A 121,896-nucleotide genomic window follows, 5' to 3' on the forward strand; every position below is an offset into this window, starting at 1 on the left:
CATGTCAATATTAAGAACCTTGCTGCAGATGAAACAAAGTCATCAAGAAACTCCAAAAAGAAGACATTCAACCTCCAACAGAGACAATGTAATAAGTGCAACTCACCCAGTAACAACAGTAGAAACAGATGCAAAGCCCTTAAGATCGGGGCTTAATTTGAAGAAAACAAAGAGTCATGGCAACTCCAAACCATAACGAAACCATAACACGGGCTTACAGGGATGCTGGAGAAGGCCCAAAATCCCCTCTTGAAAATACGGCCCAGATGCCCAATAATTCACTGGTGGTCTTTGGTGTTGTTTGAAATTAGAATTCTGCAGTAAAGTTTCACCAACATGGTATATGAAAGGGTCCCACAAATGAGAGAACTCCTACACCAAAAAATAAGCCCACATTATCAATTATCAATTTTCTATATATCCAAAGTCGAAAGAAAAAATTTTATAGTATATATCACTTGGTTATGCTGATTTTTGTTATACAGAGCACACTAAGCTTGGACCCATTGATCCGTGTTCAGTCGACGATCGAAGAACAAGGATCAAAAGCTCCGACCTGAATAACGTTTCTGCATTGTTTATTCAATTAATACACCTATAGACCATGTGATGATCAGTTCACGGATTCAGTACGCAACTAATTAATATTTTTCTGGTAAAACGGCACTGATTGATTGAAACTTTGTCGCTCAAAATGTCGGTTGCGTTTGTTTGCCGCGGCCAAGATAAGGTGTAAGTTTGGTCGCTAAAACACCTTTTTTTTTTTTTTCCCTTACGGTCTCAAAATGATCATTTTCAAATGTAAAATGACCCTAACCTTCTTCATGTTATCTATCTTATTCTTTTATGTGATTATAAAAGAATACCCCAATTACATACTAACAATCTGATTTTATCAGTTGATCCAGAACATACTCACACATTGATTAAGCTATCTATTAATATTGGGCAAATGTAAATATTAAACTAAGTTGTATGATATATAGTTGGAAAGATCATTGCAGCGTAAAAAGAAAAAAGAAAAAAAAAAGTTGGAAAGATCTAAAGGTTGATTAAGAACATCCATTTAATACACCGAACACCTAATATTGATGTGTCCTCATCTTCATCAATGTCACTTCAAGAGGTCCCTCATCTCTAAATCAGTAGCATTTTTTTCATTTGCAAAACACCCATCACTTAGGAGTATTTTTGGTATTATAAAAACACATTTCAGAACAATATACCAGTTAGATTAGTAATTTTATAAAATTTTGCTCGTTCAACTAATTAAAGAAATTTCTCTAACATGGGGTTTCACGGCTCACGGGAATTTTAGATGTTAACAAATAAAGTTATGTTTGGTTTGAAGTAAAAGGTAGAAAAAGGAAGAAAAAAAGTAGAAAAAACATATACAAGATTTGCAAAGGTTTTTTCACCTTTTCCTACTTTTAATACAGCCTAAAGTTAGGGGAGAACTAAGGATCTGTTTGTTTACAGTTGGAATCGAAATTGAAATCTTTCAGAATCAGAATCAGAATCAGAATGATCCATTCTCATTATCTGGTTGGTTCAGACAGAAATGGGAATGAGAATTAAAATCAGTAGGAATGGGATTTCATTCCCAAAAGAGGGGCAAGGAATGGTCATTCCCTCAAATGGGAGGAATGTTATTCCATAAGAAATGAAAATAGAATTCTGATTCTACTTAATCAAACAATCAAAATCAGAATAACCCATTCCAATTCCAATTTCAAACCTCTATTCCCGTCAACCAAAAAGAGCCTTAAATAAATTTTCTTTATTCACATGCCACCCATATGATCAAATGACCCCATTCATGAAAACCTAGTCCTTCCTTATGAATTCAATGTGTACAGAATACTAATGTATTCACTCGTGCGATTAATTACATAACCCGCTATATTTGCAGCAGAGCCAAGAATCCTTCTCTCTCCATTTATCTATCCTTCCCTTTCTACGCAACAATTCCATCTTTGTTATAAAGTTTCAAAGTAATTAATGGATGGGATGATAATATAGTGACGGTGGATGTCTGATTCTCTTGGGATGAAAACAAAAAGTAGTATATAATGACAACTTTCAAGATATAGATATAAAAGGATGAAAGAAACAAGAGAACAGAAGAGGAGGCCATTTACTACCTAAATAATGCGCCAGAAAAGGAAGTTGGCATTGAGTTGTGTCTTGTGACCAGCGAAGTTCCACACATCACCATACCACCCTAACTCCCATTTGTGATCATTATTTAAATATCTACATCAGGATGAATGTATATATATCCACCATCTCGCATAAGGATTTTAACAAACACATGGATGTCTCTTTCACATGATAGCAAGATTATTTGGATTACAAATTATAAATTCAGTTTGGAAGGAGTATAAATACAAATATACAGAGTATAAAACCTTATATTTTGTACTATTATATATATACATGGATTTTCTCTATAGTTTTGCAGGAATAATATATAAAATATCAAATAATAGACAAGTTTGACAGATTACTTAAAATTTTAAATAAAAACATGACACACATATATATAATAGTCATATATACAAAGATTATGAGACCCATTTTGGTTAAAAAGGTATGGTACCTTACAAATTAATAACCAATTAATCAATAATTTCATTCATGTAAACTCGGGTGAGATTTTGATAGGTAAAACTGTTTTAACTTTTTTAAGTATGGATATTGATTTCGGTATCATAGAAATCTCCATAGATATAGATATGGATATTGATATATAGAAAGAAACAAAAAGGTGGAATAGACAAAGGTATGCCTCAAATTAGGAAATTCCTCCCTTGGGCTGTTTGGGAAGCCTATAATTTGGCTTTAAATTTTAAAGAATTTTCGATCATCATCCAAGGAAACTCAAAACTGATTATTTATTGTCTAAAAACGAAAGTGGAGCCCCATGGAGACTTCAAAGCATCATTTACAACTGTGTTCTGATGTAGGATCACCTGCAGGGAGAAGTTGTTTACCATCACACATTTTGTGAAGCAAATCAAGCACACGAGGTTCTCTCATCGGATTCAGGGTTCTTGAGTTTTTCTTTATCTTCCTTTCATTTTTCTCTTTCTTTTCTCTGTTTTACTAGTTTTTGAGATCAAGCTACCCCCGTCTTGTGTACCCCTCTTAGTTTTATCAAAAAAAAAAAAAAAAAACTTTATATTTGCTCTAAAGTCAGATTGGTAAGTGGGGAATAGCAGCTGGTAACCTAGTTTAGGCAGATAGAAATAACGATTTGTCATTAGGACCAAATTATACATAGTTTTAGTTTGGAAACGATATCTGATATCTTCAACCCTTATTACCCTACTTACTTTTCTCCACTGCCTTGTGTTGTTGAACGTTAATTAGGCTGTGTTTGGTTGCAATGCAAATTTATTTGCATAAATGCAGACTGTGATAGTGAAAATGATTTCAGTGCAAAGTATGATTTGTTTTTAGTTTAAAATTTATCTTATTGTATGATTGTAATACAAATGAAGTAAATTAAGACTTGAAACAAAATAAAATAAAACTCAAAACAAAATTAAACCCGAATTTCTTCTTTTTTGTTGATAAAAAATCCAGAAGGTGCTACGGTAGCGCGTCCCCACCTCTTTAATTTCGCATATATATAAATGAATTATTTCTCATGGAATTTCGATTCATTGAACATGTCTATGAAGCTACCTCGATCCTATTCTTTCTTGTTGAAGACTTAAATATTACTTACCCATTATATAAAAATCAAATTCTTCGAGCCAATCGTTTCAATTTGGATTTGAGTGTTGTGGGGTCAACACTGAACTAGAGCATGCTTTAAGCGTTAGAGTTAGATTACGTGCCGGTGCTGCCGACCCTATATCTTGATTTTAATCCAGAAAATTAACTCCCATGGCTGCTCCTGTTGTATTAGGTCATTAGGTGGATTGCATGCCTTGGAATTTGGATTCTATTCCATCTCCAGCATGTTGATCGTTGACTTTGTAGGACGAGCATGGGCCCATTTCAAGCTTTTGTGGAAGGAAAACGTTCACGTCAGGTGTTTGATTGTGATTTTAATATAACACTTCTCGATTGTGCTCTCTCCAAACACGCCTCTTGATCTTGAGTGGTTTAATTAATTTTATCCTTGCTCCAATTTCTTTGGGGCTGTTAATCGGTTATCAATCTTTCAGGAAAAATTCCTCTCTGGAACTATAGTTACATTAGATATGATATAAAACATCAGAATCATTATATTAATGTATTTTATTAATGATACATAATATTTTGATCATTTTAATTTAACTTATTAATGATATATATAATATTTAGATATGACGTGTGGTTGGCTCGAGGCACGCTTGGTGAGAAACAATCAAACAATCCTAATTTTGATATGTAAACACGCCCGCATAAGAATCCTGTGACGTGAGGTTTGACGTAGCGATCCTTGATCTCTATTTCTTTTTTCTTTTATTTATTTATTTATTTATTTTTCAATAAAGACTGAAGAGGTCAGGTCAGTTGTGACTGCATCCACATTTAATCTGAATCAATTCAACCAGGCCAGATAGGCCTGACTGACACCAGACTATCAGAGGACAGAGGTTCCGGTGACTGATTGCCAATCCATTCTAATTTCTTATCTAACTCCGTAGTCCTAATCATACATTTCAACGTCTAAAGTTATGTAGGTAACTTTTATGCCATCTGAACTTCTCTTTATTCCTTCTTATCTAGAAGGTCCAAACTTTTTGGAATCATCAAGACGGAACTCGGAAGGAAGGAATGGATCCCATCCATCAAATTAGATATTTGGTGACTTTTACCTAATACTAATATGGCAGTCTCATCTGACCATTCGGCCAGTGAGTGGAATTTGCATTTTCAAAAAAAAAAAAAAAGAAAGAAAGAAAGTGGGTGGTATTTCGAGGACTTTTCGGTTTGTTTGGAAAAGACGGCCCGAACAGAGTTCAAATATCATGGGTGTGGGGTAGAACCGTAGAAGAGTTTTTGCCATCATCAATAACATGACAACAAAGCAAAGAATCTGAATTGGGTAAGTAGTCAACCGCGATTTAAGTTTTGGTTTCTCGCAGACTCGTTTCTGTTTGTATCGGTATGGACTATGGGTACGTCTCCCAAGCTTTCCTTCTGCCCCAACCGTATACTCCGTGATTCTATAAAATCCTTGTCGTCCCTTCACTCTTTCCTCAACTCTCTACAGTTTCTTTTCCTCACTTCACCTCTCTCTCTCCTTTCTAGCTTTCTAGCTTTCTCTAATGGCAGAGACACCCTTAAAACGTCAGAGAGAAAACAATCAAACAGAAGACGAAGAAGAAATAAAGCGTTATAGGTGTTACAATCACATCATTTCTCTTCTGGAGGCAGATGAGGATGAACCCAACCAGGACCTCTCTTCTTTAATGACAACCCTCCAACAGGAGCTCTCGTCCGCACCCAGTTCGGAGCCTGCTCCTGAGGCTCACACCAATCGACCCACCCACTCCGCTCTTTATAATCTTAATTCATCGTCTGCGGCGGCCACTGTTGAGAATAGCAAAGATGGACAAGCAGAGAAGGGGACTGAAATAACACACATTCTTGAAGCTTCTGATGATAAGCTAGGTTTCCCACAGGGAGATATAAGAGTATCTGAAGCGGAAGATGAAAGTATCAACCCTGAAAGCACTGGGTTGTCCTGGTATTTTGATGGGTTGTGGGAATTCGAAGATGTGGCTGCCAACTATTATACGTTAGTGCAGTCGGAGCTGTTCTTTTTGCCAAACTTTTCTGGAGTAGAGAACGGAGGAAATGATAAAAAAAAAAAAGGACAGAAAGAAGAGAGAAGAAATTAGGAACAGAACTCAGAAGAAAGAAAAAGTTTAGGAAATATTATTGGGAATTTAGGATTTTTTTTTTTTTGTTACTTCCTTATATTCCCGTTTGGTTGTAAAATATCCAAGCCAAATTCCCTTGCTTTCGATCAAATGCAGACGTTAATTTGGCACTGAAAAACTGAAGGGAGGCCTGCCAATCCTTTACATTCTTATGTATAATGTGTTTTAATGTTCTTTAATGTGCCTCTCTTTTAACTCTAGTTCTTTACAAAATTTACAAATATACTAGACTTTATTTTCTCTTGACTAGTGGAAAAAGTCCCACTCCCACATAAAGCTGTGTTTGGTTTGAAGGAAAATGTAGGGAATCTAGGGATACCTATACCCTTTCTCTTCCTTTCTCTACTTTGTCCTTCAAACCAAATATAGCCTAAGGGAACTCTGTCAGAGCTTATTACTATTATGTCTTAAAGACATGTGGTATATGTTTTGTTTTGTGGACGTTTTGGGATAGGAATTTATTAAAGTATTGCCACATAGATGCCAGTTCAGCATTTCCCCATTATGCGTAGATTCATACATATAGAGACTTGTAAAAGTAAGTTTTAATTTATGTAGGTGCCTACCGTTGGGGAAAGCTTCATTTTAATGCTTCCCCCAATGGGTAAGCATTTATTCACTATTTGGTTGACGTGGTGGCTAATGACGCCTAGTGGTGGCTAATGGCGCCTAGTGGTGCCTAAGTGTCAATAAACAGATTCATTATTACTTTTTTCTATTTTACAAATAAATCAAGTACAAACGTTTAGTAAATAAGCGCCCATGGTTCCAAACATATACGTAGAGTGTATGGATTGGAAACATCACACACACTGGACCAGGCTAACACATGTGCCCACCCGCTAGCTATGTTGTGCCATGCCATGTCACACACATGGTCTTGGGCTATATTTTATTTCTTTTCATTGTTTTCTCACCAAACCTTACTAACTCCTTAATGAATCTATAGTGGTATTCAAGGCCATGCTACATGGGTTTTTCTAAGAAGAAGGTTTGGGTGAGAGAGAACTCTGTAAGGGTGGCGGGTGTAGAATGGTCTTGAAGAAGATGACCATCCTCAACACGCCACTGCCACACCTATTTATTTTGCTATTTCTTTCTTCCTAAAACATGGGTTTCTACTAGACCTGTTCATGGGTCAGGTAGCCCAACGGACTAGCTCGGCCCCCAGATGGGCTTGACCTTGGGCCTAAAAGCCCAAGCCTGACTATTTTATGGGCCAGGCTCAAGATTTGTTAAAAAAGCCCGGCCCGACTATTGTATAAGTTAAACCCTAACCCTAAATATTAATCCCTCTCTTCTCAACCCCTCTCTTATCACTCATCTCTTTTTCTTAGCCGAACAAACTTCCTTCTCAGTCACAATCTCACATAGCCAAACATTCTCAAGAAGACAAAACCGGCGCAACCAGTGAACTCCAGCGGTGACTATGAGTCCTCTCTCTCTCTCTCTCTCTCTCTCTCTCTCTCTCTCTCTCTCTCTCTCTCTCTCTCATTCCTCTTCTCACTTCTCATTCTCTCTCAAAATCGATCTCAACAACTCATTTATCAGATGCGAGTCACACAAACTCAAGCACCAGCTGTGAATCCTCTCTCTCTCTCTCTCTCTCTCTCTCTCTCTCTCTCTCTCTCTCTCTCTCTCTCTCAATGTTCGGTTGTTCCTCTTCACATTTCTCCTTCTCACTCTCAGAATCTCAGCTCAGTTCATTTATCAGACGTGAACTCAGGCACCGGTAGCGAGTCCTTTCCCTTTTCCCTTTTGTTCTATTCCTCTCTTATTGTTTGGTTAGCGGCGAACACAGACACAAACACAAGTACCGGCGGCGAACACAGACACAAGCACCGATCTATCTTTTTGTTAGTTCGGGCTTCGGGCTTTTTATTAGGGTCGGGCTCGGGCTCGGGCCTAACAAAATCTTGTTTATGAAAAGTAAAAGCTCGTCCCATGAACAGGTCTAGTTTCTACTAGTTTTACATTGATTCTTTTATCTGTGTTTTCAGTGTGCATAATGTTCTGATTTGTTAATCCAAGTCATGAGTACACACGTCTTTGGAGTTAAGAGCTATCCTAGAGATCGACCATGGAGGAGCGAAATCGATTTCAAGGATAGCCGTATTTGTTGTGCCTCAATTAATTACTAATAAATTTTCAATACTTATGTTTATCAAAAAGATAAATTTTTGGGAGAATGATGGTTCAGCCTAAGGTCAGAATTTGTAGATTCAAAGTACATTTGGGATAGGTGTTTGCTCAGGATTAATATCAATTTCGCACTTCTCCGTAAATTTTTATACTTTATTGTTGAATTTCGCACTCATATGTTCCATCACTATCTACAAATTTCACATCCTTCATCTTAAGCATCTCATCTTAAGCATCACTAATAGTTTGTTATACTTTTTATTTATGATCATGTTCTCCACACCTGGATTAGAGATGCATGGGAACCTCAATTCGGTTGACCCGAACGATAAAAACATAGTGGAGAAAAGATTAATTCTCATCTACTTGCTTTTCACGCATAAAATGTGTTCAAACAAACAATGTGTTGAAGCTACTTTTACTTTAGTTAGTGGCATCGCCCATCACCCATTAGAATATATGTGAAAGTAGGAATGGCAATTTTCTCATCCCCATGGGCACCTGATTTCTCCAGCTCGATGGAGTCGGGATGGGAATTGTTTTTATTGGACAGGGTGGGGATGGGGATTAATAGGAATCCCTTATCAGGGTCGGAGTGGGATGAGGATTGAGGTCTCCGTTCTGCCCCGACCCCAATTATATATATATACTTAAATGTTATTTATATTAAATATATATTATTTATATATATTTTAAAGCATATTTAAAACATTAGTTATAATTTAAAATTTTAGTTATTCTAAGTAAATATATTTTTCAAAAAATTACTATTATCTAAAAATTTTTGGGGGTCCGAGTCCCCACAGGAAATCTATCCCTATCGTGGATCGGGGATGGAGGACAAATTTTATCCCGAATGGAGTTGGGGACAAAAATGGGGTTAATTTGAAAATCAGGGGCAAAAGCGGGGAATATAATCCCCACCCTGAACCCGCCCTGTTGCCATCACTATGTGGAAGCTCCAACGAACGGTGCTAGGGATGTGTGGAGAAAAGATTCTTATCTCCTTATAGCATTCGTTAATGGGGTCTAAATTTGATTCAAAATCCGACCGGATGGTTTAAGGCTCTACGCCAACTAACATGACTCACTGTTCAAACTCTAATAATACGAGTTGTATATTGTTATTTCTGCTTGTTTAATTGATTCAAGCGAAAGAAGTGATTCAGTGAATAGAACATAGGAGAGGGCTTGAAAATACTCTCATTCTCTCATCTCTATACACAGATATGATATGTTGGGTCTTGAAGCTAGTGTTCTCTTCGAGGGTTTCAAACAAAATGAAGCAATTGTGAACCATATCGATGTAAGAATATTTACAGGTGACGATTAAAACTGGTTTTAAATTGATTCCTTATGATATGGGGCCCACTCACTTAAAGTCAAAGCAAAAGGACTAAGGAAAAGAAAAAGCGGGAGTTTTGAAAATACTCTCATTCTCTCATTTCTACACACACATACATTTGGAAACTCTTGGGTTCTTGGGGTTGAAGAAAAACAGAGCTAGCGCCTAATGGGGAAGTTATCGCTTGGGTAGATTGAATCTTCATTTAAGTTTCAAAATCTTCTTCTATGGTTGTTGACAATTTAAAACAGCCAATCTGAAGTTATTTTGCAGTTTGGCTAGCTTAATGTTCTTTGTGTTTTATATTTACTTATGTTATTCTTACTAAGCTTGTTTCAAGTAATGCATTCTAAGAATCTTTGTACCAATGACTCTACGCATATTTCATTTCTTGATTTGGATTATATTCTTTGTTTTATTTTGCTTCAGTTTCTACAGGGGTATCATTACAAACATTGACTATTATCAACAACTGCAACTTCACAGTACAGCCGGAGGCACAATCCGGCAGCACATCAAAATGGCGAGTCTACTACCATTACCGTCTTAGCTCCCTAGTCTTAAGTCCATTATTAGGGAAATTAGAATTTGAAGAGGGGGGGGGGGGATCTGCTGCTCCACTAGTTACCGTGGCTGAATCCAAATTAATAAATGGAAACAGTTTGCAGTATTAATAAATGGGGGCGGGGAGATGAGAGATGAACAAAGGAGAGGGAAGAAGAAGAAGAAGAAAGAAGAGATAGATGGGAAGAGGGCGAGAGAGGAGAGGAATAGTGGGTGTGAAGCCAGCCATCACTCTCCAGTTGAAGATGAATTCACATCATTTTTTAGTTTCAAAAAATTTTATATGGAAAACATAATGCGGCAAATTTTCTGTTTAATTTTGTGGCACATCTGAGCCAGATGTGCACGTGAACCACAATTGGAAGTGCACCCCGGCATACACGCAATCAAGTGCATGAAATCCGAACTCGCAAATTAGGCGTTTCTTCAGTATTGCAGGTTGAATCCTATTTGGTACCAGTGAAGCGTTGCAAGAGCAACTACGGATCTAGTGTATCAGGGGTATAGATTGAATGGATGGATTATTACAATCAGATGTCTCAGATTAATTCCACTATAATCTGAGATACAAATTAATTAAAAAATATATTTTTGATATTTATTTAATTGAGATAATACTACAATATTATTAATATAAAATATTGAATATTAATAAAAAAAAGAAAATCTTTAGGGAAAAACATGGTATCGAAAGAGTTTTGACTAATCAAAACACACCCATCAATTTTGAATTGGGTCCAGAAAAGTTAAATACAAATAACTGAACTCCATTGCATAATACCATTGATTAATCATTAACTTAAGGTTATGTTTGGTTCGGTGGACAATAAATTGAAAAAACACTATTACATCAATGCCACATAGGCATTGGTGTTTATTGTGCATGAAACCGTTGTTCGGTTTCAATGTTTGTCAAATAAAAACTTAAAAACATAACTACTTGGATTTATTTGCACAAAGCATGAGAAACATCAAATTCTTATTCCTCCTAATGCCCTAACGTCTCTTGAAATGAAATGCTTATGTGACATACTTTATGAGGTGTTACCTAAAATGCCCAACCAAACAACAAAAAACAATATTATAAACTTTTAAAATAACATATTTGAAATAAAAATTTAAAGCAATAAACGTTCCATCTATAAATGTCCACAGAACCAAATACATATTAAGAATGCAAGGATTTATTTGTATAGTCATGAAACCCTCTTGGTCATCACAAATTGGTCAACGTTTTCACATTCTTTTGGTAAGCAGAAAACAAAATTGTGGGATCTTCAATTACTTTCATCCAAATGCTCAATCATAGTCCTTGCAGGGAAAAGGCATAAGTTCCCCCGTAGCAATGCTTGAACTGCCCCACCTGTTATAGAGATGATTCAGCATTGGGCCTAGCTTCTTGTGAACTCTTAAGAATGAGCTACCGAGTCAAGTATGGATTATGTTGTTCGGACCATCCCTTAACCAGTCGAAGTTGCCATGTGAACGCCTTCATAGCTGACGTTCTTGCACCACATTAGTGTATAATTACACTGCCTATCGAGAAGCACGAATAATCACGTAAGTAAAGACCTCAAGAGAAGTGTAATCCCTCACAGATAAAGATAAGTGTCATCTCCCAAGGATAAGTGCTCCAGCTTCGGAAGGCAGAACCTTCCGATGACCTTGGCGGACTACCTCATCCCTACAATCCCACAAGGAGCATGTCTGAGTATGCTATTTAAAGGTATCTCCCCTAAGGTTCGCCATCTTTTACCTCTTTCACTCTCTTGCTCTCATTACTCTTACTCCCACCTCAGCTCAGACCAGCTTTCCTTTAACAGTTCAGCCCGACCAACTTCACCCTCTATTACTGAGTTAATTATCAAAGTGCCTTTCCCAATGACTTCTTCCTTAGGCCTCTGACTTTCCTCTTTGTTTGTAGATCTGCTCGATGCCCCACCTTGGCCTTCCACCTGGGCTCCGTCCAAGCTGATAGGATTATTTGCTGCATGTCCGACTCGACTACATCTTGAATCAAACAGCATCGATGTCCATCCTGCAATACTACATAAAAATGACAAAAAGATTTTCCTTAATGACCTTATCACATAATGGATAATGAAATAGAAAATTTCTAAACGATCAAATTAGATTATTTAAGTTTCTTAATTTTACCTTCTCCGATCCTACGTTAGTGCCTTCATCTATGGGAAAGACCATGCAAATTTAGTCAAACTGTAGTTTTTTTATTTGTAAGCTGAACTCTTCCACTAATGAATCCTATTTTTACTATTTTTATCAAATTCTATTTTATTATTTTTGAAATGTATATGAATTTAATGGATCTTACAAAATGTTTGAATAGAAAGAAACAATGCACAAGTGCATTTGTATCATTGTGTTATAGCCGACAAGATTTACAACGATATTGTCAAATTGACCATATATTTTATTGATATTTATTCGTTTAATATTTTTATTGGTTTTTTAGTACAAAAGTGAAAAATAAATAAATATTTCAAATGCTTAGAGCCTATTATGAATTATAATAAATCCTCTATTGATAATCTAAAATCATTTAATTAATAGTAATTAATAATAAAACATAAAGTTATGATGGAATGAAGATCACCATTAACATTAGGATTGGGGCTTAAGAATCAAGACAAACTGATATGATTGTATGTAACGGGACAATAATACAAATGTTCAGTAACAACAATAGAGTCAGGTTGGAATACTAGCGGAGTGAAATTGGGTTGACAAAATTAAACCCTAACCCTAACCCAATCGTCAACCCCATCCAACGCTTAGAGATGGGTTTGGGCTAACCCAGCCCAAGTTGCCGCCCTACCAATAAGAGGTTCTATTTTATTGTGAAGCCTAGTTCAGGCCCACAGAGCCCACAATACCCATAAACTGGTTGGGCCAACAATTTGCACTACACTGACATTTATCAACACGATCAGGGCCTACCACGAAATAGGTTCCAGTGTAAGATTAGTAGGGAAAAATCAGATTGATCCCAATAAATTTACAAAGAATTTGGTGAAGAAGAAATCATCTTTAGAAACTCCTAAATAAAACTTATAAAAAGCATGCCTCTGATTGATCCCAAAGTATTTTTTATCCGGTCATATAGGTGGCCCAAGATTTGGAGTCTTTGGCCTTTGATCGGTTGATCCCATCCAGCTGCAGCGTCCCAACACCGCAGACAACCGCACTAAAACGAGGGGAAGGAGTTCAACAGAAGGTATCAAAGGAAAAGGAAGGAAAAAGGATGAACATGTGATCAAGCAGACGAATATTGGTTCAAGTGTTCAACTATAGCCATGGTTCTCGTTGCTTGGTGGGGAAGTCTGCAAGAGCGAACAACCCAAAAGGATTGGCTGTTTATAATTTGAGAGATTGGGCTTGGATGGGCTTCGTAGTAACGCGTAACGCAAGGCAAGAATGGGCCGAAAAGGCCAGATTGAGTATTAGTATGTGTCTGCGCCTGTTTGCACTTGTGTATTGCCCCGGCATATTTTCCCCCATCCCTTTCTATAAGAAGGTTTTCTCCATCTGGGGTCTATCGAATCTCATGATTTTCTAACAATTATAAAAATCTTCCCAGAGGTTTTATTTTAATAAAAACCTCTCTTGTAGTTTTGGAAAAAAAAACTGCAGTTACCTCCCTTCCATCATTGTAATAGATGGAAAACGTGGGCCTAAGGCATTAGTTTTTTAACTTTTAGCTAAAATAGTTTTTTGGGTCAAATTTAATAAAATCCAAGTTTCCATTGCTGGAACAATGATAAGAGGTAACTGCAGATTTTTTCAAAACTACAGGCGAAGCTTTTATTGAAATGAAACCTTAGGGGAGGTTTTATACTTTACCCTTTGGTTTAAAGTATTTTGAATTTCAAAATATGAAAAAAAAAGCATAATTGAGGAGGATCTAAGGAATCGGTTACTTGTTTGCACAAGTCTCTGTTCAATTCAGTGTAGGGGGTTCAGCATCGAGATTGCAGTAGATTCTGGACTCAGATTACCCCCCTTCCATTCTTAGATTTATAAGGCTTTGTTTATTTTTCAAAAGGTCATCTACCCCGTTAAGTGCACTTAACATTGGGTAAGTATAAGTTCATTTACCCATGTTGTTTTGATTTCTATCTAAGTAATATAATGACTTTTTTATCTATAAAATACTAATATTAAAATGAACAAATTTGTCCCATTATGTTTTATAATTTTTCCCCAACTCTACTTTCTAGACAAGTCCTGTTGTGCTTTCTAGACGAGTCCTGTTGAACAACATGTTGGCAATACATGAAAATAGTCATCAATATTAACTGTTGTAGATGAATAAGGAAGGTGAAGGAGATAGACAATGGACATAATGGTATACATCTATGTGATTATTTTCTTGAAAATTAATTTTGATATAGTTGCTCATATGGTGTGGCGGTCAAGGATCAAATTGGAGAGAGATAAGTAGACATAGGGGCCATTTGGCAAGTCTTTTTGAGAAGATCTTCTGGTAGCTCTTACAGTCAAAAGGTGCATTGAGCTTTTGCATTAAGATCTGAGCAGCCTGAAGCCTGTTTGGCTAAGGCGTGTCTTTTCACATGTCTTTCCACGTGAAGACAATAAAAAAATGCAAAACCACCATTTGGAGTTTTTCAAAAATTACTCATTTTGGGTTTTTCACGTCTTTTTGACATATCGACTTTTGACAGGTAGATCTACCACAAATCAAACAAAAAAGAGACCTAATCATAGTCTACCTAGCTTGTAAATAGCCAGAAGACTGCACAGAAAGACACGCAAAATGGGGCCCTAGATAACCGGGAATCTTTTATCTGTCTACTACTTACTACTTGTGAAACACCTCAAGTGTCCCAAATATTATAGAGCACATCTTAGTATGGTGGTTGAAGGGCAAAACAAAAAGCCCTTTTCAAGTAATTTTATAATTCATAAGTCAGTAGTTTTCAAGCATTATAATCACTTGAAGAATCCTCTAAATATAGTGGGGAATAGGGCTAACATAGATGATGGATGATGCCATGATGGACTGAACAAATTGCCAATCGGATCAGCTGGTTCCTTATCTACAAGTTCGATGGTTTGTCTCATCCAACTTGGCAAGATGGGTTCCTTTACCATCTTCTCATGCCTCATTTTCTGTTTTGAGTTTATGTTTTCAGATCTATTGCCTTGCATGCGTGAAACCGGATTCAATCAGTACAAGGTCCGTTCGAACAGCCATCATAATTATTGGAACGGTGTTTGAATGAGCCTTGCACTGACTGAAGCTGATCTCTGCATGGGTTGGATTTTCTTAATAATTTTCCTCTCTAAATAAAACCCTGAGCATGCTTGGCTTGGTATTGGGCATTGGGTTTGGTTAGTTACAGCATTCACACTTTCTTTCTGGGTTTGCACGAAGTTGAACTTTTTTGTTGGCTTGTCCAGTTGTCTGAACTGTGTCATTTATAAAGGCATAATGAATGGTCTATTCAATACCCAGTGCTCACTTTACATCTCATCTATATGCAGCTCATTCTGATCTCGGGTGTTGTTCTTTTGTTTCTGGGTTTGCTTAATTGTTTGCTCGTCGGATCTTTCTGTTTCTGTTTATTTGATATTGTTTTTGTAACTGAGCATGAATTAATGAAATTCACCTTTTATCACTTCAAAAAATAGAAATACATTTGAATCATGTGTTTATTTTTCTTAAAAAAGGAAATGTAGGGGTGGATTTGAGTCGAGCCGAGCTGAATAGTATGAGGTTCGAGCTCAGTTCACCTAGGAAGTACAAGGTTCGAGCTCAGTTCGAGTTAAAACCTTGAGCTCAAGCTTAGTTCAAGTCAAAACCTCATAAGCTTGAGTTCGGCTTGAGGTCGAAAAAAAATATTTTATAAAAATTAAAAATTATATATAAAAAAATATCTTTTATTTGATATTTAAAAAATAAGAATTATAATATTTTTATTATATTATATTATATATTATAATATATATTTGAGCCAGCTCGTGAGGCTGTCGAGCCGAGTTTTATTAGACTCAAGCTCAGCTCGTTTATTAATCGAACCTATAATATGGACTCGAACTCGATTGAAACCGAGCAAAACTCGAACCTAATAGAACTTGGCTCGTGATCACCCCTAAGGACACGTAAAAAATGTTGCAAATTGAAACACTTATCTATTATTTATATCATATGTGGAACTAAAAGCTTTATTTTTCTCCACTTTCAATTTTGTTTTTTATGAAGGCACTGTACTAGTTTGTTTGTAAATTCTCCTATTGGTTGTACCAGAGACTTGGGACGGGGTTAGAGGATCTAGTTGTTTGGACTTTGAGGGAAGTAATGTTGTCCCATATGAGGTATTCCGAATTGAGGACGTAGTCAATCATGGACTAGTAGTAAGATGTAGACTAAAACTTGCATTCAGAGTCTGACCAATCAAAACCACTACAGAATTTTTTATGAATTCTCGTTATGCCCTAATACGATGCATTAAGTGTAAGAGATCAGGACTCCATTTTATGTCCTAATGTGACTGGATTTCCCTAATTAACTTAGGCCATGTTATGCGCAGTTTAGCCAAATACCCTAACACAACCCTCAAGTGGCCTATTATAAAAATGGGGAAATTCTCAATCAATGCCTGAACTTTGGTTCGAGTAATAATTTGGTCTCCGGACTTTAAAATGCGACAATTCAATATTTAAGCTTTTAAAATGTGACAATCAAGTATTTGAACTTTCAAAATGTGACAATCCATTACATGTCGTTAACAATCCGTTAATTATCCGTTAAGTGACATTTGAAAAGTCAAAAATACCCTTTGAATGCCATCTAATTCTCTATATCAATCATCCAAACATTGACAATAAAATGAACAGTCTCAAATTCTATATTCTTCTAAACAGTCACCAACTTTTTTGAATAGAAGAAGCTAGGATTTGGGATTGTTCAACTTTTTGTCAACGTTTGGATGATTGTTAAAGAGAATTAGATTGGCATTCAAAGGAAATTTTTTACTTTTCAAATGTCACCTAATGGTTAATTAACGGACTGGTTAACGGCAGGTACTAGATTGCCACATTTTGAAAGTTCGGGTACTGGATTGTCACATTTTAAAGTTTGGGGACCAATTTGTCACTCGAGCCAAAGTACAAGGTACTGGTTGGGAATTTTTCCTATAAAAATACACCTAGGCCCTGTTCCCTGTTCACTTTTTGGTAAATCATTTGTTCGAATAAATGCATTTACTTAAATAAGTGTTTTCCAAGAAAGACTTATCTGGGTAAATGCATTTACCCATGTTCTTTTATTTCTCATACAAAAACGGTAATACCATTTTAATCATAAAAATCTATTACTTCCCCCTCGCCCCCTCCCCCAAGGTGGGAAAGGTATTTAGTTATTTACCCACCTAAGAGATGGGTATTGATGGAGTGCAATCTGGCCGGTCTTAGCTATCAACGATTTCGCCTCTGAGCTGGAGCGACGGGGAGCCTGAAACGGGAAAGATGAGGGAACTCCGGGGGGAACCCGGTGAGATAACTCCGAAGCACAAGTTAGTAATCTCTCAAAGGCAAAGTATAGACCAGATGGCGCAAAGTTCGCCGAGAGGTACAGTTCTAAGACCTCGCCCTCCTCGGGTCTGGCTAAGGTTGGTATAGTGGCGAGGTAGGTTTTTAGCTCGTCGAACGCGAACTGGCAATCTCGGGTCCATTTGAACTCTTTGCCTTTGATTGCCTTAAAGAAAGGCAGGCAGCGGTCTGCCGACTTGGACATGAAGCTGCTTAGGGCGGCTATGCGGTCGTTTAGCCTTTGAACTTCTTTTACTTCCGAGGTGGTCTCATATCAAGGATGGCCTTTATTTTGTCCGGGTTGGCCTCAATACCGCGCCGATTGACAATGTACCCTAGAAACTTACCCGAGATGACACCGAAGACACACTTGTTTGGGTTTAGTCTCATGTTATATTGACGCAGAATTTGGAAGACAGAATCCAAGTCTTTTATTAATTCTTGCGAGAACTGTGTTTTGACGACCACGTCGTCTACATAACATTTGATTTTCATGCCAATTAAGGGCCAAAAAAGCTTATTTACAAGTCTTTGAAAGGTCACCCCAGCATTCTTTAGCCCGAAGGGCATGACCTTGTAACAGTACAGGCCAAACTCGGTAATGAAACTAGTTTTTTCTTCGTCGGACTGGTCCATCTTGATTTGGTTGTAGCCTGAGTATGCATCTAGGAAGCTTAGCAGCTCATGTCTCGAGGTCGCATCCACTAGGCGGTCTATTCGGGGCAGGGGGAAGCAGTATTTTGGGCAAGTTCGGTTCAAGTCGGTGTAGTCGACGCACATGCGCCACTTGCCATTCGCTTTTTTCAACAGCACTGGGTTGGCTACCCAGCTCAGGTAGTGAACTTCCCTTATGAAGTCCGCTGTGAGGAGCTTTTCGACTTCTTCGTCGACCGCCCTCTAGCGCTCCGGGGCTAAGTTGCATTTCTTCTGTCTAATGGGTCTGACTACAGGGTCAGTGTTAAGTTTGTGAGTTATAAGGTCGGGGTCAATATCGGGCATATCTGCCGCAGACCATGCAAAATTATCTAAATTTTGGAGTAAGAAACTCACCAGTTCAGTTCGCAAAGGCTCCTTGACGGAAGCACCGATCTGTAGTGATCACGTCGAATCTGTAGCCGAGGTCGGGACTGCGACTGTTTCCTCAGTGGGTGAAGCTCGTTCCTCGCCCTACTCCGCAGGCCGCTTTAGTTTGAGGTCGTCGGCTGCCTTGGTTTTTCCCTTTAGGGCGGCAACATAGCATTTGCGGGACTCAAGTTGGTTACCCCATGCTACCCCCACACCGAAGTTCGTGGGGAACTTCATTGCTAGATAATAGGTGGGGACCACTGCATGCAGAATATGCGTAATTGGTCGCCCTATTATGGCGTTGTAAGGCGAGGGGGTCGCGACCACCAGAAAATCGTGGTTGAGTCTTACCGCGCATGGCCATGTGCCGACTTCCACGAGTACTGCTATCATCCCCAGGGGCCTGACTTCCTCTCTGTTGAATCCCACCAGAGGAGTGTGTGCGGGCTTCAACTCGCTTTTCTGCAACTGTAATTGGTCGAACGCCAATTTGAATAGGATGTCCGCCGAACTACCTGAATCCACCAGTACGCGCCGGACTTCGAAATCGATGATCTTTAGCTTTATGATGAGCGCGTCGTCATGGGGGTAGTGAACACCTCGCACGTCGCCTTCTGTAAAAAGATCGGTTCTTCTGTCTTCGGCCTCTTGGGAGGGTTCTGCTCCTCTCGGGCTGCTTCGTGAACTGACGTCCGTGCTGCTGCCGAAGTGCATCCTGCCACCACCGAACCGCCCACTATCACGTGGATGGTTCCCCGGACTGGCCTCTCTTCTGGGGGAGGTCGCTGTAAGGCTTCGGCAGTCTGCTGCTCGACTCAGGGACATCTTTCCCGTGTTCCCCTTGCCGACCTGCTTTATTACTATTGTCATAATGTACAAAATTTCTCAAATACTCATGACGGATGAGTCCCTGTATCTCGTCGCAGAGATTATTACATTGTTCGGTGCTATGACCGTGATCCTTATGAAAACTACAATATAAATTTTTGTTCCTCTCGTTTGGGTTGCTCTTTAGGCGAGGTGGCCACTTTATGTATGGGGCGTCCATGATCGTCATCAAGATCTCGGTCCGCCTTGTGTTCAACGGCGTGTAGTCTGTCCGAACTGCTAAGGGAGCTCGGGACGGCTGGCTTGGCTTCGCCTCTCGGCACTGGCTTCTTCTGTCACCGGGGTTGGAGGGCTCGCCTTCTCTTTTTCTTTTTTCAACCCTGCCTTCGGCTCTCTGGTTGATCTCCTCCTTTGTTCTCATAAACTTGTCCGCGAGCTTGAGGAAGTCAGCCATGGTTGCTGGCTGGCTGGCCACCATGTGCCATTTGAATTCTTTGTGCGTCACCCCTCTTTTGGCCGCAGCGAGCTGTACCGCGGGGTCTAATCGAGGGATCTGCAGGCATGCTTCATTGAACCACTTGATGTAGCTCCGGATGGGTTCTCCCTCTCTTTGGATTACCCCGAAGATACTTTCCTTGGTTTTGGGGCACCTCTTGCTGGTAACAAAGTGCACAGTGAAGATCTACATGAACTGGGTCCAGCTTCTTATTGACTCGGAAGCTAGGTTCCGATACCAGGTGCGGACCACCCCTTTGAAGGTGGTGGTGAAGGCCACGCACATGCATGACTCGTTGGCCCTAGCGAGGTGCATTTGCGATTGGAACGTGTCGACGTGGCCGTTGGGGTCAAAGGACCCATCATACTTGTCCAGAGATGGGAGTTTGAAATCTCTAGGCAAGGGGACTGCCAGAAGTTCTGCTGAAAGGGGGGAAGGAACTGAGAGAATGGGGACGGTTTTTACCTCACCCGAGCTCGTTTCTTCCTTGCCTCTGAGCTCGAGTAGCACATAGGTAGCAGTTCGGCGACTTCGCTGGTGCCTTCTTTGAGTAGGCCTAGTGCTGGCGCTGCTGGCCTCCGTGTTTCCGAGCTCGATGGGCCCGGAATGCTGGCCTGCTGCTAAGGCGTTGAACCGGTTCTCTATGAGTGGAAACTCGGGTTTGGAGCACCGGGGTGACTTCGTGGGCGAGGTTCCTGACCCACCCGCGAGCTGTGAGGCGGGGGTGATCTTTCTTTGCTTTTGGCCCGGGGATGAGGCCTGACTATTAGGGAGGTTCTGTGGTCGGGAAGCTTCTCCTTGGTGAGGTCGTCCACCTTGAGAGGAGGCCTTGAACGGATTTGAAATAGGGTGCTGGGGGGAAACAGTGGCTTGTTTAAGGGTAGCTGAGGGAACTGTTGCTGATAATGGTGTTGGGAGAGGTGGTGCAACACATGGTGTTGCTGGAGTTAGTGATACTGGAATTGCTGCATTTGGGCTTGCATTGCCCGCATGCATTGCACTAGATCATCCAGCTGGTTTTGGCGGGTTGCTAGTGGGACAGCAGTTGGTTCCGCGAAGTTCGTTTCATTGGGGAGTGGAAGAGGAATGTTCAACGAAGGAGTGTTCAGAGGCACCACTGCCTGTGGCACATTCAAACTGGGGATCCCATCCATTGAAAGGGGGATGGTGAACTACCCAATGCACACTGCTGGAACATGGAGTTGCTCTCCGGTAGTGGTTGTTTCTGTTCCACGTCCGACACTGTTGGAGGAGGCCATTTTGGTATTGGAGTTTTTGAAAGAAGGGTAGGTAAGAGAGATTTAGAGGGAGGCTTTTAAAAGCGTTCCCACAGACAGCGCCAATTGATGGAGCGCAATCCGGCCGGTCTTAGCTGTCAATGATTTCGCCTCTAAGCTGGAGCGACGGAGAGCCTGAAACGGGAAAGATGATGGAACTCCGGGGGAACCCGGTGAGATAACTCCGAAGCTCAAGTTAGTAATCTCTCAAAGGCAAAGTATAGACCAGATGGCGCAAAGTTCACATACCTTGTTGTTGGGGGTAGGGGGCCTTTTATAACCACTTCGCGCACTTGCTCCGAAGCCCTTGTCAGGTCGGTATGATTACCCTTGCATTTGTCAGTTCGAGTGTCATCCTTTCTGCTGGGACAGAACCATCACTGCCTTTTGTTGGAACCATCTCTCTAACTGGAGATGGCGATGTCAGGAAACGGTGGCATGTGGCTGTTTGGAGTGTGGCCGTCAAGCGTTAGATCCCAAGTCAGTCGAGTGCGCCGCCCTTGGGTACGAACTTCCTCGGTGTCAGGCATAGTACAGTTTGTTTGGTTTTGGTGTCCTGAGGGCAATGTGGTGGAGTAGTGAGCGAGGCGAAGTCTTGAGTTTGGAGGTATGTCCTGTATTGCTATAGGGCATGTCAGTTCGGCGATGTGTATCCTGAACTGTTATAAGGCAGGCCAGTTCAGTGAGGTATGTCCCGAACTGCTTCAAGGCAGACTAGTCCGGCGAGGTGTGTCCCGAACTGCTTCAAGGCAGGCCAGTTCGGTGAGGTGTGTTCTGAACTATTACATGCAGGTCAATTCGGATTAGTCTGGTTTTGGGGCCAAGGGTGAGTTCGGGCTCCTAGTAGGGAGTTCAGACCGTTGGTTTCTCCCCTTGGTGCTCGTGCCTCAGGCGTGCTTTTGTCCCGAGCTGTTTGCCTTTGCCACATGTTGCGAAACTGTGAGGTCGGGCCAAATCTTCCTTCATCAGGTATCACTAAACCGAGTAAGTGATACCCGAAAAAATAAACTTTCCTTGATCCCCACATAATTCTGGAAAAAAAAAAAAGAACATAGGTTTCTTGGTTAATGGGAATCCAAATCCCATTGACCAACTTTTCCCCTTTAAAAATCTAAAAAAAAAAAAAAGAAAGCCCCCTCAAAGTGCAACTAAAGTCCAGTGGTTAGCAATCCGTCAATTAGCTAGATTCGGCACCTTGAAACATTCAAAAATATGAAAACTACCCTTTGTATAATTTGTGAGATCATTTTGTCCTCTCCTTGAGCCTTTAAAATTTTAGTTCTTAACCTCTCCTTCCATATTTTCTTTCTCAAATTTGCAAAAAAAAAAAAGCAAGCATTAACCATGTATGCTTTTGTCAGTTTATAATTCTGTTCTCTCAGCTATTCAATAAATGAATGGATATTTGGGAAATGCATGTTTTGGGATATAAAGGGGGTTTTGGTGCAAATAGGGAGAAGGCGTTCTACCCAATTTGCTCAAATAGGGAGAAGGCGTTCTACCCAATTTGCGCAGATATGGGTTTTGGGAAATTTGTTCCCAAAATAGATGGGCCAATAATCTGAAATTAATTTTAAATAAATCTGATTATTATTTAGAATAGTTCTTTATAATTTTCTTGATTTATGGGCTGTTCGTACAAGAGGAGATCGAAATCTTGGTTTGCGTAGGAAGAACTGCAAGATTTGCAGTTTATTGATTTTATTTATTACATTTGGTCTGTAAATATTTTTTTTATTTTATTTTTTAGACTCAATGTATAGGCATTCGATCTGATGTAATAATTAATAGAAATAGGATTTCTATTTATTTTTAATTTTGGATCGAAGATGACGGTGTAGAGAAGGAGATTTCACAGATGGGAGATTCACTATCTGTGATTTGTAGTTTAAGAAACTGCAATCTGTGATCTAACCTCTGTTTTGCAGGATGGAGTGTGCGAACAGCCCTGATTAACTGATTATTGATTTTCTTTTATTAGTTATTTAATTTTAGATTATTTTCTTAAATTAAGGATTTAATTAAAAATCAAACCCTAGACCCATTCGAACCAAGATTGGTTCAAACTGTTTGGACCAAATCTAGGGTTTAATCTAGGCTGAAAGTCAGCCCTAATTTTCCCACTAATGGGCCTGATGATTGATATTTAATTAAATGGTTAATTCAGCCCAACCTGTAAAGGCCCAGTTTTAAATGGTTAAAACTACTAAAAGCCCACTTTAAAGGATAAAGCTATATGGGCCGAACTGGGTAACCCTAATTCAGTCCATATACCTAGATAATATTAATGGTTAATATTATGGAATTTTCAACGGGCTTCCAATGGGCCTTACAGATAATTAATTGATTGGATCAATTTATCCCTGCATGAGATGTATGGATATGTGATGTGCTGCGTACATGGGCCATAAGTACTTGGCCCATGCTCATTCGACAATGGCTCTTGCGCACACCATGGCTGAATGCACATCATTGCCATGGTGTCCCTTTTGGTCATTGGATGACCTCCCTCAGTGGTGGGCTCCACACCTCATCAAGAGGTTACGTGCGGAACCCTAGCCGATTAAGGGCCCACCGAAATCTGACTTTATGAAAGTCAGTGGGAGCCACTTTGGTTTGAGCTAAATCAAACAAGGGCGTAATTATTTGTTCCCTCCAGCTAATATGAGTGCAAGTGATAGGGAAATTCATATGATGAACTCTCTAAAGGCCTTCCATCTTTAGCATGAGGATGGGTCCTTCAGTAATGAGAAAACGCACCAGAAAATGGGTTATCCATTTGCTGTTGGGCTTGTCTGAGTGTTTCACAAGATGATAGGGGCGTCATAGACCGATGTGGGAGGGGCTTCACCAGAAAATGGGAACTCTCTCACGGTACCTTGGCGTTCACGAATATGATGGGTAAGCACTCACTGGACAAAAAGGTTTACCTAAAAACGGCTTTGAACCTTGTCTGACAGAGGCTAAAGGGAAAACTCATATGATGAGTGGATATGATCCTTCACAGAAAGATGGTGGGGTTATGCAACTGAAACAGTTGGCTCCATGCATCCTATGTGGTTTCTCACATTTCCAGAGACAACACATAGTCTCCGTCACTGAGAAAGGAGGGAAATCTCAGAGATGAATAAATGGAAATGGATTGTAGATTAAAAGCCATATCTATGAAATGAACATAAATCAAATTAGGTTGTGGACTGATGTTTTCTCTTTTATCAAAAAATGGAAAACGGATCATTTGCAAAGCTTCTTGACGACAACAAGCTTAAGGGCCCAAACTATGCCGACTGGTACAGGAACCTTATGTTGGTCCTAGCTTCAGAAAAGCTGGACAAAGTGGCAAAGAATCCTGCCCCAGAGCGTTCGGGTGACAGGGCTTCTAAGGCTCAAAGGAGAGACTATTAGGAATGGGAGGAGAAAAACTCCCTAGCCCGGTGGTACATCATTGCCTCCTTGGACAACCCAATACAGAGGCAGTTCGATCAGATCAAACTTGCCAAGAACATATTGGACAGCCTGAGGACAATGTATGAAGAGCATAATCATTCTACTCAACAAAAGGTCTTGAAACAATTCATGAACACTCAAATGTCCAAGGGCCAACAAGTTCACGACCATTGTCTTCGGATTATGGGTTACATCAACGAACTAGAGGCTCTTGGATCCAGGCTTGACCTCGCAACCCAGTTAGATGCTATCCTTAATTCTTTGCCTCCTTCCTTTAATCCGTTCATCATGAACTATAACATGAACAAGCTGAATATCAGCTTGCAAGAGCTCAGCAATATGTTGCAAAGAGCTGAATAACTGATTAAAAAGGATGAGCCTATAGCTATGCTTGTTGAAGCTAGCAAACCGGGCAAGAGAAAGAGGAAGGCAAAGAAGCCTCAGAAGAAAGCCACTAAGAGAAAAAGGCAGAAGAAAGACAAAGCATCGGATGCCTGTCACTTCTGCAAGAAGACCGGCCACTGGAAAAGGAACTGTCCTACCTACCTAGAATCCAAGAAAGGTAATTTTGAAACTTGTGTTATAGAAACCAATTTATTGGTAGCTTCTGCGTCCTAGTGTATTGACTCCGGGGCTTCAACTCATGTGTGTAACTCACTACAGGGGTTCAAGGTAAGCAGAAGGCTGAGTGACAAAGAAGTCACTCTCTACTTGGGGACTACTGCAACTGTTGCAGCCGCGACAATAGGAACCGTGGAGTTAATTTTTAGAGAAGGAAAAATTGTACTGAAAGATTGTCTTTATGTACAAAACTTGAGAAGAAATTTGATTTTTGTTTCAAAACTGTGTGTAGATGGTTATTCTGTCTTCTTTAGTAATACGATTACTATTAAAAGAAATAACAAATTCATCGCATATGGGGAACTGGAGAACGGTCTCTATGTTCTACATCCTTCTCTAGAAACTAACATAACCGAAACTACGTCGGCAGAAATCCCCAAGAAGAGAGCCTGTGATACAGTTAATCCCACGTATCTGTGGCATTACCGACTTGGCCACATCGGTGTTGACCGAATCACAAGGTTGGTAAAGGATGGTCCTTTGGATTTTCTAACTATAAAAGATCTTCCCACCTGTGAGCCTTGCCTACAAGGCAAGATGACGAAACGGCCATTTAACGGTAAGCCTGAAAGATGTACAGGCACACTTGACCTAATACATACTGATGTATGTGGTCCCCTGAGTGTTAGGACACGGAATCAACACGTGTATTTCATCACCTTCACAGATGATTTCTCACGATATGGTTACGTGTACCTAATGAGACACAAGTCTAAATCCTTTGAAAAGTTCAAAGAGTTTAGACAAGAGGTCGAGAAACAGTTAGGGAGAGAAATTAGATCGAGGTGGCGAGTATCTCTCTGACGAATTCAGGGACTATTTAAAGGACAATGGGATAGTATCACAATTATCTCCTCCTGCTACACCACAACTGAACGGTGTTTCAGACAGGAGGAATAGGACCTTATTGGATATGGTCCAGTCACTTCTCATACACTCAGAGTTACCCACATCCTTTTAGGGTAACGCATTAGAGACAGCGATTTACGTGCTGAATCGAGTTCCAACCAAATCGGTTACGAACACTCCATATGAACTTTGGACCGGAAAGAAACCAAGTGTTAGACACTTGAAGATTTGGGATTGTCCAGCACACGTTAAAAGAATGAGTGCAGACAAGTTGGAATCCAAGACCAGCCATTGCCTATTTGTAGGCTACCCGAAAGGCTCTGTATGTTACCTTTTCTATGACCCAAGTGAGCAGAAAGTGTTCTGCAGTCAAAATGCCCAGTTCTTGGAGATCGATTACATTCTGGACACCCATCGTCAGGAAGTTGTTCTTGATGAGGAGAGCTCAGGAGTAAAGGGAGATGTCCCACAAGCTCCAGGTAGTGACCAACCTAGAAGATCCACTTGGGTATCCAGGCCACCAGTCCGTTATGATTATGACCAGGATAGTTACCTAGTGGAAACCTTGACTAGTGAGGAGGATCCCGTGACTTACGCGGAAGCTATGTTGGACATAGATTCCCAGAAGTGGGTGGAGGCCATGAGAGCAGAGATGGACTCAATGGAGACCAATGGAGTCTGGACTCTAGTAGATCCACCCTCCGGGGTAAAAGCAATCGGTAAATGGATTTACAAGAGGAAGAAGGGCCTTGATGGAAGGGTTGAGACCTTCAAAGCTTGTTTGGTGGCGAAAGGGTACACTCAGAAAGAGGGCATCGATTATGAGGAAACATTTTCGCCTGTGGCCATGCTTAAATCCATTAGGATCCTGCTAGCTGTAGCAGCATACCATGACTATGAGATTTGGCAAATGGATGTCAAAATTGCATTCCTAAATGGAAATCTTACTGAAGATATCTATATGCAGCAGCCGCAAGGCTTCATAGCTGCGGGTCAGGAAAACATGGTATGCAAACTTAATAGATCCATTTATGGACTTAAGCAAGCTTCTAGAAGTTGGAACATCCGTTTTGACTCTGTCGTCAAATCGTTTGACTTCGAGCAGAATCCGGAAGAACCCTGTGTTTATAGGAAGTACAGTGGAGATAAGGTTATCTTCTTGGATCTGTATGTAGATGACATTCTACTCATTGTGAATGATGTATTAATGTTGACAACGGTGAAAGTATGGCTTTCACAGCACTTCTCCATGAAAGATCTTGGAGAAGCCTCCTATATATTGGGTCTTCTACTCTATAGAGATAGATCGAAGTGGATAATAGGATTTTCCCAATCTGCCTACATTGACAAAATAGTCAAAAGATATAGCATGGAAAACTCCAAGAAAGGAAACGTTCCTTTCAGGCACGGAGTCACTCTCTCCAAGAAAATGTCTCCCAAGACTTTTGAGGAGATTGATGGCATGAAAGACGTTCCCTATGCATCTGCCGTAGGGAGCATCATGTATGCCATGATGTGCACTCGCTCTGACATTGCTCAGGCAGTGAGTGTAGTAAGCAGATTTCAGGCCAACCCAGGGGCAAGAGCATTGGACTACTATGAAAAACATACTTAAGTACCTTCAAAGGACAAAAGAGTTTTGTCTAGTATTCGATGGTGGCTCACTACAGATCCAAAGGTATACAGATGTCGATTTCTAGTCGGATCCAGATGATAGAAAATCTACATCTGGATATGTTTTCACGATAGGATCGTGTGCTATTTGCTGGAAAAGCAGCAAACAGGGGTCCACTGCAAACTCCACGACCGAGGCCGAGTACATTGCTGCAAGTGAGGCTACCAAAGAAGCCGTGTGGATAAAGAAGTTCATTCACAAGTTGGGAGTAGTTCCATCCAGCACATCACCCATCCCATTGTTGTGTGACAACAATGGAGCCATTGCTCAGGCTAAGGAGCCACGAGCCCACTCGAAGTCGAAGCACATCGAGAGGAAGTACCATGTACTAAGGGAGATTGTTGGTAGAGGGGACGTCCTGATTCAGAAGGTAGCGTCAGCGGAAAATGTAGCAGACCCATTAACAAAGTCACTATCACAGAAAGTGTTTGAGAAACACGTGGAAAGCATAGGACTCCGGCTAGTACCTGATTGGACCTAAGTGCAAGTGGGAGCTGTTAGACAATTTTTGTATGCCCTTAGCTTCAATCAAAATGATGTACTTTATGAGTTTATTGTAAATGAATAAACGTGCATATTTGATTCATGTTCCCTTGGTATGTTTCTGTGTAATACCCTTAAACTGAACACTTAATGAGACTTGTGTTAGTTTAGAATGTTCACAGCCAGTGGGTGGGTCTGGGGAGACCTATCCTAACAAGGCTGACACTGTGGTGCCACCAAGTCGGTTGGGGTGGCTTGTCTCAGCTACCGGGGTGAGACCCTAGGCACATACAGTGTGGGATTAATTGAATCTTTGAACTGGACCAGATTTCTAGTATTGCCCAGGACATTGGAGATTGATGGGCAAAACTGAAAAGTTACACCCGACCCCTAGACTCGATTATGATACTGCACTAGGTGTCGAATTGGGCTGTCTTTGATGTACCAATCAGTGAGATCCTTAGCGGGGGTCAAAACCTGGGTATGTTGGGACAGTTTGTGAATTCATTTGAGTGGGTGATCATAGTGACAGGATCAGCCCCTTTGTCGGACAAAGGTAATGATCGAGGATGCACTCTCACTGATTGAAGCCAAGACTGCCGGCAGCCGATTTCAATCGTTGAAATTTGTTTTGCAAAATATATTTTATATGAGATATAAAAGTATATATATTATGGTTTCGAAATGATTTGCAAAAGGTTTTAATTCCCGGGATCCATATATGAGAGAGTGCAACACTGTTCCTTGCATCCGAGGGAGAGGTCCTCTCTTGTCGGGCAGTGTATGATCATTATGGGCTGAGAGGTTAAGTGTAAGGCCATTGAGGATAATACCTTATGGGCTAATCTTGCATCTGCCCACAGTCCCTGGGTGTTACAAGGTGGCTTGGCCCAAAGACCACTTAGGGTAAGTGTTGGGCCCATAGAGCCCATCTGATGGGTTTTAGGGGGTGCACTGTCCATAACAGTGTATTCGGCTAGGCCTTGTAACAAAGGCTGGGCTGAACCCATGTGGCTGATGTGTAGATCAATGTTTGGGTCCCACGCCATACAAGGAAGCCCAATTGGACAGCAGTTTGGAAGGCTTAATGAATACATAACCCTAAATGGGCCTTAAGCCCATTTCAAACTGGGCTAATTTGATTAGTCTTTATGGGGCGAATTCTGAGATAAGATCAACTGATAGGATTGGGCCCATACCCTATCCACTCAGAGAGTCCAAGATCTAAATGAGATTTAGATTTGGAAACTTCCTAATTAGATTAGGAGCTGGCTGATCTAATCTGCAGATAAGATAAGGATTATCCCTTATCTTAAAGGGACTTCTAATGTAGATATGATTTGGGTTAGCAACTCCTAATGGGATTAGGAGTTGATCCCTTTAAGTCTATAAAAAGAATAGGGGGCGGCAGCCTTTAGACATCCAACACAATCACCAGCAACAGTCTTGTCTTCAGAGCTGAGATAACAGAAGAGAGAATTCTGCACCCTGCAAATACTCCTAGGCGCCTCCTTCCTGCAGTCATCGCCTACAGCAGTTCGACCTCCATTGCTTGGGAGAAATCAAGATTGGATCTTGATTCCAATCTTTTGGAGAAAATATTAGTAGGAGTTGTATTCACAAGCTGTCCAGGTGATTCTTGGGAAGGATCAAGTTCTTGGGAAGAACACTGTTGATTCTGCACCATCTTCAGTGGGAGTAGATTTTGGATCCTACCTTGGGCGTGAACACTCCATTGAGAGATATTGTTTCTCTGTATCAGGTATTATCTCTCCCTACTCCTTTTGGTTCAGATCTGGTTTAGTTTATAGTTCAAGAATGATCCTTGAAAATATGATTTTCTAAATAGGGAATTCGATTCCCGGTTGAAGGGAGAGAAAAATTTTTGAAATTCGCCCCCTTTATTCCACAACTTAGGCGTCCATATGATAGATTTCATATCTCTTCATGTGAGTCCATTACAAATAGACTAGGTAAAGTCAATCCAATAAATATTTTGTATTATTTTAGACCAATCTAATTTAATGTCTGGACCATTCAATCTATTTAAATTCTTTTTAATTTAGATTAGTTTTAATCCAAATCTGATCTATTAACACATATATTCTTATCCTGTATCAATAGATCAGGTCCAATTCAATCTAATAAATAAATTGGAATGAATTGATCCAATCCAATCTAATAAAAAATATTGAGGGAGTCCCACAATAAAGATGCCCCTGGATGGCTGGCCCTAGTCGTATTGTCTGGTTTATGGCCAATATCAATATCACAAGAAGGGCGTCCAACCAATTACCGAAGTATGGCCTGACGTAACCTGTAATCGGTCCATGTTCAGGTGCTGGGCTTATGATTGCCACATTCTGGTCGTAATAAATTGCATATTAATATGGTTTTGGTATTCTAGTTTAAAAATTGTGTAAATTTAGTATTTATTTGGCATCGATGTTGTTGTTTTAAAAAATAAAATGGTGTTTTAGAAAATAGTCATCTGTTTAAAACTTTTTTTTATAGAAAACTATGCTCTAAGTTATACCATAAAAATCGGAAAGATATGATTCGAAGCAACACCAAATTTAATATTTTTTGGAGTTACAGGTCGTTGTTGTCAAATGGAGTATAAATTCTAATTTATCATATGTTTGACAAATTACATTTATATATTGACAAATAACAGAGCAATGCATATTTATATTAATAATAAGATATAAATATTCGTTTGTCAGGTCACCATCCAATAAGATACAAATAACAGAGCAATACGTCCAACATTCAATTATTCAACTTTTATTGGTTGGTGGAATGGAACTTTGGGTACCCCCAAATTCCAATTATTAGATTTGCCAGGTCACCATCTAACTTCAACATATATTTCGTCTCTAGCTTCATTCTACGGTGCATATGAATTTCACGCCCCACACCCCAGGTGTTACTTTGGTTTACTTCTATTTTTCTGCTCCCTGCTACAACATACTATTATTCGTTCATATAGACACTTGTGGACCCTCACGGCATCTAATATGGTCTTGTCTCTTGTGACACTCTATCACGTCAACAATTTTTTCCCTACCTTTTTCAGTCTCTAATCACCATCTGATTAGTAGACAGCCTTGATAACAAGATGCATTCACACTATAAAATTGACAACTAATGTGATTCGTGTGTACCTGAAACATGCAAAGATTTGATAGGACAAGGAGGTGGACAAAGTGGGGCTGTGCAGCTTCAATATAACAATGATATCCATCTGGTAGGAGGCAGGTACCTTTCAAAGATGACCAAGATTGAACCTTATTGCAACACTTGTGTCTTATCAACGGCTATCGAGCGGTGTGCAGTGGAACTTTGCTGTTTGCTGGTTATGCAGGTAGTTGATGGGCTTCCAAAGAGCTAATCAACGACGGCCCACGTTTGATGTGTTTATATATCCTTGTTTGGCAAATATGGGACAATGTGGTCTCTTAACTTGTACTATTCTTCAATCTTCATCATCATGCGCTAAATCTTTGCTTCTCCCTTTCTCGTTCTCACTCACTACTCACTACTACCTTGTCCTTAAAACAAATATCCGTCCCTTTTTAGGATGGCTGGCTTCTTCCTCTCTAACTCCCCCTCCAAGTTGATGTTATGACTTGTGAAAATTAAAGAGGGGTACAAGAAGGAGCGAACCTCTCCAGTGATGTCTGGTAGCAGAGGATCTGAAGCTTCACCGCTCACACAGGATGAGATTAACGATCTTGTCCTCAAATTACAGGAATCATTACCAGAGATTCGTCGGAGGGCTGCAACCGGGGTAGGTATATACAATTCTTGCTGTTTTTCTTTATCTTCCTCATGCCTCATTTCCCGGCTAAAGGGTTTCTGAAAATCTTGGTGCGAATTGTAGTGAGTTGAGTTGACACTGCACATTAACTTACGTGCAATACAATGTACACTCACCGGACGAACTTAGGTCTGTTACTTGGATAGCTTGGGTGGGCTGAAAAGCTTTAGATTCAACTTGGCCCCAATAATAGAAATTAAAATACAGCACATATATAGTTCAATTCCGCACAGAAATCATTTAGGATTTTCTCGAACTGGGTCATCTTGAGTTGCCCAAAACTTCAACCTAAAGCCAGAAGAAACCATAGCCGTAGGTGAAGCCCAACAATCAGCATGTGGTCTGAAATGGCATTCCCTACCTCGCCTAAAAAATTTGGTAGGGTGGAGGCAATCTAACATCGAATCGTTACCGAATTTCCTAATATGACGATGGGAACAGGGAATATATATAGCAATATATGAATAAGATGAACTGCATGCGCATACGTATTATACCAAAGAAAGGATATATATATTATGTATTAATGCTTGACAATATTGGGTTTACATTAATCTAGGTAACGGCATCAGAGATTCTGAAAGAGATATGCAATTACATAAAGAGGCTAAAGAGAGAGGTGGACGGCCTAAGTCAGAGACTCTCGGAACTAATGGCTTCTATCGGTACCAACAGTCGTGAGGAAGAAATCCTAAGAAGTCTACTTATGCAAGAATAACTTCTCCTCAAACATCACAAGAAGTGTGATTATGCCAGAACAGCTTCTCTGTGTTGTGGTATGGTACAACATCTAACTTTTATTTTGTTCTCCAACGTTTTGTTAAATTGGCCAATGGATCAACTACTATAAGATGAAGATGAAGATATATACGTTATATATGTACAGCTTATTTTATATATATATATATATATATATATGCCTTCTGCCCTTCATATGTATGTTTGACTGTCGTGCTTCTGTGCAGAGAAAGAAAGATAGTAGATTAGAAAGCCCACGTGAGGGTTATTTATCTCCATGTTTCAACCAGAAAGTAAAAGCGGCTTTTAATTTCTCAATATTTCAATAATAATCCCTATTTGGTGTATTTACCAAGGATATTGCATAAGGCTTGAACTAGTGTGACAGTTTTAGGCTTTTAGCTCAAAGTGTAGATCGTAGTCCAGGACCCACAATGAACCACTGAAATAATAATATTATTAATATCAAAGAGGAATATTGTTTGTGATCAGAGAGCACTTGTACAAACAAAAAGTGAATTTGTGATGACTTGACGAGATCTCTTTCATCATCCGTTATCCACCCTGACCCTACAGCTAGTGGTGACAAAGGCATCATCTAATAGTTTCTGATTTTTGAGTTTTGACTTTTTGACTATGACAGAGGTGACAAGGCATATACCACTGGCACACTAGGAACAAGGAGGATGTATGCCTTACCGAGGATTAATACTCACACCATCCCAAGTGAATGGAAACTATGACCTGTTTGATGAAGATCTTTTTATAGTTCTGACAGTTAAAAGATACATTAAAATTTTGATACAAGATGTAGACAGCCCGAAGATAGTTTGGCAGATGTGTATTTTTTCATGTCTCTACCCAGTCTTTCTGTGCCAGACTAAAATGTGAAAGACTCGAATTGAAGGTTCATTGAAGTTTCATGAAATCAGCCTGAAATGGACTTCTCCTATCTTTTCAGTGCACTGCCTTTTGATAGATAGATCTTCTGTGAAACAAATAGAAATAGAGGGAAAATCAGTCTTCCCAACTTGTAAACAATAAAAAAACTATGCGAACATGCCAAACAGGCCCTACATCTATTCACTCTACACAAGCCACGCCAGCTATCACCTTTTAACTTGTTGAATGTTAGTTGATAAGATGTCTAGATATAGATATACTGATGTTGTTTTCAATTGAATATCTGGATATGTAAGCAAATCTTCTTTTTTTGGTAAGCAAATTAGTCGAATTTGAGTCTGTGTTCATATATCCTTCGGATATCAGATGTCAGATGATCTATCACATTGTTATATCGATCTGGTTTGGATATATACCCGTGTCAAAATTCGATCCGATTTGTTTGCAACCTATACTTGTAGCTGTCAGTTTGTATTTGCTCATTCAACGAATTAAGGAACGCATAAGCTATTACATCTATGGCAATCGTCCTCCCATAGCAAAGGGTGCTCCATAAAAGCAAAACCAAATTTTTTCATATGATTTTTTTTCGGAGGGGGTGGTAGAAAGATCGAACGGAATTATAACATTCAATAAGGTAAAAGCAATAGAAGACGACGAAAAATCTCTAGGGAAGCTATTGTAGCATTTACACGAAATAACAAGACCTCTGGAAAACAAGAAGAAGAAATAGATTTGACAATTAATCCAAGTCTATGTACGGTAAACCGCTGCTTTCTTTTCGACTTGCCGAACGATCCAACCCGTCTAGAAGGACAAAGGCAGAGAGAAACAAACATCTTAAATTCCACCTTAATCCTCATCCTTCTCTTGTAATTTCTCGCCTGTTCCTGCGCAAGTTGTCTTAAAAAATTAAAAGATTCTCGTCGATTCACATCTTCATATTAGACTGAAATACTACTATTCAAACACAGAAATCCATAGAGGCAGTGCAGTTAAAACTTAAAACCGCAATAAGAATTGAAATTCTTCCTCTCCATACACGGTTTATGTTTTGCAGAAGTAGAACTATGTCGATTTTTTGAGCGACTGCATATCAAAGGAATATCCCTTGCCCTGCCCAACCTTATTCCCCGGATGTAAAATTTTCCAGGAAACATATATATATAAACAAATAAACGAAAAAGAAAGGAAAACGACTTCAAGATTCCTGTGGCAGAGCGTTATTAATATGGACATCATCTGTGAAGAATAATGGAAAAAAGAAAGGTTCGCTTTCGAACCTTGAATTAATGAAGAACGGCCGTCTTGCCGCTAAGTGGCGAACAAGGCAGGATGGGCCTCGCTATCATAAATCTGTCCATTTGAGAAGTCAGATTTTGAATAGCGAGCTTTTCCTTTAGACCTTCAGCGATGTCCTCACCGAGGTTGGAATCTTCTTCTCTGATCTTCAGCACTTGATGATGAATGATACATTTCCAATTTGCCACCGGTTTGAGGGGCATCACATTCTCCGGCGATTCCTCGCTCCGTTGATAACCTTCAAGACTCGTAGAATCAACCTTTGTCGGAACCGTCCCTTCTGTATCCATGTCGATAACCGAGCTTCCAAGATTGCTGACATTCTGCAGAACACGACGAGAGCACTGGTCTCCAGATTCTTTCGCAGGCTCTGCTTTCATTTTTTTTACCTAAGCCGAAGAACCAAGAACAGGGATTCTTTCTCTCAATCTGCAACTCCTTAGCTGGGTAGCTGTGGACGAAGCAAGGAGATTGTTGGGTTCCCGCAGGCGCTGGTTTCGCCTTGAAAAATCAATGAGTTGGTCATCATTTTTCGTCTTCCAAACCTATTGTCCTTCTTCTTCAAGAAGAGAATATATATATAGATAGAGAGAGAGAGAAATAAGAGAGAAGTTTATGCACTGCTACACAGGTGCTTTGTATTGGTGGAGCTTCCTTCCTTATAATTCACGCGTCGTGAGAGGAAGAGAGAGTCATGTCCTGCGTGAAGCTTCTAAGACGCATACGCGTGACTGCAAATCTGCAACCGTGAAACAGTGATCTGAATATTACATCTGGACGACCGGTAGTTAACCGTCTGATTCGTGGGCCACCCAGACGTTGGTGTTGTAAGTTGCAATAGAAATAATCTCGGCCTTTCATTCTTGTCGCCACCTTGATCATCGGATCTCCTTTTGGGCGTTTAACGCCGAGTCCAGACTCCACACTCCAGAGTAGTGAAGCAGCTCGAAGTCCTGGGCTCCTAGCTTGTTTTGCTTAATTTGTTTTCCACTCGCAATCTTTATTTTGAATTTTCCCAAGTAAGCCCTCAGTGAAATGGTCAACATTTTAAATGGGATTGTGTTAGGACTTGGAGGCAAATCCGTTCCTCGTCAGTACAAGTCACCTCAACTTTAATTGCAAAATGATCGGATCACGTTGCACTAAAAAGTAGATTTAGAAAAGCCACGCGGCAAAACATGTAATCACGAATAAATTTGTTTGGGTAATTTGCTAAAATCTCTCCTGAATTTCTGACAGATGCTAAATCCCCCGTGAAGGTTGGTAATTGTAATCACTTTCCTTCGATTTTCAGACAGTTGCAATTAGACCCCTTTATTAGAAAAAAATAAGTGGTATGAAAATGTCCGAAGTATTCATGCAATTACTATTAACACTGGTTTCTACATAAAAATAATAAAAAAAAAAAATTCAATGTTGCAGTTTCACCTTTGATCGATTGATATGAAAGGTAAATTTAGAAAATAAATAAATTTCAGAAAATAGAATGTAAGAAGGATTTAGTCATTTAGGGCCAGGGCTAAACTTTAAAATTACCATTTGACATATTATTGTACCCCTAATCTGTAAAAGTTTCAAAATTTGTGCTTTTAAAGTCCAAAAGCACAAAGCTCGTGAGGCCTAAAAATGTGTTCACTTAGTTGTTTTTAACGCAATTTTGTTTCTGATCAACCCAAAGTTCAAAAAGCAAAAGATTATTATCCAACCGAAGTCTATAAATCCTGTTGAAGCAGCCCTCTGTTCAAAGCCTCTTAACCCAAGTTTTTCATTCATTTTATAAAGAAAAATAAAATAGTGCCGGCTTGGCATATATATAGTTCCATTGGATATTAGAGTTGAAAACAGACAGCGATATCGAGTTCAGATACAATCATGGTTTTTAAAACCGAATCAGTCAGGTGTCTAATTATCGGTTTGAACGATTCAACCGTTAGACCCAAATGATCGGTCTGTTCTAATAAAAAAAATTAAAAATGACCAAAACTATTCGAATGATTAATCGGTCAGTTTAACAATTTGTTAACTGAAATCAACAATTTGTTAAAGAAAAACAGACCAATCAAATTATCAATTCCTGAATTTTCCGATCCGACCACCCAGTCCGATTCAGTCCGATTTTGAAAACCATGAATACAATCCTTTCAAAATTCAATTCAGAATATTAGCGCGTTTAATTATTGCCATACTTGGAATATTGGCGCCATCCACGAGTTTTGCAATGTTGACAATTAATTGTTTCACAAGACCCATGCATTTTAAACTACTGGGCCATCACGTACCATAGACAAAGTCACAAAGCAACCAAATAGTGAAAATGAGAATAAAAGGGACTATCACCTGGGCTACCAAAAAAATTTATATTACCATATAGTTAAAAATGAGAGTAAAAGGATCTATCACTTTGGGCTACCATAATAATTTTTATTTTCTATTATTATAATAATACAATTTTAAAAAACTCACGTGATGTTTGGCATTGATAATGATTTCTCCTTGCCGATTATTTAGAAATCAGTGACTTAAAAAAAATTATAAAAAATTATTGTTCGGTATCATTTATGTCATGTAAGTAGATTTTTTAGAAATAGGCTTTGAATATGTTTGGTAAACGACTGATTATTTTTGTATTAGAGTTATTATTCAATGCCACGTTGGATGTCATGTCATCCTCAAAAAATTGGAATCAAGGTTTTAAAAGCTAATTCTGAAATAGAACTGTTCTGGGCACCATTTTCTGGTTTGGTGGTTAAATCGTACGGGTCAAACGGTTTGACCCATAATGTCATAAATAAATCAAAAAACAAAAAAATATATTTATATATAATAAAAAATATCATAAAAATTAAATAAAATACAGAAAATACAGGAAAAAGAACAACATATGAAAAAATAAAAATATCTAAATATAAAAGTAATAAAATCCAGAAAATACAAAAAAAATACAGAAATTTACAAAGCCATTAGATAAAATTTACCAGCTGAACATGCCTTCCACCACCTAGCATCCAATACTTTTTTTTATTTCATTAAAAATATTAAAAAAAGTACAAAGCCCTGTACAACGAAGATCTGTACAAGGATAATCAAATCTGAACCTATAGGTCCTATACTCGTTCTCAGATATAACTTTCTGCAGCTTTACAAAAAGAAAATTCCAATCAAAAAAATATGAGCTGCTTGTTTTTTCACTTTTTGTTTAATACAATGAAGAGAAGAGGTAAAACAAAATGAGGAACAAAAGGCTTAAACAAGTTAATGGTTCAGAACTGAACAGTGGTCACCGGCTCACTTAGTTACCTGAAAAATTACAGTGTTCGCTGCCAGCTGCAGTGAAGAACCGAAGATAGTCGCCGGAAGTTGGAGTCCACAGTGTTCGTCGGTAGCCCTAATGAAGATAATCGTCGGAGCCGTTCCTTTCAAGATGCAGTTAAGAAATAGTGAAAGCCTTTGGTTTCATAGTGTTCGCTGACAGCTACAATGAAGCTTTAGTCGCTGGCTGTAGCTCGGATTCTGGGAAGGGTGGTGCCAGTGTATCACCGCATGAAGGCTTTTGGTTTTGGGTTTGGCAAAGCAAAACCCTAAGAGGCTAACTAGATAAGACTTTCGAAGGTTAGATGTTAGGATAGATTAGGCATTTTATTTTTGTTTTATTTTTATTTTAAAATTAAAAAAATAGAATTTATAAAATGCCAAATCGCTAACCGTTGGTCGGGTCGAATGGGTTGACGGTTTGACCGGCCGAGTCGACGGTTTTTTTTACTGTCAACGTTTTTTCGCTAAATGACAATTCGAGGTAACATAGAACCATTCGAGTGACTAGTTTCCGATCCAAACGGTCCAATCGTCCAAGTCAATGACGGTTCAAAAACGTTGTTTTGTAGTGTTTATGATCTGTGAGGAGCATATTACCAAAAGGCTAAAATATTAAATACTTCGATGCAAGGTTTTTAAAACCAATCCAGACAATGAAGCAGTCAGGTCTGGTCCCAGGTTGAATGGTCCAACCACTTGAATCAAATGATCGACCCATTCTGATAAAAAAATAAAAAATGGTCAAACCATTGAATGGTTCAATCACCCGAATCAGCGATTTTTCTGGATCCCAATTTTTCTGGTCCAGTCCGGTTTTAAAAACCATGCTTAAATGTAACCTACTCGCACTCCACACACTCCGGTTACCTCTACTAACAAATAAAAAGATATTTTCAGAACCTATGATGATTGTTCCCTTCAAAAAACAGTTTAACATTTCTCTTTGTATAATTTCTACTTAATCCAATTGCCTACACAATTATGTTGACGAGGAATTTAAATGAAAACAAATGAAATTTTATGGTTTTGACTTGTCTTGCAGTCATCCTACTCAGATCTTCGCATATACTGGTATAAATAACGATTCTCTTAATTTAGCCTAAACAATGAGCAATCTCACAAAAAAAAAGTTACTAGCTTCGTACTGGTCAGCATGTTCATAATTTACTATGTTTTTAATCAGTAATTACATAACTATGAAGCTGAAGGGGTGGTCTTGATGTTAGTGAAAGATGGCATGAGGAGCTACACAACTCTTCTTCCCAATCTGTTATGCATTGTCAAACCGCCAGTCACGGCCGGAAGTTGCAACAGTTGCAAGTAATGGAGTTTCTCCTCTCCAGACTACAGCAGATATCCTTTTGAGATAGGATTTAACGAAAAGGGTAAAATTAACATTTTATCATTTCCGTCAAGATTTAATGACAATGACAATTATTAAAAATTTTGAAAATAATTTAATATAAATATATAAACAGTAAGAATAGAGTTAATCAATTAACTCAATTTCCTAAACTTTAAGGATACTTTAAAAATTTGCCCAAAATATTATTATTCTAAGGCAAACAGTAGAAAATTTAGAAAAGAAACGAAAAACATCTAATGGATTAAACAGAACATCCAAAACAAAATAAAATTAAAATAAATTTGGTTGCACAAAGAAAAAGTTGGAAAGTGAACACTCTGCATGCAATACTAGAAATTACAAGCATCATTTAATCAAGGCTTGCATGGGGTCATCAATAGGATGTATGTAACAATAGCCGAAATAAGAGAAGATAAGAAAACCAACAAATTAACAAGACATCTTCAATTTAAATGGATTAGAAAAGAAGACTCAATAGTAACAATGAGAGCAATACAAAATCAAGACAAGACCACTTGGAGACGTAGCACAGGCAGAATGAAGGAAGAATGTTAGAGATCATGATACAGAACTTTTTTTTTTTATTATTAATCACTCATAATTTTCTCCTTTACCCTTTTTTTTTTCCAAAGTGCGGGTTGTAAGACTTGATTCCACGTCAATGCTGGAGCAACCCAGCTAATACACCAACGAGTCAGCCCTCGATTGGTCTCGCACATTCATGATTGGCAACCAAAAGGCTTGCGAACAAGAGTCTCTCCAGAAATCTAGGCCATGTTTGGCAACATTCCCAAATGTTCTTGTTCTTTTAGAAATTCTTGCTCTAGAATAAGAATTTTATTTCTTGTTCCTTGGGAATAACAAATGTGTTTGGCAATCTATTTTTCGAGAATGGATTTTTGTTCTTCAAAAACAGAAACAATGTTTGGATAATGAAACTATTTTTTAAAATTAATTCTGCAAATCCATCCCCATTAAGCTTAAAATTAACAAAAAAACAAGTGTCAAATTAACCATAAATCATGGTTTTCAAAATCGGATCGGACCGGACAGTCAGACCGGAAAAACTGAGAACTGCTCAGGTGACCAGTTTCGTTTTCCCCAAAAACCAGATTACCCCCCAAAACCGTTGATTTTGGTCAGCAAACCGCTGAACCAGGCAGTTAACCGTTTGAACAGTTTTGACCGTATTTTTTAAATTTTTTTATTTTTTGTCAGAACGGGCCGAGCGTTCTATTCGAACGATCAGACCGTTCGACCCAATAATCGGACCCCTAACCGGTTTGGTCACCAGGTTGGTTTTAAAAACCTTACCATAAATACCTCAAATTCACAGTGCTCTTAATTATCAAATAAACTAGAAAATTAAAAAAAAAAACACACACACAAATTCACATAAAAAATTTGGCCATTTGGCAGCCAAGGAACAAAATAACTATCAAATTCAAGGGGAGTTTAACACAGAAATTTGAGATTGCTCCTGATTTTACAAGGAGTTGTAACGTGATCTGTATAATCTCAAAGTAGCTCTTCTTTTTTATTCTCTTACTATCGTTTTGGAGTACTGCTTATTTTATATTCAAATATAATGAAATAACTTTTGGATTCATTAAGAAAAATTGGGTAAAGATTCATAAAAAACAAAGGAAAGATGGGTAAAGAATTTTGAGCTTAATTCATGGACGTTTAATGAAAATCCGCAGCCCAACTGTGAGTCAATGAAATATTGTAATTTTGGTTAGAGTAAAATATCAGTGAGTTAAGGACATCTGCAGCATCCAGAAAAAATTAGTGAAAATCCACCTTTCTTTTGCAGCATCCAGAAGAAAAGTTTAACTTTTCTTTTGGAGGAGATTCATCAGAACTATCATTTTCCCAGTTGGATCTAGTCAATGTAATTACCAATTGACTACTGTTATTTTCATGGTTTTTAAAAACGAATCGGTCAGGTGTTCGGTTACCTGTTCGAACAGTCCGACCATTCGACCCGAACAGCCGGTCCATTCTAAAAAAAATAAAAATAAATAAAAAATTAGAAAACGGTCAAAACCGTTTGAACGAATAACCGGCCGATTCAACGGTTTTTGAAAAAAATAGAACCGATCAGGTGACCTGTTCCCGGTTTTTTTGGACCGACCGTCCGGTCCGGTTTTGAAAACAGTGGTTATTTCATTAGCCTACTAAATCATCCAAAAATCAAAATTTGAGGTTTTACTTGATTGATATTATAAAGTAGAAATCACACTTAAATTGTATCTAAAGACAGGCCTCCGATAATGCCAACCAGTGCCGGAGAAAGCTATCAATGAGTTTGCAATATCGAGGTGCAACAATAAAATTCATGAGTATACTAACGTTGGGCATCAGTTCAAACACGAAAAATAGAACCCCACATTTCAATCCGATACAACAAATTAAAACAGAATCCCACATTTCATATTATTCAACAAAAAACGAAAATACTATAAAGAAACCCAGATCAACTAGGATCGAAGTTCAGCAACAAGTAGAGAAGGGAGGATTGTCGAAGAATTCAGGTTGGGAGAAACAGACGAAAGGATCGCAAAACAGAGCATCGGCATGTCTAAAACTTAGCAACTACAAGAAGACAACCCTACCTGTGTAAGTGACTCTGGCCATTTTTAGTCATTCGCCGTCTAGCCCTTGATGCAGTAGCAACATTCAACTCTCTGGGTTGTGCTGCAGTAGAATTGAGGGTGAATGAGCGAGGAATCTTGTTCCGGAGCTAGAGATTATCATTTTGAATGAAAATGACAAAATTGGTCACACATTCTTAATTTACTAGGGCATAAGAGCCACACATTCCCTAAGAACGTGATGCCTGAAAGCGTCAATTTGTCACTCTTGAAGAGTGCTTTTCTCACACGAATGTTTCACTTCTCACTTTTTTTGCCAAACGCATTTTTGGTCCACAAGAATGCCAAAAACAGGGAAAACAGTAGCAAAACGTTGCCAAACAGGGCCCTAGTGATGGGAGAACCATTACATGGATTCAAACTATATTATTTTTCAGATTGTATGGGCTGTTGTCCTTCCTAGTTCCTACCACGAAAAAAATTAACATGGCCAAAAGTGCCAAATAACAAAGTTTTATGACCTCTGCGAAGTACCAACAAGAAGTTAACTATTCAACCATAATACCATCAGTTTCTCGTGACCTGATCAAAATGAACATGTGTTTTAAGTTTAACTTAAAAACAAACAATAACAACGCAAAACGTTCTTCTAAACTGTAACAATCAGGAAGGAATGTGACAATAGTGCAACCAAAACTTCCAACATCTTAAACTCAACGTTCCCAAAAAAATTCGAAGTGGATCTAAGGGAGACAAAGAACATGTTATATGAAACAGAGGCTCAAACCCACTTAGAAAAAAAGAATTCTAAGTGGATCTGACAGAGACTCAATCCTCATCCTCTTCATCTCCATCCCCACCGGCTGCCTTCTTGGCAGCTGCCTTCTGGTTCTTTCGCTTCACTCTTCCAGGGCGGCCACCACCAAGTGGACTAGTGAGAGAGAAATCAATGTGCTTCTGCGAGTCAACCCTCACCATGAATGATGGAATGTTAACTACCTGTCTACCAACTCTGCAGAATAGGAAAATTATGAAAAGTTAATGCTTTAAAATAAAAATAATATATAAGAAGCATCAGATTACCAAAAAGTTTTAGATACACTCAAAATGTAGAAGAAAATGCAGTCAAATGGAAACTCATGATAATACAACTTTATTTGGCAATCCATATAAAAACGGAAATGCAAGGAAGTTGAGAACTTGTTTTGAAAAGTTTAGGCTCCATCTCCAAAATGTAATCAAGCTGGCTTCCGTGAGAACTAGGAAATGATGCTACTTGGTGAAAAATAAACATAACAAAGATGCTGCAACAATAGGATAGATGGCAGGGCCCATAATACAACATCACTTTTGCACAATATAGTAGAAATAAACAATGGAACCATAATAAATTGTCTCCTAGAAGTGCCCCCAATGAAGTCCATTCTCAATTCTCGAAGAACACCCTGCCTCAATGAAATAACCTCACACTCACACTCACAAATCCTGGAAGACAACATTCTTTTTAAGGTATAAATAAGATACATAATCACTCTATATCTTAGCTCAGTTATTGTTGTCCTACAAGCTAAGATGAACTGGTTTTTTTGAGGCCTACAATGAATGCACAAGTCGCTATAAATCCAGATCAAAGCATAATTCAACTATTTCTTCCACTTCTGCCTCATCCAAAACTCCAATTGTTCAAAGCACCATGAGGCAGACCTCCAATGGATTTTATGTCAATGGCCAATGCAACAACCAAGCTTTCATCACTTCATTTCATATATATAAAGACACCTAGTAAACTATTAAAGAGGGAAAAACAACTAAATTTCAAAATAGTTATGATCCCCTTAAATATAGAATTACACTGTACATTAAAAAGCTACATGAAACATGTAAAACAATAGAACAAGATTAAAAACAAATGATTATTCAGTACATATACATCCAATCAATACTGACTGGAGAGAATCCTATGGCCGTAAATAAAATTGACATCAAAAGAAACATTCACTACATTACTTGTTTTAATCCTTGGTATATTTTTGTCCCACAATCATTCAAAAGAAGAAGGTCTGGTCCCATGCATAAAAGACCAGCACCAGCACCCGGGAGAAACAGCAATCCACTGAAAGTTCAAAAGGCTTGAAGGGTTCAAGGGCTAGGAGAAGTGCAAAAAGGACTTGATAAAAATAGTCAGCAATGATTTTAAGACACCATTATTTAATAATGGATATGGCTTCAAACAGAACAGAAGAGCAAAAACACAATTCACGTAGCATATCATATATAGTTGGAATAACACTTGGATGATGATGATGATATTTGTGTTCCTCAATTGCATGCCATTTGAATTAAAATAAGGAGCAACATATACTACTAATAAGTTTTCATATCAGTTCTTATGCTAGTAACATTTTAAGACCATCTTAAAGGTTTCTTCCAATTAGACTTTAAAATTTGGAAAAGTCCAGTTGAAGACTCCTCACTTGCATAACTACAGCATATAGAATTCATTAAGCATGCATGCATACACGCAGAAATGAACGAAGACATATTGTATATACACATAATATCATATCACAGTTCAATGCCACTACATTGCATTTCGACACCTACCTCAACAACCCAATGTATAATCAAAAAAGTATATAAGCAGGTCAGGTTACTTTGTTGAAAACCTAATGATCATGGTCATCATCATTCATCCATGCATGGAATCTGACTCTGTCAAAGTGTATAAATCAATAACATATGTTAAGGATAATCAGGGTTTATCAATATTAGCATGACTGTTTTCCATGGTTGAAACTAACACTTCAAGGTTGCCTGGAAACTTTAACTTAGGCTTGTTAATATAGCTTTTTATAAAGCTTCACAGTGATCGTTCACTGCACTTCCAGTACACATAACCCATGGAGAAAACCTTAATATAATTCAGTATTGTTGATCCATTTTGACATCTATCAGACCAAAACATGCATATGACAGTTACCAAGTGTACAAGCACCTGATCACGTAATAGTTGTCAAGGGAATGCCTGGGCAACAAATAGCCCAATAAAGTATTTATCAAAAAAATAGCCCAATTATTTATCAAAAAAATAGCCCAATAAAGTAGCCTCAATTGAGTGCCTAGTTATTTTGTACATGGAACCATTATATATTCTTTTATGGAGAATATAATAATAATATAAATATTATTAAACTAAATTACTTTTATATTCTAGGGCCCCTGTCCCTCTATTCTCTGAATTTTATTCTCCGAATATATTGATTATCTATGTTTAAATATGAAGTTTATAGTTTTTATGATGATTGTATATAATTACTAGTGAATTGTGGTTGTTGTGTATTATGAGACCTAGGGAATTACCCTATAATTCATGGTTTTTACTTAGAAAACAATAAGTAAACGTGAAGCACTGAGTTCCACCATATACATTTAAATCTCCAAATTTCCATTACAGGTGGGTGTGATATAAAATAACAAAAGATTGCAAATAAAAATCACACCACTTTTTCCAATGACCTTCGACTATTGTACAACCCACATAAGATTCAGGAACAGTAATAAAGGACTAAAATTTGTAAAATTTTGCATAGACCATATATTCAATGATATTACATATTAGCACGAGGATAAATTAGAAAATAATTGATATTATACGGCCCAATAGAATGTGGTTTATACCTGATATGCTTCTGCCTAATGAGCACTCGGGCGTGGTGGATCGATTTTGCCATACCAGACTTGAACACAAGTGTCTGGAGACGGCGCTCAAGGAAGTTCTCCACAGTCAGGGCCAAGACATAATCGAGCTTGTTCTGGCTCTCGTCCAATAGGCCGTACCTGTTCATCCTGCGAAGAAGAGCTTCACCTTCAAAGATCCGGCGAGGGTTCTTCTCATCGAGAGTGAGTAGCATTCTCGCTGCATTACGGATGCGGCTCAGAACGTACTGAACCCTCCACAACTCCCTCTTGCATCGCAGACCATACTCCCCAACTAGCTTCAACTCAGCGTCCAAACGCTCCTTCTCGTAGGGGCGACGAGGTTTCTTGAATGTCTTCCCATCTAAAATAGCCCAATACCAACATTTACATCAAAAAAAAAATTAAAGATAAAAGATACAACTTATAAAATTCACTAGATCCCGTCCATAATAATGGGAGACAATTTACTCTTATACAACATTTTTCAGATGAAGTGGTCAAAGCTAAAGAAAATGTTCAGTTAAAGCGATGGAATAAAACATGAGAATGAGAGCGGCAGAGAACATCAGAAACAACAACAACAACAGCAGATCAAATCATGGGTAACAAGCAAGATGGTTGGGAGAAAGACACCAAATAATGATAATGAAAAGGATAGGTACAGAAGTGAGAAAGCTTACAGTTTCTGTAGAAACTAACGTGAACCATTGCTCCGTCGTCGCTTTCCCCTTCTGATGCCGCGAGGGGGAAGAGAACAAGAAGACGACCAACAGGAGGGAAAAAGTGACGATGTTCTTTATATAGGAACCCTAAACCCTAAAATACCATTCGCGGCTAGGGTTACAGGTTGGTTGGGCTAGTGGACCGGGTCGAGTGATATAACTATGCCCGAACAAAGGTGATCTTTCTTTATTTAGGCTCCGAACGGATCGAACCGAAATTATACAGGCAGATCCATTCGTTTGCATTCGAATTCGAATCGAACAAAATCCATTGGATTTTATATCAAGTACACATCCAATTCAGATTAGAATGGGATATTGAAGAGGATTATAGGAAGGCTACTCCACTTGAAGTAGCGTTGGGCTAAAACTCTGAAATTATGGTTTTGATGCAATGTTATGATCAAGGTTTTAAAAATGGAATTGACCTAGATGGTCTAACTGTTTGATATATATATATATATATATATATATATATTATCTGAACAGCGTTTCGTATGTCACATTTAAATTCCATTTAAAAAGTAAAAACCATTTTGATGGTTAGGGATTTTTGAGTCTTATTTCTCGAGGGAAAAGACTCTCGATAAGGACTCAAAACCAACAATCACCATTTGCAGCAGCTATCATCAACTCCCTTGATCCCTCTATCTCTCGTGTTGATCACTAGCATTTAGAGCAATTAGATCTTTGGAACAAGATACAGAAAATGATTTGAACCCAAAAATCTAGAATTAATTAATTGAATCTAGGAGATATAAATACTAAATTTTTCCACTTCCAATCCTTAAAAAAGGGCTATCAACGAGCTAGAGAAAATCAAGGACAAAAATGGAGTTTGGGTTGAAGAGGTCAATGTGAGATTTCTAAAGTCACGGTTGACCATTTTTGTAAAGTATTTAAAACTTAACACCCCCCAAATAATGATATTGATTTCAACACGAGTAATTGATAGGGATGGCAATTTTCCCCATTTCCTCGATCTTCATGGGGATCCGCTTCGAATGGGGCAAAGATGGGAATGATTTTCCCCCCACGGGGACGGAGATGGGAAATTTTTCATCCCCATTAGTGGGGACGGGGGAGCACTCCCCGCCCTGCGGGGACCCCAATCCCCGCTTCGTGGGATCCCTACTAATATATATGTATATATGTATTTATATGTTATATATGTAAATATGTAAACATACATTTATATATTAATATATTTGAAAATATGTTTGAATATTTTCTAATAGATTGTAAGTGTTAATTATTTTATTTTTATTTTTTTAAATAAAGTAAAAACAAAAACAAAATGGTTAGTATTATAAAGAATCATGGGGAATGGGATGCCCGCAAGGATAGGAATCCTCGTGGGGATGGGGATGGGAATAACCTTGTCCCTGTTAGCGGGGATAAGGACGGGGATGGGGATTTTTGCGGGAATGGGAATGGGGAGAGGCTCCATGTCCCTGCCCCGCCCCGTTGCCATTCCTAGCAATTGATCACAAGGTGCCAAATGACCTTAGATTGAGAGTGGAGGCTGAAACCTGAGGAAGAAATAGAAGCACCTTTGTTCTAGATGGAGCCTAAGAAGGCTCTAAGTTCGAATGGACTCCCTAACCTTTTCTTTCAAAGATATTATAACTAAAAATGATGTCTGTCTAGTTGTACAAAGCTTCTTCAAAACTAGCCAAATCCTTAAAAAAATGAATGCCACCAATATTGCTCTCATTCCAAAGGCTATAAACCTAAAGGAGGCAAGTCAATTCAGACAAATTAGCCTCTACAACACTGTGTACAAGGTCATTGCTACGATTCTAGTAAATAGGCTAAAATCCTACCTCGATAGCCTAATTCGCAAGAATCTTAGTGTCTTTATCCTAGTGAGACTAATCAATAATAATGTTCTCATAGCACATGAGATACTCCATTATGTGAAAACCTCGAAAAAGAAAGAGGTTTTGATGGCAATCAAGCTGGATATCAATAAGGCCTACAACAAGGTGGAACGGACCTTCTTAGAGAATGTGTTGAAAGCTTTTGGATTTGGTCCAAATTAGAACTCCACCAAATTCTAGTTAATGGAACTCCATCATGAAGGTTGCCCCCTAAGGGGTGTCTTAGGCAAGGGGACCTCTCTCCCCCTATCTATTTCTCCTATGCTCTAAAGTGCCTCAACCAATTAGTTGCTTCCTACCATCTCCCATTTATTTATTTATTTATTTTTGTAGATGACAACTACATCTTCACAAAATCCTCTTTGCAAGAATTAACAACAATGGCCGATGCCATCAAAAGCTACGAAAGGGATTTTGGTCAGAAGGTAATTTTTTTCTAAATATGAAGTTTTCTTTAACACAAAATTGCATCCTAAGATTAAAAAGATCCTAGCTCGAAGCATTAACATCAGATTGGTAAACCATCCTTCTGAATATTTGGGATTGTCTACAAACTTTGGTTTCTAGCTTGGTGAAAAGAGTAGAACACAAAACAACTTCTTTGGGGGGGGGGGGGCAGACTTTCTTTCTCATGAAGGCAAAGAAGTGTTAATGAAAGCAGTAGTACCAGCAGCCATCCCATCCTATACCATGTCCTACTTTCTCCTTCCTAAATCAATTTGCTAACAATTAGACAATTTGCTGAAAAGAAAAGAAAAAGAAACACTCCTACTGGGCTTCAATGAGAGGAAAAATAGAAAAAATCCATTGGTTGAGACAAGACCAAGTCACTATGAACAAGTATGATGGGGAAATAGGATAAAGGGACCTGCATTGCTTTAACTTAGCACTCCTTGCTAAGCTTGCGTGGAGATTAGGTTTTAGGAAATACATTTTATGGGCCCAGATCATAAAGGGTGGATATTTGAAAAACAAGAACTTCCTCAATGACAATTTGCCAAAGAATTGTTTCTTGGGGCTGGAAAAGCCCGGAGGTAGGGAGATATGTGATAAAGGGTGAGGTTTGTTGACTAGTAAACAAAGGTCAAAACATATCCAATTGGGATGATTGTTGGATCCCTACTGTGGCGGGGTGTGAACTTATGGGCCCATGACCTAACCCTAGCAATCCAAGATGGGTAGGTGAATTAATTAACCAAAATGCTAGAACCTAGAATGAAACAACTATTATAAATCTATTGGGTGACTATTATGCCTCCCATGTTCTCAAAATAAACCTTGTGTAGAAGGTGATTGAGATTATGTGTTACTTTGGCTCCTTCACAGTAAGAAGAGGTTCAGTGTGAAGTTGGCCTACTGTGTAGCAAAGAAACAGGCCTATACTGCAGAAAGGTCCAATTCTCACCAAATTCAAACAGTCCCCCTTCCATGGAGCAAAATTTAGTTGTTGGAGGTAGAGCCCAAGGTAAAAACTTTCATCTAGAGTGATGCAAGAATGCCATTGCAGTTCAAGCAAACCTTTTTAAAAAAGAGTGGTTAATTTTGACCTTTGTAGAGTATGTGGTAAAGAACTAGAAGCATTCTTTCATGCCTTGTATAGGTATGAGGTGCCCCAAAAAAGTATAGTTTTTGAGCTGTTTTGGTGCCATCGTGGAAAGATATCCACGATGATTTAAATTTTGAGGTTTGGTTTTTTGACTGGATAAAGGATTATGAGAATTCAAAGGAAAACAAATTGTTGTTGCATAGAACTAAAATGTACTTAATCTAGAATTTGTGGAAGTAATAGAAACTCTTTTATCTTTAATGACACTAATGAATCTAATGCTGGTATTATTTTGAATGTGAACATGTAATTGTAGCTCACTACCGAAACTTTGAAGCCTTGCTCAAGCGTTACAAATGCATCTAACCCTAACCAGGGTCATCACTCTTTTTGGCAACCTCCAAACTCTAGGACTTTCAAGGTTAATACAGATGGAGGGTTTAAAGATGGTAAATGCAGTTTTGGAGCTATAATACTAGACAACTCTGTTTGGTTCGAAACAAAAAGAAATGTAGGGGAAAGGAAGGGATTCATTTGCTTTCAAAACAAACACATTGAGGACTTATAGTTGATAAATATTGATCGTAGGATTTGTTTGATAACGAAACATTTGAAAATTTTGCTTGTTAGATGTCAAATACATTTGTGTTTATGTGTGATTATAAGATATGAACAACTAATTCAAATCTGAAACTGTAAGATATCATTTAATGTGTCTTAGGTTGTGTTTAGTACCATTGTCACTTATACCCGCAACATTTTTAGGTGAGTCAATACAAATTTTTGAGAAATTGGTCATGTTTGGTTTGAAGGAAAAAGTAGGGAAAGGAAGGGAAAGGTATGGAAACCTTTACAATCTTGTATAGGTTTTCCTACCTTCCCCTTCCTTTTCTTATTTTTTCCTTCAAACCAAATACAACCTAAAAAAATATGGACATTGGATTGGGTGTTGGCATTTATAGTAGAAACACCAAATTTGATGTTTCTCGAAGAAACAACAATGGCACCAAATGTTGTACTAATAACTCAAAACATATGCGGTAGAACAAAATATATTATCATAAAAATTGTATTAATCAACTTAAAACATTGCAAGTAGAAATGACAACGGTACCAAACACAACCTTACTGTTCTCAAATGCCTTTTAGAGATTGGCTAATGGCTTAAGTGCTCCCAAATATTTTGAAAATGATCCATATTACCCCGTATTATACCCTTTTTTATACAATGGAAGAATTAATGCCAACAAGGCAAGGCCTGCCAGCAACATCAATAAGGAACAAATAACTGAGATCCCAAGGATAGCCGTCCATGAACTTGACTTCCCTCTTGAATGTTTAAAGCCTCCACCATTTTTGTTTGCTTGAGTTCTCCTTCTAGCGAACATTGACTTTATTTTGAGGTATTAGTTTCTTCTTTCAAGGATTGTTCTATCGGTTATTTTGGTTCCTAACATTTCTCCATCTCCATCTTTCAAGGGTTTTAGATAGTTTGAAAAGTTTCTACCAAGTGCATCTTCTGCCATTATTGTCCCAACTTCAATACTGAAGGTGTAAGTGTTTTAGGGTACTAGATAATTCCAAGGTATTTATAGGTTATATCAAGAGGTTTTTGTTTTTCTTTATTTGGATTTTGAGGGGGGGGGGGGGTTGGTCAATTGGATTTTGGTTCCCATTGACCAATAAACACATGTTCTTTTTTTTTCAATTTTATGTAGGGCACATGAAAACTTTATTTTCCTAGGTATCACCCTAGGTAAGTGATACTCATCTCCTAGGTGGGTAAATAATTTTCTCACTTGGGGGAAAATTTGCTAGCACTTGATAGGACAAAAATGTTCATTTTAATAATGGAGTTTTTTTATGTCATGATCATTGCCTTATTTAGCTGGGAAATAAAAGAACATCAGTAAGTAACTTGGTGAAAAACAAATGGGGCCTAGAAGTTATATATTTTCTTTCTCAATTCAAAAGCATATGCCAAATTATCATAAACAAATTGTTTACATTGACATGGTATTTTTTGTTTTTGTTTTAACATAGACATGTTGGTAGATAACCCATAGAGGGCATTATTTTAAATTATTTAGACATTAAGGTTCAAGCCCATAAATATAGCAATAAGTCAAGTAGAATCTTGTTTTTCTAGATAAATTGCTCAAACCCCCTTCTAAAGTTTTTGACTATTGCTGAAACCTCCCCTAAACTTTGGTAATTGCAATCACCTCCTCTAAACGTTTTTTATACAGTTGCAAGTAGACTTGTTCATGGGCCAGGCCGGGCTTTTACTCTTCATAAACAAGATTTTGTTAGCCCTGATCCCGAGCTCGGCCTGATCAATGGGCCTACAACTTGGGCCTGAGCCCGGCCCTAATAAAAAGCCCAAAGCCCGGGCCCGAGCCCGAAGCCCAACCTAACAAAAAGATAGATCAGTGCTTGTGTCTGTGTTCGCCGCCAGTGCTTGTGTCTATGTCTGTGTTCGCCGCCGACCAAACAATGAGAGAGGAATAGAACAAAAGGGCAAAGAGAAAGGACTCGTTGTTGGTGCTTTTGTTCGCCGGTGCTTGAGTTCACGTCTGATAAATGAATTGAGCTAAGATTCTAAGAGTGAGAAGGAGAAATGAGAAGAGAAACAACCAAACAATGAAAAGAGAGAGAGAGAGAGAGAGAGAGAGAGAGAGAGAGAGGACTCACCAGTCACCGCTGGAGTTCACTGGTTGTGCCGGTTTTGTCTTCCTGAGAATGTTTGGCTATGTGAGACTGTGACTAAGAAGGGAGTTTGTTCGGCTAAGAAAAAAAGATGAGTGATAAGAGAGGGGTTGAGAAGAGAGGGATTAATATTTAGGGTTAGGGTTTAACTTATACAAAAGTCGGGCCGAGCTAGGCTCGGGCTAGGCTTTTTTAACAAATCCTGAGCCCGACCCATAAAATAGTCGGGTTCAGGCTTTTAGGCCCGAGGTCAAGCCCGCGGACTAAAATACATGCTCAAGCCCGTCCGGGGACCGGGCCGACCCGTCGAGCTACCCGACCAATGAACTAGTTGCAAGTAGGCCCTATTTAATAGAACCCTCTAACAAGAGCCATAAAGTGTCTAAAACACCCATGCAGTTACTATTGAGGTTGGTTTCCATGGAAAAAAACCATGTATATACTTTATGAACAACAAAAAAAAAGAGAATTTCAAGTTGCAGCTTTACCTTCAGGACATATTTGAAAAGTAAACAATCAATTCCATAAAAGAGATCTAAAAGGTTGGGGTAGTGATTCATATGAAAAGAAAATTTAGAAAATAAATACTTTTGCAAAAGTAACTACATGGGTATTTTGGACATTCTCATACCTCTTTTTAGAAAATTCTACTGGAGGGGGTCTACTTGAAACTAAGTCAAAAAGTTCAAGGGAGGTGATTGCGATTACCAAAATTTAGGAGAGGTTTTTAACAACAACAATCAGAAACTTCAAGGGAGGTTTTAGCAATTTACCCTTTTATAGGGGGTAGAGTATGATAGCTTAGAAAATAGTGGCAGCAGAGCCAAGATCTCTAGTGAAAATTACATAACTTTTTTTTTTTTCTGGAGGGCATAAATGAAAAGGTTATAATAAGTAAAACTATTAAAAAATAACACCATTAACAATCTTTTAACTAGTGGAGGAACCCTGCTTTACAGGGGCTGGAATGGAATCGTCGACCCAGTCTTTAGCCAAAAACTGTTGAATCGGTCAATGATCCATTGACTCGAGCGGTCGAACCATTGACCCGTTAACCCGTTTAATGGTTTTTGGCCATTTTTTTTTCATTGGAAACCATCCAAGCAACTGGTTCCGTTTTATCCTAATCTTGGTCCCTAGCCAAAAATCATTGAATCGGTCAACAACCCATTGACCCAGGCGGTCGAACTGTTGACTCGTTCAATGGTTTTTTGTCTTTTTTTTTTTTATTTTTGTTGTCAGAACAGGCCATCGATTTGAACCAAACAATCAAACTGTCAACTTGAAAACCAGTGGCCAGAATGGTTCCGTCTTTAGGTTGTATAAGTCACACTCGAATGACATAACACGTATGGCACTACTTAATGAACCTTAGACACTCAATTTTTTGCCTGTAACTTTTTTTTTTTTCTGAATGGGTCATTCATTTTTTTTTTTAATTGGGTACCATCCAAGCAACCAGTTCCGTTTTACCCCAATCCCGATCCTTGGCCAAAAACTGTTGAATCAGTCAACGACCCATTGACCCGAGTGGTCGAACTGCTAACCCATTGACCCATTCAATGGTTTTTGGCCATTTTTTTATTTTTTTTAATTTTTGTTGTCAGAACGGGCCATTTGTTCGAACCAAACAGTCGAAACTGTCAAACCGAAAACCAATGGCTAGAACGGTTCCATTTTCGGGTCATATGAGTCACACGTTCAAATGACATAACACGTATGGTATTGCTTAATAGACCTCACACACTCAATTTTTTGCCTGTAAGTTTTGTTGTAAGAATGGGTCATTCGTTCGAATCGGACGATCGAACCGTTGACTTGAAAACCGATGGCCAGAATGGTTCTGTAATTTTTTGTTGTCAGAACAAGCCATCCATTCAAATCGAATAGTCGAACCATCAACCCAAAAACCAATGGCCATAATGGTTCTGTAATTTTTTGTTGTCAGAACAGGCCATCCATTCGAACCGAATAGCCAAACCATCAACCCAAAAACCAATGGCCATAATGGTTCCGTTTTTGGGTTGTATGAGTCACATGCTCGAATGACATAACACGTATGATACTATTTAATGGACCTCACAAACTCAATTTTTTGCCTATAATTTTTGTTGACAGAACGAACTGTCTGTTTGAACCAGATGATTGAATTGTCGACCCGAAAACCGGTGGCCATCATGGTTCCGTAATTTTTTAATTGTAATTTTTGTTGTTAGAACGGGCCATCCGTTCGAACTAGATGGTCGAACCGTCCGTTGTCAGAACGTTATTAACAACATTTAACAATAGTAGTAAGTAATTATACTATTTAATTAAATAATCATTAATGATAGTTTTAATAATATTACTTAGTTATTTTTAATATAAAAGTAAATATTAAATTTATGAATAGGATTTATTAACAATATTCATTAAATTAATAATTACCAAAATTAAATTAAATTAACGGTATTTATCAATAAATTTTCTTGTAATTTTTTGTTGTTAGAACAGGTCGTCCATTTGAACCGAACAGTCGGACTGTCGACCCAAAAACTAGTGGCTAGAATGGTTCCGTTTTTTAGCTGTATGAGTCACACGCTCAAATGACATAACACATATGATACTATTTAATGGGCCTCACAAACTCAATTTTTTGCCTATAACTTTTGTTGTCAGAACAGACCGTCCGTTTGAACCAGATGATTGAATCGTCGACCCGAAAATCGGTGGCCAGAATGGTTCCATAATTTTTCTTATAATTTTTGTTGTTAGAACGGGCCATCCGTTCGAACTGGACGGTCGAAATGTCGGTTGTCAAAACGTTATTAACAACATTTATCAATAATAGTAAGTAATTATACTATTTAATTAAATAATCATTAATGATAGTTTTAATAATATTATTTAGTTATTTTTAATGTAAAAATAATTATTAAATTTTATGAATAGGATTTATTAACAATATTCATTATATTAAATAATTACCAAAATTAAATTAAATTAATAGTATTTATCAGTAATAGTAATTATAATATTTTATTAAATAATCAATAACAATACTTTTAGCATCATTTTTAATTATTTTAAATATAACAATAATTACTAAATTTATTAACAGTATTTATTAATAACAATATTTATAATTTAAATTTAAAGTAAATATCTATTTATTAACAATATTTATAATAGTAGTAATTATTAATTATAATCACTAATTATATATTTATTATACTACTGTAATAATCAGTAATTTATAATAGTATTTTTTAATAATAGCATTTATAGTTTTAAAGTAAATATCTAGTTATTAATAATATTTATAATAACAATAATTATTAATTATATATTTATTAAATTATTATAATAATGAGTAATTATTAATTACTGTTATTGTAATTAATAGAATAAGATGCTCTCACGTGGGAATCTATTGGTAATTTATTGCACGAAGAGAGCATCTCAATCGTATTAATATATATATAGAGAGAGAGAGAGCTTGACATGAATTGGCAATATCTACACGAGTGTTTCAACAATTTGCTCGACATAATGAGAAAGACAAAAGTGAAATGGACAGAACCAACGAAAACATTCGCACTGCATTAAAATATCCAACCCAAAGAACATAACTAGTAATAAAAAATCGCCATATGTCGTATTGATAGAGACAGACAGTGATGCCCAATAACACCACCTCAAAGAGCAAACTAGTCACTTCATCAAGTAATATGGATATGACGTGTGCAGCCCTCCCTTCAGCGAGCCAACCTAGCATTAGCTGATATGACCACTTCCCTCAGCTGTTGATGCCAACTGACCTAGTACCGAACACTTTGTCCTTGAAAGCGAGGGGCGAATGGCATAGTCGAAGCTTCTACTTCACCAGAAGAAAATTGAATTAAGCAAATACATACACATAATAATAAACTCATGACATGTGTATGTCTAATCATACGAGGAAGCAACACGTGGACGTCCATGTGAGGACGTGCCATTAGAAGATTAGTCGCCACTACATGCAGAATTGAGGCCATTAGATGTTATACATGGTCAAGTTGATCAGGTTACCATTGCTTAATACATTTAACATGCATGGCTCACCATTAATCATGTATACGTAACGTGTCAACCAAAGGTATAATATAAAGTTGATCGGGCTCTGACCCCGTGTGAGTGACATGCTCATCTTTTGGCAAGGCGTAAGTCTCCATCCAATCAACTTTACTGTAGATATAGGTGAGAAAAAAAAAATCGAAAAATCGAATCGATCGAAAAAATTAATCGAAACTAAATAAAAAAATCAGTTAATCGAATCGATTAATTGGTTTCAATTAGTCAATATAAAAAATAAATAGTTAATTGAAATGATCGATATATATATTTTATATACATTTATATATTATATATATTTTATATATAATAAATTAATAAATATATAATATATTATTTACTATTTAAAATTTTAAAATTATATATATATATATATTTATATATTTATAATTTTTATTATATATATTGTTAAAATTCAAAAATCAAAGAATCAATAAACCGAACCAATGATTAACCGATTGCTTTTGATTGGTTCTGATTACTGATTTTCAAAAAACCGTACAATTAATTCAATTCAAAAAAATGTCTGACAGTTCACACAGTTCGGTTAACCGATCCGTGAGCACCCTTAACTGTAGACTCCTAAAACTCATATACCTTGCATTTACCTTGGCTCACCTCTCCTCATCTCATCTTTCTTTCCTCCCATTTTATTGACTGACCATCAAAGTCCACGTCTTTAAGTTATCACCCCAGGGCCTTTGGCATTCTCCTTCAAACCACAACTGACCCTCTAGTAATTAGCCATTAGCTCTTGTGTTTCAGTTCAGGCAGCATCATTAACCATCCGTTTATTTGTACGTTTAAGCTTAATTTGAAAAAATATATATATAAATACACACATATGTAGAATGTAAAATTTTGTATTTTACATTTTTTTTATGTATTTTTACTGAATATATTTATATTTGTATTTTTTTTTCAAATTAAGTCTTAACAAGAATACTGGTGACTGCCATAAGGCCCTTTAGTTACAAAGGATACTGGAGACACACCGAGTGATAGTCAATTGCAGCAAATGACTTAAAACCAATCTGGAAAGATGAATCGTGTTTGGGTTGATAATTAAACAAGTTCAGATTTGATGATCGTAAAAAAAAGGGTGAGATAATATATGTTAATTATTATTCAATTAAGCACCACACAAAGCAGAAAACAAATCAGGATATTAATCCACTTTAAATAAACCAGCCTACCTCACTCACATATAGACATATGGGATTATGGGAAATAAGGTGGAACTCCAATGATTTGACATTTGACCATCATCACAAACCTATGATCATGGATTGAATCCATTGAGGCCCTATGTACACGGAACACTGATGTACTTGCTATTGATTAATCCTGTGGTTCATTGTGGACAGCTTTATATATGTGCCATCTATTTCTTAAATTGGATAGGTCTTCGAGCCATTATCCGATCTAACATTTTTAGGGTAAAATAAAATATAGATAATTACCTTGTATTCTAGGGGTAAGTTGCCAATTGACTGGTTGGTTAGGTCTTCCTGTTGGTTGTAGTAAAGATTTGGGTTTTAATCCCACTTGCATCAGGGTTATATATATATTATATAAAAAAATTTAATTTATGGTTTGCTTCCGCCAGAAAATTTTGTTGGATTTTTTAATGTATTGCCCTAAATCCACACTATGTTACAACTTACAAACTTACAATACTTCCCTTATATTGCGATAGGTTTTCCCACTTTTCATTGTTTTCAAATGCATAAATTCATAAAAATTTATGAGGTGGAGGAATCAATAAAAAAACCCAAAAAATGTACATTGTGTATAATGACACTTAGGTCCCTGAAATTTTCTTAGCGACGTAGAGTTACTTTGTACTTTCAAGTTTCAAATTTCAGTGCTCAATCTCATTATCATTTTGTCAATTTTGAATTTTTATGAAACCATTTTCCCCTCCCTCATTTTATCTCCAAAACCCAAAATTTTAAATTTGGAAAATGTATGGTTTGTTCCTCCTAAAATGTTTTTATTGATTTTTCTAAATGTGTTGTTTCAAACTCTCACCTATTTTACAATACCCCTTTGTATTGTGATGGATTCTCTCATTTTTCACTATTCCCAATTATATAAACATATACAGATTTTTGAGATGGAGGAATCTATAAAACCCTTTTAAACTTTTTTTTCTATCTTCCATTTATATGTTTTAATTTATTTAAGAGAGATGGAGTAACCAGCTTGGAGAATTCATAATATGGTTTTGTGTACATCATCAATGGATGCACAAGCATAAATATTAAAAATAGAGAGCAATTATAGAAATTCAAAATCTGTGTTTTGGAGAATGCAACGAAAAGGCCAAGGTTGCCTCATAGAAGTTTAAGTGTTTAACTAATGGAAGGCTAACAGCAACAACATACATTAGAATATGAAAGAAAATGATGGCTCTGCAATGCAAATGAAAGTTCAGAAACCCACGTTTCATTATTCCCAAATTATATATGTATTTTATGATTTTTAAGACAAATAGTTTTGTGGTAAAATAGAAGAAAAAATCTTGGTAGGAGATGAGTCAATTCATCTATGCGTGGGGGTGCAATGGATCATCCGATCTGATTCTGATCCTATTTTTGTCGGATTTGGATAACTCTATGTTGGATTTTTATATTGGATTAAATAATACGATTTGAGTAAAAATCAAATTAAATACAAATCACCATATCCGATCTGATCAATATATATGTATATATTTATAAATATATTTACTTATAAAAAGATATGCATATATTAATATATTTATTAGCATATTTATCTATAAATATATTTATATTACATTTTTTTTTTGTAATTTTTTATAAAAAGACATGTATATAATATATATGATAAAAATAGTTGAAAAAAGACATTTTTTTTCTTTTTCTTTATATAAATTGTTATATTTTTTTTCTTTTAATAATTTATTAAAATTTCAGAATTTGAATTGAATGGATCGAATTCAAATATATAACATCTTTAAATTACATTTGTCATGTCCAATCAAATATTCGAATCAGATCGAATCTTAAATATATAATTCGGATATACCCGATTCGATCCATTTGCATCCCATCCGTACACATTTTTTGACCGTGGGTAAAACAACTAATGTGTACAAAATCCAAATTCCCTATAATAATGAATCAAGGTGCAAGGTGAGGTCCATTTCCACGGGTTTGCTCCCGTGCCACCTCTTTTCAGAGTGAGCTGAGCCTGAGCATCTCAATCCTCAAGCTATCAACCGCGAAGGAAGCGAGTCGGTCACCGGCATGGGTCCCATCTTGTTCGTATCGTAAGGCGATGAAAACAGAAGTTGTGTGAACCCGTATTTTGTGGACATCTGGGCATAGTAAGAGTTGAGCTCGAGAGTCGAGACCACAAAAATGCCGACTGAACAGTTAAAACTCTTACGAGAAAATTCTCCATTACTATCTTATACTGTGTGTTTATTGAAATTTTGGTCTTATAAATTTTAAAATATTATCCGAATTTTTAAAGCCTGACAATACAGTATCTGTTATTAATCAGTAGTTACCTTAAATAATATTTTAAAAATATATAATGCTCTTCAATTATCATTTAATTTTTTATCAATTATTTAAATATTGATAAAAAATTAATAGTTATAAATCTTTGAATATTTTAATAATTTTAATCTTTTTGAATAAAAGAAACAAAGATTTAAAATTATTTTTTTGTCAATATTTAAATAATTAATAAAAAATTAGATGATATTCAAAAAATATTTTTGTTTTTAGAAACTATTTAATGATTAATTAACAGCTAATTAATAATAAATAATGAATTATCCCATTTTAAAATTTTGAATATTAAATTGTCTGAACCCAAAGTATAGAGTATTAGTCGGTAAACTTCCCTTTTATTTTCCTGGCATTACCTTTCTGTTTAAAATTATTCTGAAGTCTGATTCCCCCGGGTGTTCATTTTTTTGGTAAAATCTCGGGTGTTCATTGGGTTATTATTGCATCGGCCATCAAGCCCTCTATCGCCAATGCCAGCTTTTAGCCTTTTTCATCACTTTATTATTTTCTCGCCACTACTTTCATCGCTTTCGGAGTCCATTAATTAAACACCACCACACTCCATTCTAACTCTAACAGATCCATTCCTTCTCTCTCCCTGCAAACCCCCTTCTCTGCTTCTTTGCCTCTCAAAATCGGCCCAAATCCTAATGACTAGCCTCAGTTGTTCATTTTCATTTTCTGTTGTTTCCAAATAAAACTTTCAAGCATTTGAACAGCCTTCCCTCTTTGTCCACTCATTTGTTTTGGTTCTTTACGTTTCTTCTCATTGATTTTCTTTGTCTTTCCTTTGGTTCGTCGAAGTTAAGTTCTTGCTATTTGGTTGGTCGAGGACTTTGATCTTCGTTTTCCTTTTGTGAAATTAAAGCCTGCAAAATTTACACGAGAAATGGCGATGTCGGCAGCTAATATAGGGATGATGGATGGCGCGTATTTTGTAGGGCGGAATGAAATCCTTACCTGGATTAACGCCACGCTTCAGCTCAATCTCTCCAGGGTAGAGGAGGTACATATATCTATATATATTATTTGTTCATATCCTTGGAGTTCCAAAGTTTTTTTTTCCGTATTTTATATTGTTTGATTTTCATGTTATTTCAACTTATGAACCTGTCTTCTGCTCCACTGCTTCGGTGAACTGACATTTTTGAATTTTTAGTGGGAAACTGATTCGCGGGGAAATTGAATCTTTCTGTAATTGTATGTGAGTGGAGGGAAGCGCATGCGAACCGCAATTAGCGTTTTCTCGAGTTTTCTCCTCCCTCATGTAATCTGTTAACATGGGTTTCCGTGCTTTTTGTTGAGTGAGTGCATTAATGCATGTCTAAGGAACAGGGATCCGAAGTTCATTGTTATATATATAAATAATATAATTCTTGATGAAATGTTATGGTTGTATTGAATGCCCTTCATGGCCATTTTGCCCTTTCCCCTTTATATGTAATACAATATACTTTCATATGTAGAAAAAAAAAAACACTGATAAAAAATGTAGAGAAAACCTGTCCCAAAGGCTGAACCACTTTTCCCTTTGGATGAATAGGTCACCAGTTCAACCATCTGGGTCTACAGGTCAACCTGTGATGTCATGACTATTAAAAGTATTCAAAAAAAATAATAATAATAAAACAATACAAAACCTGGTGACTCAGTAATGACTGCTGACCAAGTCAATGGCTTTTTGTGTTAAAGCGGGTTAGATGTTGACCAAAACCAGAATTGTGACCAGAGTCATCGGTCTAACTGACTGGGTTAGTGACTGGTCGGAAAAACTGTATTGAATTGCCTATATGTAGTTCAAATTTGCTTTTTTAATATATAAATTAGTGTAAGAGCGCGCACTATGCACATGCACAAGTAAGTATTAACCATATATGATATATGGTATTTGGATTTAACTTTTATCACCTGCATAGAACCCAAGGCAAATATCTGCTTTATATAGTACTAGTGTAAGAGAATGTACTATACATGTGTTCAAGCAAGTGCTAATTATGCATCCATGTATGGAATTTGGATTTAACTTTATGATCTGTACGGAACCCAATGCAAGTATCTGCTTTATATGTTATAGACAGATAAAATCTTCATAGCATCTAAATGTACATGTACACGTATATATTATGCTTCAATATCAATGACTAAGATGCATATTCTATATAGTTTTTTTTTTTTTTTTGATAAATCAGACTCTATATAGTTTCTGCCAATGTTTTTCTCCTCACATCAGATTCTATCTTCTTTTTTTTTTTTTCCTTTTTGATTGTGAATAGGCTGCATCGGGTGCTGTTCAGTGTCAGATGATGGACATGACCCATCCAGGAGTTGTTCCAATGCACAAGGTATCAACTTGCATGTGATTTGTAGTTTTGTGTTCTGCATCTTTTATTGCAAATATAGTATGCTTATCCCAGTTTATTTTAGGTGAATTTTGATGCCAGGACTGAATATGACATGATCCAGAATTACAAGGTTCTACAAGAAGTATTTAACAAACTAAAAATAGAGAAGGTAATTTTGTCATCTGCTTCTAATTTGACAGGAGATTCCAGCTGAGTCTCAAGCTCCATCTGGAGTGAGAATAGTCCTTTTGATGGATCTCAAGTTGCACATATTATTAGTAATGCCATTTGATGTTTATTTTATTTTCCATATCAGACCTTTTTATGCTTTGCCAGATTAAGTTCCATTTGGATTTTTGTGTATGGAACTTATTTCAGTGTTATTATTCATCTATACAAGGTTAGGATCCTATTGCGGTGTTGCTAAATATTAGTCGTAAAAACTGAATGAAGTGTTTCCTATTTGTGTCTCCAATGGAAGTACATAACCTTGAATTCCTCACAGCCATCAGCCAATAGCCTCATTTAGTCTCATTTTCTTCAGAGAAACGATTAATTCTAATACTCTCAGTCTTTTAGACTACAACTGTGGTCCATGATGAAGTCAACTGGTATTATGATTATGAATATCCAAATAATATTTGAATGTCTGTAAGAAGTCCTTTCCAGTGGATCATTAGGTCAATTCTGATTGTGCCAATTTTTGGGCATAGGACATCCCGGGTTGGGATTATTTTTAATGTATGATTGGTGTATGCATTTTCCCTTTCTATAAATTGAGGGTGTCACCATAAACCTATAAACACATTAATGATATGAATTAATGGCCAGTGGTAATCAGATAAATAGGCTGAAGTGTTAAACAACCAGCTTCAAATTAAGGATTTTGTACTTCTAGGAGGAAAGGTGGAAAATAACAAAGAGATAATTGTAATTGAAGTCAAGGCAGATTGTGGACAGAAATAGGCAATAAATCTAACCTTATATTGGTTCTATGTGAATGGCAGATTTGGAAAAAATAGATTCTCCTTGTTACAGGGGTAAAAATATTGATTTTTCTTCAAACTGTGGGTTATATATTTTTTAGTTTATGCCTTTGTCAATTAGACTCCTTTCTGCTTAATTTTAGTTTTTGGTTGGTATTACATTCTTATATGCTGAGATTGTCATGTTTAGCTGAGGTTCAATCAAGGGATAATAAATTTGAGATGAAAGGTCACTTGAGATACTCTTTTTACACCTTTATGTGCCTGAATAATCTGGCCTAATGGCAAGTATGTTTCAGTGGATGTCATCACAATAAGCTATAATGTGATGTAATCGTAGAACCTGGTTTAGATGATTATTACTAATTGTGCACTCACAAGCTCATGTTTTTAAATCTTGGTTTTGGTAACAATTGTCTTCCCACCTATAAATTTTGTTAACTGGAATTTGACAGCGTAATAGAGCCAAGACTCAACTCCTCAAATTTTTCCAAGGCTCAGTTTGGAAGGAGTACAAATACAAATATGTACAGTGCAAATACATACAAAATACAAGGTTTTGCACTGTACATATTTGTATTTGTACTCCTTCCAAACTAAGCCTAAGGGGTGAGTTTTGCAATGATCATTTAAGCATATGGTTGTACTATGTATTTAAATTTTGAATTTTCATCTGGATATATGCTTTTATTTCAATTATTAATTGGTGTAAATGACAGCATATTGAAGTCAACAAACTTGTAAAAGGGCGACCTTTGGACAACTTGGAGTTTTTACAATGGCTGAAACGTTACTGTGACTCTGTAAATGGTGGCATTATGAATGAGTAGGCAGTTTATCTTCTTTGTCTTATTATCTTTCTGCAGTATCTATACTTCTATTTTATTTATCTTTACCAACTCCTTTTTTCAATATTTAAATCTCCCAAGGTCCTAACCGTTTAGTATTTCCTTAAGGAATTATAATCCAGTGGAAAGAAGATGTAAGGGTGGGAAGGAACGCAACCCCAAGGGTTCTCACAAAGTTTCAAAATCTCTTCAAGTAAACAGCTTAGCTAATAATGCTGGCTTGGGCAATGGAACAGGTTCCAAGACAGGTCAGCATGTTTCACTATGCAATGATTATGTTTCATATGGATGCGCTGTATTCTGATCTCATTGTCTTAATCTGAATCACATTGATTCACATAGGACCTAAGCAAGGGAAAAGTGGTTCAGTGCCAGCTGTAGCTAATTCTGCTCGTGAGAGTCAGGAATTGTCTGATCAGGTACTGGTGTTAGTAGGCTGCTGAATGGGGATATCTTCTTGTGTGCTGTATTTCAACTGTAATGGGGGCATAACATTGTAGCATATCATCTATTGCATATGTCCACCATTGCTTGGGCTTTAGTTACAAGTGGATCCTAGTACTAACCATTATGTGGATCATACTGTAGCAGCTTTTTTCATGGAGCTACACAATGGGGGGTAATCCATCCCCCATCCCCTTAACCCCCCCAATCCTGGTGGCAGTGGGATTTGATCCTAGGACTCTGCCACAACAAGTTGGAGATCCTACCAACTGAGCCACCATCAGTCTGTACCATTATGTGGATCATATTAATCAATGATAAGAACGAAAAGTAGCAGAACCCCTTTACTTGACTGCAATATGAAATTTTTATAACACCACAAGGATTGCTTAGTATTAGGATTGTCAGTCTTTACTAGTCTTAGTTGGAACTGTGGATTTTTTTAAGCATTTAACTTGTACTATTGAGCTTCAGTACTCTTTTGCTAGTTAGAATGATTTCCTTTCCTCAAAATTAATAAATATAGATATTGCAGATGACCACTAGAATTTCATTTCTTTTCCATTCCAGTAGATTGTGAAGGAAGATATTGCCCGGTCTTGGCTTTTCTTTTTTGATCTTTCTTAGCAGTTAGCATACAATGTAACTATACGATTTCTTCTTCTTCCTTTTTTTATTGAGAGAGAGAGATAAAGTAAATTGTAGTTTTATGTTTTTGCGTGCAGATCATGGACCTCAAGCTTTCTGTTGATCATTTGGAGAAAGAGAGAGATTTCTACTTTTCAAAGTTACTGGAGATTGAAATCCTTTGTCGAAATCCTGAGTTGGAGAACCTGCCGGTAGGTGGTTTCTCTACTAACATACTTGTTCTAAACAATCCAATGGTGCTCATGATGACATACATTATAACATTTTCCTCTAACTGTAAAATATTTTATAATGAAATTTCAAGCATATGCAGTAGCCTAACCTAGTAAGTACTTCTATTATTCTTTTCAATTAAAGAAAGGCATCATTTCATTAACAGTGTTGCAACTTAAGTTGGGTTTAGCCTGGAGTTAAAGTAATGCAACATGACTGTTGGGTTGACTCAGCTTGGAAAGTGTCAAGCCAATCATAGGGTGAGGAACTTTGGTGACTTGACCTAAGTAGGTGGGCAAATGGATCAGATCATGATCTGATTCAGATACCAAGCCAAACATAGGATTGGTCTGAAGCCCAATCCTATTTTGTCGGATTCGGATATCCCCATTTCGGATCTATGGACTGGATCGAATTCGGATCACCTCTATTTGATCCTATATATATATGTTATTTATATTGCATCTTTGTAAATTTGTTATATTATTTATTTTTTTTATAAAAAAACTGTATATACAGATGAAAATAGTTGAAAAGATACTCGTATTTTTTGTTTTTTCTTTATTTAAAATGTTACATTTCATTTTTCTTTAATAATTTATTAATTCTTTTAAAAAAGTAAATTGGATTGGATCAGATCCGAATATCTCTGACTTTCTCATCGGGTTCAAATTCAAATCAGTGTTTATGAGATCTGATCGGATCGGATATGCCATTCATAGTATTAGATCGGATTCGGATATACCATGATTCAAATCTGATCCGTTTGTATCCCTAGACCTAAGAGAGCCTGATCTTATTGCTCTTTATATAATATGAGGTTGTTATGACTAAACTTTAACATGAAAAGCATCTAAAGCTAAGTAAAATATACTAAGTGAGGGCTTTTATACTTTTATTGAACTGTTGACCAGTTGAAAATGGGTAAGCATTGACATTTTACATCTATATTTGCATCCTTGCTAAAACTAATATTGTACTTGACCACTATTGGTGTAGGGGCATCCAGAATTCCCTGCACTGCATGTCTGTACGATTCCACTTCTTTTTTTTTTTTCTTTTTTTGAGAAACATCATTGTATTGAAGCAATAGGCACAAGCTGGTTTTGTAGGGAGAAATCATTGTTTCGGAACCTTAAGGGGAAAAAAGGATAAATTGGTTTCTATTCCAACTCAATTTTTTTTTGTCCATGCTATTGGCGTACTTGTTGATTTTCTTATCTTGTTCAAGCTCAGCTGGCATCAGTCCTTAGGTCCATCTTCGGTGAATAATTCACCTGGCTCTTGTGGCTGTGCTTTTTTACTGGATTCCTTCTATTAGGTCAGAACCAAAATATACAATCTGCAAAATAGTTTAATTGTAAAAAAACATTGAGCTGAATGCTTTGATCAGTGAGGATTTGATGTCTGACATGTTGGCGCACTGTCTTATGCATGTTTATTGTGGTTGGGTCCTATTATTTGATGAGTCTTAAATAGGACTCTGGATCTCCTGCCCACAAGAATTCTGCCCACGTCTACCCACAACACAGTTGAGATGTTCTCCATGTGTGGCTGCAATAAACGTGGGCAGGAGATCCGGACTCCTTAAATAGGATTCTCCTATAATTGACTCTCTTGTTGAATTTAACCATCAGTCTGGGATTTTGTGCTTACAATTAAAGTAAGCCTGTCAATCCATACTAATCAGCACGTGTTGGTGGCTGTAAGGCTTGGGTCCATGATATGGTGTTTAATTCCTCATGCAGATGGCAATGACAATAAAGAAGATCTTGTATGCTGCAGATGCAAAGGAGTCGGCTCTTACAGAAGCTCAAGGGCTGATAAGCAGATCCATGAATCTTGATTCAGATGAAACCGATAAAAAGAACAATCTTGATGCAGCTGAAGTAGAAGATGATTCTTAGAATGAACATATATATCTCACACTCTTGCCTTAACTTACACTGACGGTGTTAGTGTGTTACTTGATCAATAATGCAGAATTTCGACTAAACCATGGTAGCTTGGTTAGTGATGTTGATAACCATAAAATAGTAGCTTAGAGACTTGACACTCTTACAGAGACTGGATATTGTGGTATGCAACGTGATTAAAATTGATCTAAATGTGCTTATAATGAACTCTTACAGTGACATTAGATTCTCAATTTTCTAATGCAACATCAGTTGTAAAGGTAAGGCATTGTGCTTCCATGTTTAATAAGTTCATTCCCATTGCCTCATAGTTGTGATTCGAAGTAAAATGTGAATGCAATTAGACAAGCAGAAGCAGCGTGAAAAACTGAGAACTGAGAAGTCCTTTGTCTGTCATGGCAGAATGGGTTGATGTTTGGCGGCGAACTTTTATAATCGAATTACTTATTTATTTTCTAAATCCGAACTAGCCCATTACCTATAACAATAATACTTGCTAGTGGCTCTGCTATTTTTGTATCTCCTGTTATTGCAAAGACATCTTTCTCTTGTTTTTTGCATCAAATGTACAATGTCGAGTAGCTCGCCACAATAATGCATTCAATCAACATACACGGTACACCATCCTGGGGGGAGTTGAACATGGGCCTGCAGCTATCCTTATAGGCAATTACATTCATAAATGTTTGGACTTTGGAAGATCAAAATTTGTTTTCATTTTTTTTTTCGGTTTGGTTACAAAGGACCCCGTGCCCCAAAAAAAGCTCGTGGAAGTCTAAAATGGCCAAATATCAGGGAGCTTCATTCATCTTTTTGCGTCTAAAACCATTTGTTTAACAGCCTTATAAACCACAATAGATCGGGATACCAGGCTGTCAAAGGATCTACTTAAAAAGATCATGTTCTGTTAGTCTAGGGTTCTATCATGGATGGAGAATGGAGCAAAGAAAGATACGCATACAAGGTGTGATCTCACCCAAACTCCATCAGATGTCTAGAAGATCCTTTTACTTGCACCTCCCTCCCTTTGTAAATCATCAACGGAGAAGGTACGTACAACAGCCCCGACCCCGAGTTGAGTTTATGGGTTTACCCACTGCACTGCAGTAAGGATCCGGGCTCGATCCGGACACCCTGTCCGTCCTCCCATGTTCATAGCCCATAGTTGATAGATAATTAACGAAAGGCGAACGTTTGGGTTAAGACTTAAAGAGGGCTTTCTTCCAGCGAGCAGAGAGAGAGAGAGAGAGAGAGAGACTAGGAACGAAATAGAAATGCAGACCCTGAGACGCCTCTCCATGGCCAGTACTCCATTACAGCACCTCATTATCTCATCAGAAAAATCCATTCTCAATCCCGGAAGTATCCATCTGAGAACGATAACAACCAAATCCAAAGGCGAGGACGAATGGAACGACGCCTGGGAATTGGCTTGGCTACCTGAGGACGCCACAGTATCCTCCAACAAGCACAACAGGGATCCCTGGGAGAGCGACGTCAACTTCTCTTCTTCTTCTGATACCCCTACTGTGGTCCTCCCGTCGGACGTGGACGCAGAAACCAAGGCGTTCGTTGAGGACATGAACGACAATTGGAACGAGAGAAGAAGGGCTCCGAAGACAATCCACCAGCAGCAGCAGAAAGAGAGCTCTCTTTACAACGTGGAGAATATGAAGAAAGATTACAGGTTGAAAAAGCAGAAGATTCACGCCGGGTTGTGGATGAAAGAGATCGAGAAGCGGGAGGAGACCAAGTTGGCGGGTTCATTCTCCTCTGGAGGCGGCGGTGCTGATGATATCGAGAGATTGCTTGATAGCTGCTCTGAGTATATTCTTCTTTGCTCTTTTTTCCTCATTTTTATACAAAATTGGAAATTTCCTTTTTCTTTTCTTTCCTATTGAGTAGGGGAAAATAGATACTGTTTAACAAGATTTCCTATTAATAAATGGCAATTTTGCTGCTAGTTCTGTGGTTCACCGGCTTTTAGTTATTAGGGTTTTCGCCCATTAGGTATAGTTTTGCATCTATTACAAACGCCATAGTATTGTATTAGCACCCACCGGTGGGTTTCTAAATGTTGAAGTTGGACTTAGGCTAGTTTCCGAACTTTTGAATATATCAGACATGAAATTACAATGTAGCACTCCTCTCATTTATATATTTAAAATAAAATCTGGGTCGTTCTTGAGTTCATTGTCATTGCAAATTGGCTACATATATTCTGGTGTCTTTTTCCATCTTAGCTGCAGAAGTTGCATTGACTATAACTATACTACAAATAGCCTAGAATGATTTTTTTTTCCTGCATACTGGGTGGCCTATTTATTTATTTATTTGTTCGGGAACAACAATCAATTATTTATTAATGCATAAAAGAGAAGACCCTAGCCTTGGAAAATTTTTGGAATGAAGGGGACCAAATACAGACAGCCAAGGTTGACAATCAAAAACTTGGTGTACCTATCTTCCATTTGCAAAAGAACTGAGGAGCTAAACGATTCTTTTGGTGTGACTGAAGCTAACATACATTTGGTATAATTTTCTTCGTGTTGCTTGTGTAAGTCTTCATTTTGAGCTTCCAAAAGTCCATGGTGATGCCTCTGCATATCAAATGCCAGAAAGACTTGATTAGATCTTCGGGTGTGCTTTAATTGGCAATTATAACTTATGCCTTCAATATGATTTGATCATCAAAATGCAGTTTCACAAACTGGATGCTTCTTTAAAGTTAATCGAGATATGGTATTTTTTGGAAAAATAGAAAATTTAGCAGCAACTCTGTGCTGTTGCCATCCAAATAACCATGAACCTATGATGTCTTTCTCTGAGTTCATCTGTGCATGCCCTTCACAAATACAGTGTGCAGGAAATGCATATCCTTTATTTCTCTTTTCCACCTAATAATGCCGTATATGTTATGGTATTTGTTCTAACTGATTCATGTATTAGAGATTGTTTCTTCGTATACAAAAGTGTATGATGCCATTTGAACCCTTCTGAATTTTGTGAGGATGTCAAAGCCTATGAAGTGCTCAGCTATGCATTCATTAATACTGGAGAAAATGAGTAGAGAAGAAAAGAGGAGAAGAAAAGGAGTAGGATGTTAACCAGAACTGAATTAGTTCTAGCCGCCAACCTCTCATTGTATTATATACTCAACTTAAAAGAATAAGAGATTACAAGAATACCCTTAGTAGGGCGGTTACTTAAGTAGCTGAATAGTTACAACTTAAAAACATAAACTAATGGGCCTAAAGCCCAACAACGTAAAAATAAAAAATAAATAACTGGGCCCAATAACTAGAAATCAGCCCAACTCAACACTCCCCCTCAAGTTGGGAGTAAATATCACACATTCCCAACTTACGTAGATCATGCTCCAGCTTGTTTCTTGCAACACCTTTTGTGAGAACATCAGTAAGCTACAGATCATAAGCAATGTATGGGAGACAAATTTCCCCAGAAGTCACCCTTTCTCTGATGAAGTGTCTATCCACTTCAATGTGCTTTTTTTGGTCATGCTGAACTGGGTTATGGGCAATGTTAATTGTTGCCTGATTATCACAGTACAACATCATAGGTTCTTCTGCCTGTACAACAATCTCTCCTAACAAGGAATGGATCCAGAAAAGTTCTGAAACTCCATGTGCCATGCCCTGTATTCTGCTTCTGCACTTGATCTTGCCACCATTGTCTGTTTCTTACTTTTCCACGAGATTAGGTTACCCCCAACAAGGGTGCAGACTCTTGAAGTAGATCTCCTGTCATCAAGACATCATGCCCAATTAGCATATGTATAAGCCTCTAGCTTCAACTGTCCATGATCAACAAATAGTATGCCTCTGCCTAGGTTTCTCTTCAGATAAGCAAGAATCTTGTCAATAACCTCCCAATGCTGGACTCATGGGGCATGCATGAATTGACTCACCACACTCATTGCATAGGAGATGTCTGGTCTCATCATACACAAAAACAACAGCAGCCCCACAAGTCTCTGATATCTCCCAATGTCCTTTACCAGCTCACCTTCTGATGCATTAATTCTGTGATTCTGACCAATAGGGGTACTGATTGCCTTTGTTCCAATCTTTCTTGTTTCTTGTAGAAGATCCATAACATATTTCCTCTAAGAAATGAAGATTCCATGTTTTGATCTTGCAACTTCAATGCCCAAGAAGTACTTAAGCTCTCCAAGATCCTTAATTTCAAATTCCCTGTGTAGATTCTTCTTCAAACTGTGAATCTCACTTGGGTCATTTCCTGCGACAACAATATCATCCACATAAACAATTAGGACTGACACCAAGGATCCCCTCCGTTTCAGAAACAAGGTATGGTCAAATTGAGTCCGAGAGTAGCCAAAAGCAACCAAGGCCTTTTTGAACCTGTCAAACCATGATTTGGGTGACTGCTTTAAACCATAAAGTGACTTATTAAGTCTGCATACCTTTCCCTTTTCAGCATCACTGCAGAAACTAGCAGGAAGATCCATATACACTTCCTCTTGTAGATCTCCATTTAGGAAAGCATTATTCACATCAACTTGAAACAGGGGCCAAGAGTACGTGGCAGCAAGAGAAAGAAGTATCCGAATAGAACTCATCTTTGCAACTGGTGCAAAGGTCTCTAAGTAATCAATGCCATAGGTCTGAGTGTACCCTTTTGCAACAAGTCTGGCCTTATACCTTTCTATACTTCCATCTGCCTTATATTTGACAGTGTAAACCCATTTGCATTCAATAGTCTCCTTGCCCTCAGGTAGATCCACAATCTCCCATGTTTGATTCTTAATTAAGGCTTCCATCTCTTCCTGCATAGCTGTCTTCCACTTAGGTTTGGAGAGAGCCTCACTGACATCCTTGGGTATAGACACATAGTCAAGAGAGGAAAGGAAAGCACAGTAAGAAGGAGAAAGTCCACTGTAGGATAAATACTGTGAAATACAATGAGCAGTACACTTTCTCTCCCCTTTTCTAAGAGCAATAGAAAGGTCCAGGTTATTTGTAATGGGATTAGTAGACTCAATGGGAACTGAAATAGTAGAGGGATCAAGAGGAATACTTGAATCCATGCCAGCTGAATCTAGAGTCTCCAAGGAACCGATAGGAAGTGATGTAAGTTTTGCTATAATGGAATCAATCTCCCTATGAAGTCTCTGTCATGAGTAACGCTGAGAAGCAAGACGCAAGGGAGGTGGTAAGGTAGGTGACATGGGAGGATCAGACACAGGAGTGGACACAGGAACTAGAACCGGAAGAGGGATAGACTGCTCACTCACTTTCCCAAAACACTCCCCCTAAGAAGGTTTCTTCGAGAAGAAGGATGTGGACTCAAAAAAGGTGACATCCATAGTAACATACCGACTCCCAGAGACTGGATCATAGTAGCAGTACCCTTTCTGATTTTCTGCATATCCAAGGAAGACACACTTCTTTGCCTTCAGATCAAGTTTCGAACGGTGAGGACCAAGAATTTATGCAAAGCAAACACACCCAAACACTCTGAGACGAACATGGAACATCTCCCCCTCAGGAAAAAGGATACTAAATGGGGTGCTGAATCCAAGTATACGGGAGGGCACCCTGTTAATCAAAAAGACTGTTGTGAGAACTGCATCACCCCAAAAACGAATTGGAACTGTAGATGTGATCATCATGCTTCTACAATCTCAACAATGTGCTTGTTCTTCCTTACTGCATCACCATTCTGCTGTGGACTGTAGGAACAACTGCTCTGATGGACAACACCATATTCTAACAGATATGAAGCAAGATGTTTTTTAAAATATTCCCTGGCATTGTTTGATCTGAACGCCTTTATTCGTATCCCAAACTATGTTAGCACCATCTGATGAAATTGCCTTACCAAGGATGGTACCTCATTTCGAGATCTCATTAAGTAAATCCAAGAATATCGAGAAAAATCATCCACAAATAAGAGAAAATATCGATAACCACCCATAGAAGGAACATGATAAGGTACACATTAGAATGAATAACATCAAAAGGAGATGAACATCTTTTATTACTAGCTTTAAAGGAATGTCTACAATGTTTTTCAAGTTGACAAGCTTCACACTCCAGACTTGACAAATTAACAGACTCAAAAAGCTTTGGAAATAAGAAACTCTAAGAAGAAAAAGGCAGATAACCTAAACGATTATTCCAAAGCTTAATCTGACTCACAAACCCTGACTCACTATCCCTGCTGCCATGATGATCCTGATCAGGAGGAAGCACATCCAGGAGGTAGATTCCATTGACTTCACAACCAACTCCCAATCGTCATCTTTGAATCCAAATCCTGCAAAATATAATGGCCAAGAGAAAAAAATTACTGAAAGTTCAGGTTCTTGGTCAAACTACAAATAGATAACAAGTTAGTACTCAATCTGGGAACATGAAGGACAGAGGAAAGGGAAATGGAAGCATTAATCTTGACAGACCCCTTCCCAGCAATGGGAACATGAGATCCATTGGCTGTGGAGACTCTATCTCTGCCAAAACAGAGTTGGTAAGAGGAAAAGATAGTAGAACTATGGGTCGTGTGCTCTAAGGCTCCAGAATCTGTAATCCAAGGGGGCCCCTCCTTACCTGTAGTAGAAACATAATTTGCAGTGGCATGTGAACTACATGTATAAGTAAAGGAAGTAGAGTGTATTCCACCAAAACCACTTGTACGTGGCTGTCCACCTATTACTGAATTAGAACTGACTGTATCCCGCTAATTTAGGAACTGCACATATCTCTCAAGTTCGGCCCTCACTACAGCAACTGCAATAGACTCTAGAGTAGCTACAGTGGGAGGGGCTGGTACGTCACCAGTGACTGCCATATGAGCATTTCCCTTCTTGTTTTCGAGTCTATTTGGGTTTCACTTCTTCACCAGTGATATACCCTAACTTCCCACGAGTACCAATGGCCATCTTTGCAGATTGTGACCATTCTAAGTAATTTGAACCATCCAACTTAATTGTAATAATGGTTCCAGCCCCGAAAAGGTCTCCGATACTTCCTTTCACTGGTCTCATTTCACTCCAGGGCTTGTTTTCAACTTCGTTACCCTCCATAATTATCAAAAAGGGGGTAGAAGGTTACTGTAATATGCAAGAATATAAATAAATCACTTTTGGTACCAACGACACCCTTCTAGTGCCCTAGATGGTCCTCCTACAAAAGATTCCTTTTCTGCAAGACGGGAGAAGAAAGTGGAGGCAACCGCTCTCTCCAGAAACCTCCAAAACAGGTAGGACTTGAACCGTCCCCCTCAGAAAACTCCAAAGAACCCTAAAAAATTAGGGCGCCAATTCCTAGGTCAAAATTGAAGAGTGCAACAGAAATAGGACTTTCCCCCTTTCTCCAATTTCTCCTTATTTTGATGGGAAGCCCTGGACCAGCTACAGGACAAACAGATCCACCAAAAAATAAAAAAACTGGGCTTACCTGAGATCTTCGATTAACCTCTTAAATCACCATGTAGTTGTCCGATATAGGGCTGCATGATAGAACAGCTCAAGGAACCTTCGGCCTACTCTGATACCAAGTAGAAATCACTGATTGTAGTTTTAAATAAATTCCTTGTGAAGAGAAAGAAGAATGTGAAGAGTTTCAGCAGTAGAGAAGAAAAGGAGTCGGATGTCAACCAGAATTGAATTAGTTCTAACCGCCAACCTCTCTTTGTATTATGTACTCAACTTAAAAGAATAAGAGATTACAATAATGCCCTTAGTAGGGTGGCTACTTAAGTAGCTGAACAGTTACAACTTAAAAACATAAACTAATGGGCCTAAAGCCCAACCACTTTCTAACTTAACAACTTAAAAATAAGAAATAAATAACTTGGCCCAATAACTAGAAATCGGCCCAACTCAACATAATTCATTTGGCTTTGAATCATAGATCAACTGATTTTTCTGATTTGATAAAAAAAATACTTGTAATTGAAACAAGAACAATAAGAACAGGGGTTATTTCCATTTCTATGCTTGCTATATATAATTTTGTAATCTCGATTGTGCTACTTAATAGAGGTAGCAATTTTTTGTCAGTTTAATAGTGGTAGCATCTCAAATGAAATTATGCTAATTTCTCCACTAAATGCAGGATTTTTGACCTTGCTAACAATGACATAGACAACTCAAAGATCCCAAGTACTTCTGAGTTCAAAACCAAGCCGGATGGTTGGGAAACAACATCTAAATCTCAGGAGGGGAATATCTGGGAGATGTCACACAGGGAAGAAGACATCCTCCTTCAAGAATTTGAGCGTCGAATTGCATTTAGCAAATTTCAGGTATGCCACAATATGTGCTGTTGTACTTTGTTTTTCAGTAATACATAATCAATGGCTAGTGATTTGTGTAAAAGACAACCAATATCCATAGCACTATAATGTGCACCAAATTCATTGGTCCAAAACAGTTATTGCTGGGTCATAGCCCTGTCTGTTGTTCCTTTAACCATATGCAATTACATCATATTAACCCGATGATCCTAACCATCTCATTAGTGGATTTTTATTTCCTCATTGAAAAATTATCTATTTTCCAGCTTTTCAAGTTATGTGACAAAGCAACTAAGTTTTGTGGTTTCTCCAATATGTGTTGTGTTGTACTGTTTGTGGCCCATCCAAGAATCATGTCTGATTTATGGAGGGAAAACTAAAAAAGTGAGCATACAAGTGTACTTTTAATGAGAATTTGGCCTTGAGACCATTTCATCTTCGTCTTCACCTATTTGGCATGTGATCCATGTCCATCATTTTGGGTGCAGATTGCCAGTTTTATCAAATCTCACATATTTAGCCGGAGGAGACCTATTGATGGGTGGAAATACATGATAGAGGAATTAGGACCAAATGCAAAGAAAGGGAAGGGTAGCGTTCCAAGGTTGCCCAGTCTATGTGATGCATCTACCCAACCTTTCAAGGAGGAGAAGACACCAGCAGGCGCCAGCGGCAGTCTCACTCGTTTCAAAGGAAGATAATAATATCTTAAATATATCCATCTTTTAATTCTCAACAAGTATTTATTGTTTATGAAAAATCTGCTTACATTTGTACCGCTGATAGAAGAGAAATATGATTTAAGTTCTGTCATAAATCATAATTCAAGTAATGTCCGTATATCTCATATCAATTTGGGTCTTATTTTCAATAGATGTTTTAATCTCCTGTAGTTATTTCATTGCTTCTAATTGTCTTCCGCAATTTCTCTTGTACTCATCTGACAACTGTGATACTTTTTTAGTGTATACTTGATAGCATGAGAACTTGTTTGACATTATCATGATCATCATCATCATCTAAGTCTTGTCCCAACCATATGGCGTTGGCTACATGAATCCTGTTTTGCCATTCCATTCTGTTTAGTGCCAAATCCATTGTAATTTCAAACTTCAACTCCATACAATAAATCATTAAAAATAACAAGAACACATACAGTAGCATGAAAAAACTAACAAAAGTTGCCACATTAAATTAAACAAATCTCTGTTCAATTTCTATCCGCCCTTTCAAGGTTACTCCAAGGCCTTCTATATGCTTATGTGGTAGAGCCCCCATTTGACTTAATTTATCAAAGGCCATAATTCTCGTCTCTATATGTTCATGCAAGGGAGCCTAACTTCTGTACATTCATTTTATGCAACAACTCTTTAGCCCAATTTTTGAGCTCATTAGTGGTTTAGTTGCTTCAATTATTTTGTACTCTTATTAGTGCACGATGCTTTCATGTCAGTTTATCAACTACCCTAAATGAATATGCATTGCATCCACAGACCTTGCATGCCTTTTTCTCAAGTTGGATTATCAGATAATTTTGATGAATTCCTCACTGGGTTCTAATCCCATTTGAACGCCTGGAACGTGGATCATCTAACCATGCTGGATGGATAGTTCCTATTAGTTCAGTTCTGCTCTCTCTCTCTCTCTCTCTCTCTCATGCCAAATTTCTGCTAGTTGCAATGCTTTCACTCCCACATATATCGCAAGGGAATAATTAGCAAAATTAGATCTTCACCATGTGGATGAAAATTGTAATTATTCACTTGACCTTAATTCCCGTGTCCTATATTAAAATATTGTTTTGGTCTTGCCGTTTTTTTTTAATGTATGACTGTTACCTGCTTGCTAGACGTAGATCTGATAAGAGTAACTCTAAAAGTAAGATTCACAAGAGCGCCAAAGCTTGCATTGATTAACATCCTACATGGAGAATGTGATGCTAAGCCAAGCAAGAACAAGTTAGAAGTACTAAATAATCGTGAGGTCAGATTCACCTAACCAGTTGTCTCCAAAGCGACTGTCCTAGCTCTGTATCAGAAGTTTATGATCTCTGCCTTTTTTCTTTTTTATCCTCTTTGCCAGTTTGCCTAACATTCCAAATCTACCAACATCCTCCTGAACAGGTCAAATTAGTTTTTGCTACGACCATAAGATGGTTAATATAACACACTTTATTTTCCTGGTAATGGATTAATGCAACATACACCATTAGCTTCTTACCACTATAAACATATTTAACCAAATTTCATTTATAGAATACTCGAATTTGCTGGTAGATGGTTGTCCAATCAGTAATATCTGGCATCTCTGTATGTTTGTTCATTCAATTACAGACGAGTATCGGCCAATACCAACTGATATTTTGATAATGATCATGCTACAGTAATGAATTGAAAAGAAAATTAAAAATGAAAAAAAGGAACACTAATATTAAGGGAATAAATATCTATGCGTGTGAGAGGGAGAGAGAGATTTATAATCATAAGCAAAACAAGAATTATGTGAAATTGTGAATGCCCAGAAAGAGAACAGTTAAAAGGGGTGTTCTAGCTGTGAGTTTCAAAAACAAAGCAAAACCATCTGGTAAGGCAATATTGTTCTTAAAATAGACCTGGAACCAGAACCGTTCTAGCCACCGGGTTCTCGGTCAATGGTTTGACTGTCCAGTTTGAACAGAGCCCATTTTGACGAAAAATAATAATAATTAAAATAAAAAGCAGCCAAAAAACCGTTAAATGGGTGCAAACTGATCGACGATTCAGCCACTCAGGTTTGGGGTAAAACGGAATCAATTGCCTAAACGGTTCCTAAGCCAAATGGTCCTGACCATCTGGGTCAATGGCAGTTTGAAAACATTGGATAACATTCGAAAACATTGTGGTTTGAGTTCTTTTTCATTACCTAAAAAAGGAGTCTTGAGATAACATTGGATAAGAATCCCTTGTAACTTATCTACAAGCTAGATTTTGATCAGCGCAAACACTCAAAAAAGTAGTGACATTGTCCCTAAAGCAAGGGAAGAGTTTAAAATTGGGAAGCTCTAGTATAAAAAGCTATGCCCTTTGACCAAGCCCGGATCTGCTATACAAGAGATGTTCCCAATGTGTGGCTGGGTGAACGTGGCCAACAATGTGTTGTGATTGACTAATCTGAATTTTCCTTTACCCAGCATGTTCCAATTGGTAGAGGATATTGTCTGTCACATTCTCCTGTTCAAATGATTACGACAAAAATGTTCACATTATCGTGTTGATTTGTGGAGGCAATGGTGTTACAATGAACCTCAACATGCAATCAAACAAGATACCTTCTTTTTTAACTATATACAGTTTCCATGGACAGTCTCAAGGGATAAAAAAGTCTTTAGTCAGTTTATGATCATCACTGCCAGAAACTGAGGGTCTGGTCATTTCCTCTTGACTCATATCTCTCAAGAGGAATCTTTAAACATTAAGAGAAAATTGGTTGTTCGTTTCCTTGTTTCTTATCTCTTAAAGTTCAATTATACAATTTTTTATTTTCTAATGATACCCCCAAAAAGACAAACAAACTCTTATATATGGAGTCAAAATGGATATTTAACAATTATCAAAATTCATAACATTCTCTGCATTCAGAATTCAGAGCAAAAAAAAAATTCACCAATACCAATATATCTCTTAATGTAATTATTACACTTTCATATGTCAGACTACAGAACAAACGAACAAACCCTGAAGCTTTTGCAGCTTTGCAGCACAAAGGCTTTTTTAGACCAGCAAACTCTTTAATCGCTAATAATTTACATTCTGAGCTTGAATCCGTTTCCTTGGTGAGGAATTTCCACATTCCACGCCACCAGGAACGAGGGCATGGGTAAACAAATTAGGGAAAAAATGCTTAGTACAGAAAAAAATGCATGCATTAACAAAAAAGTTCCAGTCTTATGTGAGAATATTTTCCCCCTCGACATATCAGTATCGCATTCTTCTCCCCTAAAAAGAATGTTTGAAATATCAAAACTTCCATTCAAACGCTAATCAGAATCTGGCTCTCCATCAACAATATCCGGGAAGGAATCCTTTGATGCATCAGAATTGTACTCCAACACAAGCTTCTTTCCTTTCTCAGTGACTATCGAAGTAGTAAGAAGACTCCCTTGATCTGAAGTCAAGGCATTAGCATCAGCTGCCGCCATGAGAACTTTGTTATTTATCTCACTGGATAAAGCAGGGGCAATGACATCTTTATCCTGTAACTGAACATCATTATTAGGAATAATTTCCTGCACTCTCTCTGATTGAGCCATGATTGAATCCTTAATTCCTCCTGTTTCCATGTGGGCAGCATCTGTAGCCCCTCTATCACCTTCTTTGGGAAATTGAGCACCAGCTGGAAGATCAGAAGGGTGCTTTTCTACCTGATGATCTTCAGTGGACAGCCGACCATCTTTTTCAGAAAGTTCTTGCCTACTTTCCAAATGCTTATCTGGTATACTTGCTGAAGCCTCAGTTTCTTCGTCATTCCCCAGCCAGCTGCTATATAATTCATCATCATTAGATTCAGGTTCAGTTTCATCCTTTCCCAGTATACCTCTTGGAAATGGGCTATTGTTTTTCAGACCACTAGAGAATATATTTTTTGGAAATTTGCAGTTAAACCCTTGACCAAAGTCAGGATGATCTCCTGATGGAAAGTTCACCAGTGGAAGAGCCCGAGGATGTATTAGCACTTCTAAGGCCAAAAGAGCATGAGCACAGAATTCAGCTACCATTGTTCCTGTTTCTTGCTTACCTGATAATGGTTTATCCAAGACAACAATTTAAAATAAGGACAATGGAATATGCAGCATGATTAAAAAGAGAGTAATTGCAACAGTAGTTCTCTATTTTTAAAACAAGACTAGCTTGATGCCTGCCTCAAGAGTAATTTTTCCTCGGTCAATTTCAATTTTGTATGCAATTGCAACAGTAGTTCTCTCTCGTTTTGGTGTGTGTTTGTGTGTAGTTGGAGATTTTGAAACTTTAATACTGATGATTACATCATCGATCACATGGCAGTTGTTTTGTCTTATAAAACAAAACCATTCACATTGGCGTACACCCCCTAATTGTCAAAAGCAACTTATGGAGAAAACTTCTCAAGCACTAGGGATTTCACCATTTCAAGACCAGCAGCCTGATCTTTGAAGAGTTCACGACAAACTCGAAACTAATAAACAAGAAAAGCTGATGCCTGCCAAATTTTATTTGTTAGAAAACTTATGCCAGGAAGTCCCACTTCAATTCTAACCTTCCCACTGCAAGCCTGATTAGCAAGTATATTTTTTATAAGCCAAGACCTGTTTTTTCTCTTTGTACATCCACAATTATGACCATAAAAATAAAAGTTGCAAGAATGGCTTTTTTCATCAATTCTAAGAATGACAGTTGCCAAATAGAATGAAATGTAGGCAATTCAAAAAGGATTGAATATATAAAGCAAACTCACTAGAGAGAGTGATATATATTGTATGAGCGAGCTTCAAATGGATAGATGCACTTTTGTTATATTGTCTGACATGACTATAAACATTGGGGGGGGGGAGTGTTGAAGGGTAGGCACTAGGAACATGTCGATGCAAAAGCACCATTGCTGAGGACTACACAGATGACAAACGGAAAAGTTGCAAGAATGGCTTTTTTCATCAATTCTAAGAATGACAGTTGCCAAATAGAATGAAATGTAGGCAATTCAAAAAGGATTGGATATATAAAGCAAACTCACTAGAGAGAGTGATATATATTGTATGAGTGAGCTTCAAATGGATAGATGAACTTTTGTTATATTGTGTGACATGACTATAAACAATGGGGGGGGGGGGGGGGGGTGTTGACGGGTAGGCACTAGGAACATGTCGATGCAAAAGCACCATTGCTGAGGATTACACAGATGACAAACGGAAATGTTTCAAGGTATCATAACTTGATTATTGTATTGATTGTTTTCTCAAAAAATTTATTGTATTTGTAGATAACACTGAAGTGGTCCCCACTGTGTCCATACAGTTAGTTGTTATGTTAGTTATTTCAGCTTGTTAGTTAGTAGTTATTTCAGACTTATGTTATTAATTTGTCATTATTTTTCCATGTAAGGAATAGGGGTAATTCAGCCCTTTTACACTTAATTGGATATGAATATAAATTATAAGGAGTGGGGCGGCAATTACTAGTTCACTCACTCTTTTTTCAGAATTCTATCTTCGAGTTCCTCTTCTCCTTCTCTTCTCTTCTCTTCTCTCCTCTTCTATCTTTGTTTGTTTTTCTCATCAACACTTAAAACAGGTTGTAGTCTTGTTCGACTACTTGGTATCAAAGCACTCGATCTAGGGTTTCTCATGTGGGTCCAATTCAGCCGATCACATGAGAATTATCTAGGCCTGGAAGTTTGGAAAGATCATACCTCCGGCTGATTCTTGGAGGTTACCAGAAGTCTTTAGCAGCTGTCCAAAGATTGGAGAGTGTTCTTGGTAATCAGCAAGAATCAGAGAAAATTAAGTGATCAAGATTAGTTTTTTTATCAAGATTGAAGGTGCTGATCAGAGTTTTCTGGGTAAATTTATGATCGAGGTTAGTTTTTTTATCAGGATTGAAGGTGCTGATCTATGAACCCCAAGAGAATTTCATTTTCTGCTTCTCTTGCCAGCAGGCCCAGCACCCTTATCTCCTTAAATATTTTACAATAATGGCATTTTATCCAGTGCACTACCAATTTCGAGTCCCCCCCCCCCCAAATCAAAGAAAATGTGTTGAGAGATCTTGTTAACCATAGCACTACCAATTTTGATGGTCTGAGCCCTAAACACATGATATTGACCAATGACAGTCTAGAAATTGCTCCAGTAGAAGATGTTCCAGGGTTGCCCAACCTACAGCTATCAAAGATTAGTTCAACAACATTAGGACTAGGTGGGTACCATTGCCAGGATACCAACAATCTGGCTGAAGAAGAAGATGCCACCAAATGCCAGTCTCTAAGAATATCATCCAAAGAGAAAGGTTCAGACAACAAGGTTTTAATCCAACAACAACCTTTTATAAAGATGCTTCCAATGATTTATTTCTTGGACCCTGCAACACACTAATTTCTTCCCACAGCCCAATGTGCATGCCATCAAGGAATCTTTAGTTGTTATTTTAAGGGTTGACCTACCCATTGATAGATCTCTAAATGGGCCTTCTTACCATATAATTGAATTTAGTTTGTGAAGTGCCTATGGGGTACGCTTTTCTTGAATTTTCTTATCATTCTATGTCTTTCCCTGCTGAACACTTTGACAGCTGTATCAAGCTTTACTTTCCCAACAAATTTTACTTTCTTCCAAACCTCTGACAGATGCTAGGATTTCAGTTTTATACACAATTATAAGCGTGGCTTCTTCCAGTTTTAACTCATCAGTCATGTGGTTTCTTCCTTTTTCTGTTATCGTCCTCATACAATAATCACATTCCTCTTTCTTTATTAATAAACCCTTCTTACAGCCAATTGCTGAAATCCTAGCATCCCTCTTTCTTTCATATACAATTATATCATAACAAGCCCAACTAGATTCATCCAAAAATTCAATCCCAACCAAAGCCACATTTAACAATCTATGTTAGGTCAGTTTAGGATTGAATATTTGATTGAACATTTCAACTTTGTCTCAAGTTAGACCCAAATTGATCTTATCAAGCCTGAGTTGCAGTCCTACTAGTTGCATAACTACTAACTAGGCTTTCAGTGGGTTGGGCCTAAAATCCCTAGCTAGTTGCCCAGACAACAACCACTCCATTCTCTAACCAAACCTTGTTTTTATTTAAATGATTGATTCACATAACAATTATCTACTTAGGATGGGGCTATGAAGCTAATATTAATATCTCAGTGGAGGATCAAGATTATAAGTCAGAATGCAGTTGACTCAAGTTTCCAACTGAGTAAATAAAACGAACACCAATGCTTCAGCGAACTATTGTTAGAGAGAGACAGACAGACAGAGACAGAGTTACATGGAAGGTTTACCTCTGCGAAAGAGTTCAAGACCCCGTGACAAATATGGAGGGCGGACACGAGCTGGGGAAAGAAGAGAAGCCAGAAGTGCACGTAATGCAGCAAGCTGAAAATCTGTCCGAGTGGAAGTTGGTTCATCAGACAAAAGAAAAATGTCTTTCTCTTCATTGGCCCAACCCCCATTGCTGGCATTTGTTGCCACTGTTATTAGAAGAAGATCAACATTTTGTCGCCAACACTCGGATCTCAGAGCACCACCCTATAAAGGTTAAACTATTTTCTTTCAAAAAATACAAAAAATCTACAAGATAAATCATAAATTTGCAAAGGAGCCACTAATAATACGAGTACTTTCCTGAAATCAGTTATAAGAATCCAAGTTTTTTCTTTTACTATAAAAAAGCAAATTAACCGTGGCTAAATAAACATAGAAATTCTGCAAATCTGAAGATGAAATTACAAATCTGCTAAACCCAACAGTTCTTCCACCCCTTCCAAGACCCCAGATAACCAGGACCAATATTGGGTAGTGACCTTTTTTTATCATTAGCCTCTTTAATTGGATAAAAAGAATAGTATAATTTTATCAATTTTCCCCAACTCTGAGACAAAATTAAACACCTTATGGTCAGCACCTTCAAGAAGATAACATCTTTAGAGAAATAAGTTCAAGCCCAGCCCTTACTGGTTTCATCTGACCGTCTTCCCAGAATATCTTTAAGATTGCCACCCTTCTACCCATGTGAAGACTCTTCATATCCACTTGATATTTTGAGAAGGTCTTCAACTTACGAAGATTTCCAGAAAACATATTGAGGATGTTCTACGAGTCCTTAACAAGAAAACCTTGTAATAAATAAGCATAATATAATACTTAGACATGCTTTGTACCTGTCCCTTAAATCCAACCATTTCGATTTCTGTTACAAATCCTAACAACAACAACAGCCAGATCAATTGATAATGGAATCAACCCTATAGACTGCAATAAATTGAATTACATCTTTCAACTGTCCAACAAGCAAAATCAAATTTTTGTAATAATTTACTTCATTGAATTTTTAGCCTGCAAATATTCTTAAGATGACCAAGCAAATCGAAAATTAAGCATTTCCATGTGTCAACAGATGTAGGAATATTGGTTAAGTTACTAGCTAAAATAACAGATGAAGGATAATTATACACAGGCCAACACCAGAATCTTCTTGAAACATAAACCTACATACCACAGTAAGAAGAGCCTCCAATGCTTGTAATGCAGCTGTCTGGACAGCAATTGGAGTTATTGGTTTGCCTTTCACCGCTTCCATTTCTGTACCAACTCCACCCTGCTGCTCCTCAGAAAACCCCGTTATAGTACCATGCTTTCTTTTCCTATGACTTGGCAGAATGAATCCCTCACTTGCAGCTTTTGAGCATGGGGTAGAAGATGCCTCACCACATCCATGAACAATAGAATCCAGATCAACAAGAGCATTACTGACAACTTCCTGGGCAAGGTATTGAGCCATTCCTGCAGAGCCATCATAACTAATCAGAAATACCATGAGACCCACTTTATGAGCACAATAAAAACAAAATAATAGATAAACAGAAAGGAAATGGCAAGTAGAAAGGAAACGGCAAGCAGATAAAAAAGTCCAGAAAAGGATACAGGAAAGCTAGGTTCCTGGAGTATATTTCTCTAAATCAGTGGAGCAGACGTCTCTCACTTAGGTCAGGTTAGAACATACAAGCAGATAAAGTTTTTTCTTTAGAAAACTTTCCAGCCAGGACCTATTCATTGCTTGGTTCAACCCCTTTGCATGCACTGTGACAGCTGTACAGGAGACTAAATCTCAAGGTTTGAATGAATAGTTCCATCTATAAAGCCAAATTTCAGTTACTTTACTCCAAGGAGAAGTTTTAAAAAAAGAACCATTACCAAATGTTGGTCCCAGCAATCTGGGGTGTTTTAGGGTTGACTGGACTTAACCTTTGTCATTTTCTTGCACAAAGTAGCTGCTCTCAGACTCAAACCCACTTTCTCAACTTGTAGCCTGAGATTTTTACCATTGCATCAAGCAATGGCCCCTGTCTCCGAGGGAAGTTTAAGGAAAAGAAAAATATGCTGCAGCATTCATATCTACTATGCACTGCAATAGCAACTTAGAAGAATGTGTGTCCGTGCACAGTGTATAAAAGTTGTTTCCAAGTAATAACTTCATACCAACGCCCATTGATATCAACAAAATCCTCAAGATTGAATAAACTTTGACTCTTAATGCTGGAAGTGCACATCGCCTGAAATACTCTGTTAGGAGTCTGACAACATCTGCAGCATGTGGTAATAGTTGACTGCCAGCAGAAATAAGAAATATGAGTAAGACATGAATAACAGCATCATCAGCAGATACCAGGCAGAAGAAAATACAAAATTAAAGCAGGATATTTGTTACAAAGGTACTAAACAATATCTCTATTGAGAATATGTAGTGCAGAGCAAACCTGGTAACATAAGAAGCACAACAAAAAAAAAAAAAAAAATCCAATCGTCATCATCATCCAAGCCCATCCCAACCATATAGGGTTGGTTACATGAATCCCATTTTGTATTTAATGCATATCCATTGCTAAATTATTAGCACTTAAATCATTTCATTTCTTACTAATTTGACTGATGCCCTTTTTTGGGCTACCCCTATCCCTTCTAGCCCCTTCAACCTGCAATAGATCACTTCTCTTGGGTACTGTCAAAGGTCTTCTGTGTGCATGACAAAACCATCTTGGTCTACTTCATAGTTTCAAGGCACCAAAGCAAGGCTAGGCAACAGGGGGGTGCCTTGTCAACTAGTCACCTAGGCAATGGAATTTTTTTAAGTAAAAAACACGTATCCTAGGGTAGTTCCCTAGGTTCCATAAGTATATTTCCTTAACAATTATTTATAATTTTCATAAGTATAAACTTCATGTTGAAGTACAGAAAATGTGTTGATTAAATAGAGCATATCACCACGCTGTGCAATGTTACAGAGCCATACATAAGATCATCAGTAACGCAAAATTTAACAAGTCATCTTGTTTACCTGCGCACTCTTTTAATGATTGCAGTCAGAAGATCCAAACCACATAAGTGCAACAGTGGAAGCTCTGAACAAATAAATTCTCGTTGCATGACTGTTAAGAAGGGCAATAAGGATTGAGACAGTGAACCATCCACCATCAGCACTCTCCCAACAAGTACTAGTAAAGGGCGAACAGGAACAATTACCTGTTAAGCCAAATGTATCATGCTACTGAAGACTCCTAATTGCATTTATATACTTTCATGTATGCGAAAAAAAGAAATCAAAACTGAAAATATTCTTAAGGGACTTTGGAGAAAGATGGTGTGGCTGGATTGAAGGTTGTTTGGGAACTTGTCATCATGGTAAGGGACTTTTTTCTAGCTATTAGGGGATTGAAACAAGGGGACCCTCTTTCCCCTTTCCTCTTTACTCTAATTGCAGATGTGTTCAATAGACTTTTTTTTTATCAGCAACTCTGAATTGATTTCATTAATTAGCAAAAATTATGGATACACCAAGTTGTAAAGGCAAATAGGAATAGAAAATTCTAGATGATGATAATGATAGTAAATAATGTATCCAAAAAATTCTATAAAATTCAATTTTTTTATTTTTTTATTTTTTATTTTTTGTTCTTTATTATTAATCGGATGCATATTCAATAGACATTTATTGAAGACAAATAGGACTTATCTATTTAGAGGGTGGAGGGTAGGCAGGAATAATACGTTAGTAACACATTTGCAATTTGCAGAATACAATCATTTTTTTGTGAAGGTGGCAATACCAAGAAAGCAAGGCAGTTAAAGAGCGTGACCAATTTATTTGATTGCATTTTTTATCAATAGCATGCAACTTCATTAAAACTATGGGAAAACATGGTAAATTACAAGCAGAGGGAGGTAAACTATCATAACTTCCCTGCAAATAAGACAAAACAAATACAAGATTAGAAAGGAGCCCAAAACAAGGAATCCCTATTCACCCCTTGTTTAGCTAGCCCATCAGCAAACGAGTTAGCAGTTCTCCTCACCCAGCTGTATTTTATCTCGATATCCTTAGCCAGCCATTTGAATTTTTTTCCTTTCATTGTTAAATTTCCACATTCCACTCTTGTCTTCCTTTTTCTTACCACCACCTTCGAATCGCCTTCTGTTACCAGCCTCCTAAAGTTCAATTCTATCTCTTTCCAGTTTATCAACAAGTCAAGGAAAAATATGTGAATAAGTCCAAGGATTTCAGCCATTGTGCCACCCTTACATGGATCAACTCTATTAAGTCCTCAAAGTTTCTCTCCTTTTTTGAAAAAATTCTTGAAATTCTTTCCTCCCATAGGGTCCAGCATACAACAGCCCTAATACACTTCCACATTAACATACCTCTTTTCATTGGCCAGCTGAAGGAGGGAGAAAACAGGCTTTGTACATTCATTGGGGGGTTCGAACTACACCCAAAAGTGAGAAAACTCATTCCCAAATAGTTTTAGATAAAAGGCAAGACACCAAAAGGTGGTACCCAGTTTCCCCATCAGCTTTGCAGAGAGTGCACCTATGTGGGGACAAACAAGCCTTGGGTCTCTTTCTTTGAAACAGAATACATAGGGTCAACATGGGTCAAGTAACCCATTAGGGTCAGTGGAAAAGGGTCAGGGTGGGTTGGGTCGAGGGTACCCATTAGGGTTAGGATGGGTAGGGTCGAGGGTACCCAAATCTGAAAAACAGAGCTGTTAACGTGACTTGAACTCACGCCTCCTAGATCATCAACATCCCATTACAAATCCAAACCACCATGCCTCATTTCATTTTGTGATTAAAAGTGAAATAAAATAGATTTTATTAACTTTCGTATTCACATGGAATTTTACACGATAGCACTTTTACAAAAGCAATTTTATGAAAAGTACTCTTACAAAAGCAGTTTTACAAAGTACTTTTACGAAAGCAGTTATAGAAAAGCACTTTATGGAAATACTTTTACGAAAACATTTATGAAAGCACAAAAGCACTTTTCAAAAGGTACTTTTATGAAAGCATTTTTACCAAAGTACTTTTACACAAGCACTTTTATAAAAGTACTTTTATGAAAGCGTAAAAACACTTTTATAAAAGTAAATTTATGAAATCACTTTTATAAAAGTAAATTTATGAAATCACTTTTATAAAATCTATGCATTTTTTTGCATTTTATGCAATATTCTGTTGTTTTCTATATTTTTTGAATTTTTTGGTATTTTTCTGCATTTTCTACAATTTTTTAGTGCTTTTTGCATAATTTCTGCTTTTTTATGTTTTCATACATTTCCTACAATTTTCTGGGTTTTTTTGCATTTTTTATGATTTTTCTGCAAAAAGTTCTGCATTTTTTGTAATTTTCTAACTTTTCTGAATTTTTTGCAATAATTCTGCTATTTTCTGCATTTATCTACAATTTTTGCATTTTCAGGTGTATGGGTTGACCTGACCCGTTTTTGTTACATGACAGTCTTGAGAGAGATGATTCTCTCAAAAATGTTTTTTTGTTCAGATATACAGGTTAACCCAACCCGTTTCTATCACATGGAGTCTTAAGAGATGATTTTCTCAAAAATGTTCTTTCCGACTATACGGGTCGACCCGGCCTGGTTCCTTCATGTGGCATCCTTGAGAAAGATTATTCTCAAAAATTGTTATTTTCTGGTATACGGGTTGCCCCGACCCATTTCTGCCACATGGCAGTCTTGAGAGATGTTCCTCTAAAAAACTTGTTATTTTTGGGAACACGGATTGACCCAACCCGTTTCTACCACATGACAACCTTGAGAGAGAGAGAGAGAGAGAGAGAGAGATGTTGCTCTTAAAAATTATTATTTCGGGTATACGGGTCGTCCCGACCCATTTTTGTATTTATAGGTGAGGATAGGTGGGTTAGTATGTGCTAGGGTGGTTAAGGGTCAATATGGATGGGTCAAGTGGGTCATTATGGGTGGGCCAGGGTTAGGGTGGGTTATGACACTTTAACAAGAATTAACAATGGGTCATGGTGGGATGATGGGTCAATATGGGTGGGTTGGTATTCAACCCTTACCCAACCCACCCACTTGCTACCTCTATAGATACATGTGTTGACTCTTTCCAGGAAAGCTTCCTGACAAAAACTCCCAACCTGAGGAGAAATGGGCTTGCACCAAACCTCTTTAACAAGGAAAGACAAACCAAGAATGGCAAGTTGATAAGTTAAGGTTTTAAAAAATGATGCACAAGAGAAGGACCCCGAGGGAGAGGGGGTCCAAAATCTGTTCTCTTCCTTTGAAGTGCCCACTCGAGGGTGACCAAGAGGGTCAAGGTGCTACCCAATTTTGTATCCCTGACAGCCCTCCTCAGGCAGTCAGGCCTAGATTCCACCCAAAGCCAGAGGTCAATTCTAAAGGAACTAAGAAAGAAGAAATAGGCTCATTTTTTAGGTCAAAGAGAGCATACAAGGGAACTGGTTCATCAATGGAGAATCCCCAACCTAGGTTTGTTCCCAAAATTTTATGAAGTTATCTTAATTCAAATCTTACCTGATCCAAGGGGAGAGTCGACAGAAGGTCATGGATTGCTTTCCATGGAGAAGCACTTGTAGTCCTTGCCAAATTCTAGGATCCCATCCATTGTCCTCCAGCCCATGAATGCTAGCCACTATCACAACTTGTATGCTCTCTTTGACCTCCTCGCTTCCCAATCCCAAGACTCCTCGCTTCTTACTTCTAGTTACCACCTCCCAACCCACCCTACGGTCCCTCTTTCCTTTCCTGTCTCCCACGAAAAATCCCTCATCAACTTTTCCAATTTATTAGAGACCTTTGTAGGGATTTTGAAAGATGAAAAGTAGACAAGTAGATTAGCTAGGGTAGACCTAATCAAAGTAATCCTCCTCCCCAAGAGAAAGATAAACTTTCTTCAAAGAAGCAAGTCATTTCTCAAATCTTTTCACCACCGGATTCCAAAAGCTTCCTTTCTTGGGTTATGTCCTAGGGGAAGGCCTAGGTATTGAATGGGCCACTCCGAAATTGCACACCCTAGAATACCTACACACTCCCTAATCTCCCATCCCTCCAAGTTCACTCCCACTATACAACTTTTCTCAAAATTCACCTTAAGATTGAACATTTGCTCAAAGAGTTGTACAACCAATTTCATATTCTAATCCAACACATATTTCCACTTTCCCAGAATAAGATTGTATCATCTGCAAATTGCAAGTGTGTGAGTGGTATTTCCTCCCTTCCTATCCTCTAACATCTTAACAAATTTCTCGAATCAACTTTATGGATCAATCTCCCTAATACATCTGCAATCAAGATAAACAAGAAGGTGGAAAGTGGGCCTCCTTGTCTTATCCCTCTCAAAGCTGGAAAAAAATCCACCATTGTTCCATTTACCAACACTGAATAATGACAACTCCTAATACATCCCAATACCCATTTACACCATTTGACCCTGAATCCAAAGTTAACCAACACTTCCATCAAAAAGGACCAATCAACCAAGTCATAAGCTTTTTTCTAGATCCAAATTGCAAACCACTCCCTTCTTTTTGGTCTTCTTGAAATTATCCACACTCTCATTTGCAATTAGGATTTGATCAAAAATTTGTCTTCCCTTCACAAAGGTTATTTGAAAGCATTTCTATTTCCTAAGTTGAATATCAATTTTGACAAGAATTGTGTGGCTGGGATGAACCTTGAGCAGGAGGAGTTGAATGTAGTAGTGGAATCCCTAGGTTGTTCTACTATCTACTAGCCAATGAGATATCTAGGTATGCCCCTAGGAGATAATCCAAAGGAAAGCAAGTTTTGGAGTCCAATAGTAGAGAATCATTCTAAGAGACTGGCAACTTGGAAGAGGAATTATATTTCTCTTTGGGGTAGAAGTAGAATTACATTGATAAAATCCACCTTAGCAAACTTGCCAATTTATTAGTTATTGGTCTTTAGAATGAAACAAAAGGAAGTGGAAAATTAGAAAAACTAATTAGAGACTTTTTATAGGAGTTTAGGGAAGGAAGAAAGGATCACTTGATCAAATATGAATTAGTGTGTAAAAGCAAGGAGCAAGGAGGCCTAGGTATAGGTAATTTAGGGAAGAAGAATTTATCTTTTCTAGGTAAATAGATCTGGAGATGGCCTCTAGAGAGGGGGAGATTGTGGCAAGAGGTTGTTGCTAGAATTCATGGCAATGTAGGCAACGGCTAGGATGTTAGAGTATCTTCAAGGGGTATTATGGCTTACCCCTAGAAGTCCATTTGTGGAGTGTTTCCTTGGTTTCTAGGTAGACCTGCTCACGGGTCAGTCGGGCTTTCATTGGTTATCAATGCAATATATTGAGGCCCAAGCCCGACCCCGACCCCATCAAGCCTACATCTTAGGCTCAAGCCAAGCCCTTGTAAAAGCCCGAAGCCCGACATTGCAATCGCATATTTGAGTTCACCGCAGGGTTGGCGAACTAGGGAGAGAGAGAGAGAGGTGGCTCAAGGGAGAGCGGGAGAGAGAGAGAGAGAGAGATGGGCGACGATTTTCTGAACTACCAATGCTTTAGATCTGAGTTCACCGCATGGCTGGAGAACTGGATGAGAGAGAGAGAGAGAGAAGATGTCGTCGATCTGAGTTCACCGTAGGGATGACAATTTTCTGAACTACCAACACTTCAGATCTGAGTTCACCGTGGTACTGTAGATGTTGCCAACCTGATGTTGGGACTTGGGAGTGTTTGGAGCAGAGCAAAGCTCGATGAAATGGGGACTAGCTGCTGGCTTGCCGCTACTAGAGCATAGCTCGAAGAAATGGGGACGCCGTCACGTTGCTAAGAGATAGTCGAAGACAGAGCTCAGAGAGATGTCGTCACGTTGCTAAGAAATAGGGATGAGTTTGAATGAACACTTGGGCTAGGGTTATAAATATTATATTTTTAATAATATTTTTAAATATTATCGGGTCGGGTCAGCCTTTTTTATAAAATCCCAAGCCTAGCTTGAAATCATGTCAGGCTTAAATAATAGGGCCCGAGCCCAGGACTAATAATATGTCCAAGCCCGACCACGGCCGGGCCAGGCCATCAGGCTACCCAGCCCATGAACAGATCTATTTATAACCCTTATTAGGTATAATGGTCGCCCTAGAGATAAAATTCTCTTTTGGGAGGACTTTTGGATTGACAACGCAACCCTCAAAGATCTCTTTCCTTCCTTGTACTCCCTTTCTTTGTTCAAAAAAAAACCTATCCTCCGCTTTGCATCTTCCTCCTCGTTGACCAAGTTCGGTTGGAATTGGGATTTGGGACTAAGGAGAGATTTGAAAGACCATGATGGTGGTCTTTTTGTCCCAACGACCTTTAGCTGGCTGAAGAGAAGAGGCAAAGTTATATGGAGATGTGCTCAAGCTGCATTGATTTGGACAGTATGGGAAGAAAGGAATAACAAAATTTTCAATGGTACAAAAAGGAATGAGGCAATGTAGAAATGTGTAGTAAATAGGGTTATACATTGGGCTAAATCTTTAAACCTTTTTCTTAGATTTCTCTTTTGATGATATATGGTCAAATTAGGAAGTTGTAGCAAGAAGTTTTCTTGTGAAGGATAAACCGGTTGCGGTTTGGGTATCACCAGAAGACGGTTTTATCAAGTTAAACTTTGATGGAAGCAGTTTTGGAAAGCCAAGGCCAGCTGGCATAGGAGTTTTCAGAAATATTGATGGATACATTCGTGATGTATATTCAGGTCCTGTTGGAGAAGGGGACTGAGTGTATGTTGAGTTTCAAGCAGTATTACAAGGACTACAAATTGCTAAAGACAAACTATGGCAGATTGGTAATTGAGGGTGACTCTAAATTCAAAGTAGGTGGGCTGAAGGAATTGGAAATAGTGGGTTTAGAAAAACAGTGAATCAACATTGAAAAGTTTTAAATGGTTAGTTAGAGATATAAGAATTATCATCCAATGGGAAAGGAGGTCAGCAAATGGGATAGCTGATTTTTTTTTTTTTTGCAAAACAGGGGGTGCATATGGCTGGACTATTTTTGGCTCAATTGTAATTCTGATTTTGTAATGGAGGCCACACCTCACACCTCTGTTTGGGTGCTTTTATTGATACCTTTTTGTCATCTTTAATAAAATTATCATTGCATGACAATAAAAGCAATACAAAAGAATCGCATAAACATCACACCTGGGCAGGATAAGGATTAGTAAGCATTCTGCAACAGCAAAGCATCAGCATAGATATTCTGTGCAGTATTAATTGCTCAGACATTTCAGTTGCTTGGTTGGAGGTTTCTCCTTGCATTTTGTTGCCTCCTAGAGGAGGAGGGGGTTCTTTCCCAGGTGGAACCAAGTGTTTAATAACTTCATTAGATTTAGTTTCTGCTGCATATGCAAAGAACGTTAGTCACACTAACACCAAGAAATGGAAGACTCAAATCAAGCATAGCTGGTGGTTGTATCATGTACCTTCTTCTAGACCTTGAAAAGCATCATTCAAATCAACATTTATTGATATTAAAATCTTTTGCAACATTAAGGACCAGCTATCTTCATCTCCTTTTGATCTTGGAAGTAATGCTAAACAATGGACAAACTTCTAAACAATAAAAACGAAACAAAATTCAGAAGACAAGAAAAAATGGAGTGCTGACATGTTTATAGAAAAGTATATACCACTAACATGGTTATTGTTTGAATTCTAACATTATATGCTTACAAAATATGAGTCTAAAATCTTGCCTTTAATACTAAGGTGCATTTGATAACACTCAGCTCTGATATTTGAAAAGAGAAAAAAAAAATATATATATATATATATATTGAGAACAGTTCTGATCACAGAAAAGTCAAAATCTACTATTCTGTTTCTTTAATACTGTGAACACAATGAAAATGTACTGCTATCTAGACCTATGAGAAATGTCTATTTTACAATTTTACGCCTTTGAGTAAATCTCTTTAGTGCTTTTGGATGTTGTTATAATTTAATGTTATTTTTTCACACGACTATTGTTTATTAATATAAATTCATAAATAAAGGCATCAAAACATTAAATAATCACAGCATTTTAAAATATTATTAATAAATAGAAAATCTATTAAAAATATTAAAATATAATAAAAATATACTTCATTATTTAAATTTAAACATAAAATAATAACAAATATGTAAAATATAACCAAGGTTCAGCACTTAGCCCATATCTATTTGCACTAATCATAGATGAATTGATGACTAAACATATTCTAGAGGAAATTCCATGGCGAATGTTGTTTGTGGATGACATTGTTTTAATTGATGAAACAAATGAAGGATTAAATGCAAAATTAAGCAAACGGACAAATGCCTCATAAAGAAGAGGTTTTAAACAAAGTAAGATTAAAATAGAGTATTATTAGGAGTCGGCCTGCCCTTGAATCCTGTTTGACTGATAACAGTAGAAGTAAAAGAAAGAGAGAAAGAGAGAAGAAGAAGAAGAAGAAGAAGAAGAGAGGGAGAGAAAGTTTTGGTTCGAACAAGAGAAAAAAGTCTACTCTCCCATTCGGCCAGATTTGTTTTTATATTTCTATCAATCTGGAAATGAGACTTGTGCCCCTACTTAAATGAGGGACATAAGATCTAACATAACCTTATACATCAGCAATTTAAACATAAGCATAAAGACAAAAATACCCCTACATTTTGTTTTTATATTTCTATTAATCTGAAAATGAGACTTGTGCCCCTACTTAAATGAGGGACATAAGATCTAACATAACCTTATACATCAGCAATTTAAACATAAGCATAAAGACAAAAATACCCCTACATAGTCGACATTAACACTCCCCCTCAAGCTGGTGAGTATATATCATATAATCCCAGCTTGTTACATATGTAGTTCACTCTTCCCCGACTCAACCCTTTGGTAAACAAGTCTGCCCACTGGTTTCCTGTGTTAACATATGCAGTATCTATCACTCCACTCAGCACCTTCTCTTTCACAAAGTGACAGTCAACCTCTATGTGCTCGGTTCTCTCATGAAACACCGGATTATAAGAAATATGGACCGCAGCCTGATTGTCACAATAGAGCTTCAATGGAGTGTCAACAGTGTATCCTATCTCCTGTAGAAGGTTCCTTAGCCACACTATATTCTGCCTCTGCACTGCTTCTTGCCACAACTGTCTGCTTCTTACTTTCCCATGTCACCCGATTACCCCCAAGAAAAATACAATAGCCTGTAGTAGATCTCCTATCAGATATATAACCGGCCCAATCAGCATCAGTATATCCTCCTGTTTTAAGTTTTCCACCACTTCTGTATATCAAACCACGACCAGAAGCCCCCTTTAAATACCTCAAAATCCTTAGAACTACATCCCAATGTGGAACCCGAGGTTTCTGCATGAACTGACTTACCACACTAACCGCAAATGAAATGTCTGGCCGAGTAATGGTTAGGTAGTTCAATTTACCCATAAGTTGTTGATACCTGCCAAGGTCTTCAAACTCTTCACCCATATCACTACTCAACTTAGTGTTTGTTTCCATAGGTGTTTTAGTTGGTTTAGTACCTAACAAACCCGTTTCTTCCAGCAAATCAAGAGCATATTTCCTTTGACACAAGTTAATACCATGCTTAGACCTTGCTACTTCTATCCCCAAGAAATATTTTAGTTTACCATAAATGGCCTTCTTTAGTCAGCACACCTTACCATCCTCCCCCTGAGCAACAGACCTCGGTGGTTGCTCCATATAGACCTCATCGAGTAGATCACCATGCGAGAAGGCATTCTTGATATCAAGCCGATAGAGGGTCCAATCATACATAGCAGCAAGAGAAATCACAACATGAATTGAACCAATCTTAGCAACCGGGGAGGTCTCTGTGTAGTCAATACCATAGGTTTGGGAGTACACTTTGCAACCAGTCTAGCTTTCAGCCGCTCTACATGACCATCAGGTAAGTACTTAACAGTATAAACCCACTTACAACCGACAGGCTGCTTACCAAGAGGAAGAGTGGTGAGGTCCCATGTATGATTATGAGTTAGAGCTGAGAGTTCTTCCATTGCACGGCACCACCCTAGAGAGGCAAGGGCTTCCTGGACATCCTTAGGGACAACAACAGAGGATAACGAGGAGATAAACTGGCAATGGTAAGCAGAAAGGTGAGTGAGAGAAACATATATAGAAATAGGACCAAGGGTACAATTGTGTTTACCTTTCCGCAAGGCAATGGGAAGATCAAGTTCAAATATTGGGGTTGGGGCTGGTGTGGGGACAACTGTCAGATCTGTCGACAAAGATGGAGCTGAAGGAGGAACCGGTACATGTTGGTGATGTGTATACACTTGACAAATAGGTGGTCGTTTAATAGGTGGTGGCACCGGAGGCAAAGACTTGGTCACAGCTGGAACAAGAAGAATAGAATCCGCAACTAGGAGAGGAAGAAGAAACATCACCAAACCCCAAGAAAAACGGAGTAGACTCAAAAAACGTAATATCAGCACACACAAAGGAAAGTCGAGAGCTAGGATGATAACACATGCCCTTTCTGAGTCCTGGAATAGCCAAGGAAGATGCACTTAATGGGTCGTGCATCTAACTTGTCTGTTCCTGGCCCCGAATTATGAACGAAGCAGACACACACAAAAACTCGAGGAGAAAGGGAAAACAGAGACAAGGTAGGAAACAAAGTGGTGAATGGAGAATGACCATCAAGGATAAACGTAGGCATCCAATTAATCAAGAAGCAAGAAATAAGCACTGCATCACTCCAAAAAGGTTTGGGTACATTCATGTGGTGCATGAGGGATCGAGCAGTTTCCAAAAAATGACGATTCTTTCTCTCAACCACCCCATTTTGTTGTGGGGTGTAGGTACATGAAGTCTAATGGATAATGCTATGTTGGTCCAAATATTCTTGAAATGATGTAGAGAAATATTCACGGCCATTATCGAAACGAAAAATTTTAATGTGGACACCAAATTGGTTGCGAATTTCAGCATAAAATTTTTGGAAAATGGCAAACAATTCACTCCTTTCTTTCATTAAATAAAGCCATGTCATCCTTGAATAATCATCAACAAAAATGACAAAATATTTATATCCATTGTATGACATTACTTTATAAGGACCCCAAACATCTGAATGAACCAAAGAAAAAGGACTCGACATACGTTTATCAACCCTAGGACTAAAGGGAACATGATGATGTTTCCCCAACTGACATGACACAATCCAAAACATAAAGATGACTCAACGAATGAACCAAAGACTTCAAAACTTTTAGCCAAGGGTGACCAAATCAACAGTGCCACTGGAGGGGAGAAAGAGATGACTGGAGAACTGTTGACGTACTTCCACCAGCTTCATGCCCTCCACCAATCTTCATCCCCGTCTTGAGATCTTGAAAAACACACAAATAAGGGTAAAAAGTAATAAAGCAATTAAGAGACTTAGTCAACTTACTAACTGACATATGGTTAAATAGAAATTTAGGGACATACAAAACTGAGGATAAGGGTAAAGGGCCCATGTTAACATTACCAACACCACAAATGGAGGATGTGAAATCATTAACAAGGGTAACAAATTGTGATGTTGGGTAATGAGAGAGGGAAGAAAACACACCTGTAGTTCTAGGCATGTGATCAGAGGCTCCAGAGTCAATAATCCAAGGATTGGGTGTGGATGCCAGACAAGCCATACCTGAGTGTGAGAGAGTGGTCATGTTCTGTTGAGTTGTGGCCTGGACAAACCTCTCATACTCATCATGGGGAACACTCATCATCTCCTTCCCAGGAACATCTGTGGATGTAGGGAGCATCTGATCAGTTAAACGACTCTTGTCTGAAGCTACGGTCACTAGTCATGGCATGATTGGCCCAAGTTGAAGGTGGACCATGCAAATCATAGTAATAATTAATGGCATATCCATCCATACCAGTGTGTACATCTCCTCGTACCCGAACTACGTCCTTTGCCACGAGTTCCCCCTGAATCTCAACCTCCATTACGACCACCACCACTACGACGACCATAAACCTGTCCACTGCTACCACTACGGCCAAACTGAGCTCCCCAAGCTCCACCTCTAACACCACAGCCCCTTAATACTACAAAGGTTGATCTGTCGGAAACACTAGACTTCTCGGTAGATCCAATAAAATCCTCCCAAGTCGAGCAAACACCTCTTCTAATGAAGGGAGAGTTGATCCTCCTAGCATCTGAGCTTACACTTGTTCATTTCAGACTTCAGCCCCACCAAAAACCGGGTCACATCTAGTTCTCTCTATTGTAGCTGAATTTTGACATCAAAAGTGAAGGGGTGATAAACGTTCAACTCATTACGAATGTTTCTCATACTAGCATAGTACTCCTCAAGACTCTGATTACCCTATTGCAGATTAAAGTATTCTTGATACAGCTAATATACTCTAGTTGTGTTGTCTTGACCCGAATACAACTTCTTAGCATGGTCCCGCACTTCCTTGGCAGTATCAAGAAACATGTAATATTGTTCCAAAACCATGTGATAATATGTGCATCTTCTTGCTCTCAATCATCATACTCATGAGAATCAGTGGAGGGTTTTTTTCTTCCCTTATGTGTTTCACCTTCTTCTTTGCCTTAAGAAAGATTTCTACAGATTTAGCCCAAGGTACATAATTTTCTCCATTCAGTTTAATAGAGGTCATCTGAGCATTCAGGTAGTCAGTAGGGACCATCACACTAGTCTTACTGTCACTGTTGTCTCCCATTGTTGAATTTTGTTATTGCTGAATTCGGCACACTGCACAGTGAACCACGCTATTTTCAGCACTTATTATTGCTGAAAACTGCACTCTCTACACTACAACCCTACCCCACGGCTACCTGAAAACTCACCACACTGTTTGAGGATCACTCCCCCTTCAAATCACATTGAAATTTGCATAAACTCTAACACACTGCAATCTGAATTCCCACAATACAATCTGAAACAAACTTATCATTTGATTCACAACAAGAAATTGCATAGAAACCTCTTACCTAATCACCCGAAAATCAGACCACACAAGGCACCCACTGCACCACACGAATCAGCCCTCTTCTCTTCATCGATTAGGGAAGGGCTTCTTACAAACCACAGCAACCAACCACAAACTGCACAATTGGAGGCATAGAAACCTCCAAGGAAAAAGGGCGATCACTCCTTTTCAACCCTTTCCCTTATCTCCAACTGTTGGCAAAGAAAACAAGAGAAAACCCTAGACTAGGTATGCAAAGAACAGAATTCTGGGCAGTTTCAATTTGCTTAGTTTTGCTTTGATACCATATTAGGATTCAGCCTGCCCTTGAATCCTGTTTGACTGATAACAATATAAGTAAAAGAAAGAGAGAGAGAGAGAGAGAGAGAGAGAGAGAGAAGAAGAAGAAGAAGAAGAGAAGAGAAGAGAAGAGAAGAGAGGGAGAGAAAGTTCTGGTTCGAACAAGAGAGAAAAGTCTACTCTCCCATTCGGCCAGATTTGTTTTTTATATTTCTATTAATCTGAAAATGACACTTGTGCCCCTACTTAAGTGAGGGACATAAGATCTAACATAACCTTACACATCAGCAACTTAAACTAAAGCATAAAGACAAAAATACCCCTACATAGTCGACATTAACAAGTATATTACATGTAAATTTAGTAATATTAGGAGTGTAAATCAAGAAGGCCAAAAGATGACTCAATGTGATCATTTTTCGTACCTTTGTTCAATAATTCATAATAATGGTGAGATTGAGGATGTCACCCAAAGAATTAGAGCAGGAGGAGCAAAATGGAGGAGTGCATCTAGACTTTTATGTGATAGGCAAATACCACTTAGATTCAAGAAAAATTCTATATAAAACAGTTGTAAGGCCAGCTATGTTGTATGGAGCAAAGTGTTGTGTTGGGCAGTCAAGAAACACTATGCCAAAAAAAATGAGTGGCAGAAATGCGAATAATAAGATGGATGAGTGGGAAAACTAGAAAGGATGGGATTAGAAATGAAGTTATCCATAAGAACCTAATAGTAGCTCCAATAGGTGATAAAATGAGAGAGTAGACTACGATGGTTTGGGCACGTACATAAAAGACAACCAATTGCGCCACTTAGAAAAAGTGATTTGTTACATATTGAAGAGGCTAAAAGAGCTTGAGGTCGACCAAAGAGAACATGGGTAGAAGTAGTACCAAATGAATTAGCACTACTAATGTAACAGTTGATAGGGTGTTGAATAGAATGGATTCACAAAACAGGATTTATGTAGTCGACCCCATATGGCACAAGGCACGGATGATGATGATGATATAAAATATAATAATTATATTTTGAAATCTATACTATCATTAAAAGTACAAATGAGAGTGTGGAACTTTTCTTGACTAAAATGCTCATATTTGTGTGTTTAGTCCATCTCTAATTATGATGGTTGAAAATGCAATTTCAATTATTGTTTTATCACCCCATTTAATCCCCTCTCATTAAGTCTTATATTTAAGGTATTAACCCTCATTCTCTCTTATTAAATCTTATATTTAAGTTATTTTTTCACTCATAAATGCTATTAATAGATTTATGTCCAATACTATTTAATAATATAAACCCATGCATTTTTAAATTAACTCAAAAACAAAACCACTCTTTATCAAAGTGATGACTAAGCAATTCAACCATCCGAATCAAATTGGTCAACCCATGAAGTCATAGTCAGATAATAAAATTTTTTGACAATTAAATATAGAAAATTACAAAAATGTAAAAAAAGGGACACTTTTATGATATTTTTATTAATCAAATAAGAAAAAATAAGTATAACAAACAAGAATTATTTTTATTAATGATGAAAATGAAATACATAATCTAAAACACCAAAACTCAAATTATTTTCCTATTCAGTGGAGATCAATAGTTCAACTTTTAGGTCAAATGCGTCAACCTTTAATGTCATAATTAAATAATAAATAATTAATAAACTATAAAAACACAACAATGAAAAAAACATAAAGTTTACAAAAAACATTTGGGCACATGTATAATATCGTACGTTTATCATATTAAACAAAAAAAAATGTGACATATCAAAATTATTTGTACACAGAAATAAAAAAAAAAATAGAAAAAATTTAACACATCTATAGCTCTATATTTACACTACTATTAAAAATATGAATAAGATTGTGGAACTTTCTTTTGACTAAAATACCATTTAATTTATCTCTATTTAAAATGTAATTTGAACTACTACTTTTCACCTCCTTCAATTCCCTTCTTTAAAACTTACAAAAGGAAGAGTCTAGATGAACAAGAAAAGATACACTAAGAAGATAAAACATTACAAAAGGAAGAGTCCAAATGGCATGTAGGCCTATCAATGATACTCGAAACTTTGCAACCCAATATGAGGTGTTTACGTAATTGGATTCGGATTTTGCAATATGAACAAAAAAATAAAAATAAAATAAAACGAATTTTATAGAAAATTTTGGATACATTATTACTATCATTATCATCATCTAGAACTGCCACGTACAAAGCACGTGCACACTTACTAGTGTTTAAAAATATTAATAACAATAAAGAAATATGATACCAAATGTGATTAAAACCATAGGTAAATGGAAATGTAGAAGTAATAAAAAATAAATAAAATCATAAGTTATATTTATAAATTTAAAATATAAAATAATACAAATTATTTTAGAAAATAAAAACACATATTAGAAAACATATTTTAAATTGTTTGAAATATATTTCAAAATAGATTATAAAATAACAACATATTTATAATATTTCAAATGAAAAAAAATGAAGTTAAAAAATAAGCGAAAGAAGAATTAGGGCTCAAATAGAGACATTGTTTAAATTGAATAAATGTTGTCATTGTCAGAATAGTGAGAGGGGATGATTGTCATTTGGACCTATGAAAAACATTTCTAAATGATTCAGATACGTTTTAGGAGGTAAGAGGTTTCCTTAGAGATGACACCAAACGACCAAAAAACTCTAAAAAGTGAATTTTCAAGAGGTCAAGTGTTGGTTCAATGTTATAAAACGCTCCTAGGTAAAATTTAATACAGAAAAAAAAACATTTTTATAGGAACCAACAACTTCGATTAAAATTAAAATTAATGATAGGTGGACTTCCCTACCGGATATACAAAGTTTGTTTACTTCTTTTGTTAAGCGCCCATAGAAGAGGGGCCAAATACTTTAGAGGTAATCTAGAGCAGTTGTTTGCTGGACAATTTGGGAAGAAAGGAACTTGAGTATTTTTTTCTGAAAAAGAGATAAGTAGAGAAGCTCTAATTGAAGTTATTTCCATGAAAGTGTTGCAGTGGATAAAATCTTTAGAGCTGTTTTAAGGCATATCTACAAATGCACTACTTGGAAATTGGAAAAAAAAGGTGGTTGATTCAGCTCCTGCAGTCCTGCTAAGGATATTTTCAGGCCTCTTTCATCCCCACCAGTGGAAGGTTTCATTTAGTTGAATTTTGATAGAAGTAGCGAGGGTAATCTAGGTCCTTCAGGTATTGGAGGTGTATTCAGAAATGAAGAAAGAAATTTTGGTACATTATTCTTTGGGCCAATAGGTAAATGTGATTCACTCAGAGCAGAGATTATGGCTGTCTAGGAAGGAGTACAAAGGGCAAAGGAGCTAAATATTAGAAGGATAGTTGTTGAGGGTGACTCCAAGCTAGTAATTAATTGGATGCAACAAGAGGAAAATGGTTCTGGAGTTATATTATAGAAAAAAGAAGATTTATATGGCTGACACAAAATATGGAAGTGAGACTTCAATGTGTAAAGCGAAGTGCAAACTCCTTTGTTGATTGCTAAAGGAGGGGTGGGAAAGGGTACCTTGTTTTGGGCTCTATTGCAAGTTGGTTTTTGGTGCCCTGTTCTTTGTTTCTTGTTGTACCCTGTGTTTTAAAAGCGCAAGGTGCAAAAAAGGCGCAGCAGTCAATTTGTGCCTGAGGCCCAAGGCACAAATTTACAAAAAAAAATGCTAAAAAATACAAAAAATTCAAAAAAAGCCAAAAAATTCAAAAAAAAAACTAAAATAAATATTAAGCATAATATTAATAAAAAAATATAAACTTAAGTTTTAAAATAATGTTTTAGAAAACCTATTATCTAAAATTAAAATACATAAACATAAGATGTAAAGCATATTCAAATGAGAATTTAAAAATAAAATCAAACATATAAAACATTTTCAAGCATGTAAAACCTCTAATCTCTTTTTTCACTCAATTGCATTACTTCAAGTAGCTAATGTAATGTAAAACATATTACGTTCCTGATTCTACGAGCCTCCTTTGTGCCATGCCCCTCGAGGCAAGCCCAAACAAGTCCACATTAGGTCTTAAATTCCTACTCTTCACACAAAAAACGATGATTTTAGTTTTAATTACTTTTTAAGATGTTTTATTAGGATGAATGAATGAACAACATTACCAAATTGGAGGTTCAAAAAAAGCAAAAAAGCGTCAAATTTTCAAAAGGTGCACGTCTGGGCTGAGGCGCAAGGCATGTCAGGCGCACACCTAGGCCCACCAAGCATGCGCCTTTTGAAAGGGCTGTGCCTAGGACCTAGGCGAGGTGCATACCCTGAAATGTGCCTCGCCTGTGCACCTAAGCACGCCTTTTAAATCACTGGTTGTACCTTTTTCTTCTTAATCATCTAATGAATTGGTTCAAATATCGAAAATAACATAAAATTAATGATAGGTACACAGGTTCTAGCCTTGAACTTAGGGAACATGAACCCCAACAAGAACAAATACGAAAAGTAACATTCATCTTGTACATCATTTATGACAAATAAATGAGGGGATAAAAACTGGAAACTACATCATTTACATAGAAGTGCCCCTCAAGAATCCATGGAGTGTCAGTATACATGCTTCAAACATAGATATCATATGTCATTCATTTATAAGTCCATGCAACATTGCTTCATCCAATGTGTCTGTGAATATTACAATGAATAAATGCTTAAGATTGCGAGCAAACTACTCACCTTTGATATGTTTGAATTGCATTTTCCTGACATGATTTTTGAAACAATAGCAGCTTCAACCTACCAAAGATATTACATGATATTCTTAGCATGTAGTTGTTACCTAAACAACTTTGATGACCTTCAAAGAACATGTTGAACTGTTACAGACCCAGCAAAAACAAGATCAATTGACTTCATTTTATATAAAGAGTACCAGATTGCCCATGGTTGCCTAAAGTTCCTTCTTCCTTACTTTCCATTTTGTCATTTTTTTTCATATTCTATGGAAAACAACTCGTTTACGCATATCTAAGTAATTTAGATATAAATCTAACAAAAAGAAAAAGAGACCTCAAAAAACTTTATTCTTTGTTTTTTGGCTCTCCTTTGATGGGTAACATATGGAGACAGACTCATGCAAGAAGAGGAGAAATAGAAAAAAAAAAGAGAGGAGAATTTTTTTTCAAGTTGGGGTCCACAACCCCATGGACAGCCTAGGGTTTAGAATTTCACTCCTTCACAAATGGGAAAATTTGTTGGAAGTTCGAAACCCCTATGTAAAAAATATTAAAGTGGCATACAACTTCCACCAAAGGGAATACTAAGAAAATGAAATATCATCTCTTTAAGTTAAATTGTTTTTCTAGAAATTGAACTCGACATAGGCAGAAGAATTCCCATATCAAACATCTGGCTGAAAGTAGTACCCTCGAACAAGGTCTAAATTTCAACACAATATGCCCGATACAGGGCGACCATATCGTATCTATGAAGGCTCGATAAAGGATACGATGGGAAATAGGTGGTATCGTCTTTTTCCACCATATCGTCTTTCTCCCAAAACAAGAATTTTTTCAACCCCAAACGACTCTAAAACTCAAAACCTCATTCCTAGAGTGATATATCTGCAAAACACGCGCACACACACACAAGAAATAAGTGTGAATCACCAAGGTTGAAAATTTCTCAAGTTTTAGAAAATATTGCAAAAATAGAAGTTTTTTCAATTTTTCTCATAACATTTTATGATTTCTTTTTTTTTTTGCCTAAATGCTTGAAAATGTTTAAATCTATGTTGAACTACATTTCTTGTATTAAAAACCACCGATTTTTTAGTGTTATGAGTAGATCTATGGAAATTTTATAAATAAATTTCAGAAAAAAATATAAGATAACAAAAAATAGAAAATGTATTTTTTATCTACTATAAAGACTTAATATGTTTTAGATCTATGGAATTTCTTATACAATATTTTTTGTAATTTTTGGAAGTAAGTAATAAATCTTGATTATTTATAGTTTCTTGTAATTTTCCCATAAAGACAATGTATGTTGTAGATAGTGTTTAGAAAACCATACCGGTCAAACCGGTTGAACCGTGAGCCAAGGTCCTAACTGGTTTGGTCACACCCCAATAACCAGACTTGCTCAAAACCCACTGAAAATCGGCTAGCCAACCGGTTTAACCAGAAACCCGGTGAACCAGTCCCTGTTTCATGAAACCGCTTGGGTCCATACATAAGTGAAATTTTAAAATGTTGTTAACAAGATTTGATCGCAAGACACTCTTATTTTCATAGATTACTTAATTACCACTAATCCACCTCTTTACTTATACTATATAATGACTATTTATTGTACATATTACATTATTATGCATGTATTTTAAAGAAAATGTAAGTTAAAAGGCTTGAACCCTAGTCAATTTGTTTTAAAAATTAGGTAGCTTACCATCCATCCACCATATTCAAGCACATTAAAAATTGTAAAATACATTATATATACTATTTATATGACCCGTAGTATATATATACATTATATATAGTATTTATATATATATTTTTTTTTATGTATATGCCATGTCATCACAGTTCGACCCCAGTTGAACCTTTGACCCGTGAACTTCTCCCTTCTCTGGTTCTATGCCCGATCTAGTTCTCTGAACATTGGTTGTAGATCTATGAATGATCTTTCACATCCATAGAGCAATTGAAATTTCCTTTTCAATAATTTTTTTTTCATTTTTTATATTTTAAAATTAAAAATAATGAATTATATTTTTATGATCTAATCATAAGGGTTGATGATATTATAGATCTATGAATGATCTATCGTATCCACAGAGTAATTAAATTTCTTCATTACTAATTATTTTGTGAATATATTGTACAATGTTTGTTTATTTTTAATTTTTATATTTTTGGAATTAAAAAAAAAAGATAGTAATTATTTAACTAAGAAATAATTATTATTTCTATTTTCACTTAGAAGTTGCACCAATGCATGCTTTATGGTTAGATAGGTCTGTTGGACATGGACTTTTCCCATCCCTTAAAACTAAAGAATTATAATTTATAAATTATAGTTAAGCACAGAATGTTTTAATGGAAAATATAATTAACTAAGATGTATTTCTTCATAAAGCCCATTAAAATATATTAATTTAATGCATGTATACCTCATTGAGGCCTTATATTTAATGTTATTGGTGTACTTTTATGATTTATTGAAGTATTTATAATGTTTCCATGTGCATCTTAATTTTTCTCCGATACACGTGTATCGAAGGCATATCCCAATGTCTCTTAAAATTTCCTTTCTAAGACACTTGGTGTTTCCAATACTTTGAACCTTGCCCTCAAAGGTCACCTTTCTATTGTGGACTGCTACACTATATCTGTCTCATCTCATCTACCTCAGATTCTAGATCTTCAATTCTTCATTGAAACCAGCCCAAGATCCATGGGTGTAATAATTGTAGAACAATTCAACGAGGAGATCCGTCTTAGATATGATGGCAACTCAGAAACCTGGTGCCCTTGGGGTTAAGTGGCATCATAACTAGTAGGAAAGGCAACATGATTTGGGCTTATAGCAGCCCAATAGGTGATGGTGGTTCTAGGTCATGACTGTCTTGATTGGCCTAAGGAATCTAGAAACTAGAAAGCCTACCTCAAATTTGAATGAAGGGAATTCCATGTAACAAGATGGAATGAGACTAGACCTCTCCTTTGGGCATGTGCACATGTAACAAGATGGGTTCCTGTACAATTATATACAAGAGCTAATAGTCTTGCTAAATGGGAGGTCATTCAAGGAGATTTAAGAAGCATCATTGCTAGAGGAACTTGCGCATACTATATTACTATATGCTTGCACAGATTGCAATGGACTTTTATTTTTTCTGTTCTGGTGTCCATTTTGCACATCATCTTTTTTGTTAATCCACTTCCTCAAATTTTGTTTGTCTTTGATGAAAGTGTGCCAGCTTAGTCTAAATAAATAAAGCCTTGTCCCAACTATACGGGGTTGGTTCTTGGTTGCATGAATCTTATTCCACCATTCCACTCTAACAAGGGCTATATCTTGTATAAAATTGTGAGTACACTCACTCCTCAGTATTTAAGCCCCTTTGTTGTAATATTTCCAAATATGAAGCATGATATGATATGGAGAAATTATGGAACTTCTTTGACTAACTATCATGGATCATCTAAATGGAATATGTCAAAAGTATGAATGAGTTTGTGCTACTTTTCTTCTTGACTAAAATAACATATTTTTGAATTTGGTCCCTCTCTAATTGTGAGGACTGAAAATGTAATTTTTTTCATTTCATTCAATCCCCTCTCTTTAAGTTTTATATTTAAGGTATTAAATCCCATTCTCTATCATTAAATCCTATATTTAAGGTGTTTTTCTTACCAATAAATTCTACTAATTTGATCTCTACCAATACTCTTAACAATAATAAAGCCCATATCTCTTAAAACCAACACAAAAACAAAACCATTATTCCGCCCAAGTGGACAGTATGCAACTCAACCATCCAGGTCAAATGGGTCAAGCTTGATAGTTAAATAATAATTTTTAAAACAGAAATATAAACAATAATTACAAAAAATATAGAAAAAAATTGAACTCATTTCCAATATTTTATATTAATCACATTAAAGAAAAATAAGTGTGGTAAACAATAATTATTTTTACTCATGATGGAATGAATTGTAAATTTTAGAATTATCAAAAAAATGAACTGTAAAATTTAAAATCAACTCAAAAATGAGGAAGGGGACTCAAAAGTAGTAATTTCATGGGCAACAAATAGCAGCCACACCCCATGGACGTTTAAACATGTGATTAGGGAAGTGGAGAAGATTGCAAAGGAGGTTGAGGCTGAATTTAAATGGATCTGAAGAAGTGCAAATGGACTAGCTGATGGATTATCAAAACAGGGGGCACTGAGACAGCAATTATTTTGGGCTACACTGTAAAGAGGGGTGAATAGAGTGGTTAAAGGGGATCAACAGTCCAATCATCAAGTTGTATAAACTGCTTACAATCTGAATCTTAATAAAATACATATTTGCTGATCAAAAAAAATCAACTCAAAAATAAAATTATTTTCCTAGTTGATGGTGGGCCAATAGTTCAACCGTTTGGATGAAAGGTGTCAACCCTTCAAAATTAAATGATCAAAATTATTAAAAAAAAATTAAAACACAAAATATAAAAAAAAAATACAGAAATTTTGTAGAAAATATTTAAGTGTGTCTTATTACTATATATTCATCACATAAAATGAAAATAAGTGTGATGAATAACAATTATTTCTTATACACAAATATAAAAAAAAAATGTGGAATTTTTGGATACATATTATTACGATTATTCTTTTAGAGAATGGTAAAGTATTTCATTAAAGTAAAAACATAAAAACATATACATAATTTTTATATCATCATCATCTAAAATTGCCCCATGCAAAGCATGGGCACATTTGCTAGTTATAAAAAAATATAAAAAAAAAATTATAAACCATAGGAATTCTAGTGAACTTTGACACCTCAAAATCCATGGGACATCCTCCACAACCTTCATCCATCCAGTCACCACCAGCAGAATTCCCCTCTACTTTCAATCTTTGAAGGCCCAAAGAGCACCTATCTCAAGATATAGAGAAAGGCTCACCACCAGCAGAATTCCCCTCTACTTTCAATCTTTGAAGGCCCAAAGAGCGCCTATCTCAAGATATAGAGAAAGGCTAATAGTTCTGCCCATTAATGGATCCCTGTATCCCATTGAATCTGGATATACTAAAACATTCTTTCTCTGCAATCTCCGACTGTGAAAGAACACTTTTCTAGTGAAAGAACAACCAAGTGAGAACTGGTTGGCTCCACTCTCACTTACATAGGAAACACAGCATGTGAAAAATGAGGAAAATAGAGAAATGATGTTTAGGTTTAGCCTTTCTAATTGATACTCAAGAACCCTCAACTGAGAGAGTTGGGAGGTAGTTTCTCAAATGAGCTAAAAGGACTAGAAGCCAAGCTACTAGCCAATCATTATGTAAGCTAGTGAATGATCTCGGTTGGGGAAACAGGTTGTAGAAGTAATATTATTTCATGATTTATGGATAAACAAATGCAGGAAAGCCACATTAAGTCAAGGTTCTAAAGTACTTTGTTAAACATAACAACATAACTAAGAGTGTAGTCAGGACAAGGACAAATAGAAATAGAATTATTGATTAAAAAAAAAGTTAAGGACAAATAGAACTCACACTTTCATAATGACAATGGACAGAAGACGGAAAGAAATTTATAATGCTGCATAACAAATCAACTGCTCCTTCCTGTAAAAATAAACCAAAGTGAATGAAAGATGAACTGAAAGAGCTTAAAATGATGGAAATATTATGTATTAGGCTATTATGAAGGCAAATGGATAAACAAAAAAATACGTAAAAAATGTTGACACTGTCCCTGTATAATGTCTAAGGTAAAAATAAATAAATAAACCTTCTAACTAAGATATCAAAAGAAAGGCATAAGATTTCCCCGACCTCAAAGGCCTTGAGTATAAGAAACATACACTAAGAAAGAGGGAGAGTAGGGGATAAGAGAGAAAACATGCAGACAAACCAATAAACCACATTTTAAAGTTGTTATGAATATTTAATTTGAACTTGCAAAAATATCTTCTTTCTACTGCATTCAAAAGTCTGGAGACACTTTAGCAAATTCCTGGAAAAGGGGTACCACCATCTATTTGGCTTGAAAACCCCACCCCCAATGAGGTGGGTATCTCCCATTTCTACAAAATCCTGGTGTGTCATATGTGTTATTAATTAAAGTCTTTCCTATGTGACTGATGAGAAGAAGAGAATATATTCAACTAGATACTAACCCATACAGCACCTGAGCTATCATCAGTCAGCAACTTCAAAACTGGTTGAATAAGTTTCCCAGCATGAGATGTCACATCTTTCTTTATATTTGAAAATCCACTTAGCCTAATGTCAATAGTAAACCAAATGAAAAAAAAAAAAAAAAAAAGTTAAGATCTTATGACGTTTACAAACAACAATTCTCCAAGTAATGCAGTCAAACAGGAAAAAGAAGATGAATTTTGAAATTCCCACTGAGGGCAAGTACACTTTTAACTGTTAGTAACTTGATAATAGATAAATGAGTCATTTTACATTCTAAGGTGAATCCCCTGACCCAAATTCACAAATGACCAGGCATTCTCATGCATGTGAAGCATTGCCTGGCATGTAGGCAGATGCAAAGGCCAGACATTTATAATTGTCACTACAGGTTTGTTACCAACTGCAAAACTAGATGTATGAGAGAGATCCACCGAGAAATTATGCTTCCACTCAAGGAACAAAGTCAAACCTTGTGAAAAGATCTGCCAAGGACGCACAAGAAGCAACCTTCACAAAATGAGAATCTGATGGAGGCTGCTTAAGACACAAGTATTCAAGTTTTAATCAAACAGATCATGATTAAGAAAATAAGCACTTAGAACAAATTTTATACATAAAAGATGAAAATTTTGCAAGAGACAGAAGGGAGGTTTTGTTTGGGGGGGGGGGGGGGGGTATTCGAAGGGAGATTAAACGCATACAAGTAAATATTGCAGAAATTCTTGAAATGAGAAAAATTCCTAGACAAGCAAATAGTGATTGAAGAAACTAAATATGGAATTTGAGGGGTCTTAATATCTCAGATAGTACATACTGAAACAATCGAGGTTCTTTGCCTAGCTAAAATCTTAGAATAGCATTCAGTAAATCATCTAAAGAAATGGCAAGTAGGTTCTTCATATGTAACAAGGAAAATACACTTATAGAATACATTTACTCGTTACTTTTCAAGTGGTATTTAACCCTTCAAATCTCTGTTCTCCTTATTCAGAGAGGGTTGATTCAACTCAAACAACACTAATTAAATCTTTGAAAGGTGGACAAAAAGGAGGGTAGGGCCAAGATGTGTTGGAGTGTAATTCCATTTACAGTTGGTCAAGGGATAGACAGAAGTCATTCAGTTTTTCAAGATTCTTTCAAATCCCAAGGCTATTGTGCAAATCAATAACAAAAGGGCTAGTTCAACTCAAACAATATTGAAGAACTCTTTAATAGCTGACCTAGAAAGGAAGATAGTGACTTGGCCAAGATGTGTTGGAGCGTAATTCCATTAACAGTTAGCCAGAGGATAGAAAGAAAGAAATCACTTAGTATTTCAAGATTCTTTCCCATTCCGATGGTTATGTATGCACATCAGCTCAATGGTTTTAGACTGGATCTTGATCATCAAAGCTTTTGAGAACCCAGATAGACTATCTCTTAGGAGATGGTCCTTGCAGTAAGTACAAAGGATATATAGGAGAAAGGGGATAAAAAGGCAGAAATAAAATTCAGATAGTCAGATCCTTGATAGAAGTAGTAGTAATTTGAACACAGTGGAGAAAGGGGCCGAGGAGAAGAAGATGGAACCCTCTCTGCTCATCAAAAAGATGTAATGACAAGAGGGGAGGTGATGCAGGGGATAGAGAATGTTTTTTTATAAGTGGTGATAGAGAATGAATTGGCAGAAGAAAAATCAGAAGGGGGGAGGAAGAAGAGAACGTGGTTATGGATCAAGTGAGAAAGAAACTGAAGTCCAAGTAAGCAAGATGTTAGGGTTATCTATATTAGGAGGGGAAGAATTTGCGAGAAAAATGTTCCAGGATTTGGAAAAGAAGCATCCCTTGAACGAATAAAGCTTTAAAGGGAGACCTGAATGGTGAAAATTATTAGGATTGTTGTTGATTTGGGGATCTTAAGGGGGCCTACTGGGTGAAGTATTTTGGGTTTTCTTAGTGAGTCTTGTTTGTGTTTGTAAAAGTGGGGAAGGAAAATTTTATATTAAAAGGGAGCTGGAGGGTCTTGGGTTTTGAAATTTTGTGGGTGATGTCTTGTCACCTTATTGTACTTTCTTCTTCTTTAATGAAATTTTTCTTTTTTTCTTATCATAAAAATGAGAATTTTATTCAATTAAGAGAATTAAATACACAATTACAGCAGTAAGTAAGCAAACATTGCACCAGAAATTGTTACACTAAGCCCAAAAAAGCTGTTGCCTTTGAACTCCCTGTATAGATAGAGAATCAGCCATTCCATTTGCAGTTCTCCTGATCCATGTGAACAAGGCATTAAGTTCCCTCTTGCTATGCTTACCATCTCCCTTAACGGATGTCTATAGATCCAGGGAACATTACCACCTGAATTGGTCCAAGACATCACTATTTTTGAGTCCCCTTCTATCTCCAAGTTCTTACGATCTGCTTGCTTGGCAGCTTTTAACCAATGTAGCAGAGCCAGTAGTTCATCTTTTAAAGAACCACCTTCCCCTAAAGGTCTGAGTACATAGGCAAAGGAATCTCTGATCACACCAAGGTTCAAAATTTCAACGTCAGACGATATGTATCGTATCAGGTGCTTCCCTATACACCTTATAGGGGGTGTTTCGGGGTTTAACCCAGTTCAGGGGTAGATAGGCCTTAAACCGACCCCTCTGAACCAGGTTTAAAAAAAATAAGGGAGTGAGCCCCAATACAGTACAATACACACCTATCAACGTATTGGGCTGTATCAATATTTTGAACCATGGATCACACCACTAATGCCTGCCATAACTGGGTTTCCTATAGAGTTCCCTTCAAAGTTCAGCTTTGTTGGGACCTGGGGGCTTCCACTCCATCACCTTTCTTTCTTCTCAGCAGTGTGTGCCACTTCATTCCATGCTCTTACTATATCAGTAATTGAGAAATTTTGAAAGAGCTGGAGTGATTTTACCCAGGGTGCAACTTTTATTTTTCTTTTTTATTTATCACCAAAAAAATAGCCTTCAACTTAGTTTATAGGGCCCCACTTTCATGTTGGTGACTTGGTTCTAATGGAGCACAGTAGAGTTATCCATGGGAATAATGAATGAATTGAAGATGGATACTTGTGATACTCTAAAGAGAAGATGTAAGCTCTAGAAATCTCTCTGTACCCTTGCTCCAGCCTCCATGTGTCTAGCTAAAAAAGACAACAGGCAAATAATTCCGTCCATTCATTTTTCATTTGCCTCCTCGATCTTGAAGCATTCTATTGCTCAATATGGCATTTGATGAAACAGGGAACCACTTCTGAGAAAACTATTGACTTGCCTTGTAGTTGCCACACTGCCATTTTCAGCAAAAAGGGCAGGCTCATGTGAAGATGAGTCATCTAAACTATATTATGAAATATTTGGGAGAGAATTTCTACAATTTTCTTCAACAGAAACATCTAAAGGAAGTCATTGACTTGATCACAATCAAAGCTATTTGCAAGCTAAAGATTGTGGAAATTTTCAGAAAGTGCTCAATAATCCAATTGTAAGAGATCGATGTCCATATGATTGATATGGAAACCCAGTCCCCCGTCTTTTAAAGGTGTCTCACCTTAAGGAGGGGTTGAAGGTTATAACTGATGAGGCACTCTTCTACAGTTCCGCATAGCCTTTGGAGTAGTGAAGTCTATATAAATCTAGGGACTGTCTTTACTTGAAGAGCTCAGGTTGTCAGTACTCAAAATCTTTTGATATTTAGAGTATAGCAGTGGAGGGTCGTTTCTTGATAGCAAGTGATGGATGGTCAGCTAGTAAAGGATGCAAACAGATCGGATCAGATTCGAATCAGGGTATATGTAAATCCAATCCGACACCGTTCATGGCAGATCCAATCGGATCTGATAGGCCTCAATCTGAATTCGAATCCTATCGGTAAGTCGGATCTTTGGATCTAATCCGATCCGACTTGTTTTCTTTCTTTCTTTCTTTCTTTTTTTTTTAAAGGTAAAGTAAATTTATTCAGACAGAAAAGGAGAAAATACAACAAAACCCAGGCCCAAAAGACTGCCTGAGCACAAATCAGATTACAGACTCATCCAAGACTGAGAACAACAAATTATTAAATTATTAAAAAAATAATAATATATACCAATTTAAATAAAGAAAAAACAAAAATACAAGTATTTTTTTATTATTTTCATCATACATATACATGTTTTTTATAAAAAATGAATAATATAACAAATTTATAAAAATGCAATATAAATAATATATTTATATAAATAAATATATAACATATATCAGATCGGATCTTCTCGAATCGGATAGGGGTGATCCGAATCCGATCCAATTTCTGACCAGATCCTATTATCCAATCTGATCCGAATATCCGAACAAGGATGATCCGAATTTGACCAAATAGGATCAGATCTCAGATCGGATCATGATCCAATCACCCCTAGCTACTGTGAGGTCCTGCACACCCTATTAGAGATGAAAATTTACTTTTATTTTGACAAGTAAAATTAAGGATAACATCTCCTTCCAAAGGACACCCAAGACAGCCAACTACAATCTGGTGACCCACCAAGAGTGAAGTATCCAAAAAAAAGCAATGTGATCAGGTCATAAACTTTCCAAAGCAATCTTCCAGTACTTTTCACTCCCTTTTCTATGAATAATTTATACTTTGTTACTCATCTCCAATTTGCAAATGATACCATTATCTTTGTGAAGGGAGAGACATCAGAAAAGTCGGGAAATTGAAAAATCTAATCAAGAAGTTTGAAAAGGTGTCAAATCTGAAAATCAATTTGGACAAGAGTTGCATAGCAGGGATTAATATGGAGGGGATTGTCCTACATAGGATAGCATAATGCTTAGAATGCCATATCACCCCTTGGCCTTTGACCTACCTAGGGCTTCCTCTAGGTGCAAACCCGAAGGAAAGCAGTTTTTGCAACCCAGTTATAGAAAGATGTAAAAAGAGATTGGCAGCTTGGAAGAGAAGTTATATTTCTTTGGGAGGTAGGATCACTCTGATAAAATCAACTTTGGCTAACCTACCCATCTATTTCCTCTTTGTTTTTAGGATTCGACCAAGAGAAGAAAATAAATTAGAAAAAATTATGAGGGATTTCCTTTGGGAGCCGGGAGAGACTAGAAAGGACCACTTAATAAACTATGAGATTGTGTGTAAAAGAAAGGAAGAAGGTGGTTTAAGTCTAGGGAATGTAAGGAAGAAGAATACAGCTCTATTAGGGAAATGGTTATGGCGGTGGCCTCCTGAGAGAGAAAATTTCTGGGTTGAGGTAGTGGCAAGCATACATGGTAGATTGGAGAATGGCTGGGACGCTAGTGCATCACGTTGAGCTACCTTGGAAACACCTTGGAAAGCAATCCATAGCCTCCTCCCTCAATTTCCGAGGTACATCAAGTATGATATTGGCTCAGGGAATTTAATTCGGTTCTAAGAAGACACTTGGTTTGGTGACCGGCCTTTAAAGGAGATGTTTCCTTCTTTGTATTCTATTTCTTTTTATAAAAATAAGGTCATTTCAAATTTTCTTGTTCTTCCTTCTTTGCCTTTGAGTCTTAATTGGGATCTTGGATTTCAAAGGGGTTTGAGGGATGAGGAAGCAACTTGTCTGTTAGAGCTTCTCCTTCTTATTAATAGTGTCTGCTTAGAGCTTCCTTGTCCAAATATAAGAGTTTGATTCCCAAGCTCTAAAGGCTCCTTTTCTCGTGCTTCCTTTTTTAAAGCTCTTTGTTAGTCCCCTTCCTCTCTATCCTTTCCTTGAAAGAAGTGTGGTTTCAACTAATTACCCCTAAAATTTAGGCCTTCTATTGGGAAGTGGCTCTTGGGAAAATTAACACTCTGGATTATTTGCAAAAAAAAATAGGCATTTTCTGTGTATTCCCCGAATTGGTGCACTCTACGCAAATCTGATAGTGAATGTTGTTACCATTTACTAATTTCCTATTCATTTGCTACAGATATATGAGACTGGTTTTTCTCTTTGTTGGGTGCAGGTGGAATATGCCAACGGAGATAAAAATGTTGTTTGACCCATCTACCTTTGCTTTACCAAAGAAGAGGGGAAGAATAATGTGGAGGTACACTAGAGCAGCAATGGTGTGGACCTTGTGGGAAGAGAGAAATGTCAAAATTTTCCAGAGAAAGAAAGGAGCAAACAACAAATTATGGAGTGTGTAATGACTATGGTTATACACAGGCTACAAACGTTTGGAACTATTCAAAAATTTCAAATTTGATGATATTTAGAGGAATTGGCCTTTAGTGACTTCTAGCTTAGTGCAGAAGGTTAAGGCAAAGTTGGCTTGGACATCTCCCATTGAAGGATTTTTGAAACTGAACTTCGATGGGAGTAGTCAAGGCAACCCAGGCCCAGCCAGAATAGAAGGGGTCATCAAACACAATGAAGGAAATTTAAGAGCACTCTTCTCAAGACCGAAGGGGAATGGAGACTCCTTAAAGGCAAAATACGCAGCCCTACAAGGCGTACAGATTGAAAGAGAGTTAGGATTGGAAAATTTGGTGATAGAAGGGGAATCCAAGGTGGTGGTGGGTTGGCTATAAAACCCAGATTAAGTGATTTGGGCTTACAGAATTGAAATGAAGAAATTCAAATGGATAACTCAGCAGATGGATGTAAATATACAATGGGTGGGGAGGGAGGCAAATGCTTTTGCTGATCCCCTAGCTAAAAAAGGAGAAACCAGGGATCAGTTGTACTAGGCCCACTTGTAATTTTACGATGTTTCTGTATTAATGAGTGAGGCTGCATCACGCACCTCATATTGGGATGCTTGTAACAGACTCTTTATCATTTATTTCTAATGAAATCAATTGAATTTTTATCTATCAAAAAAAAAATTATAATTTATTAGTAATAAAGGATAAGGAAGTCGAGTTTAGGATTTTCATACTTTGTAGGAATTATTATGTATCTTTTGCAACAGGTTGTGCCTACATTTCTTTCATAAAAAGTCCAGCATTGACATTACTATGTAAACCAAAAAATTATTAACTTTCTTACTAATTGAAATCTCCAGATAATTAGATACCAAAAAATCCACTTAAAAAACATTTTAGTTTGATTCACATAACAACATGGTTTTGTCACACACAAATAAGACCATCTTCACTGCTAAATATAAGTGGTCTATTACAGATTGAAGGGTCTATAAGAGATATGTGCAGGCCAAAAAGGGCATCCGGTTGAAGTGGTAAGAAACCATTAAGGGCCCATATTTTAACAATGGATATTGCACTAAACAGACAGGAATGGTGAAACTCGAACCCATTTAACTGGGACAATGCTTAGTTGAGTTGAGTTGCACACAACAATAACCTGAATATATTTGCAACAGAAATAAAGATAAAAGTTAATTTACAAAACCTGAATTTGTGCAAGAAGTTTCTGGAACCAAACAGAATACGATGCCAGAAAACGATCAGAGCTGCACTCCTGACAAGTCAGGCCTAGCAAACAGATTCCTGCCCAACATTTATCTGGCTAGAGCACGAAAAATATATAGCTAAATAAACATATATTCAAGTGATTACTTAACCGATAACAGAAACACGGGCCTTTGGTGCGATACTACAAATATCAAAGTAAAAATAAACGTATGGGTAGTCTAAGATGTCTTTAGTGGTTACCATTTTACTTGAAACGAGCAGCAGAAGGCGCTCGATCCATGCATCAATGGAAGATTTCCAGTTCTCCATATGCTTTGGATCAACTGCTTCTCTGGAAGATTCAGATAGAAGCCCATGGTTTTTGACTGCTGAAACCACTATAGATAGCTCTGAAGGTTTAGAAAATGGGTGTTTCTCGTCGGGAACACGATCTCTTATAAGTGAACGAAGCAACCGAGGCTTCAACCTGATGTCGTACAAGTTCTGAAAATGCTCGTAGACCGCCATTCAGAACTTGAAGACTCCCAATTTACATACAAAACAGGAAAAATGACGAGAAAGTATCGGTTTTTCTGTTCGTTAAAAACCCTGAAAGTAGTACTGTGGTAGTCGTAGTAGGGTTTTAAAAACTGCTATTTGCAAGTCGACGGTTTAAAAGCGGGAAAAAAGAAATGTCAGAAAAGGTTTGAGCTCATATTGCGCTTGTATGTTGTATCATCCGTTATTCAGAATTTGGTGGGAACCCTAATCCACCCGTCGCTCAATTTGATCACCGCTCATATTTAATTAAGACCAGTGGTATCATTATAATTCACCGATGTGGAAATAAATTGCTATTTCTTTTTTTTTTATGAGTTACATGCAATGCACAAAAAAATTATTTTATATGCTAATATTTTTAATTAAGTAATATTTATTTAAGTTGCGCTTTAACGAGAGTATCCAATTCTTATTCTTTATATAAATTGATATTGTTTTTTACATCTTAATGCTAATTTTTTCGATTTATAAAAAAGTGCAAATACCTCCTTATTGGCCTTTTTGTAACAAAGACATTGAAATACAAAATTACCCTTATTGTTGTGAATGCATTATCATACACAATCTAAAGTTTCAACTCTACCCTTTATTAATTTATTTTGCTAGCAATTTTTAAAGAATAATTCTCATTATTCTTCTTGGACAAAATAAGGCAAAGATGATGAAATGAAGTAAAACTAACTGATTATATCAACATTTTTTATTTGGAATGATGACGAAAGAAAGGTATTTGCACCTTCTTTTTCAAAATAATAATTTAGGTTTTTGTTAAGGTCAAAACACTATGGAGTTTCATATGATTGTTAGAAAACCCAATGAGGTTTTTATAATTAAACTATATTTAAAATTACCATTTTATATTAATTTTTTAAATTGGTAAAAGTTAAATTAAATTAAGTATATTAAGTTTTATTAAATTCAAATTCCTTATAAAATTTAAATAACTATATTAAGTTTTTATTTTTTAGTATAACTTAAGTTGGTTTTAAATTAGTAAAAATTAATTATATAACTAATAATTGTTAGATAATTTTGTATTAGTTTTATATTAATTTTAAATTGATATTATTTTTAATCTATTTTAGTATTTTATTATATTAATAAATATTTTTATCAATAACAATAATTCATAATTATTTGATTTGAGTAACTTGCTACATTATTTTTATTATGGTTAATATATAATTTTATTATTTTCAAATGGAATATAAATGGATTATAATTTTAAGTAGAATTAGATTATTTAGTGTAATAATATGTCATTGAATATCTCAATTTCAATATAAATAATCTTTATTAATAATTACAATTTAATGTAAATATATCTAACATATAAAAAATTATGGAAAATTCCCGATTTGTACCTTACACTATGGGCCTAGTGCCACTTTGGTCCCCAAAATTTAAAGTGTGACAATTCAATACCTAAACTTTCAAAACGTGTCAATCCAGTACTTTGACGCTAACCAGTTCGTTAACCATCCATTAAGTGGAAATTAAAAAGACACAAATGCCCTTCGATACCTGACCCAAACTTTATTGAATAAAAGGGACAATGATTTGAGACTGCTCATTTTTTATCGACATTTGGATGGTTGATAAAGAGAAATAGATGATGCTCAAAGAGCATTTGTATCTTTCCAAATACCACTTAATGGCTTGTATTGGATTGACACATTTTAAAAGTTCAGGTATTGAATTGTCGAATTTTAAAGTTCAAGGACCTAAGTGGCACTAGGCCCAAAGTATAGTGTATTAATCAGGAATTTTCCCCCAAAAAAATATAGTTCAATGAAATGAATATAGATCTATAATACTTTAAAAGCCACGAATGGCCTCAAGAATATTTATGAATTTGTTTAGGACAAAATTTACCCCTCTATATTGAAATCTATTCATAAAAAACGAGGGCAAGTAGGGTAATAGGTTATTGATATTAAATGAGTTGAAAAGATGTAATTTTTAAGATATCCAATGCATTAAACTTCCTCTCATTAAATCCAATATTTTAGTTATTAACTTGCATTCATGTTCATTGAATCATATATTTAAGTCATCTTTATTTATTCTCATCATTAAGTTATATTTATTAAATTCATACTTAATAAATGAATAATTCCAATAACATAAAAAGCTTATACTTTTAAAATTTACCTAAAAAAATAGTGTTTTCATCTATGTGGTAGTAAAAAATTAAACCACTATGGGTCAAATGTAGGGGTGAGCATTATTCGATTAAAACCAAAAATTTTGGTTTCGGTTTTTTCGGTAATTCGATTAACCAAAAAACCCGAATTAACTAAAAATTATTATATAATACATAATATATAATATATTATAATGAAATTAAATTTCATAATATATATTATAGGTTATAATATATAATATTATGTATATATTAATTAAACTTGGTTTTAATCAAAATAACTAAAAACTGAACCAAAAATTTTGGTTCGGTTATTTCGGTTTTATTATAATTTGGTTTTTGGTTTGGCTTTCATTTTTTTTAATTCCAGTTTTAGAATTT

The 121,896-nt window shown here is 37.1% G+C and overlaps 6 protein-coding genes and 1 long non-coding RNA gene across 14 annotated transcripts; 4 read left to right on the forward strand and 3 right to left on the reverse strand.

Annotated features, from left to right (window-relative positions):
- The first annotated feature begins 4,930 nt into the window (after positions 1 to 4,930).
- LOC148854196 (uncharacterized) lies at positions 4,931 to 6,067 on the forward strand. The gene has a single exon (XM_088986762.1). The coding sequence runs from the start codon at positions 5,271 to 5,273 to the stop codon at positions 5,844 to 5,846; it is 576 nt and encodes a 191-aa protein (XP_088842888.1). The 5' UTR covers positions 4,931 to 5,270; the 3' UTR covers positions 5,847 to 6,067.
- A 25,664-nt stretch (positions 6,068 to 31,731) lies between these two features.
- On the forward strand, positions 31,732 to 33,752 carry LOC148854197 (transcription factor PRE6-like). Of its 5 annotated transcripts, none has more exons than XR_016112233.1 (3): positions 31,732 to 32,045; positions 32,635 to 32,851; positions 33,457 to 33,752. XR_016112233.1 is itself a non-coding variant. In XM_088982156.1 (2 exons), exons 1-2 carry the CDS (start codon positions 31,932 to 31,934, stop codon positions 32,791 to 32,793), a joined length of 273 nt encoding a protein of 90 aa, XP_088838282.1. In that variant the 5' UTR covers positions 31,732 to 31,931; the 3' UTR covers positions 32,794 to 32,954. The 5 variants fall into 5 exon arrangements, 1 of the variants encoding a protein (XP_088838282.1); XR_016112234.1 differs by having other exon boundaries at positions 32,635 to 32,856; positions 33,457 to 33,569; XR_016112235.1 differs by lacking the exon at positions 33,457 to 33,752 and adding an exon at positions 33,041 to 33,304 and having other exon boundaries at positions 32,635 to 32,856.
- A 563-nt stretch (positions 33,753 to 34,315) lies between these two features.
- On the reverse strand, positions 34,316 to 36,101 carry LOC148854198 (uncharacterized). Its single transcript, XR_016112236.1, has 2 exons — positions 35,000 to 36,101; positions 34,316 to 34,606 (listed from the first exon to the last, which is right to left on the reverse strand). It is a non-coding gene; the product is annotated as an uncharacterized LOC148854198 (long non-coding RNA).
- A 6,704-nt stretch (positions 36,102 to 42,805) lies between these two features.
- On the reverse strand, positions 42,806 to 46,763 carry LOC148854199 (small ribosomal subunit protein uS4y). Its single transcript, XM_088984463.1, has 3 exons — positions 46,673 to 46,763; positions 45,972 to 46,353; positions 42,806 to 43,305 (listed from the first exon to the last, which is right to left on the reverse strand). The coding sequence occupies exons 1-3, from the start codon at positions 46,698 to 46,700 to the stop codon at positions 43,122 to 43,124; spliced, it is 594 nt and encodes a 197-aa protein (XP_088840589.1). The 5' UTR covers positions 46,701 to 46,763; the 3' UTR covers positions 42,806 to 43,121.
- Positions 46,764 to 60,838: 14,075 nt separating this feature from the next.
- LOC148854200 (microtubule-associated protein RP/EB family member 1A-like) lies at positions 60,839 to 68,153 on the forward strand. Its single transcript, XM_088984465.1, has 8 exons — positions 60,839 to 61,498; positions 62,766 to 62,834; positions 62,917 to 63,003; positions 64,540 to 64,646; positions 64,777 to 64,916; positions 65,011 to 65,087; positions 65,838 to 65,951; positions 67,722 to 68,153. The coding sequence occupies exons 1-8, from the start codon at positions 61,382 to 61,384 to the stop codon at positions 67,878 to 67,880; spliced, it is 870 nt and encodes a 289-aa protein (XP_088840591.1). The 5' UTR covers positions 60,839 to 61,381; the 3' UTR covers positions 67,881 to 68,153.
- Positions 68,154 to 68,365: 212 nt separating this feature from the next.
- On the forward strand, positions 68,366 to 77,083 carry LOC148854201 (mucin-like protein). The gene is made up of 3 exons (XM_088984464.1): positions 68,366 to 69,714; positions 75,992 to 76,181; positions 76,661 to 77,083. Exons 1-3 carry the CDS (start codon positions 69,164 to 69,166, stop codon positions 76,871 to 76,873), a joined length of 954 nt encoding a protein of 317 aa, XP_088840590.1. The 5' UTR covers positions 68,366 to 69,163; the 3' UTR covers positions 76,874 to 77,083.
- A 2,672-nt stretch (positions 77,084 to 79,755) lies between these two features.
- On the reverse strand, positions 79,756 to 119,591 carry LOC148854202 (uncharacterized). 4 transcript variants are annotated; one of them, XM_088984468.1, is made up of 13 exons: positions 119,070 to 119,591; positions 118,807 to 118,923; positions 111,920 to 111,984; positions 111,426 to 111,531; positions 110,800 to 110,871; positions 105,252 to 105,311; positions 94,691 to 94,820; positions 94,410 to 94,603; positions 87,248 to 87,432; positions 86,392 to 86,519; positions 85,409 to 85,695; positions 84,195 to 84,441; positions 79,756 to 80,945 (listed from the first exon to the last, which is right to left on the reverse strand). In XM_088984468.1, exons 1-13 carry the CDS (start codon positions 119,334 to 119,336, stop codon positions 80,188 to 80,190), a joined length of 2,616 nt encoding a protein of 871 aa, XP_088840594.1. In that variant the 5' UTR covers positions 119,337 to 119,591; the 3' UTR covers positions 79,756 to 80,187. The 4 variants fall into 4 exon arrangements, with proteins under 4 accessions (XP_088840594.1, XP_088840596.1, XP_088840595.1 ...); XM_088984470.1 differs by having other exon boundaries at positions 94,691 to 94,817; positions 119,070 to 119,584; XM_088984469.1 differs by having other exon boundaries at positions 94,410 to 94,606; positions 94,691 to 94,817; positions 119,070 to 119,584.
- Positions 119,592 to 121,896: the final 2,305 nt, after the last annotated feature.

This window comes from Nelumbo lutea, chromosome 4, assembly GCF_056320005.1.
Source record: "Nelumbo lutea isolate HS-2025 chromosome 4, American lotus-T2T, whole genome shotgun sequence".
NCBI lineage: Eukaryota > Viridiplantae > Streptophyta > Magnoliopsida > Proteales > Nelumbonaceae > Nelumbo > Nelumbo lutea.

Bases quoted from the DNA above. Each gene is read 5' to 3' on its own strand.
- LOC148854199 (XM_088984463.1), bottom strand. From the start codon at position 46,700: ATGGTTCACGTTAGTTTCTACAGAAACT. The intron at 46,354-46,672 runs GTAAGCTTTCTC...GGGCTATTTTAG, and splicing joins CGTTAGTTTCTACAGAAACT to ATGGGAAGACATTCAAGAAA. The intron at 43,306-45,971 runs GTATAAACCACA...CCTATTCTGCAG, and splicing joins ATTAGGCAGAAGCATATCAG to AGTTGGTAGACAGGTAGTTA.
- LOC148854202 (XM_088984466.1), bottom strand. From the start codon at position 119,336: ATGGCGGTCTACGAGCATTTTCAGAACTTGTACGACATCAGGTTGAAG. The intron at 118,924-119,069 runs GTAACCACTAAA...TTCGTGCTCTAG, and splicing joins TGCTCGTTTCAAGTAAAATG to CCAGATAAATGTTGGGCAGG. The intron at 111,532-111,919 runs GTTTGACTTTGT...TATTGACATTAG, and splicing joins TTGGCAGATCTTTTCACAAG to GCTAAGTGGATTTTCAAATA.
- LOC148854196 (XM_088986762.1), top strand. From the start codon at position 5,271: ATGGCAGAGACACCCTTAAAACGTCAGAGAGAAAACAATCAAACAGAA.
- LOC148854197 (XM_088982156.1), top strand. From the start codon at position 31,932: ATGTCTGGTAGCAGAGGATCTGAAGCTTCACCGCTCACACAGGATGAG. The intron at 32,046-32,634 runs GTAGGTATATAC...ACATTAATCTAG, and splicing joins GTCGGAGGGCTGCAACCGGG to GTAACGGCATCAGAGATTCT.
- LOC148854200 (XM_088984465.1), top strand. From the start codon at position 61,382: ATGGCGATGTCGGCAGCTAATATAGGGATGATGGATGGCGCGTATTTT. The intron at 61,499-62,765 runs GTACATATATCT...GATTGTGAATAG, and splicing joins ATCTCTCCAGGGTAGAGGAG to GCTGCATCGGGTGCTGTTCA. The intron at 62,835-62,916 runs GTATCAACTTGC...AGTTTATTTTAG, and splicing joins GAGTTGTTCCAATGCACAAG to GTGAATTTTGATGCCAGGAC.
- LOC148854201 (XM_088984464.1), top strand. From the start codon at position 69,164: ATGCAGACCCTGAGACGCCTCTCCATGGCCAGTACTCCATTACAGCAC. The intron at 69,715-75,991 runs GTATATTCTTCT...CACTAAATGCAG, and splicing joins TTGCTTGATAGCTGCTCTGA to GATTTTTGACCTTGCTAACA. The intron at 76,182-76,660 runs GTATGCCACAAT...TTTTGGGTGCAG, and splicing joins TTGCATTTAGCAAATTTCAG to ATTGCCAGTTTTATCAAATC.